Below are 144179 nucleotides of genomic sequence, written 5' to 3'. Positions count from 1 at the left end.
ATGTGCAAAAAGTAAAGTTCTTACATTTCCAGGAGGGATTACAGAGGAAGTGCACAAAGTAGAGTCCTTACATTTCCAGGAGGATTTACAGAGGAAGTCCATAAGGTAAAGTTCTTACATTTCCAGGGAGAATTAAAGAGGAAGTGCAGAAAGTAGAGTCCTTACATTTCCAGGATGGATTACAGGGGATGTGCACAAAGTAGAATTCTTACATTTCCAGGAGGATTTACAGAGGAAGTGTATAAACTAAAATTCTTACATTTCCAGGAGGGATTACAGAGGAAGTGCATAAAGTAAAGTCCTTACATTTCCTGGAGGATTTACAGAGGAAGTGCATAAAGTAAAGTTCTTACATTTCCAGGAGGGATTACAGAGGAAGTGCATAAAGTAGAGTCCTTACATTTCCAGGAGGGATTACAGAGGAAGTACATAAAGTAAAGTTCTTACATTTCCAGGAGGGATTACAGAGGAAGTGCATAAAGTAGAGTTCTTACATTTCCAGGAGGGATTACAGAGGAAGTGCATAAAGTAAAGTTCTTACATTTCCAGGAGGGATTACAGAGGAAGTGCATAAAGTAAAGTTCTTACATTTCCAGGAGGATTTACAGAGGAAGTGTATAAACTAAAATTCTTACATTTCCAGGAGGGATTACAGAGGAAGTGCATAAAGTAAAGTCCTTACATTTCCTGGAGGATTTACAGAGGAAGTGCATAAAGTAAAGTTCTTACATTTCCAGGAGGGATTACAGAGGAAGTGCATAAAGTAAAGTTCTTACATTTCCAGGAGGATTTACAGAGGAAGTGTATAAACTAAAATTCTTACATTTCCAGGAGGGATTACAGAGGAAGTGCATAAAGTAAAGTCCTTACATTTCCTGGAGGATTTACAGAGGAAGTGCAGAAAGTAGAGTCCTTACATTTCCAGGAGGGATTACAGAGGAAGTGCATAAAGTAGAGTCCTTACATTTCCAGGAGGGATTACAGAGGAAGTACATAAAGTAAAGTTCTTACATTTCTAGGAGGGATTACAGAGGAAGAGCATAAAGTAGAGTTCTTACATTTCCAGGAGGGATTACAGAGGAAGTGCATAAAGTAAAGTTCTTACATTTCCAGGAGGGATTACAGAGGAAGTGCATAAAGTAAAGTTCTTACATTTCCAGGAGGATTTACAGAGGAAGTGCAGAAAGTAGAGTCCTTACATTTCCAGGAGGGATTACAGGGGATGTGCACAAAGTAGAGCTCTTACATTTCCAGGAGGAATTACAGAGGAAGTGCATAAAGTAAAATTCTTACGTTTCCAGGAGGGATTACAGAGGAAGTGCATAAAGTAAAATTCTTACATTTCCAGGAGGGATTACAGAGGAAGTGCATAAAGTAAAATTCTTACATTTCCAGGAGGATTTACAGAGGAAGTGCAGAAAGTAGAGTCCTTACATTTCCAGGAGGGATTACAGAGGAAGTGCATAAAGTAAAGTTCTTACATTTCCAGGGGGAATTAAAGAGGAAGTGCAGAAAGTAGAGTTCTTACATTTCCAGGAGGATTTACAGAGGAAGTGCACAAAGTAAAGTTCTTACATTTCCAGGAGTAATTAAAGAGGAAGTGCACAAAGTAGAGTCCTTACATTTCCAGGAGGATTTACAGAGGAAGTGCACAAAGTAAAGTTCTTACATTTCCAGGAGGGATTACAGAGGAAGTGCATAAAGTAAAGTTCTTCCATTTCCAGGAGGGATTACAGAGGAAGTGCATATAGTAAAGTTCTTACATTTCCATGAGGAAGTAAAGAGGAAGTGCAGAAAGTAGAGTCCTTACATTTCCAGGAGGGATTACAGAGGAAGTGGAAAAAGTAAAGTTCTTACATTTCCAGGGGGAATTAAAGAGGAAGTGCATAAAGTAGAGTTCTTACATTTCCAGGAGGATTTACAGAGGAAGTGCATAAAGTAAAGTTCTTACATTTCCAGGAGGGATTACAGAGGAAGTGCATAAAGTAAAATTCTTACATTTCCAGGAGGGATTACAGAGGAAGTGCATAAAGTAGAGTTCTTACATTTCCAGGAGGATTTACAGAGGAAGTGCATAAAGTAAAGTTATTACATTTCCAGGAGGGATTACAGAGGAAATGCACAAAGTAGAGCTCTTACATTTCCAGGAGGAATTACAGAGGAAGTGCACAAAGTAAAGTTCTTACATTTCCAGGAGTAATTAAAGAGGAAGTGCACAAAGTAGACTCCTTACATTTCCAGGAGGATTTACAGAGGAAGTGCATAAAGTAAAGTTCTTACATTTCCAGCAGGGATTACAGAGGAAGTGCATAAAGTAAAGTTCTTACATTTTCAGGAGGATTTACAGAGGAAGTGCATAAAGTAAAATTCTTACATTTCCAGGAGGGATTACAGAGGAAGTGCATAAAGTAAAATTCTTACGTTTCCAGGAGGGATTACAGAGGAAGTGCATAAAGTAAAATTCTTACATTTCCAGGAGGGATTACAGAGGAAGTGCATGAAGTAAAATTCTTACATTTCCAGGAGGGATTACAGAGGAAGTGTATAAAGTAAAATTCTTACATTTCCAGGAGGGATTACACAGGAAGTGCATAAAGTAGAGTTCTTACATTTCCAGGAGGATTTACAGAGGAAGTGTATAAACTAAAATTCTTATATTTCCAGGAGGGATTACAGAGGAAGTGCATAAAATAAAGGCCTTACATTTCCAGGGGGAATTAAAGAGGAAGTGCATAAAGTAGAGTTCTTACATTTCCAGGAGGATTTACAGAGGAAGTGCATAAAGTAAAGTTCTTACATTTCCAGGAGGGATTACAGAGGAAGTGCATAAAGTAGAGTTCTTACATTTCCAGGAGGGATTACAGAGGAAGTGCATAAAGTAAAGTCCTTACATTTCCAGGAGGGATTACAGAGGAAGTGCAGAAAGTAAAATTCTTACATTTTCAGGAGGGATTACAGAGGAAGTGCATAAAGTAGAGTTCTTACATTTCCAGGAGGATTTACAGAGGAAGTGCATAAAGTAAAGTTATTACATTTCCAGGTGGGATTACAGAGGAAATGCACAAAGTAGAGTTCTTACATTTCCAGGAGGAATTACAGAGGAAGTGCACAAAGTAAAGTTCTTACATTTCCAGGAGTAATTAAAGAGGAAGTGCACAAAGTAGAGTCCTTACATTTCCAGGAGGATTTACAGAGGAAGTGCATAAAGTAAAGTTCTTACATTTCCAGGAGGGATTACAGAGGAAGTGCATAAAGTAGAGTTCTTACATTTCCAGGAGGGATTACAGAGGAAGTTCATAAAGTAAAATTCTTACGTTTCCAGGAGGGATTACAGAGGAAGTGCATAAAGTAAAATTCTTACATTTCCAGGAGGATTTACAGAGGAAGTGCAGACAGTAGAGTTCTTACATTTCCAGGAGGATTTACAGAGGAAGTGCACAAAGTAAAGTTCTTACATTTCCAGGAGTAATTAAAGAGGAAGTGCACAAAGTAGAGTCCTTACATTTCCAGGAGGATTTACAGAGGAAGTGCACAAAGTAAAGTTCTTACATTTCCAGGAGGGATTACAGAGGAAGTGCATAAAGTAAAGTTCTTCCATTTCCAGGAGGGATTACAGAGGAAGTGCATATAGTAAAGTTCTTACATTTCCATGAGGAAGTAAAGAGGAAGTGCAGAAAGTAGAGTCCTTACATTTCCAGGAGGGATTACAGAGGAAGTGGAAAAAGTAAAGTTCTTACATTTCCAGGGGGAATTAAAGAGGAAGTGCATAAAGTAGAGTTCTTACATTTCCAGGAGGATTTACAGAGGAAGTGCATAAAGTAAAGTTCTTACATTTCCAGGAGGGATTACAGAGGAAGTGCATAAAGTAAAATTCTTACATTTCCAGGAGGGATTACAGAGGAAGTGCATAAAGTAGAGTTCTTACATTTCCAGGAGGATTTACAGAGGAAGTGCATAAAGTAAAGTTATTACATTTCCAGGAGGGATTACAGAGGAAATGCACAAAGTAGAGCTCTTACATTTCCAGGAGGAATTACAGAGGAAGTGCACAAAGTAAAGTTCTTACATTTCCAGGAGTAATTAAAGAGGAAGTGCACAAAGTAGACTCCTTACATTTCCAGGAGGATTTACAGAGGAAGTGCATAAAGTAAAGTTCTTACATTTCCAGCAGGGATTACAGAGGAAGTGCATAAAGTAAAGTTCTTACATTTTCAGGAGGATTTACAGAGGAAGTGCATAAAGTAAAATTCTTACATTTCCAGGAGGGATTACAGAGGAAGTGCATAAAGTAAAATTCTTACGTTTCCAGGAGGGATTACAGAGGAAGTGCATAAAGTAAAATTCTTACATTTCCAGGAGGGATTACAGAGGAAGTGCATGAAGTAAAATTCTTACATTTCCAGGAGGGATTACAGAGGAAGTGTATAAAGTAAAATTCTTACATTTCCAGGAGGGATTACACAGGAAGTGCATAAAGTAGAGTTCTTACATTTCCAGGAGGGATTACACAGGAAGTTCATAAAGTAAAATTCTTACATTTCCAGGAGGATTTACAGAGGAAGTGCAGAAAGTAGTGTCCTTACATTTCCAGGAGGGATTACAGAGGAAGTGCATAAAGTAAAGTTCTTACATTTCCAGGAGGGATTACAGAGGAAGTGCATAAAGTAAAGTTCTTACATTTACAGGAGCGATTACAGAGGAAGTGCATAAAGTAAAGTTCTTACATTTCCAGGAGGATTTACAGAGGAAGTGCATAAAGTAAAATTCTTACATTTCCAGGAGCGATTACAGAGGAAGTGCATAAAGTAAAATTCTTACATTTCCAGGAGGATTTACAGAGGAAGTGCAGAAAGTAGTGTCCTTATATTTCCAGGTGGGATTACAGAGGAAATGCACAAAGTAGAGTTCTTACATTTCCAGGAGGAATTACAGAGGAAGTGCACAAAGTAAAGTTCTTACATTTCCAGGAGTAATTAAAGAGGAAGTGCACAAAGTAGAGTCCTTACATTTCCAGGAGGATTTACAGAGGAAGTGCATAAAGTAAAGTTCTTACATTTCCAGGGGGAATTAAAGAGGAAGTGCATAAAGTAAAGTTCTTACATTTCCAGGAGGGATTACAGAGGAAGTGCATAAAGTAAAGTTCTTACATTTCCAGGAGGATTTACAGAGGAAGTGCATAAAGTAAAATTCTTACATTTCCAGGAGGGATTACAGAGGAAGTGCATAAAGTAAAATTCTTACGTTTCCAGGAGGGATTACAGAGGAAGTGCATAAAGTAAAATTCTTACATTTCCAGGAGGGATTACAGAGGAAGTGTATAAAGTAAAATTCTTACATTTCCAGGAGGGATTACACAGGAAGTTCATAAAGTAAAATTCTTACATTTCCAGGAGGATTTACAGAGGAAGTGCAGAAAGTAGTGTCCTTACATTTCCAGGAGGGATTACAGAGGAAGTGCATAAAGTAAAGTTCTTACATTTCCAGGAGGGATTACAGAGGAAGTGCATAAAGTTCTTACATTTACAGGAGCGATTACAGAGGAAGTGCATAAAGTAAAGTTCTTACATTTCCAGGAGGATTTACAGAGGAAGTGCATAAAGTAAAATTCTTACATTTCCAGGAGCGATTACAGAGGAAGTGCATAAAGTAAAATTCTTACATTTCCAGGAGGATTTACAGAGGAAGTGCAGAAAGTAGTGTCCTTATATTTCCAGGAGGGATTACAGAGGAAGTGCATAAATTAAAGTTCTTACATTTCCAGGGGGAATTAAAGAGGAAGTGCAGAAAGTAGAGTCCTTACATTTCCAGGAAGGATTACAGTGGAAGTGCAGAAAGTAGAGTTCATACATTTCCAGGAGGACTTACAGAGGAAGTGCACAAAGTAAACTTCTTACATTTCCAGGGGGAATTAAAGAGGAAGTGCATAAAGTAGAGTCCTTACATTTCCAGGAGGGATTACAGAGGAAGTGCAGAAAGTAGAGTTCTTACATTTCCAGGAGGATTTACAGAGGAAGTGCATAAAGTAAAGTCCTTACATTTCCAGGAGGGATTACAGAGGAAGTGCAGAAAGTAAAATTCTTACATTTTCAGGAGGGATTACAGAGGAAGTGCATAAAGTAGAGTTCTTACATTTCCAGGAGGATTTACAGAGGAAGTGCATAAAGTAAAGTTATTACATTTCCAGGTGGGATTACAGAGGAAATGCACAAAGTAGAGTTCTTACATTTCCAGGAGGAATTACAGAGGAAGTGCACAAAGTAAAGTTCTTACATTTCCAGGAGTAATTAAAGAGGAAGTGCACAAAGTAGAGTCCTTACATTTCCAGGAGGATATACAGAGGAAGTGCATAAAGTAAAGTTCTTACATTTCCAGGAGGGATTACAGAGGAAGTGCATAAAGTAGAGTTCTTACATTTCCAGGAGGGATTACAGAGGAAGTTCATAAAGTAAAGTCCTTACATTTCCAGGAGGGATTACAGAGGAAGTGCAGAAAGTAAAATTCTTACATTTTCAGGAGGGATTACAGAGGAAGTGCATAAAGTAGAGTTCTTACATTTCCAGGAGGATTTACAGAGGAAGTGCATAAAGTAAAGTTATTACATTTCCAGGTGGGATTACAGAGGAAATGCACAAAGTAGAGTTCTTACATTTCCAGGAGGAATTACAGAGGAAGTGCACAAAGTAAAGTTCTTACATTTCCAGGAGTAATTAAAGAGGAAGTGCACAAAGTAGAGTCCTTACATTTCCAGGAGGATTTACAGAGGAAGTGCATAAAGTAAAGTTCTTACATTTCCAGGGGGAATTAAAGAGGAAGTGCATAAAGTAAAGTTCTTACATTTCCAGGAGGGATTACAGAGGAAGTGCATAAAGTAAAGTTCTTACATTTCCAGGAGGATTTACAGAGGAAGTGCATAAATTAAAATTCTTACATTTCCAGGAGGGATTACAGAGGAAGTGCATAAAGTAAAATTCTTACGTTTCCAGGAGGGATTACAGAGGAAGTGCATAAAGTAAAATTCTTACATTTCCAGGAGGGATTACAGAGGAAGTGCATGAAGTAAAATTCTTACATTTCCAGGAGGGATTACAGAGGAAGTGTATAAAGTAAAATTCTTACATTTCCAGGAGGGATTACACAGGAAGTTCATAAAGTAAAATTCTTACATTTCCAGGAGGATTTACAGAGGAAGTGCAGAAAGTAGTGTCCTTACATTTCCAGGAGGGATTACAGAGGAAGTGCATAAAGTAAAGTTCTTACATTTCCAGGAGGGATTACAGAGGAAGTGCATAAAGTAAAGTTCTTACATTTACAGGAGCGATTACAGAGGAAGTGCATAAAGTAAAGTTCTTACATTTCCAGGAGGATTTACAGAGGAAGTGCATAAAGTAAAATTCTTACATTTCCAGGAGCGATTACAGAGGAAGTGCATAAAGTAAAATTCTTACATTTCCAGGAGGATTTACAGAGGAAGTGCAGAAAGTAGTGTCCTTATATTTCCAGGTGGGATTACAGAGGAAATGCACAAAGTAGAGTTCTTACATTTCCAGGAGGAATTACAGAGGAAGTGCACAAAGTAAAGTTCTTACATTTCCAGGAGTAATTAAAGAGGAAGTGCACAAAGTAGAGTCCTTACATTTCCAGGAGGATTTACAGAGGAAGTGCATAAAGTAAAGTTCTTACATTTCCAGGGGGAATTAAAGAGGAAGCGCATAAAGTAAAGTTCTTACATTTCCAGGAGGGATTACAGAGGAAGTGCATAAAGTAAAGTTCTTACATTTCCAGGAGGATTTACAGAGGAAGTGCATAAAGTAAAATTCTTACATTTCCAGGAGGGATTACAGAGGAAGTGCATAAAGTAAAATTCTTATGTTTCCAGGAGGGATTACAGAGGAAGTGCATAAAGTAAAATTCTTACATTTCCAGGAGGGATTACAGAGGAAGTGCATGAAGTAAAATTCTTACATTTCCAGGAGGGATTACAGAGGAAGTGTATAAAGTAAAATTCTTACATTTCCAGGAGGGATTACACAGGAAGTTCATAAAGTAAAATTCTTACATTTCCAGGAGGATTTACAGAGGAAGTGCAGAAAGTAGTGTCCTTACATTTCCAGGAGGGATTACAGAGGAAGTGCATAAAGTAAAGTTCTTACATTTCCAGGAGGGATTACAGAGGAAGTGCATAAAGTAAAGTTCTTACATTTACAGGAGCGATTACAGAGGAAGTGCATAAAGTAAAGTTCTTACATTTCCAGGAGGATTTACAGAGGAAGTGCATAAAGTAAAATTCTTACATTTCCAGGAGCGATTACAGAGGAAGTGCATAAAGTAAAATTCTTACATTTCCAGGAGGATTTACAGAGGAAGTGCAGAAAGTAGTGTCCTTATATTTCCAGGAGGGATTACAGAGGAAGTGCATAAAGTAAAGTTCTTACATTTCCAGGGGGAATTAAAGAGGAAGTGCAGAAAGTAGAGTCCTTACATTTCCAGGAAGGATTACAGTGGAAGTGCAGAAAGTAGAGTTCATACATTTCCAGGAGGACTTACAGAGGAAGTGCACAAAGTAAACTTCTTACATTTCCAGGGGGAATTAAAGAGGAAGTGCATAAAGTAGAGTCCTTACATTTCCAGGAGGTATTACAGAGGAAGTGCAGAAAGTAGAGTTCTTACATTTCCAGGAGGATTTACAGAGGAAGTGCATAAAGTAAAGTTCTTACATTTCCAGGAGGGATTACAGAGGAAGTGCATAAAGTAAAGTTCTTACATTTCCAGGGGGAATTAAAGAGGAAGTGCAGAAAGTAGAGTCCTTACATTTCCAGGAGGGATTACAGGGGATTTGCACTAAGTAGAGTTCTTACATTTCCAGGAGGGATTACAGAGGATGTGCAAAAAGTAAAGTTCTTACATTTCCAGGAGGGATTACAGAGGAAGTGCACAAAGTAGAGTCCTTACATTTCCAGGAGGGATTACAGAGGAAGTGCATAAAGTAAAGTTCTTACATTTCCAGAAGGGATTACACAGGAAGTGCATAAAGTAAAGTTCTTACATTTCCAGGAGGGATTACAGAGGAAGTGCATAAAGTAAAGTTCTTAAATTTCCAGGAGGATTTACAGAGGAAATGTAGAAAGTAGAGTTCTTACATTTCCAGGAGGATTTACAGAGGAAGTGCATAAAGTAAAGTTCTTACATTTCCAGGAGGATTTACAGAGGAAGTGCAGACAGTAGAGTTCTTACATTTCCAGGAGGATTTACAGAGGAAGTGCACAAAGTAAAGTTCTTACATTTCCAGGAGTAATTAAAGAGGAAGTGCACAAAGTAGAGTCCTTACATTTCCAGGAGGATTTACAGAGGAAGTGCACAAAGTAAAGTTCTTACATTTCCAGGAGGGATTACAGAGGAAGTGCATAAAGTAAAGTTCTTCCATTTCCAGGAGGGATTACAGAGGAAGTGCATATAGTAAAGTTCTTACATTTCCATGAGGAAGTAAAGAGGAAGTGCAGAAAGTAGAGTCCTTACATTTCCAGGAGGGATTACAGAGGAAGTGGAAAAAGTAAAGTTCTTACATTTCCAGGGGGAATTAAAGAGGAAGTGCATAAAGTAGAGTTCTTACATTTCCAGGAGGATTTACAGAGGAAGTGCATAAAGTAAAGTTCTTACATTTCCAGGAGGGATTACAGAGGAAGTGCATAAAGTAAAATTCTTACATTTCCAGGAGGGATTACAGAGGAAGTGCATAAAGTAGAGTTCTTACATTTCCAGGAGGATTTACAGAGGAAGTGCATAAAGTAAAGTTATTACATTTCCAGGAGGGATTACAGAGGAAATGCACAAAGTAGAGCTCTTACATTTCCAGGAGGAATTACAGAGGAAGTGCACAAAGTAAAGTTCTTACATTTCCAGGAGTAATTAAAGAGGAAGTGCACAAAGTAGACTCCTTACATTTCCAGGAGGATTTACAGAGGAAGTGCATAAAGTAAAGTTCTTACATTTCCAGCAGGGATTACAGAGGAAGTGCATAAAGTAAAGTTCTTACATTTTCAGGAGGATTTACAGAGGAAGTGCATAAAGTAAAATTCTTACATTTCCAGGAGGGATTACAGAGGAAGTGCATAAAGTAAAATTCTTACGTTTCCAGGAGGGATTACAGAGGAAGTGCATAAAGTAAAATTCTTACATTTCCAGGAGGGATTACAGAGGAAGTGCATGAAGTAAAATTCTTACATTTCCAGGAGGGATTACAGAGGAAGTGTATAAAGTAAAATTCTTACATTTCCAGGAGGGATTACACAGGAAGTGCATAAAGTAGAGTTCTTACATTTCCAGGAGGGATTACACAGGAAGTTCATAAAGTAAAATTCTTACATTTCCAGGAGGATTTACAGAGGAAGTGCAGAAAGTAGTGTCCTTACATTTCCAGGAGGGATTACAGAGGAAGTGCATAAAGTAAAGTTCTTACATTTCCAGGAGGGATTACAGAGGAAGTGCATAAAGTAAAGTTCTTACATTTACAGGAGCGATTACAGAGGAAGTGCATAAAGTAAAGTTCTTACATTTCCAGGAGGATTTACAGAGGAAGTGCATAAAGTAAAATTCTTACATTTCCAGGAGCGATTACAGAGGAAGTGCATAAAGTAAAATTCTTACATTTCCAGGAGGATTTACAGAGGAAGTGCAGAAAGTAGTGTCCTTATATTTCCAGGTGGGATTACAGAGGAAATGCACAAAGTAGAGTTCTTACATTTCCAGGAGGAATTACAGAGGAAGTGCACAAAGTAAAGTTCTTACATTTCCAGGAGTAATTAAAGAGGAAGTGCACAAAGTAGAGTCCTTACATTTCCAGGAGGATTTACAGAGGAAGTGCATAAAGTAAAGTTCTTACATTTCCAGGGGGAATTAAAGAGGAAGTGCATAAAGTAAAGTTCTTACATTTCCAGGAGGGATTACAGAGGAAGTGCATAAAGTAAAGTTCTTACATTTCCAGGAGGATTTACAGAGGAAGTGCATAAAGTAAAATTCTTACATTTCCAGGAGGGATTACAGAGGAAGTGCATAAAGTAAAATTCTTACGTTTCCAGGAGGGATTACAGAGGAAGTGCATAAAGTAAAATTCTTACATTTCCAGGAGGGATTACAGAGGAAGTGTATAAAGTAAAATTCTTACATTTCCAGGAGGGATTACACAGGAAGTTCATAAAGTAAAATTCTTACATTTCCAGGAGGATTTACAGAGGAAGTGCAGAAAGTAGTGTCCTTACATTTCCAGGAGGGATTACAGAGGAAGTGCATAAAGTAAAGTTCTTACATTTCCAGGAGGGATTACAGAGGAAGTGCATAAAGTTCTTACATTTACAGGAGCGATTACAGAGGAAGTGCATAAAGTAAAGTTCTTACATTTCCAGGAGGATTTACAGAGGAAGTGCATAAAGTAAAATTCTTACATTTCCAGGAGCGATTACAGAGGAAGTGCATAAAGTAAAATTCTTACATTTCCAGGAGGATTTACAGAGGAAGTGCAGAAAGTAGTGTCCTTATATTTCCAGGAGGGATTACAGAGGAAGTGCATAAAGTAAAGTTCTTACATTTCCAGGGGGAATTAAAGAGGAAGTGCAGAAAGTAGAGTCCTTACATTTCCAGGAAGGATTACAGTGGAAGTGCAGAAAGTAGAGTTCATACATTTCCAGGAGGACTTACAGAGGAAGTGCACAAAGTAAACTTCTTACATTTCCAGGGGGAATTAAAGAGGAAGTGCATAAAGTAGAGTCCTTACATTTCCAGGAGGGATTACAGAGGAAGTGCAGAAAGTAGAGTTCTTACATTTCCAGGAGGATTTACAGAGGAAGTGCATAAAGTAAAGTCCTTACATTTCCAGGAGGGATTACAGAGGAAGTGCAGAAAGTAAAATTCTTACATTTTCAGGAGGGATTACAGAGGAAGTGCATAAAGTAGAGTTCTTACATTTCCAGGAGGATTTACAGAGGAAGTGCATAAAGTAAAGTTATTACATTTCCAGGTGGGATTACAGAGGAAATGCACAAAGTAGAGTTCTTACATTTCCAGGAGGAATTACAGAGGAAGTGCACAAAGTAAAGTTCTTACATTTCCAGGAGTAATTAAAGAGGAAGTGCACAAAGTAGAGTCCTTACATTTCCAGGAGGATATACAGAGGAAGTGCATAAAGTAAAGTTCTTACATTTCCAGGAGGGATTACAGAGGAAGTGCATAAAGTAGAGTTCTTACATTTCCAGGAGGGATTACAGAGGAAGTTCATAAAGTAAAGTCCTTACATTTCCAGGAGGGATTACAGAGGAAGTGCAGAAAGTAAAATTCTTACATTTTCAGGAGGGATTACAGAGGAAGTGCATAAAGTAGAGTTCTTACATTTCCAGGAGGATTTACAGAGGAAGTGCATAAAGTAAAGTTATTACATTTCCAGGTGGGATTACAGAGGAAATGCACAAAGTAGAGTTCTTACATTTCCAGGAGGAATTACAGAGGAAGTGCACAAAGTAAAGTTCTTACATTTCCAGGAGTAATTAAAGAGGAAGTGCACAAAGTAGAGTCCTTACATTTCCAGGAGGATTTACAGAGGAAGTGCATAAAGTAAAGTTCTTACATTTCCAGGGGGAATTAAAGAGGAAGTGCATAAAGTAAAGTTCTTACATTTCCAGGAGGGATTACAGAGGAAGTGCATAAAGTAAAGTTCTTACATTTCCAGGAGGATTTACAGAGGAAGTGCATAAATTAAAATTCTTACATTTCCAGGAGGGATTACAGAGGAAGTGCATAAAGTAAAATTCTTACGTTTCCAGGAGGGATTACAGAGGAAGTGCATAAAGTAAAATTCTTACATTTCCAGGAGGGATTACAGAGGAAGTGCATGAAGTAAAATTCTTACATTTCCAGGAGGGATTACAGAGGAAGTGTATAAAGTAAAATTCTTACATTTCCAGGAGGGATTACACAGGAAGTTCATAAAGTAAAATTCTTACATTTCCAGGAGGATTTACAGAGGAAGTGCAGAAAGTAGTGTCCTTACATTTCCAGGAGGGATTACAGAGGAAGTGCATAAAGTAAAGTTCTTACATTTCCAGGAGGGATTACAGAGGAAGTGCATAAAGTAAAGTTCTTACATTTACAGGAGCGATTACAGAGGAAGTGCATAAAGTAAAGTTCTTACATTTCCAGGAGGATTTACAGAGGAAGTGCATAAAGTAAAATTCTTACATTTCCAGGAGCGATTACAGAGGAAGTGCATAAAGTAAAATTCTTACATTTCCAGGAGGATTTACAGAGGAAGTGCAGAAAGTAGTGTCCTTATATTTCCAGGTGGGATTACAGAGGAAATGCACAAAGTAGAGTTCTTACATTTCCAGGAGGAATTACAGAGGAAGTGCACAAAGTAAAGTTCTTACATTTCCAGGAGTAATTAAAGAGGAAGTGCACAAAGTAGAGTCCTTACATTTCCAGGAGGATTTACAGAGGAAGTGCATAAAGTAAAGTTCTTACATTTCCAGGGGGAATTAAAGAGGAAGCGCATAAAGTAAAGTTCTTACATTTCCAGGAGGGATTACAGAGGAAGTGCATAAAGTAAAGTTCTTACATTTCCAGGAGGATTTACAGAGGAAGTGCATAAAGTAAAATTCTTACATTTCCAGGAGGGATTACAGAGGAAGTGCATAAAGTAAAATTCTTATGTTTCCAGGAGGGATTACAGAGGAAGTGCATAAAGTAAAATTCTTACATTTCCAGGAGGGATTACAGAGGAAGTGCATGAAGTAAAATTCTTACATTTCCAGGAGGGATTACAGAGGAAGTGTATAAAGTAAAATTCTTACATTTCCAGGAGGGATTACACAGGAAGTTCATAAAGTAAAATTCTTACATTTCCAGGAGGATTTACAGAGGAAGTGCAGAAAGTAGTGTCCTTACATTTCCAGGAGGGATTACAGAGGAAGTGCATAAAGTAAAGTTCTTACATTTCCAGGAGGGATTACAGAGGAAGTGCATAAAGTAAAGTTCTTACATTTACAGGAGCGATTACAGAGGAAGTGCATAAAGTAAAGTTCTTACATTTCCAGGAGGATTTACAGAGGAAGTGCATAAAGTAAAATTCTTACATTTCCAGGAGCGATTACAGAGGAAGTGCATAAAGTAAAATTCTTACATTTCCAGGAGGATTTACAGAGGAAGTGCATAAAGTAGTGTCCTTATATTTCCAGGAGGGATTACAGAGGAAGTGCATAAAGTAAAGTTCTTACATTTCCAGGGGGAATTAAAGAGGAAGTGCAGAAAGTAGAGTCCTTACATTTCCAGGAAGGATTACAGTGGAAGTGCAGAAAGTAGAGTTCATACATTTCCAGGAGGACTTACAGAGGAAGTGCACAAAGTAAACTTCTTACATTTCCAGGGGGAATTAAAGAGGAAGTGCATAAAGTAGAGTCCTTACATTTCCAGGAGGTATTACAGAGGAAGTGCAGAAAGTAGAGTTCTTACATTTCCAGGAGGATTTACAGAGGAAGTGCATAAAGTAAAGTTCTTACATTTCCAGGAGGGATTACAGAGGAAGTGCATAAAGTAAAGTTCTTACATTTCCAGGGGGAATTAAAGAGGAAGTGCAGAAAGTAGAGTCCTTACATTTCCAGGAGGGATTACAGGGGATTTGCACTAAGTAGAGTTCTTACATTTCCAGGAGGGATTACAGAGGATGTGCAAAAAGTAAAGTTCTTACATTTCCAGGAGGGATTACAGAGGAAGTGCACAAAGTAGAGTCCTTACATTTCCAGGAGGGATTACAGAGGAAGTGCATAAAGTAAAGTTCTTACATTTCCAGAAGGGATTACACAGGAAGTGCATAAAGTAAAGTTCTTACATTTCCAGGAGGGATTACAGAGGAAGTGCATAAAGTAAAGTTCTTAAATTTCCAGGAGGATTTACAGAGGAAATGTAGAAAGTAGAGTTCTTACATTTCCAGGAGGATTTACAGAGGAAGTGCATAAAGTAAAGTTCTTACATTTCCAGGAGGGATTACAGAGGAAGTGCATAAAGTAGAGTCCTTACATTTCCAGGAGGGATTACAGAGGACGTACAGAAAGTAAAGTTCTTACATTTCCAGGGGGAATTACAGAGGAAGTGCAGAAAGTAGAGTCCTTACATTTCCAGGAAGGATTACAGAGGAAGTGCAGAAAGTAGAGTTCATACATTTCCAGCAGGATTTACAGAGGAAGTGCATAAAGTAAACTTCTTACGTTTCCAGGAGGGATTACAGAGGAAGTGCATAAAGTAAAATTCTTAAATTTCCAGGAGGATTTACAGAGGAAATGTAGAAAGTAGAGTCCTTACATTTCCAGGAAGGATTACAGAGGAAGTGCATAAAGTAAAGTTCTTACATTTCCAGGGGGAATTAAAGAGGAAGTGCAGAAAGTAGAGTCCTTACATTTCCAGGAGGGATTACAGAGGAAGTGCATAAAGTAAAGTTCTTACATTTCCAGGGGGAATTAAAGAGGAAGTGCAGAAAGTAGAGTCCTTACATTTCCAGGAAGGATTACAGAGGAAGTGCATAAAGTAAAGTTCTTACATTTCCAGGAGGATTTACAGAGGAAGTGCAGAAAGTAGAGTTCATACATTTCCAGGAGGATTTACAGAGGAAGTGCATAAAGTAAAGTTCTTTCATTTCCATCCTGGCCATACACTGTTCGGCTAGCAGCCATCTCTCCCAACATACAGATGAGCTCTCATGTGTTCTGTGGGGAGGAGGGTAATCTGCTGCCTCTAAGCAATTTGTGCCTAGAGAACAAGGAGCGGGTATTTGAACTGAATATTTGTTAGGGCAGCCAGGAGACCCCCATACACATTACACAGCTAGATTAGCCAGATATTAGCCCACTTTAATCCAACAGATAATAATGGGACTTGTAATAGTAGAACATGCCATGTGATCTTCTTGCAGATGTTCCTGTGGCATTTTAGGATTATGTAGATACAAGTCGGTACATCAGTACAGGGCAGAACACAAGAGCGGTGTATGATCAGAGCTGCGGTAATACATTATACCTGTATAACAGCTGGCGCAGGCTTTGGCACTTTCCGGTCTCCTTTCAGAGGCTGCCCGTTCTTCTGGGTCATTACTTGCTTGTTGACATTTCCCAGAGCTTTTCTTGATGTTTTCCCACTTGATGCAGAACCGCGCACTTTGCCCTGGTGGCTTTTGACAAGCGACTTTCCTATAGGGAAAAAGTCAAGTTACTTACCGGTAACAGGATCTTTCGGAGACCATGACAGCACCATGGGGGGGGGGGGTCAGCCCACCAAGGACAGCAAACCTACAGGCTTAACAAGGGGTGCCACTTCTCGCCTCAGTCTGGATTACAGAGTATTGAGAGGACTGCCAGGATAAACATAGCAAACAATCACAAAATGACTCTATCATACACCACCCATTAAGTGTGAAATTCTAACAAACAGAGTGCTCCCACAAACATGAAGGGAGGAAATATAAGGGTGCTGTCATGGTCTCAGAAAAATCCCATTACCGGTAAGTAACTTATGACCATCGGTCGACCATGACAGCACCACGAGAGAATTGTAGAGATTAAGAAGTCTAGGGAGGGTCCACAGCTTGGAGCACCCTTCTCCCAAAGGTGAGGTCAGATGAAACACCCATATCCAGTCTATAGTGCCTATAGAATGTAGAGGGAGAAGACCAGTAGCAGCCTTACATATGTCTATCGAGACACCCGTCTTCTCTGCCCAGGAGATAGACAGCCCGGGTGGAGTGAGCGTTCAACCCTTGTGATACTTCTTCGCCACTAAACGCATAAGCTAGAGAAATAGCCTCCCTCATCCATCTAGCTACGGGGACCTTGACTTTAAACCCTTTCCTACCCCCTTGGTAGGATATAAACAATGAGCTCTCTTTCCTAAAGTCTTTGGTAACCGAGAGGTACCTAACCACACAACTCCTTACGTCTAATGTATGCAACTCTGCTTCCTTCTGGTTACTCGGATTAGGACAGAAGGAGGGTAGTACTACTTCCTGAAGTCAGTGGAAATGAGTAGCTACCTTAGGGAGATAGAGTAATTCTTAAACCTGATCCTGCCTATCATCCAGGATTTGAGTAAATGGTAAGGCCGTAGACAGAGCCTGAATGTGACCAATCCTCCTAGCAGAGGTTAAAGCTATTAGTAGTGCTGTTTTAAGGGAGAGGGATTTAAGGGTTGCTAATTCTACCACTGGGTGTGCCACCTGCTGGCCGTAGAGGTTATTGCAGCACTCCCTTTGGAGTCTGCACACATGTGGCCGGAACTTCCTGGTCCGGTCAAGTGACCACCGGGGCGCACAGCAGCATCATGCCACGCCTCCGGCTACATAGAGAGACCGGAAGCGTGTGGCCCCGCCGTATCATGCGGCACTGAAGCTGCAACTTCCCACAGGCACACCGCTGCCTGGCGCCAGAACGACACTGGGCGGCCCACCCCAGACAGGGGCGCAGCTCCCCCTTACCATCTGGCACCAGCATGATGTTGGGGCTGCCAACCCCAGACAGGGGCACAGCCCCTGCTGCCATCCAGCGCCCATTCGATGCTGGGGCTGCCAACCCCAGACATAGGCACCGCTCCACAGCCACTGATGCAGAGCGATGCTGGAGCTGCCGACCCCAGGCTGTGGGCGCTGCTCGACAGCTCGATTCTTCAGAATCTGTACATCTTCAACAGGTAAGCCTGCCACAGGTTCCCTTCATCAAGGACAGGAAACCAAACTGAGACGAGAGGTGCCGCCCCTTTTAAGCCTGTAGGTTTCTTGTACTTGGTGGGCGGATTCCCTCTCTCGTGGTGCAGTCATGGTCGACCGATAAATAGATACTTTGAGGACTGTTCCCGAGCATCAATGGGCAAGAAACTGAAAGATTGCCAACACCAAAGCAGCAGTGGCAGAGTCTTCCAATACGCAAGGAACAGAATTATGCCCACCTGGATGTCAGGTGTACTAGTAATCCCAGCACCCATGCCCAATCTGAGCACATACTTGAAAATCATTTCTACACTAAAAGTGAAACAAAAAAAACCCACTGGAGTGGCACTTTAACCCCTTACCAACATGATTTGCAGTTACATCATATGCCAGCTGTGATATTTAGCCATCATCAACCTCTAATAGCCACATGTAGGGCAGAGCTCCACCTGTTAGAGACGGACAGCGGCATTAACAGCGAACTGAGAAGGGAGTCATGCCATGTGCCCATCTGTGCTCCTGTAACACGATCGTGGGATGCCATCACTGCCAGAAAGGAGTCTGCTGAAAAGACCCATGCCTGTCATGACAGATCTGTGAATGCTGGCTATATACTGCAGTATTGCTGTACGTAACAAGAATTCAGATGATTGCATGTTCAAGTCCCCTAAGGCTATGTGCCCACGATGCAGAAATACTCCGTATTTTTCCTGAGCGTTTCTGCATCTCCCCTGGCAGAAAAAACGCATGTGGATTGTACATGCGGATTGTACATGCGGATTGTCCATGCGGATTGTACATGCATTTTCCTGCCAGGGACATGCGGAAATGAAGAGTTCTTAACATGCATTTCCGCATGCGGGTTGTCAAGCGCTTTCCAAGCGATTTTAGCATCACTTGGAAAGTGCTTGTCAACTTGGTCACACTATATAAATCCATGCAAACGACATGGATTTATATAGTGTGACCCGAGAGAATGTCAAAAAATAAAAAATAAATCTATACTTACCTTCCGATGGACCCCAGAGTCTTGCTTCACTCGGTGCTGACTGCCGGCAGATCGCGGTACACTGCACTGAAGGACCTGCCGACGTCAGCGTCGCGTGACCCATCACATGACTATGACATCAGCGCAGGTCCTTCAGTCCATCGCGATTTGACGGCATGAGAGGAGGAGCGCAGCGGGGGCCGCCAGAAGGTAAGTATCATATTTAGTTTTTATTTTATTCTTTTTTTCACAGTTTCTATGGTACCCGGGTCCGGAGGAGAGTCTCCTCTCCTCTAGACCTGGGAACCATCCGCACATTGGAACGCGTGGATTGCGCATCTACATATACAGTGATGCGTAATCCATGCGTTCTAATGCAAGTAAGTGGTGGCGAAAAAGCAGCACTTCCGCAAAATAATTGGTAGTGCTGCGTTTTTTTCCGCAATGATAATCCGCAGCAGAAATTTCCGCAGCATGTGCACAGCACATGCGGGTTATCATTGGGGAACATGGCAGGCCTTCTACCATGTGTTTTTTAAGCGTTTCTGCAGTGTTTTTGCCACTGCGGAAACGCTTAAAAAACGCATCGTGGGCACACAGCCTAAGGGGACAAAAAGGAAAAAGTATAATCTGAACATTCAAATCACCCCTGCCCCTCTATGACCCATTTTAAAATAAACCATATGGGCGTTACTTCTGTAAAAGTCCAATCAAAATATAAAAATAATTAACCTGATCAGTGAACGGCATAAAAACAAAAACCCTCATATGGCTGTATTGACAGAAACATAAAGTTACTGCTCTTAGAAGAATAAGAAAAATGCAGAGACGGGAAATAACACGGTCAGGAAGGGGTTAAATTCTGCCACTTCTATAGAAAATTGAACCCATTTCGCTGACTGCCTTCAATGGCAGCCAAATAAGGCAGAGGGTTAGAGGAATACTGACCTTATATTGTAGACTTCTAGGATGCTTAAGAAGTGGACATTCCCTTTAAGCTACATTGTGCAGACAAAGCCATGGCAGTGTAGAAGGCCGACAAGATCTCAGTGGAAAGGCTGCAGGTTTGCGTCTGCATTAGGCAAGTTATAGAGGTAGAAGTGTTGGGACCTTGTTGCTGTGCAGGTAGAATCTGGAGCCTCGGCACCGTCCTGCGTAGCCCATACTACAGGGAGGAGGAGCAGCGCCATGTGTAGTAATCTGAGCAGGATAGTCAGTGTTCAGCCAGCACTGATGGAGACTGACACCCCAACTCATTACCCAATACATGACAGGCTTAAAGAACCTCTCCCATCAGAGCTTATCCTCTTACTATATTGTAATTATAAAGAACTGTGTACTAACAATTGCTCACTTTACCTTTCTACCCAGTAAATTCTTTTCTATGTAGAAACAGGAAGCCTCTTCCCTGCAAAAATCATTCTCCTCTTCACCTCCTGACCCAGCTGCCCCCTCCTCCTCTGCAGGGACTTATGACTCATGCAGGAAAAGTTCACCTTGTGTTAACATAGAGATTAGAAGGATTCAGCTAGTCAGTTTTTAATCACATCTCTTTTCCATTAGGTAAATGACAATAAGCTGGGTAGAAAGGCAAAATGAGCAATTGTAAGTACACAGTGCTATATAATATGATGACTGCAATATATAGAGAATAAAAACTGATGGGAGAGATTCTTTAAAGATGGGTGGGCAAAAGTAAAAGCAAAGTTTATTATGAGGTGGACTCCACTTAACACTTCTGGTGAGGTGCACCATAGTGATGGGGTGCACTTAATTTATGGAAAGTTGTGACTCAGGTGGCTTCACCATGCTCCGTCCACTTGGCAGAGCTGGAGTGAAAGTGCTTAAATAAATAAATATATATATATAAAAATTAACATCTAGTTGCATAAAAGTTTTGACTTGTCAGAGTTCTGCTAGAAATCTATTAAACCCCTTGATGAATTGGGGCCAGATCGGCCGTTACCTTTAGAAACCACTTACCGGCACCTGATAGTTGTGCACGATCTCTGGACAACAGCGCAGCATTAACATCACCGTTCTCCTGGTCAGTGTAGATCACGGTCGCCATTATAGTCAGATTCTGCAGGCAAAATATAAGAATGAGCCACGTTTCATTTTAGAACACACCAACAAGTAGTGATCTCCTCACCAACCCCTGGACAATCTCCTCACACCACAACTCAGGAATATTAGAGGAGCCCTTCATAATGCTGGTCCTTGTCAGGAGGAGTATAGCGTGAGCTCAGAAGAGGAAGCCATTCCTGGTAAGCAGGTGCCCAGTGTTATAGCGATGATCCTCCTACAGATGCCAGGGCCAGAGAATAGAGGACTGTGCCTCCAACCACAGCAACAACCCATTACAGGAACCGGACAGATCCATAGAGCCATGAGCAGCACTGATCAGCAGCCATGTCTACACTGCAGCAATTACCCATTACAGGGACCTGACAGATCCATAGTGCTATGAGCAGCACTGATCAGCCGCCATGTCTACACTGCAGCAATTACCCATTACAGGGTCCTGACAGATCCATTCTGCTATGAGCAGCACTGCTCAGCAGCCATGTCTACACTGCAGCAATTACCCATTACAGGGTCCTGACAGATCCATAGAGCTATGAGCAGCACTGATCAGCCGCCATGTCTACACTGCAGCAATTACCCATTACAGGGTCCTGACAGATCCATAGTGCTATGAGCAGCACTGATCAGCAGCCATGTCTACACTGCAGCAATTACCCATTACAGGGACCTGACAGATCCATAGTGCTATGAGCAGCACTGATCAGCAGCCATGTCTACACTGCAGCAATTACCCATTACAGGGACCTGACAGATCCATAGTGTTATGAGCAGCACTGATCAGCAGCCATGTCTACACTGCAGCAATTACTCATTACAGGGACCAGACAGATCCATAGTACTATGAGCAGCACTGATCAGCAGCCATGTCTACACTGCAGCAATTACCCATTACAGGGTCCTGACAGATCCATAGTGTTATGAGCAGCACTGATCAGCAGCCATGTCTACACTGCAGCAATTACCCATTACAGGGTCCTGACAGATCCATAGTGCTATGAGCAGCACCAATCAGCAGCCATGTCTACACTGCAGCAATTACCCATTACATGGTCCTGACAGATCCATAGTGTTATGAGCAGCACTGATCAGCAGCCATGTCTACACTGCAGCAATTACCTATTACAGGGACCTGACAGATCCATAGTGCTATGAGCAGCACTGATCAGCAGCCATGTCTACACTGCAGCAATTACCCATTACAGGGTCCTGACAGATCCATTCAGCTATGAGCAGCACTGATCAGCAGCCATGTCTACACTGCAATTACCCATTACAGGGACCTGACAGATCCATAGAGCTATGACCAGCACTGCTCAGCAGCCATGTCTACACTGCAGCAATTACCCATTACAGGGTCCTGACAGATCCATACTGCTATGAGCAGCACTGATCAGCAGCCATGTCTACACTGCAGCAATTACCCATTACAGGGTCCTGACAGATCCATTCTGCTATGAGCAGTACTGATCAGCAGTCATGTCTACACTGCAGCAATTACCCATTACAGGGACCTGACAGATCCATAGTGTTATGAGCAGCACTGATCAGCAGCCATGTCTACACTGCAGCAATTACCCATTACAGGGTCCTGACAGATCCATAGTGCTATGAGCAGCACCAATCAGCAGCCATGTCTACACTGCAGCAATTACCCATTACATGGTCCTGACAGATCCATAGTGTTATGAGCAGCACTGATCAGCAGCCATGTCTACACTGCAGCAATTACCCATTACAGGGACCTGACAGATCCATAGTGCTATGAGAAGCACTGATCAGCAGCCATGTCTACACTGCAGCAATTACCCATTACAGGGTCCTGACAGATCCATAGTGCTATGAGCAGCACTGACCAGCAGCCATGTCTACACTGCAGCAATTACCCATTACAGGGTCCTGACAGATCCATTCAGCTATGAGCAGCACTGATCAGCAGCCATGTCTACACTGCAGCAATTACCCATTACAGGGACCTGACAGATCCATAGAGCTATGACCAGCACTGCTCAGCAGCCATGTCTACACTGCAGCAAAAACCCATTACAGGGTCCTGACAGATCCATTCTGCTATGAGCAGCACTGATCAGCAGCCATGTCTACACTGCAGCAATTACCCATTACAGGATCCTGACAGATCCATTCTGCTATGAGCAGTACTGGTCAGCAGTCATGTCTACACTGCAGCAATTACCCATTACAGGGACCTGACAGATCCATAGTGCTATGAGCAGCACTGATCAGCCGCCATGTCTACACTGCAGCAATTACCCATTACAGGGACCTGACAGATCCATTCTGCTATGAGCAGCACTGATCAGCAGCCATGTCTACACTGCAGCAATTACCCATTACAGGGACCTGACAGATCCATTCTGCTATGAGCAGCACTGATCAGTAGCCATGTCTACACTGCAGCAATTGCCCATTACAGAGTCCTGACAGATCCATAGTGCTATGGGCAGCACTGATCAGCAGACATGTCTACACTGCAGCAATTACCCATTACAGGGTCCTGACAGATCCATAGTGCTATGAGCAGCACTGATCAGGAGCCATGTCTACACTGCAGCAATTACCCATTACAGGGACCTGACAGATCCATAGTGCTATGAGCAGCACCGATCAGCAGCCATGTCTACACTGCAGCAATTACCCATTACAGGGTCCTGACAGATCAATAGTGCTATGAGCAGCACTGATCAGTCGCCATGTCTGCACTGCAGCAATTACCCATTACAGGGTCCTGACAGATCAATAGTGCTTTGAGCAGCACCGATCAGCAGCCATGTCTACACTGCAGCAATTACCCATTACAGGGTCCTGACAGATCAATAGTGCTTTGAGCAGCACCGATCAGCAGCCATGTCTACACTGCAGCAATTACCCATTACAGGGTCCTGACAGATCAATAGTGCTTTGAGCAGCACCGATCAGCAGCCATGTCTACACTGCAGCAATTACCCATTACAGGGTCCTGACAGATCCATAGTGCTAGGAGCATCACTGATCAGCAGCCATGTCTACACTGCAGCAATTACCCATTACAGGGTCCTGACAGATCCATAGTGCTAGGAGCAGCACTGATCAGCAGCCATGTCTACACTGCAGCAATTACCCATTACAGGGTCCTGACAGATCCATAGTGCTAGGAGCAGCACTGATCAGCAGCCATGTCTACACTGCAGCAATTACCCATTACAGGGACCTGACAGATCCATAGTGCTATGAGCAGCACCGATCGGCAGCCATGTCTACACTGCAGCAGTTACCCATTACATGGTCCTCACAGATCCATAGTGCTATGAGCAGAACCGATCAGCAGCCATGTCTACACTGCAGCAATTACCCATTACAGGGTCCTGACAGATAACATACGATATAAAAACATTTTTTTGCGGGCATCATAAACACCCTTTAAAAAAATTTGTGGGTGTTGCATCACGGACCACAGTCACCCTGGTGATATGGTGGTGGATGATGAGGAGAAGGAGGAGGACAAGAGCAAATAGCCACCAAAATCAGGAAGCTTATACCAATGTGTGGGTGTGAAAAGGTGCATGTGAATACACCTCCCAAAAAAAAGACACTGGATTTGAGTTTATGTTACGCTGCTTTCATTCTGTGGTGTTGAGAAGTCTGGCCCAATCCAGCCCTTGTTCATTTTTATCAGAGTCAGCCTGTCATTTTCAGTTGACAGGTGGATGTGCTTATCAGTTATAATTCCACCAACGTCACTAAAAACCCCCTCTGATAAAACGCTAGTGGCAGGGCAGGCCAGGACCTCCAAGGCGTAGAGAGCCAGTTCATTCCACGTATCCAGCTTGGACACCAAACAATTATAAGGCACAGAGGAATTACAGAGGACGTTGGTACGGTCGGCAAGGTACTCCCTCAGAATCTTCCCAAACTTTGCTCTCCCTGTGAGAGTACCCCGAGCCTCAGGGCCTGGGAGGGGCAGAGAAAATTCTCCCAGAACTTGGACAGTGTTCCACTGCCTCTGCTGGATTGGAGTTGTGTCTCTCGCCTCTGCTCCTTGGTTGTCCAACGAACTGTGACCTCTGCCACCAGCGTTTTCAGATTTTTAATAGTTCCGCAACAAGGGCCTTCTGGTACTGCCCCATTTTTGTAGACCTGTCCGCCTCAGGAATAAGAGATAGAAAGTTCTACTTGTAGCGTGGGTCTAGAAGTGTCACCAACCAGTAATGACGGTCACCCAAAATTTTGAGAACGCGAGGGTCATGGGAAAGGCAGCGTAACAAACTCAGCCATGCGTGCCAGACTGCTAACAGGCAATCCTTCTGTGTCCTCACCAATAGGACCACTGACCATGCGCTCCTCCTCTCTGTCCCCAGGCCATCCACGCTGAACAGACGGTATGACAGTAGTGCAGATAGTACCATCTATAGCGCAGGAAACTAGTTCCTGTTCTTACTCCTCCTCTTCCTCATTGTCACCCAATCCACATTGGGATGAGATGAGGCTGGGCTGTGTGTAATCACCCTGTATGGTTCCTTGCTCCATCTCATCGTGCTCCGCCAGCAGTGCATACTCTTTTATTGTGAGCAGAGAGCATTTCAGAAGACAGAAGCAGGATGGTGACGCTAAGGCTAAGTGCCCACGTAGCGTTTTTCAAGCGTATATGCTGTGGAATTTCCGCAGCATAAACGCTTGTTAAACGCTAGGTAACCGCCCCCCATGGTCCCCAAGGGGATTCCGCAAGTTCTATGCACATGCTGCGGATGTTTCCACAGCATTTATGCTGCGCTCAAAAATCCGCAGCATGTCCATTAATTTTGCGGAAGCGCGGCGTAATCGCCGCCATTGACTTGCATTGAGACGCACATAATCCGTGTCAGTACATTTGTACTCACGGATTATATGCGTTTCAATGTGCGGATGGTACCCAGTTCTGGAAGAGAGGAGACTCTCATCCAGACCTGGGTACCATTGTACCTGTAAAAAAAAGAATAAAATAAAAAATAAAGTTTATATTCACCTTCCGACGGCCCCCGGTCTCCTTCCCTTTGCTTGCGGGCAGGACTGAAAGACCTGCGGTGACGTCACAGTCATGTGACCGCAGGCCCTTCAGTGCAGTGTCCCGCGATCACCTGGTAGACAGAAGCGAGCGCAGCTACACACGCCGGGCCATCGGAGGGTAAGTATAGGTTTATTTTTTTATTTTTAAACATTCTTACAGTCACACTATATAAATCCATGCCGGTTGCATGGATTTATATAGTGTGACCTAGTTGTCAAGCACTATCCAAGTGATGCTAAAATCGCCTGGAAAGCGCTTGTGAATCCGCATGCGGAAACGCATGTGAAAACGCTTCAAATCCGCATGTATTTGGCAGGAAAAACGCATGCATAATCTGCCAGGGAGATGCAGAAATGATGCAGAAATTTTCTGCTTCATTTCTGCATCGTGGGCACATAGCCCAATTATGGCGTCATCGCCACTCACCATCTTGGTGGAGTCCTCAAAGTTTTGGAGGATATGTCTGACATCCATGTCCACTCCTGAGGTGTTACGTGTGGAGTCTGAACTGAATACCGACGGCCTTGTTGATGCTGGTAGTCAACAACTGCCCTCTTCTGCTCACAAATCCTTCCCAACATCTGCAGTGTAGAGTTCCAACGCGTAGGGACATCACATACCAGTCTATGGGCCGGAAGCTGCAAACGCTGCTGAAACACGGCAAGGGTGGCGGAAGCTGGAGGTGATTCTCTAAAATGGGCACACAGGCGGCGTACTTTAACAAGCAGATCCGGCAGCTCCAGGTAGGATTTGAGACAGCGCTGAACCACGAGGTTAAGCACATGGGCCAGGCATGGTACGTGTGTGAGCTCGCCTCACAGCTGCCACCAGGGTCCGGCCATTGTCACACACGACCATGCCTGGCTTTAGGCTCGGCGGTGTGAGCCACAGATCTACCTGCTCTCCCTCCACTGTCTGATTCCGGAGTGACTGACGAGCACAGCGGCCCCAGGTCTGATATAGACCTGATGACTCTGTGCGGCCAGCCAATCACTGTAATGCCACAACCAACATGGCTGCGGCATTACAATGAGTGACAGGCAATCCCTGCATGTTCATTAGCTCGGTAAAGAGCAACAAACACGCAGGGAGGGGACTCGAGCTCCCGCCGAGCAACCCCGGAAATACTCGGCGAGCGTGGAGCATCTCGAGCAGTGAGATGCTGGGGAGAGCACCGAGCAGTAGAGAGCATGCTCGCTCATCACTAGTCTTCATGCATCAGGTCCATGTATTCAGCAGTACATGATTCATCTGCACTACCACAGACTGTAGAGACAAGGAGAAGAGGAAACCCCAGAGAATTAGTAGGGAGGTTTCTCTCTAACTACAGAAGCCGGGCGAAGAGCAGCTCACCATTCAGCCCCATGCTATACCTGCATCCACCACCAGGGGGAGCCCGGGGAACAGACTTGGGTTATAGAGCCCATATATGAAATCCTATGCACAGGGCTCCCCCTACTGGTGTCTAGCAGCAGCGCAAGACTAGAGTAAGGCCACAGGAGAGCCAACATGGCGACATTACAGCTCCCGGCACACCAGCACCATCAGGACATAGGCGGGCATGCTGGGAGTTGTAGTCTCACGGCAGCTGACAAGCCAGCGCTTGTCATGTAACGGAGGTAATAAGACGCCATAACACAAACCGCCCTCCACCAGCAGCGTAACAGGCAGGGAAGCCGGGAACGTATTCACAGACGGTTACTAGACACCGCCTGACAGCCGCTCCTGAGAGCGGAGCGGACACCGATAAAGAGCACGGACGGGAAGCCGGGACCGCCGATCCAGAACTGTCATCAGCGCGTCCTGATTGGTCGTTGCCCCGGCGCCTCTGTAATCTGATTGGATAATGGACGGGCCGCTCTTATTGGCTGGAGACACGTTACCTACTCGCCTGTAATAGCGCTATAATAGTCCTGTTATCACTGTACAGGGGAGGAGCTTGGCTGCGCTTTATAGGCGGGGGGGTTATAGGATTTCATCCCTGGTGGGTCTCATCTGTTTTATCTTATGTAACGTAAATCTGTAGGCTCCAAGATACATAAAAGCACGGGGTTTCCTGTGTCCCTGCTGGGCTCTTGTGGTTATTCTCAGTCCTCCTCTCCGTCCTCCCCTCCGTCCTCCCCTCCGTCCTCCGCTCTGTCCTCCGCTGCAGAATATTATAATATACAGCTCATCTTCTGCAGAATATTATAATATCCATCTCATCTTCTGCAGAATATTATAATATACAGCTCATCTACTACAGAATATTATAATATACAGCTCATCTACTGCAGAATATTATATATACAGCTCATCTACTGCAGAATATTATATATACAGCTCATCTACTGAAGAATATTATAATATACAGCTCATCTTCTGCAGAATATTATAATATCCATCTCATCTTCTGCAGAATATTATATATACAGCTCATCTTCTGCAGAATATTATATATACAGCTCATCTACTGCAGAATATTATATATACAACTCATCTTCTGCAGAATATTATAATATACAGCTCATCTTCTGCAGAATATTATAATATACAGCTCATCTTCTGCAGAATATTATATATACAGCTCATCTTCTGCAGAATATTATAATATACAGCTCATCTTCTGCAGAATATTATAATATACAGCTCATCTACTGCAGAATATTATAATATACAGCTCACCTGCTGCAGAATATTATAATATACAGCTCATCTTCTGCAGAATATTATAATATACAGCTCATCTACTGCAGAATATTATAATATACAGCTCATCTACTGCAGAATATTATAATATACAGCTCACCTGCTGCAGAATATTATAATATACAGCTCATCTACTGCAGAATATTATATATACAGCTCATCTTCTGCAGAATATTATAATATACAGCTCATCTTCTGCAGAATATTATAATATACAGCTCACCTGCTGCAGAATATTATAATATACAGCTCATCTGCTGCAGAATATTATAATATACAGCTCATCTTCTGCAGAATATTATAATATACAGCTCATCTACTGCAGAATATTATAATATACAGCTCATCTACTGCAGAATATTATATATACAGCTCATCTTCTGCAGAATATTATAATATACAGCTCATCTACTGCAGAATATTATAATATACAGCTCACCTCCTGCAGAATATTATAATATACAGCTCATCTACTGCAGAATATTATATATACAGCTCATCTTCTGCAGAATATTATAATATACAGCTCATCTTCTGCAGAATATTATAATATACAGCTCACCTGCTGCAGAATATTATAATATACAGCTCATCTGCTGCAGAATATTATAATATACAGCTCATCTTCTGCAGAATATTATAATATACAGCTCATCTGCTGCAGAATATTATAATATACAGCTCATCTTCTGCAGAATATTATAATATACAGCTCACCTGCTGCAGAATATTATAATATACAGCTCATCTGCTGCAGAATATTATAATATACAGCTCATCTTCTGCAGAATATTATAATATACAGCTCATCTTCTGCAGAATATTATAATATACAACTCATCTTCTGCAGAATATTATAATATACAGCTCATCTTCTGCAGAATATTATAATATACAACTCATCTTCTGCAGAATATTATAATATACAGCTCATCTTCTGCAGAATATTATATATACAACTCATCTTCTGCAGAATATTATAATATCCATCTCATCTTCTGCAGAATATTATATATACAGCTCATCTTCTGCAGAATATTATAATATACAGCTCATCTTCTGCAGAATATTATATATACAACTCATCTTCTGCAGAATATTATAATATACAGCTCATCTTCTGCAGAATATTATAATATACAGCTCATCTTCTGCAGAATATTATAATATACAGCTCATCTACTGCAGAATATTATAATATACAGCTCATCTTCTGCAGAATATTATATATACAGCTCATCTTCTGCAGAATATTATAATATACAGCTCATCTTCTGCAGAATATTATAATATACAGCTCATCTACTGCAGAATATTATAATATACAGCTCATCTTCTGCAGAATATTATAATATACAGCTCATCTTCTGCAGAATATTATAATATACAACTCATCTTCTGCAGAATATTATAATATACAGCTCATCTTCTGCAGAATATTATAATATACAACTCATCTTCTGCAGAATATTATAATATACAGCTCATCTACTACAGAATATTATATATACAGCTCATCTTCTGCAGAATATTATATATACAACTCATCTTCTGCAGAATATTATAATATACAGCTCATCTACTGCAGAATATTATAATATACAGCTCATCTACTGTAGAATATTATAATATACAGCTCATCTTCTGCAGAATATTATAATATACAGCTCATCTACTGCAGAATATTATAATATACAACTCATCTACTGCAGAATATTATAATATACAGCGCATCTACTGCAGAATATTATAATATACAGCTCATCTGCTGCAGAATATTATAATATACAGCTCAACTTCTGCAGAATATTATAATATACAGCTCATCTTCTGCAGAATATTATAATATACAGCTCACCTGCTGCAGAATATTATATATACAGCTCACCTGCTGCAGAATATTATAATATACAGCTCATCTTCTGCAGAATATTATAAAATGCAGCTCATCTTCTGCAGAATATTATATATACAGCTCATCTACTGCAGAATATTATAATATACAACTCATCTACTGCAGAATATTATAATATACAGCTCATCTACTGCAGAATATTATATATACAGCTCATCTACTGCAGAATATTATAATATACAGCTCACCTGCTGCAGAATATTATAATATACAGCTCATCTACTGCAGAATATTATAATATACAGCTCATCTTCTGCAGAATATTATAATATACAGCTCATCTTCTGCAGAATATTATAATATACAGCTCATCTTCTGCAGAATATTATAATATACAGCTCATCTACTGCAGAATATTATAATATACAGCTCATCTTCTGCAGAATATTATAATATACAGCTCATCTTCTGCAGAATATTATAATATACAACTCATCTTCTGCAGAATATTATAATATACAGCTCATCTTCTGCAGAATATTATAATATACAACTCATCTTCTGCAGAATATTATAATATACAGCTCATCTACTACAGAATATTATATATACAGCTCATCTTCTGCAGAATATTATATATACAACTCAGCTTCTGCAGAATATTATAATATACAGCTCATCTACTGAAGAATATTATAATATACAGCTCATCTACTGCAGAATATTATAATATACAGCTCATCTACTGCAGAATATTATAATATACAGCTCATCTTCTGCAGAATATTATAATATACAGCTCATCTACTGCAGAATATTATAATATACAACTCATCTACTGCAGAATATTATAATATACAGCGCATCTACTGCAGAATATTATAATATACAGCTCATCTGCTGCAGAATATTATAATATACAGCTCAACTTCTGCAGAATATTATAATATACAGCTCATCTTCTGCAGAATATTATAATATACAGCTCATCTACTACAGAATATTATATATACAGCTCATCTTCTGCAGAATATTATATATACAACTCATCTTCTGCAGAATATTATAATATACAGCTCATCTACTGAAGAATATTATAATATACAGCTCATCTACTGCAGAATATTATAATATACAGCTCATCTTCTGCAGAATATTATAATATACAGCTCATCTACTGCAGAATATTATAATATACAACTCATCTACTGCAGAATATTATAATATACAGCGCATCTACTGCAGAATATTATAATATACAGCTCATCTGCTGCAGAATATTATAATATACAGCTCAACTTCTGCAGAATATTATAATATACAGCTCATCTTCTGCAGAATATTATAATATACAGCTCACCTGCTGCAGAATATTATATATACAGCTCACCTGCTGCAGAATATTATAATATACAGCTCATCTTCTGCAGAATATTATAAAATGCAGCTCATCTTCTGCAGAATATTATATATACAGCTCATCTACTGCAGAATATTATAATATACAACTCATCTACTGCAGAATATTATAATATACAGCTCATCTACTGCAGAATATTATATATACAGCTCATCTACTGCAGAATATTATAATATACAGCTCACCTGCTGCAGAATATTATAATATACAGCTCATCTACTGCAGAATATTATAATATACAGCTCATCTTCTGCAGAATATTATAATATACAGCTCATCTTCTGCAGAATATTATAATATACAGCTCATCTTCTGCAGAATATTATAATATACAGCTCATCTACTGCAGAATATTATAATATACAGCTCATCTTCTGCAGAATATTATAATATACAGCTCATCTTCTGCAGAATATTATAATATACAACTCATCTACTGCAGAATATTATATATACAGCTCATCTACTGCAGAATATTATAATATACAGCTCATCTTCTGCAGAATATTATAATATACAACTCATCTTCTGCAGAATATTATAATATACAGCTCATCTTCTGCAGAATATTATAATATACAACTCATCTTCTGCAGAATATTATAATATACAGCTCATCTACTACAGAATATTATATATACAGCTCATCTTCTGCAGAATATTATATATACAACTCATCTTCTGCAGAATATTATAATATACAGCTCATCTACTGAAGAATATTATAATATACAGCTCATCTACTGCAGAATATTATAATATACAGCTCATCTACTGCAGAATATTATAATATACAGCTCATCTTCTGCAGAATATTATAATATACAGCTCATCTACTGCAGAATATTATAATATACAACTCATCTACTGCAGAATATTATAATATACAGCGCATCTACTGCAGAATATTATAATATACAGCTCATCTGCTGCAGAATATTATAATATACAGCTAAACTTCTGCAGAATATTATAATATACAGCTCATCTTCTGCAGAATATTATAATATACAGCTCACCTGCTGCAGAATATTATATATACAGCTCACCTGCTGCAGAATATTATAATATACAGCTCATCTTCTGCAGAATATTATAAAATGCAGCTCATCTTCTGCAGAATATTATATATACAGCTCATCTACTGCAGAATATTATAATATACAGCTCACCTGCTGCAGAATATTATAATATACAGCTCATCTACTGCAGAATATTATAATATACAGCTCATCTACTGCAGAATATTATAATATACAGCTCATCTTCTGCAGAATATTATATATACAGCTCATCTACTGCAGAATATTATAATATACAACTCATCTACTGCAGAATATTATAATATACAGCTCATCTACTGCAGAATATTATATTATACAGCTCATCTACTGCAGAATATTATATATACAGCTCATCTACAGCAGAATATTATAATATACAGCTCATCTACTGCAGAATATTATATATACAGCTCATCTACTGCAGAATATTATATATACAGCTCATCTACTGCAGAATATTATAATATACAGCTCATCTACTGCAGAATATTATATATACAGCTCATCTGCTGCAGAATATTATAATATACAGCTCACCTGCTGCAGAATATTATATATACAGCTCATCTGCTGCAGAATATTATAATATACAGCTTATCTGCTGCAGAATATTATAATATATAGCTCAATACTACAGAATATTATAATATACAGCTCATCTACTGCAGAATATTATAATATACAGCTCATCTACTGCAGAATATTATATATACAGCTCATCTGCTGCAGAATATTATAATATACAGCTCATCTACTGCAGAATATTATAATATACAGCTCATCTACTGCAGAATATTATAATATACAGCTCATCTACTGCAGAATATTATATATACAGCTCATCTGCTGCAGAACATTATAATATACAGCTTATCTACTGCAGAATATTATATATACAGCTCATCTACTGCAGAATATTATAATATACAGCTTATCTGCTGCAGAATATTATAATATACAGCTCATCTACTGCAGAATATTATAATATACAGCTCATCTACTGCAGAATATTATATATACAGCTCATCTGCTGCAGAATATTATAATGTACAGCTCATCTACTGCAGAATATTATAATATACAGCTCATCTACTGCAGAATATTATAATATACAGCTCATCTACTGCAGAATATTATAATATACAGCTCATCTACTGCAGAATATTATATTATACAGCTCATCTACTGCAGAATATTATATATACAGCTCATCTACAGCAGAATATTATAATATACAGCTCATCTACTGCAGAATATTATATATACAGCTCATCTACTGCAGAATATTATATATACAGCTCATCTACTGCAGAATATTATAATATACAGCTCATCTACTGCAGAATATTATATATACAGCTCATCTGCTGCAGAATATTATAATATACAGCTCACCTGCTGCAGAATATTATATATACAGCTCATCTGCTGCAGAATATTATAATATACAGCTTATCTGCTGCAGAATATTATAATATATAGCTCAATACTACAGAATATTATAATATACAGCTCATCTACTGCAGAATATTATAATATACAGCTCATCTACTGCAGAATATTATATATACAGCTCATCTGCTGCAGAATATTATAATATACAGCTCATCTACTGCAGAATATTATAATATACAGCTCATCTACTGCAGAATATTATAATATACAGCTCATCTACTGCAGAATATTATATATACAGCTCATCTGCTGCAGAACATTATAATATACAGCTTATCTACTGCAGAATATTATATATACAGCTCATCTACTGCAGAATATTATAATATACAGCTTATCTGCTGCAGAATATTATAATATACAGCTCATCTACTGCAGAATATTATATATACAGCTCATCTACTGCAGAATATTATAATATACAGCTTATCTGCTGCAGAATATTATAATATACAGCTCATCTACTACAGAATATTATAATATACAGCTCATCTACTGCAGAATATTATAATATATAGCTCAATACTACAGAATATTATAATATACAGCTCATCTACTGCAGAATATTATAATATACAGCTCATCTACTACAGAATATTATAATATACAGCTCACCTGCTGCAGAATATTATAATATACAGCTCATCTACTGCAGAATATTATATATACAGCTCATCTACTGCAGAATATTATAATATACAGCTCATCTACTGCAGAATATTATAATATACAACTCATCTACTGCAGAATATTATAATATACAGCTCATCTACTGCAGAATATTATAATATACAGCTCACCTGCTGCAGAATATTATAATATAACGCTCATCTACTACAGAATATTATAATATACAACTCATCTACTGCAGAATATTATATATACAGCTCATCTACTGCAGAATATTATAATATACAGCTCATCTACTGCAGAATATTATATATACAGCTCATCTACTGCAGAATATTATAATATACAGCTCATCTACTGCAGAATATTATAATATACAACTCATCTACTGCAGAATATTATAATATACAGCTCATCTACTGCAGAATATTATATATACAGCTCATCTACTGCAGAATATTATAATATACAGCTCATCTACTGCAGAATATTATATATACAGCTCATCTACTGCAGAATATTATAATATACAGCTCATCTACTGCTGAATATTATATATACAGCTCACCTGCTGCAGAATATTATAATATACAGCTCATCTACTGCAGAATATTATAATATACAACTCATCTACTGCAGAATATTATAATATACAGCTCATCTACTGCAGAATATTATAATATACAGCTCACCTGCTGCAGAATATTATAATATAACGCTCATCTACTGCAGAATATTATAATATACAACTCATCTACTGCAGAATATTATAATATACAGCTCACCTGCTGCAGAATATTATAATATAACGCTCATCTACTACAGAATATTATAATATACAGCTCATCTACTGCAGAAAATTATAATATACAGCTCATCTACTGCAGAATATTATAATATACAACTCATCTACTGCAGAATATTATAATATACAGCTCATCTACTGCAAAATATTATAATATGCAGCTCATCTACTACAGAATATTATAATATACAGCTCATCTGCTGCAGAATATTATAATATACAGCTCATCTACTGCAGAATATTATAATATACAACTCATCTACTGCAGAATATTATAATATACAGCGCATCTACTGCAGAATATTATAATATACAGCTCATCTACTGCAGAAAATTATAATATACAGCTCATCTACTGCAGAATATTATAATATACAACTCATCTACTGCAGAATATTATAATATACAGCTCATCTACTGCAAAATATTATAATATGCAGCTCATCTACTACAGAATATTATAATATACAGCTCATCTGCTGCAGAATATTATAATATACAGCTCATCTACTGCAGAATATTATAATATACAACTCATCTACTGCAGAATATTATAATATACAGCGCATCTACTGCAGAATATTATAATATACAGCTCATCTACTGCAGAATATTATATATACAGCTCATCTACTACAGAATATTATAATATACAGCTCATCTGCTGCAGAATATTATAATATACAGCTCATCTGCTGCAGAATATTATAGATACAGCTCATCTACTGCAGAATATTGTAATAAACAGCTCATCTACTACAGAATATTATAATATACAGCTCATCTTCTGCAGAATATTATAATATACAGCTCATCTACTGCAGAATATTATATATACAGCTCATCTGCTGCAGAATATTATAATATACAGCTCATCTTCTGCAGAATATTATAATATACAGCTCATCTTCTGCAGAATATTATATATACAGCTCATCTACTGCAGAATATTATAATATACAGCTCATCTACTGCAGAATATTATATATACAGCTCATCTGCTGCAGAATATTATAATATACAGCTTATCTACTGCAGAATATTATAATAAACAGCTCATCTACTACAGAATATTATAATATACAGCTCATCTACTGCAGAATATTATAATAAACAGCTCATCTACTACAGAATATTATAATATACAGCTCATCTTCTGCAGAATATTATAATATACAGCTCATCTACTGCAGAATATTATATATACAGCTCATCTACTGCAGAATATTATAATAAACAGCTCATCTACTACAGAATATTATAATATACAGCTCATCTGCTGCAGAATATTATAATATACATCTCATCTACTGCAGAATATTATAATATACAGCTCATCTACTGCAGAATATTATAATATACAGCTCATCTACTGCAGAATATTATAATATACAGCTCACCTGCTGCAGAATATTATAATATACAGCTCATCTTCTGCAGAATATTATAATATACAGCTCATCTTCTGCAGAATATTATATATACAGCTCATCTACTGCAGAATATTATAATATACAGCTCATCTACTAAGAATATTATAATATACAGCTCATCTACTGCAGAATATTATAATATACAGCTCATCTACTGCAGAATATTATATATACAGCTCATCTGCTGCAGAATATTATAATATACATCTCATCTACTGCAGAATATTATAATATACAGCTCATCTACTGCAGAATATTATAATATACAACTCATCTACTGCAGAATATTATAATATACAGCTCATCTACTGCAGATTATTATAATATACAGCTCATCTACTGCAGAATATTATAATATACAACTCATCTACTGCAGAATATTATAATATACAGCTCATCTACTGCAGAATATTATAATATACAGCTCATCTACTGCAGAATATTATAATATACAGCTCATCTACTGCAGAATATTATAATATACAGCTCAATACTACAGAATATTATAATATACAGCTCATCTACTGCAGAATATTATAATATACAGCTCATCTACTGCAGAATAATATCATAAACAGCTCATCTACTACAGAATATTATAATATACAGCTCATCTTCTGCAGCTGTATATTATAATATTCTGTAGTAGATGAGCTGTATATTATAATATTCTGCAGTAGATGAGTTGTATATTATAATATTCTGCAGTAGATGAGCTGTATATTATAATATTCTGTAGTATTGAGCTGTATATTATAATATTCTGCAGAAGATGAGCTGTATATATAATATTCTGCAGTAGATGAGCTGTATATTATAATATTCTGCAGTAGATAAGCTGTATATATAATATTCTGTAGTAGATGAGCTGTATATTATACTATTCTGCAGCAGATGAGCTGTATATTATAATATTCTGCAGCAGGTGAGCTGTATATATAATATTCTGTAGTAGATGAGCTGTATATTATAATATTCTGTAGTATTGAGCTGTATATTATAATATTCTGCAGAAGATGAGCTGTATATATAATATTCTGCAGTAGATGAGCTGTATATATAATATTCTGCAGTAGATAAGCTGTATATATAATATTCTGTAGTAGATGAGCTGTATATTATACTATTCTGCAGCAGATGAGCTGTATATTATAATATTCTGCAGTAGATGAGCTGTATATTATAATATTCTGCAGTAGATGAGCTGTATATATAATATTCTGCAGAAGATGAGCTGTATATTATAATATTCTGCAGTAGATGAGCTGTATATTATAATATTCTGCAGTAGATAAGCTGTATATATAATATTCTGTAGTAGATGAGCTGTATATTATAATATTCTGCAGAAGATGAGCTGTATATTATAATATTCTGCAGTAGATGAGCTGTATATTATAATATTCTGCAGCAGATGAGCTGTATATTATACTATTCTGCAGCAGATGAGCTGTATATTATAATATTCTGCAGCAGGTGAGCTGTATATTATAATATTCTGCAGAAGATGAGCTGTATATTATAATATTCTGCAGTAGATGAGCTGTATATTATAATATTCTGCAGTAGATGAGCTGTACATTATAATATTCTGCAGCAGGTGAGCTGTATATTATAATATTCTGCAGTAATTGAGCTGTATATTATATTATTCTGCAGTAGATGAGCTGTATATTATAATATTCTGCAGAAGATGAGCTGTATATTATAATATTCTGCAGAAGATGAGCTGTATATTATAATATTCTGCAGTAGATGAGCTGTATATTATAATATTCTGCAGTAGATGAGCTGTATATTATAATATTCTGCAGAAGATGAGCTGTATATTATAATATTCTGCAGAAGATGAGCTGTATATTATAATATTCTGCAGAAGATGAGCTGTATATTATAATATTCTGCAGAAGATGAGCTGTATATTATAATATTCTGCAGCAGGTGAGCTGTATATTATAATATTCTGCAGTAGATGAGCTGTATATTATAATATTTGGCAGTAGATGAGCTGTACATTATAATATTCTGCAGCAGATGAGCTGTATATATAATATTCTGCAGTAGATGAGCTGTATATTATAATATTCTGCAGTAGATGAGCTGTATATTATAATATTTGGCAGTAGATGAGCTGTATATTATAATATTCTGCAGTAGATGAGCTGTATATATAATATTCTGCAGTAGATGACCTGTATATTATAATATTCTGCAGTAGATGAGCTGTATATTATAATATTCTGCAGCAGGTGAGCTGTATATTACAATATTCTGCAGAAGATGAGCTGTATATATAATATTCTGCAGTAGATGAGCTGTATATTATAATATTCTGCAGAATATGAGCTGTATATTATAATATTCTGCAGTAGATGAGTTGTATATTATAATATTCTGTAGTAGATGATCTGTATATATAATATTCTGCACGAGATGAGCTGTATATTATAATATTCTGCAGAAGATGAGCTGTATATTATAATATTCTGCAGTAGATGAGCTGTATATATAATATTCTGCAGTAGATGAGCTGTATATTATAATATTTGGCAGTAGATGAGCTGTATATTATAATATTCTGCAGAATATGAGCTGTATATTATAATATTCTGCAGTAGATGAGTTGTATATTATAATATTCTGTAGTAGATGATCTGTATATATAATATTCTGCACGAGATGAGCTGTATATTATAATATTCTGCAGAAGATGAGCTGTATATTATAATATTCTGCAGCAGATGAGCTGTATATATAATATTCTGCAGTAGATGAGCTGTATATTATAATATTCTGCAGTAGATGAGCTGTATATTATAATATTTGGCAGTAGATGAGCTGTATATTATAATATTCTGCAGAAGATGAGCTGTATATATAATATTCTGCAGTAGATGACCTGTATATTATAATATTCTGCAGTAGATGAGATGTATATTATAATATTCTGCAGAAGATGAGCTGTATATATAATATTCTGTAGTAGATGAGCTGTATATTATAATATTCTGCAGCAGGTGAGCTGTATATTACAATATTCTGCAGAAGATGAGCTGTATATATAATATTCTGCAGTAGATGAGCTGTATATTATAATATTCTGCAGAATATGAGCTGTATATTATAATATTCTGCAGTAGATGAGTTGTATATTATAATATTCTGTAGTAGATGATCTGTATATATAATATTCTGCACGAGATGAGCTGTATATTATAATATTCTGCAGAAGATGAGCTGTATATTATAATATTCTGCAGTAGATGAGCTGTATATATAATATTCTGCAGTAGATGAGCTGTATATTATAATATTCTGCAGTAGATGAGCTGTATATTATAATATTCTGCAGTAGATGAGCTGTATATATAATATTCTGCAGTAGATGAGCTGTATATTATAATATTCTGCAGTAGATGAGCTGTATATATAATATTCTGCAGCAGGTGAGCTGTATATATAATATTCTGCAGTAGATGAGCTGTATATTATAATATTCTGCAGTAGATGAGCTGTATATTATAATATTCTGCAGCAGGTGAGCTGTATATTATAATATTCTGTAGTAGATGAGCTGTATATTATAATATTCTGCAGTAGATGAGCTGTATATATAATATTCCTCAGCAGGTGAGCTGTTTATTATAATATTCTGCAGTAGATGAGCTGTATATTATATTATTCTGCAGTAGATGAGATGTATATTATAATATTCTGCAGTAGATGAGCTGTATATATAATATTCCTCAGCAGGTGAGCTGTATATTATAATATTCTGCGGTAGATGAGATGTATATTATAATATTCTTCAGTAGATGAGCTGTATATTATAATATTCTGCAGTAGATGAGCTGTATATTATATTATTCTGCAGTAGATGAGCTGTATATTATAATATTCTGCAGTAGATGAGCTGTATATTATAATATTCTGCAGTAGATGAGCTGTATATTATAATATTCTGCAGCAGATGAGCTGTATATTATAATATTCTGCAGCAGGTGAGCTGTATATTATAATATTCTGCAGTAGATGAGCTGTATATTATAATATTCTGCAGCTGATGAGCTGTATATTATAATATTCTGCAGCAGTTGAGCTGTATATTATAATATTCGCAGCAGATAAGCTGTATATTATAATATTCTGCAGTAGATGAGCTGTATATATAATATTCTGCAGTAGATGAGCTGTATATTATAATATTCTGCAGCAGGTGAGCTGTATATTATAATATTCTGCAGTAGATGAGCTGTATATTATAATATTCTGCAGCAGGTGAGCTGTATATAATAATATTCTGCAGTAGATGAGCTGTATATTATAATATTCTGCAGTAAATGAGCTGTATATTATAATATTCTGCAGCAGGTGAGCTGTATATTATAATAGTCTGCAGTAGATGAGCTGTATATTATAATATTCTGCAGTAGATGAGATGTATATTATAATATTCTGCAGAAGATGAGCTGTATATATAATATTCTGCAGCAGGTGAGCTGTATATTATATTATTCTGCAGTAGATGAGTTGTCTATTATAATATTCTGCAGTAGATGAGCTGTATATATAATATTCTGCAGAAGATGAGCTGTATATTATAATATTTTGCAGTAGATGAGCTGTATATTATAATATTCTGCAGAAGATGAGCTGTATATTATAATATTCTGCAGTAGATGAGCTGTATATTATAATATTCTGCAGCAGGTGAGTTGTATATTATATTATTCTGCAGTAGATGAGCTGTATATTATAATATTCTGCAGTAGATGAGCTGTATATTATAATATTCTGCAGAATATGAGCTGTATATTATAATATTCTGCAGTAGATGAGTTGTATATTATAATATTCTGTAGTAGATGATCTGTATATATAATATTCTGCACGAGATGAGCTGTATATTATAATATTCTGCAGAAGATGAGCTGTATATTATAATATTCTGCAGTAGATGAGCTGTATATATAATATTCTGCAGTAGATGAGCTGTATATTATAATATTCTGCAGTAGATGAGTTGTATATTATAATATTCTGCAGTAGATGAGCTGTATATTATAATATTCTGCAGTAGATGAGCTGTATATTATAATATTCTGCAGTAGATGAGCTGTATATTATAATATTCTGCAGCAGGTGAGCTGTATATTATAATATTCTGTAGTAGATGAGCTGTATATTATAATATTCTGCAGTAGATGAGCTGTATATATAATATTCCTCAGCAGGTGAGCTGTATATTATAATATTCTGCAGTAGATGAGCTGTTTATTATAATATTCTGCAGTAGATGATCTGTATATATAATATTCCTCAGCAGGTGAGCTGTATATTATAATATTCTGCAGTAGATGAGCTGTATATTATAATATTCTGCAGTAGATGAGCTGTATATTATAATATTCTGCAGCAGGTGAGCTGTATATTATAATATTCTGTAGTAGATGAGCTGTATATTATAATATTCTGCAGTAGATGAGCTGTATATATAATATTCCTCAGCAGATGAGCTGTATATATAATATTCTGCAGTAGATGAGCTGTATATTATAATATTCTGCTGTAGATGAGCTGTATATATAATATTCTGCAGTAGATGAGCTGTATAATATAATATTCTGCAGTAGATGAGCTGTATATTATAATATTCTGCTGTAGATGAGCTGTATATATAATATTCTGCAGTAGATGAGCTATATATTATAATATTCTGCAGTAGATGAGCTGTATATATAATATTCCTCAGCAGGTGAGCTGTATATTATAATATTCTGCAGTAGATGAGCTGTATATTATAATATTCTGCAGTAGATGAGCTGTATATTATAATATTCTGCAGTAGATGAGCTGTTTATTATAATATTCTGCAGTAGATGAGCTGTATATTATATTATTCTGCAGTAGATGAGATGTATATTATAATATTCTGCAGTAGATGAGCTGTATATATAATATTCTGTAGTATTGAGCTGTATATTATAATATTCTGCAGTAGATGAGCTGTATATTATAATATTCTGTAGCAGATGAACTGTATATTATAATATTCTGCAGTAGATGAGCTGTATATTATAATATTCTGCAGTAGATGAGCTGTATATTATAATATTCTGCAGTAGATGAGCTGTATATTATAATATTCTGCAGTAGATGAGCTGTTTATTATAATATTCTGCAGTAGATGAGCTGTATATTATATTATTCTGCAGTAGATGAGTTGTCTATTATAATATTCTGCAGTAGATGAGCTGTATATATAATATTCTGCAGAAGATGAGCTGTATATTATAATATTTTGCAGTAGATGAGCTGTATATTATAATATTCTGCAGAAGATGAGCTGTATATTATAATATTCTGCAGTAGATGAGCTGTATATTATAATATTCTGCAGCAGGTGAGTTGTATATTATATTATTCTGCAGTAGATGAGCTGTATATTATAATATTCTGCAGTAGATGAGCTGTATATTATAATATTCTGCAGAATATGAGCTGTATATTATAATATTCTGCAGTAGATGAGTTGTATATTATAATATTCTGTAGTAGATGATCTGTATATATAATATTCTGCACGAGATGAGCTGTATATTATAATATTCTGCAGAAGATGAGCTGTATATTATAATATTCTGCAGTAGATGAGCTGTATATATAATATTCTGCAGTAGATGAGCTGTATATTATAATATTCTGCAGTAGATGAGTTGTATATTATAATATTCTGCAGTAGATGAGCTGTATATTATAATATTCTGCAGTAGATGAGCTGTATATTATAATATTCTGCAGTAGATGAGCTGTATATTATAATATTCTGCAGCAGGTGAGCTGTATATTATAATATTCTGTAGTAGATGAGCTGTATATTATAATATTCTGCAGTAGATGAGCTGTATATATAATATTCCTCAGCAGGTGAGCTGTATATTATAATATTCTGCAGTAGATGAGCTGTTTATTATAATATTCTGCAGTAGATGATCTGTATATATAATATTCCTCAGCAGGTGAGCTGTATATTATAATATTCTGCAGTAGATGAGCTGTATATTATAATATTCTGCAGTAGATGAGCTGTATATTATAATATTCTGCAGCAGGTGAGCTGTATATTATAATATTCTGTAGTAGATGAGCTGTATATTATAATATTCTGCAGTAGATGAGCTGTATATATAATATTCCTCAGCAGATGAGCTGTATATATAATATTCTGCAGTAGATGAGCTGTATATTATAATATTCTGCTGTAGATGAGCTGTATATATAATATTCTGCAGTAGATGAGCTGTATAATATAATATTCTGCAGTAGATGAGCTGTATATTATAATATTCTGCTGTAGATGAGCTGTATATATAATATTCTGCAGTAGATGAGCTATATATTATAATATTCTGCAGTAGATGAGCTGTATATATAATATTCCTCAGCAGGTGAGCTGTATATTATAATATTCTGCAGTAGATGAGCTGTATATTATAATATTCTGCAGTAGATGAGCTGTATATTATAATATTCTGTAGCAGATGAACTGTATATTATAATATTCTACAACAGATGAGCTGTATATTATAATATTCTGCAGAAGATGAGCTGTATATTATAATATTCTGCAGTAGATGAGCTGTATATATAATATTCTGCAGTAGATGAGCTGTATATTATAATATTCTGCAGTAGATGAGTTGTATATTATATTATTCTGCAGCAGGTGAGCTGTATATTATAATATTCTGCAGTAGATGAGCTGTATATTATAATATTCTGCAGTAGATAAGCTGTATATATAATATTCTGCAGTAGATGAGCTGTATATATAATATTCTGCAGTAGATGAGCTGTATATTATAATATTCTGCAGCAGGTGAGCTGTATATTATAATATTCTGCAGTAGATGAGCTGTATATTATATTATTCTGTAGTAGATGAGCTGTATATATAATATTCTGCAGTAGATGAGCTGTATATTATAATATTCTGCAGCAGGTGAGCTGTATATTATAATATTCTGCAGTAGATGAGCTGTATATTATAATATTCTGCAGTAGATGAGCTGTATATATAATATTCTGCAGTAGATGAGCTGTATATTATAATATTCTGCAGTAGATGAGTTGTATATTATAACATTCTGCAGTAGATGAGCTGTATATTATAATATTCTGCAGCAGGTGAGCTGTATATATAATATTCTGCAGTAGATGAGCTGTATATTATAATATTCTGCAGCAGGTGAGCTGTATATTATAATATTCTGCAGCTGATGAGCTGTATATATATTATTCTGCAGTAGATGAGATGTATATTATAATATTCTGCAGCAGGTGAGCTGTATATTATAATATTCTGCAGCAGGTGAGCTGTATATATAATATTCTGCAGTAGATAAGCTGTATATTATAATATTCTGCAGTAGATGAGCTGTATATTATAATATTCTGCAGTAGATGAGCTGTATATTATAATATTCTGCAGCAGGTGAGCTGTATATTATAATATTCTGCAGTAGATGAGCTGTATATTATAATATTCTGTAGTAGATGAGCTGTATATTATAATATTCTGCAGTAGATGAGCTGTATATTATAATATTCTGCAGTAGATGAGCTGTATATTATAATATTCTGCAGTAGATGAGCTGTATATATAATATTCTGCAGTAGATGAGCTGTATATTATAATATTCTGCAGCAGGTGAGCTGTATATTATATTATTCTGCAGCAGATGAGCTGTATATTATAATATTCTGCAGTAGATGAGCTGTATATTATAATATTCTGCAGAAGATGAGCTGTATATTATAATATTCTGCAGTAGATGAGCTGTATATATAATATTCTGCAGCAGATGAGCTGTATATTATAATATTCTGCAGCAGATGAGCTGTATATTATAATATTCTGCAGTAGATGAGCTGTATATTATAATATTCTGCAGAAGATGAGCTGTATATTATAATATTCTGCAGTAGATGAGCTGTATATATAATATTCTGCAGCAGATGAGCTGTATATTATAATATTCTGCAGTAGATGAGCTGTATATATAATATTCTGTAGTAGATGAGCTGTATATTATAATATTCTGCAGCAGGTGAGCTGTATATTATAATATTCTGCAGTAGATGAGTTGTATATTATATTATTCTGCAGTAGATAAGCTGTATATTATAATATTCTTCAGCAGGTGAGCTGTATATTATTTTATTCTGCAGTAGATAAGCTGTATATATAATATTCTGTAGTAGATGAGCTGTATATTATAATATTCTGCAGTAGATGAGCTGTATATTATAATATTCTTCAGCAGGTGAGCTGTATATTATATTATTCTGCAGTAGATAAGCTGTATATTATAATATTCTTCAGCAGGTGAGCTGTATATTATTTTATTCTGCAGTAGATAAGCACGGGGGTCAGTGGGTGCTCTTGTCTGCTGGCCCAGCTATCTTTAGACCAGGGCTCATATCATTGAATGCCCGATCTCTTTTACCGTGGGCAGAACACTAAGACAACACAGAGTGATGGTAAACAGTGTGGCAATAATTTATTGAACCACCAGCAATCAATAACATATAGAACAGTCCCAGCAAATACATCAGATGGTACAAATTACAGAGTCTCACCCTTCCGCTGGCCCGCTTGGATTAGAGCCGTGAGATATGTGGCCAGGTGACCTGATTGTCCCAACCTGGATTTTTCAAATCGTCTCTGAATTTCATCAATGGTCAATGGAGCAGATCTGTATTTTTCCAGCCAGACTGTGGTCCCTTAGGCTAACATCATATAGAGTCTCCCCGAAAAGACGCAGATACTCCTTTTTTATAGTTCACATTTGTCCTTTCAAGCCATTATTCAGAATTTAAGGGTCAGGGATCATGATTAGTGTTGAGCGAGCATGCTCAACACTGCTCGGTACTTGCACGAGCATCTCACTACTCGGGATGTTCGGCGAGCACCGAGCATTTTCGGGTTACTCGGGCGGGAGCTCGGGTCTCCGCCCTGCATGTTTGGCGCTCTTTACAGAGCCAATGAACATGCAGGGATTGCCAGCCAGTCATTGTAATGCCGCAGCCTTGTTGGTTGTGGGCATTACAGTGATTGGCTGGCCGCACAGCGTCACCTTGAGTATTTAAAACCGGGTGCCGCCATCTTGGACACAGTCACTGCGGATCAGACAGTGTAGGGAGAGTGCTGCTGAGCTAGGGAGAGATTTATACTGCGAAATAGGTAGTGTAGAGTCTCTAAAGCTTGCAAAATCAAACAGTCCTTCTGAGGACTAATATTCATCCCAGATATCAGGCAGGCAGGCAGGCTGTAAAGGAGACGTAGTGGTTATACCAACAAACACTGCATTACAGTCCTGTGTGCTGCTGTTGCTCAAATTGCTAGACTTAGCCCCAGGTCTCAGGGGCCAGGAAAAATTCTTTTTTTTTTATCTAAATCCTCTTTTTTTTTTTTTTTTCCTCACTCAGACTGTACAAATACCCGTCTTATTAACCTTTTGGTATTTTTTCCCCACAAAAAAAAAATTGAGTGTGTCTGTGAGTGTTCAGACACAAATATATCTGTTTAAAAGAGTCTGGTTTCGGCCAGATAGCTAGAACTGTGGTTTTGCAGTTCCACGGTTCAAATCTATGAATTATCCACTTTTTTGCCTTTTTTCCATAATAAAAAACAGTTTGAGTGTCTCGCTGACTGTTCAGGCACAAATATATCTGTTTAAAATATTCTGGTGAAGGCCAGATAACTAGAACTGTGGTTTTCCTCTTCCACGGTTCAAATCTGGGTGTAATCCACCTTTTTGCCTTTTTTACATAAAAAAAACAGTTTGAGTGTCTCGCTGACTGTTCAGACACAAATATATCTGTTTAAAAGATTCTGGTGTAAGCCAGAGAAATAGAACTGTGGTTTTCCTCTTCCATGGTTCAAATCTGGGTGTAATCCACCTTTTTGCCTTTTTTACATAAAAAAAAACAGTTTGGGTGTCTCGCTGACTGTTCAGACACAAATATATCTGTTTAAAAGATTCTGGTGTAGGCCAGAGAAATAGAACTGCGGTTTTCCTCTTCCACTGTTCTAATCTCCTTTTTATTACCCTTTTGCCATTGATAGTGCGAGCGTAAGCTAGTATACTTCATTTACAATGGGCAAGGCGCGTGGCAAAGGACGTCGAACTGGACGTTCTGGTGATGGTGCGTGCAGAGGACGGGGCCGTGGCCAAGGTGAAAATGTGCCACAACCAACAGCCACATCTTCTCGCTTCCAGTTCTTGACCGAATTACTAGGGAAGCACACAACAACAACACTTTTGCCAACTGATCAGTGTGAACAGATTATTAATTGGATAGCAGATAATACTTCCAGTCACCCTGGCACCACCATCTCCAGTCTGTCTTCCACACGATCAAGTCTTAGTAGCCGTGAGTCTCGACCGCATACTCCTCCTCACCCTGATGCTCCTTCCTCCCACCATGCCGAGTGTCCTCAGACAGCAACTGATCCCACACTTGGACACTCTGAAGAGCTGTTCACTGGTCCATTTCCATATTTGGGCCCCTCGCCTGCTCCGCTTGAAGTGGTGAAAGAGGAGATCCCATGTAGCGATGGCCAAATATTTGAACAGCCACGGCCACAGGAAGGCGACGCTGGCAATTTGTCACAAGAGGTGGACGATGACGAAACACAATTGCCAGGAAGTGAGGAGGAGGACCGTGGTGCGGAAGTGGAAGAGGAGGAGGTGGTGGATGATCTAGTAACTGACCCAACGTGGCAGGAGGACACGCAGAGCGAGGCAAGCAGCACACAGGGGGAGGGAGACAGAGTACCCCAACAGGAAGGAAGAAACAGTGTGGTGGCCGCAGACAGAAGGCGGGCAACCATTCCCTGTAACACCAACACGAGGGACGTTGCCAGTACAACCGGTAGGTCTTCCAGAGTCTGAAATTTTTTTAAGACTCTGTTAATAACCCCAAAAAGGCCATTTGTACCACCTGCCAGGCCAGCATCAGCAGGGGTGACAAAACTACCAGCCTGACCACCACCAGCATGATCAGGCACGTGTCAGCAAAGCACCCGACTTTGTGGGGTGAATCCCAGGGTCCACGACCAGTGTCAGTGGGTATCACCACTGCTTCTTCCTCTGTTGTGCGTGTAAGAGAACCCCCTGTTGTGCGTGCAAGGCAATCCCCTGTCCATACTGCATGCAAAGATGCCCCCTCTTCTTAGTCTTCACTTGTTATGGCAGTTTCTCAAGAAACAGCATCAACGTCCACGTCCACGTCCCACCGCAGCGTTCAATTGTCCATATCCCAGACATTTGAACGAAAGCGCAAATTCGCAGCCAAACGCCCCACAGGCCACAGTCCTAAATTTGCACATTTCACGACTGCTTGCGTTGGAAATGCTGCCTTTTAGGCTGGTGGAGACGGAATCCTTCCGCAACCTTATGGCGGTGGCCGTCCCTCGGTACTCGGTCCCCAGCCGACACTATTTTGCCCGGTGTGCCATCCCCGCACTACACAAGCACGTAACCCAAAACATCTGCCGTGCCCTCAACAACACAGTTACTGGGAGAGTCCACCCGAGAACGGACACTTGGACAAGTGCTTGTGGCCAGGGACGGTACATCTCCCTGACGGAACAATGGGTAAACATAGTGGTAGCCATGACCCAGTCGAACCTTGGGACGGAACACATCCTCCCCACACCGAGGATTGCGGGCCCTATGTCTGTCAGAGTTGCCCCCACAGTGTACAGCTCCTGCGCATCATCCTCCTCCTCCTCCTCCTCATGTTCAGCCTCCATCTCAGATATCACCACATCAGTTACAAGCTGGAAGCACTGCAGTACTGCCTCAGCCAAGCGGCAACAGGCTGTGCTGAAACTCATAAGCTTAGGTGATAAACCTCACACTGCTTGTGAGTTGTGGACAGCTGTGAAAGAGCAGGCAGATCTGTGGCTGAGATCGCTGAACCTACATCCAGGCATGGTCGTGTGTGACAATGGCTGTAACCTGGTGGCGGCTCTGAGGCGAGGCGAGATCACACACGTACCATGCCTGGCTCATGTGCTTAACCTCGTGGTTCAGCGATTTCTTAAATCATACCCCGAGTTGCCAGATCTGCTCGTCAAAGTACGCCACCTGTCAGCTCATTTTCGGAACTCGGCTACAGCTTCCGACGCCCTTGCTGTGTTGCTGCAGCGTTTGCAGCTTCCGGCACACCGACTGGTGTGTGATGGAACATTGGAACTCTACCCTCCACATGTTGCAAAGGATTTGTGAGCAGAAGAGAGCAGTTGTGGAGTACCAGCTGCAACAAGGCCGTCGATATTCAGGTCAGACTCCACACATAAGACCTCAGGAGTGGACCTGGATGTCTGACATATGTACCATCCTGACAAACTTTGAGGAGTCCACCAAGATGGTGAGTGGCGATGACGCCATCATTAGCGTCAGCATCCCACTTGTCTGTATTTTGCAATTCTCTCTGCAGAGAATTAAAGAGGAGGCATTGCAGCCAGAGTATGATGAGATGGATCAAGAAGCCATAGCGGGCAATTACACACAGCCAAGCCTCATCTCATCCTAACGTGCATTGGGGACAATGAGAGAGAGGAGGAGGAAGAACAGGAGCTGGTATCATGCGCTGTAGACGGTAGTACCTGTACAACGGACATACCATCGGTTCAGCGTGGATAGCCTGAGGACAGGGGGGTGGGGGAGGAGGAGGAGGAGAGCATGGTCAGTCGTCATCTTGGTGAGGACACGGAAATCTTGCCCGTTACCAGTCTGGCACGCATGGCTGACTTTATGTTACGCTGCCTTAACCATGACCCTCGCGTTGTCAAAATGTTGGGTGACTGTAATTACTGGTTGGTGACACTTTTAGACTCCCGCTACAAGGAGAACTTTCACTCTCTTATTCCTGAGGTGGAGAGGTCTACAAAAATGGGGCAGTACCAAAAGGTCCTTGCTGCAGAACTGTTAAAAAAATTCCAATCTGAACACGCTAGCGGCAGAGGTCACAATTTGTTGCCCAACCAAGGCGTACATGCGAAAGAGACGCAACTCCAATCCAGCAGAGGCAGGGGAACACTGTCAACGTTCTGGAACAGTTTTCTGAGACCTGCCCAGCTTACAGGCCCTGAGGCGCGGGGTACTCTCACAAGGAGTGGAAAGTTTCAAAAGATGGTGATGGAGTACCTTGCTGACCGTGCCAGCGTCCTCCGTGATTCCTCTGTGCCTTTTAATTATTGGGTATCCAAGCTGGACACTTGGAATGAACTCGCTCTGTATGCTTTGGAGGTCCTGGCCTGCCCTGCCGCTAGCGTGTTATCGGAGCGTGTTTTTAGTGCCGCTGGAGGAATTATAACTGATAAGCGCACTCGCCTGTCAACTGACAGTGCTGACAAGCTGACCCTTATCAAAATGAACAAGGGCTGGATTGGGCCAGACTTCTCATCACCACCAAATGACAGCAGAGTAACATAAAGTCAAAACCACTGTGTTATTTAGGGAGGTGTAATCCCATGCACGGCTTCACACCCACACATGGGTATACGCTTCCTCATTTCGGCTGTTTTTTGCTCTTCTCCTTATCCTCAGCCTCCACCACCACTATACCACCAGGGTGACCGTTGTCCGTGTTTCCAGCATTGCAAGTTCCTCCGTCCTAATTTTTGGCAGCTTTTGCTTGGAAGGCATAGGCAAAGACTATGGGAGACCCACTCCCCAATAATGGGAATAATGTTTTTAATATGCTGTACTGCATGGCTCTTGTAAGGGGCATTAAAATCGTCTTGTTAAGCTACTGTGACCTCCACGTCTCTTCCAAGGGTCATTGATATTGTCTTTTTATTCCACTGGGACCTCCACCACTCTTCCAAGGGGCATTGATATTGTCTTTTTCTTCCACTGCGACCTCCACCACTCTTCCAAGGGGCATTGATATTGTCTTTTTATTCCACTGCGACCTCCACCACTCTTCCAAGGGGCATTTATATTGTCTTTTGATTCCACTGTAACCTCCACCACGCTTCCAAGGGGCATTGATATTGTCTTTTTATTCCACTGGGACCTCCACGTCTCTTCCAAGGGGCATTAAAACCGTCTTGTTAAACCACTCTGAACTCCACGTCTCTTCCAAGGGGCATTAAAACCGTCTTGTTAAGCTACTGTGACCTCCACGTCTCTTCCAAGGGGCATTAAAACCTTCTTGTTAAACCACTCTGAACTCCACAGCTCTTCCAAGGGGCATTGAAATATTGTTTTTAATTACCTCTAACCTCCATGACTCTTCCAACGGGCATTGCATTTCCTCCTAATTTTAGTCAGTTTTTGCTTTTCAATGCATAGGCGAACACTAAGGGAGACCCACTCCCCAATAATGGGTAGAAGGTTTTTAGTATGCTGTAATCCACGTCTGTTTCAAGGGGCATTGCAGTTCCTCATAATTTTTGGAAAGCCTTCCATTCACTGCTTAGGCTAACAGTGTACAGGAGACCCAGTTGCTATAAATGGAAAAAAAGGTTTAGTTAAGGCCCTCTGACCTCCATGTCACTTCCAAGGGGCATTGGAGTGCCTCAAAATTTTTGGTAGGCATTGCACTCACTGTATGCCCTACAACTGTGTAGCCAAACTGCTCCTTTTGGTACAGAAACATATCCTACAAGACATGTATGGTTGACTGGCCTGATATTGATGTGAATGGTCCCTGTTCCTCCTGCTCTTTCTCCTTTGCCACCACCTCATCCATCATTCATCACCTGAAGCTTTGTTTTAATGGGAGTCATAGAACTGGGATAGTAGCAGGAAAAAATCCAGCAATCCTCAGAGGAGGTAGGATATGCTTCCTGACGAAGCCATTTCCATGCGAAACGCGCGTCGAGGCTACTGCACATCCCCAGCATCTCGCTCTAAGCTGCCCCAGACTCTGCCAACATGACCCAAGGTAATGTTAATCTTTTGATGCCACTCTCCCTGCTCCGTTGATGTGGGTGTTGTTATAACATAACAATAGAAAGCAGTACTTAGTGTCCTGCAATTAACCCCTTCAACACCTGACATCCTATACAGGGGGAATCGTTATTTGCCATATCTTTCTTTACCATAGGGTCCCACTAATGCGGATTTCTCTGACTCTAAATCACCTGACCTAATCTGGACTAGGATTTTTACTTGACTATAATCTTGTACTACCTAGCTGGCAGCACAGACTTACATCTATTACATTTAATATTTTTGGTAGGCATTGCACTCACTGTATGCCCTACAACTGTGTAGCCAAACTGCTCCTTTTGGTACAAAAACATATCCTACAAGACATGTATGGTTGACTGGCCTGATATTGATGTGAATGGTCCCTGTTCCTCCTGCTCTTTCTCCTTTGCCACCACCTCATCCATCATTCATCACCTGAAGCTTTGTTTTAATGGGAGTCATAGAACTGGGATAGTAGCAGGAAAACATCCAGCAATCCTCGGAGGAGGTAGGATATGCGCCAAAACACTGACCACCTCAGGCCTATCCGCTACTACATACATGCGCTTCCATTCCAAGGAACAGAAAGCTAAGGAGATAGATGGCCTCATGATCATGAATAATTTACTCGTTGTGTAGGAGGCCGACCACTGCTGCTGTCTACCTTCTGAACTTTGTGTTGAAGCCTGATTTACCCAGGACCCGCAATCCTCTATGTCTAGAGGACATGTTGCATCCCAGTGTTCAACTGTGTCCCGGCTTCCACAATATTAACCCAGTGTGAAGGCATCAGTGAGATGGACCATCCCTGGCCACATTCACTTGTCCATGTGTTTGTGGTTAGGCTGTCCTTCCCACTAAATGCACTGGGGAGGGCTCAGGTAATGTTTTGGTATGCGTGCTTATGTATAAGGTGCACCGGGACAAATAGGGGCGGCTGGGGACCGAGTGTGGACACCCGGCCGCCGGGCGGCTGGGGACTGAGTATGGATACCAGGCCGCCGATGCAGCCATAACATGGTGGCCGGCGTCTGCCTCCACAAGCCTAAAAGGCCTCATTTCAAGTGCAAGCAAGCTAGCAGTATGGTATTGCAGCCTGGGGGTGGGTGGGTGGCAGGCTGCACACTTACGCTCACATTCCAAGAAAACAAAGCAGATGCTAACTTCTATCATCATCATGCTCCTCACCTTGGCACTCTCAACTCCCCTGATTGAAAAGCCAGGGCCCACCGGAGGAGTCTGGTTGTCTGGTGGGCTCGTCCAATGCTGCCCTAAAGCAGGCCAAGCTAAGAAAAGTGTGGGGAAGGTTCCCAGGACAAATAGTGGCGGCTGGGGACTGAGTATGGAGACCTCGCCACCGACGCAGCCATGAGGTAGTGGCCAGCTTCGGCCTTCTCCAAACTAAAAAGCCCCATTTCAAGTCCAAGCTAGCAGTATAGTATTGCAGCCTACAGGTGGGTGGGTGGTTGGCTGCATATTTGCGCTTGCATTGCAAGGAATGGGGGAGGTACAATTGAACACTGCCCTGGGACAAGGACTTGCACAGGGATAGTTGCAAGTCTGCATCTTCTGAAGCAGCAAGGATCACTTCCAATGGGCACACTTTTAGGAATTGACCTGGGTGTCAGAGATGCTTCCAGGGGTCTTCCCCATGCTGTTCCCATGTCTTTTCAGCACTGTATGCATGTGTCACACAGCACATGACCAGATAAGGTTGTAAAATGTTAAAATGACATTTCCTGGTGAATGCATTTGTCACGGTTGAAAGCAATACAAAAGTGCAAAAAGGCATAAAAAATGCTACTTGTGAACATAGCCCAAGGTGTGGAGGAGTATTTTTGTTTTTGGTTATTTATTTTACCTTATATACAAGACTTTACCCTGGAAAGGATGTTCCTTAACATATTTCACAGGAAAACAGTTTCACTTTCGTTTTTGAACGTTTTATTGTGAGTCCAATGTGGTTGCTGTAGGAGAACTCTGCCCATAGAAGACGTTGTATCCAGTCATCCTGGTGAGCAGAAATAAAGGGGCAAGCATACTGTAGTTTTCAAGAGTTTTGTTAACTGGTTTCACTTGTCCATTGCTCTGTGGATGGCACGCGGTGGAGAAATCCAGCTGGACATTCAGCAGCTTGCAAAGATCTCTCCAAAATTTAGATGTAAACTGGACTCTGCGGTCAGAGACAATGTGGAGAGGGAAAGCATGAGGATGAAACTCATGCTGGAAGAACTATGTGGCAAGCTTGGGAGTCCAAGGTAGGCCGACCAAGGGGATAAAGTGACCCATCTTAGAGAACTGTTCCACCATGACCCAGATGGTGTTGTAACCCTCAGAGAGGGGCAGGTTCATGATGAAATCCATAGCGATATGTTGCCAGGGGGCGGAAAGAACTGGCAGAGGCTGAAGGAGACCAGCAGGCTTGTTCCTGGGAGACTTGTTTCTTGGGCACTGCGGACAAGTGGTCACAAAGTCCTGAACATCCTTGGACAGCGATGGCCACCAAAAGCGGTGTGCAATTAGCTCAGTGGATGTGAGTACTCCCACATGGCAGGCTAGCTTGGATTCTTGTCCCCACGACAGTATTTTCCTTCTTTTAGCACTAGGAACAAAGGTTTTCCCCAGATGAATGTCTTTTAGGAGGACAAGGGCTGCTTCAACAATCCTGGCTGGATCTATGATATACTGAGCCTCTTCCACGAAAATAGTCACTTCAAAATATCAAGACAGAGCATCTGCTTTAACATTCTTGTCCACTGGAAGGAAGTGTAGCTCAAAATCAAAACAAGAGACGAAGAGTGCCCACCTGGCTTGACGAGGATTTAGCCGTTGGGTTGACTGCAGAAAGGTTAAGTTCTTATGATCAGTGTATATAATAACTGGAGAGCTGGTGCCTTCCAGTAGATGACGCCATCCTTTTAGCACCATCTTAATGGCCAGTAGTTCGCAATCCCTAATAGAGTAATTACGCTCAGTCGGTGAGAACAGTTTAGAAAAGAATCCACAGGAGACAGATTCCCAGAAGAAGTTTTTTGCAGAGGAACTTCCCCAGCATCGATAAAGGAGGCATCCACTTCTAGTAGAAACTGTTTGTTAGGGTCAGGGTGATGCAGCACCGGAGTTCTCATAAAGGCCTCTTCTAAGTGCTGGAAAGAAGACACGACAGACTCATTAATTGTTCTCCCATAGACGCTGCAGAACCTGACGTACGTGTCTTCTATGGGTGGATACAGTAGATAATGAGAGAATATCAGGATGTCGTCCAAATATACAACCATTTTAATATAAAGAAGGTCCCTGAAGATGTCATCTACTCGTTGCCTTTGCATATCTGGATCAAGTTATAATACACTATTAGATCCAATTTGATGAAAATCTTAGCCCCACGGATTCTGTCAAAAAGTTCTGAAATCAAGGGCAGAGGATAATTGTTTTTGATGGTGATTTTGTTAAGGCCCTGATAGTCAATGTAGGTAACCATCCTTCTTTGTCACGAAGAAGAAGCTGGCAGCAGCAGGAGAAGAGGACTTACGAAGAAATCCCTTGGCAAGGTTCTCTTGGATATATTCTGATATGGTCTGAGTCTCTGGTAGTGATAGAGGGTATACCCAGCCTCGGGGAGGAGAGGTGCCAGACTGAAGGTCTATGGGGCAATCGTAAGGTCTATGAGGTGGCAAGACCTCTGCCTTCAATGTCAAGCCTGCAAAGGCTTGACAATAGGTGGGCAGAGAAGAACAGTTCGTAGGCATGGAAGGCAGAGACTAGGTCAAGACCTTGGCGAGGCAAGCGGTAGCGCACGACAGTCCCCACTGAAGCACTTAACCGGAGGACAAATCGACAGCTGGCACGTGTGAACGCAACCATGGCAGACCCAGCAGGACAGAGTTCACAGATTTTGACAGCACGCAGAACAAAATCTTTTCAGAATGCAGAGCTCCAATCTGGAACCTGACGAGCTATCTCATGAATTGGATAGGCTCAGCCAAGAGTTGTTCATGTATGGAAGCACTAGCCATGGGTTGATCAAGTCGTTGTGTCGGAAGTTGAAGCTCAAAAGCCATGTCCTGACAGGATGAAGTTGGCAGCCGAACTGGAATCAATATGGGCGGTAGTGTAGAGAGACTTCTCACCACAGGCCACTGTGACTTCGGTCACTAGTTTATGAGAGCAATCTTTTTCACCTAGGGTCATCTCTTTCCGACCTACCCTAGGTGTTGCAGTTTCCCGGCTTCACTGGGCACAGGTGAACTTAATGCCCTTTGCCTCCAGAATACATGCATTGGTTCTTACTTATACCTTCGCTAACTCTCCTTTACAGAAAATATGACCTGCTCCACTAGCATTGGCTCAACAGCAGGAGGTGTAACTTGCGGCAGCAAGAGATACTGGAAGGCTGTTCCCAGCAAAATGAGATTGCCTTGTTGTTGGCTTCTGGGCATGCATGAATTGGCAAAATTATGCGCAAAGCATCTCCATTTTTTCTTATTATCTAGAGTAATTCAATTTAAATTTCTAATGTTTCATGTGTACATGCTATAGCACTACAGAATTCAACTTTATTTTTTTATTTGACGTGCCCCCCAGGGCAATGGGGTGCTCGGCAGCCGGGCCTTTAGATACTGGGGAATGAGATATATGTATGCCACAGTGGCTGCGGCCCGGTCCGTGGCCCAGGGCGGTCAACAAAAAGGGGATTATTTACAAGGGAGTTGTAGTTTGATCGTGACGCCACCTGTGGTTTCCGGTAATCGGTACCGGCGCTGCTGCAGACCTCTGGGGCAGTTGATAGGGCAGCTTGGTTGGAACGGCTCCCCACAGGTGGAGCCGGCTCCAGGGCAGTGTAGGATGGATGGGGATGCAGGTGAGAGGTGGCCAGGTTGGATCAGGGGGAATGACGGACACGCACACAGGGGTTCCCTTCAGTACCTTTACTGGTGTGGATAACTGGTACGGTCCAGGGAACTCGGTGGTAAGGGTGCACTTCTGGACTCTTCCCAGTGAGCGGGTATAAGGCCTCCTGGTCCGTTGCTTCCTCTTTCTAAGCTTCTGACCTGCCTGGAGCTAGGCCTGGCTTCTATGCTGTTTCTCTCTCTCTCTCACCTGCTGGCTTTGTAGAAGGACTTTCCTCTTGGCAACCACTCTCCCTGGATGCTGGGGCCTTCGTGGTTCCTAGTCCTGTCGATGGGTTTAGCTTCAGGTCGACCGGGGACTTGTAGTCCTCCTGGTATGCCGGTGATCCCTACTGGGTGTAGATGCCCCCGTTCTGGGGTGAGCCTATGATGCTCCTCTGCCCCCTTATCACTTCTCTCCTTCTCTCCTTGCCTCCGGCCACACTCGGGGCCCTCAACTCAGGCTTCAGCATGTGCTGCAGGCCTCAACTTGCCTCAGCACAGCAGCCAGCGTGCTGCTACTTCACTGAGCACACTCTTAACTGATCTAGCAGACTGATCTGACTACCTAACTCCACCCTCCAATATATATGTCACTGACAGACTCCCTCTGGTGGTATGAGGTGGAAGGGTGGAGGTGTTTGTGTGTAGCGAGGGTCTCTTGTGGAGAAGCCCATCCATGCACCCTTTTGAGTCCTGTGGTACCTGTGAACAGCAGGACGCCACATTCCCCCCTAGTACAATTCAGTACTCCTGGACTCAAGCATTTTGTAAAAGGTTACAACAACAACAATTATAATAACAATAATAACATTTCCTTAAAACATATAATACACCCTTCTAAAGTCTCAGTGAGATCCATTACAGGTGTCCATCTCATTGGTGAAGGTGCAAATGGAGCAGTATGAGGGACCCGTCCGAAAACCCTCAACGTAGGCCCTCGTCTTGGCTGCAGGGCATAGGTGATCCAGGTGTTGGACCACGTCTTCGGCCACTCCAAACGGGTTTTTGTTCTGAGGTCATGTGTTGCATAAATAAAATCAATAAAGGGGGCACTTTAAGGAGTACAACTATTTACAAATAAAGTTTTTGGCTGCTCACAGTCCTCAGCCTACAAGTCTTTAAACCCTTACGGGTAACTAAACACACATATATATTTTCAGTTCACATAAATAATAACAGCAGGCAATACCCAACTGGATAACTATTTACACTGCAGCCATTTTTAACTTATTCCCTATACCTGGCAGGGATTTGGCCTTGTGTGCTGCGTGTAGACCTACGTAGCACTGGGGTGTTATTAGTGTCTGTGCGTGCACTATCCGCTAACCTATCAGATCTACGTGTGGGTAAATTATAGAACTGCCTCAATCTCTCTATGGGACTGGCAAGTACAGTGTTTACTGGGCCTTCTGGCTCTGCTTCAACTGGTGATCCTTCTTCTGGGGATTCTTCTTGTTCCTGAGCAGGCTCTTCCTGGGCGCTTACAGGTTCTACTTGCTGTGGAGGTTCTTCTGGTTGCTGATAGAAGTGCATCACTGGTATGATAACTGCTCCATCAAGTTGAGGCCAGTCTGCAGGGAAATCTCCTAGAACTGTATGAAGTACATCTTCTTTGGGTTCTTCCGGTACTATAAGAGGTACTTCCTTCTCCGGTGGCTTCAATAGACCTGGGCATAATTTCAAGTGGTCTCTTGAGACTGTTGCAGTTGTCTTACCTCCGTCTTTACTGATCAGGCAGGTTTTGCTGTTATCAAATCTAGAATTTAACACAGTGTAGGGTTCTCTTTCCCACTGGTCATCGAGCTTGTGACCTCTTCTTTTCCGCTTGAGCACGATTTCTCCAGGTGCCAAGGGTTCTGCTGCTGCATGCTTATTATACTAGCCTTCTTGCTTTTCCCTTACTCTGTTTAGACTGTCTTTGACACAGGCCTGTACTCTCCTGTACTGCTCTTGTCGAGTTGTGTCCCAGTCTTCAGTGGACACATCTGCATCAGGTTCTACCACTCCGAGGTCCAGGTCCATGGGCAACTTTCTGGGTCTTGCGCTCATGAGGTACGCTGGGGTACAATTAGTAGAACTCACAGGTATGTGATTGTACAGATCTACCAGGTCAGGTAGTTTGTCTGGCAACTGGTTCCTTTCTTCCAAGGATAAGGTTTTCAGCAGGTCTATGACGATGTTGTTCATTTTCTAGCACAAACCTTTGGTTTGAGGGTGATACGGTGTAGTCCGGATCTTCTTGCACCCATACAGATGACAGAATTCTTTAAACAGCTCGGCTTCAAAGGCAGGGCCTTGATCTGTCAGCACCTTGTCCGGGTATCCATGGGGCCTGCAGAAGTATGCTTGGAACGTTCTTGCTGCAGTTTCTGCTATCAGATCTTTGACAGGGGCTACCACCAGGAACCAGGAATAGTGATCCACCATGGTCAGGGCATAGGAATAGCCTGACCTGCTGGGTGACAACTTGACGTGATCCAGAGCGACAATCTCCAAGGGTCGAGTTGTTTTGATGGGCTGCAGGGGTGCTTTCTGGCTGCCGTAGTCCTTCCTTCTGAGGCTACAGGGCCCACAATTCCGGCACCACCTTTCTATGGAGCTCCGCATTCCAACCAAATAAAACCGGTCTTTCAGCAGGGTTTCCAGTTTCTTCCAGCCAAAGTGACCTGCTTGATTGTGGTAGGCCTCTAACACCATCTGGATGTCTGTCCTGGGTACTACAATCTGCCACACCATTTCATGGGTTCTGGGGTTGACATACCTTCTGCACAGCTTCTCTCTGTAGATGAACAGCCGGCTTCTCTCATTCCACAGTTGCTTAGCTTGTGGAGGAGCATCCTTCTCCAGGTGAGAACCTTCTTGGGTTATCAGTAGTGTTGAGCGAGCACTAAAATGCTCGGGTGCTCGAAGCTCGGGCCGAGCTCGCCGTGATACTCGGGTGCTCGACCCGAGCAACAAGCCCAATGTTAGTCTATGGGAGACTCGAGCATTTTTGCGGTGGCACCCCGGGCAGTCTTTTAAAAGCCTAACAAGTGCCCAAAACGATAGTGACAGTGCTCAAATGACATGGAGACAGCATGGGGATCGCTCCAGGAAGCATTTCTGACCCCTAGGTCACTGCTGTCAACAACGTGGTCAGAGGTATTAAGCCACTTTTACGGGCTCACAATAAAACGTTCAAAAACGAAAGTGAAACTTTTTTCCTGTGAAATATGTTAAGGAACATCCTTTCCAGGGAAAAGACTTGTGTATAAGTTAAAATAAATGACCAAAAACAAAAATACTCCTCCACACCTTCGGCTATGTTCACAAGTAGCATTTTTTATGCGTTTTTGCACTTTTGTATTGCTTTCAACTATGACAAATGCATTCACCGTGAAATGTCATTTTAACATTTTACAACCTTATCTGGCCATGTGCTGTGTGACACATGCATAAAGTGCTGAAAAGACAAGGGAACAGCATGGGGAAGACCCCTGGAAGCATCTCTGACTCCCAGGTCACTGTCTAAAAGTGTGCCCATCATAAGTGATCCTTACCGCATCAGAAGATGCAGACTTGCAACTATCCCCATGCAAGTTCTAGTCCCAGGGCAGTGTTCAATTGTACCTCCCCCATTTCTTGCAATAAAAGCTCAAGTATGCAGCCTGCCACCCACCCACCCCCAGGCTGCAATACCATACTGCTTGCTTGCTTGAACTTGAAATTGGGCCTTTTAGGCATGTGGAGGTGGAATCTGGCCACCACGTCATGGCTGTGTTGGCGGCCTGGAATCCATACTCAGTCCCCAGCCACCCGGCGGCCGGGTGTCCATACTCGGTCCCCAGCCGCCCCGCGGCCGGGTGTCCACACACGGTCCCCAGCCGCCTGGGGGCAGCCGGGTGTCCATAAACGGTCCCCAGCCGCCCCTATTTCTCCTTGGAACATCCCCCCACACACTTTTCTTAGCCCGGCCTGCTTTAGGCAGCATTGGACGAGCCCACCAGAGAACCAGACTACTCCCGTGGGCCCTGACTTCTCCATCGGTGGAGTTGAGAGTGCCAAGGTGAGGAGCATGATGATGATGACAGAAGTTAGCATCTGCTATGTTTTCTTTTAATGCAAGTGTAAGTGTGCAGCCTGCCACCCACCCACCCCCAGACTGCAATTCCATACTGCTAGCTTGCACTTGAAATGGGGCCTTTTAGTTTGGAGGAGGCCGAAGCTGGCCACTACCACATGGCTGCTTCGGCAGCGAGGTATCCATACTCAGTCCCCAGCCGCCCATATTTGTCCTGGTGTGCCTTTTACATAAGATTAAGCGCGTATACCAAAACATTACCTGTGTCCTCCCCAGTGCATTTAGTGGGAAGGAGAGCCTATTCCGCTGTAGTGTGTGCATGCCAAAACCCTGTTCATGGTACATGCGAAGATGCCTCCCACCTTGCACCTGTCATTGCAGACTTGCAACTATCCCCATTCAAGTCCTTGTCCCAGGGCAGTGTTCAATTGTACCTCTCCCATTCCTTGCAATGCAAGCGCAAGTATGCAGCCTGCCACCCACCCACCCCCAGGCTGCAATACCATACTGCTTGCTTGATTGCACTTTAAATTGGGCCTTTTAGGCATGTGGAGGCGGAATCTGGCCACCACGCCATGGCTGTGTCGACGGCCTGGTATCCATACTCAGTCCCCAGCCGCCTGGTGGCCGGGTGTCCCCGCTTGCTCCCCAGCCTCCAGGGGGTGGCCGGGTGTCCATACTCGGTCCCCAGCCATCCCTATTTGTCCCGGTAACCTTTCCCACACTTTTCTTAGCCTGGCCTGCTTTAGGGCAGCATTGGCCGAGCCCACCGGACTATCAGACTCCTCCGGTGGGCCCTGGCTTCTCCATCAGGGGAGTTGAGAGTGCCAAGGTGAGGAGCATGATGAGGATGATAGAAGTTAGCATCTGCTTTGTTTTGTTGTAATGCAAGCGCATGTATGTAGTAGCAGCTAGGCCTGAGGTGGTCAGCGTTTTGGCGCATATCCTACCTCCTCCGAGGATTGCTGGATGTTTTCCTGCTACTATCCCAGTTCTATGACTCCCGTTAAAACAAAGCTTCAGGTGATAAATGATGGATGAGGTAGTGGCAAAGGAGAAAGAGCAGGAGGAACAGGGACCATTCACATCAATATCAGGCCAGTCAACCAGATATGTCTTGTAGGATATGTTTCTGTAACAAAAGGAGCGGTTCGGCTACACAGTTATAGGGCATACAGTGAGTGCAATGCCTACCAAAAATTTCGAGCCACTCCAATGCCCCTTGGAAATGACATGGAGGTCAGAGGGCATTAACTAAACCTTTTTTTCCATTTATAGCAACTGGGTCTCCCGTGCACTGTTGGCCTAAGCAGTGAATGGAAGGCTTTCAAAAAATTATGAGGAACTGCAATGCCCCTTACAAGAGCCATGTTTGGCACCCCAGGGGTCTGGTCACCACAGTAATAGAGATATTACGTCGGAGAGCAAGTGGGAGGTTTCCTGGTCAGGATCCCTTAAACATGCAACATCCTCCTGCCCCAGTCCTGGGAGGGGAGAATTCTGCCCTTATAAACTGGATCTGGGGCGGGGTTGAGTGAGTCAGAGAACAGTCAGAGTCAGAGTGAGAGCAAGGGAAAGTAACAGCAAGGAGCTCTGTAGGAGCTAGGAGCTAAAGACCAGAGGCTGGAAGCTGAGCAGAGCTCGCCCTGGCAGAAGACAATAGGAACCGGACACAGGAGTCCGAAGCTGTGAGGACTTATATATCCAGCAGCAGAAACCAGCCGGCAGGGGATTTCAGGTCCTCTGGCCATAGAAGCCCGGTGGCTCAGTCACAAGCAAGGGACCAGCACCGCCGTCGTGGAGCAGAGGCTAACAGAAGGCCCCAAGTCACCAGCCATATGGGTGAGCACTACACGGTACACTCAGGGACGTGGGCTACTTCTACCCGCTTACAGCAAGGTAGCCAGGAAGAGTGCAGACAGACGGGGAGGCCTACAACTCCACCTGGCCAGGGGAACTCCTGCTTGCTCACAGACTGACCAGGCCTCTTATGTTAGCCAGTACTCCCGGGAGGGTCTACCTTATAATCATCAGTAAAGACCCTGAACTGCACTGCAAAGACTCTGAGTCGTTCCTGCTGCACTCGTGCACCAACACCCCCATCATCCACATTCACTGCCCTGAGGCTATACTCCTCCCGAGCGGAGTTATCCCATTCTATGCTGCGCACACAACACCAGCCTCAGCGGTCTGCCTCGCAGCGGTGGTACTCCCTGACCGCAATCCACGGGTGGCGCAGTCGGACAATTAACCTCAAAACTTAAGAAAGACTGCCACTGGTTTGACCAGCCTGAGCCACGGGACCGGGTCACTGCCACGGAGTCTACAGACCCCAGAGATCCGGCACCGGGTATCCCACACACGTGTACACACGGCCCAGGGGGCGCGTCACATGCAGTACAGCATATTACAAACATAAGTCCCATTATTGGGGAGTGGGTGTCCCATAGTATTTGCTTATGCTTTCCCAGCAAAAGCTGCCAAAAATTAGGACGGAGCAACTTGCAATGCCCCTTACAAGAGCCATGCAGTGCAGCATATTACAAACATAAGTCCCATTATTGGGGAGTGGGTGTCCCATGGTATTTGCTTATGCTTTCCTAGCAAAAGCTGCCAAAAATTAGGATGGAGCAACTTGCAATGCCCCTTACAAGAGCCATGCAGTACAGCATATTACAAACATAGGTCCCATTATTGGGGAGTGGGTATCCCATTGTATTTGCTTATGCTTTCCAAGCAAAAGCTGCCAAAAATTAGGACGGAGCAACTTGCAATGCCCCTTACAAGAGCCATGCAGTACAGCATATTACAAACATAAGTCCCATTATTGGGGAGTGGGTCTCCCATAGTATTTGCTTATGCCTTGCAAGCAAAAGCTGCGAAAAATTAGGATGGAGCAACTTGCAATGCCCCTAACAAGAGCCATGCAGTACAGCATATTACAAACATAAGTCCCATTATTGGGGAGTGGGTGTCCCATGGTATTTGCTTATGCTTTCCAAGCAAAAGCTGCCAAAAATTAGGACGGAGCAACTTGCAATGCCCCTTACAAGAGCCATGCAGTACAGCATATTACAAACATAAGTCACATTATTGGGGAGTGGGTGTCCCATAGTATTTGCTTATGCTTTCCCAGCAAAAGCTGCCAAAAATTAGGACGGAGCAACTTGCAATGCCCCTTACAAGAGCCATGCAGTACAGCATATTACAAACATAAGTCCCATTATTGGGAAGTGGGTGTCCCATGGTATTTGCTTATGCTTTCCAAGCAAAAGCTGCCAAAAATTAGGACGGAGCAACTTGCAATGCCCCTTACAAGAGCCATGCAGTACAGCATATTACAAACATAAGTCCCATTATTGGGGAGTGGGTGTCCCATAGTATTTGCTTATGCCTTGCAAGCAAAAGCTGCCAAAAATTAGGACGGAGCAACTTGCAATGCCCCTTACAAGAGCCATGCAGTACAGCATATTACAAACATAAGTCCCATTATTGGGGAGTGGGTATCCCATTGTATTTGCTTATGCTTTCCAAGCAAAAGCTGCCAAAAATTAGGACGGAGCAACTTGCAATGCCCCTTACAAGAGCCATGCAGTACAGCATATTACAAACATAAGTCCCATTATTGGGGAGTGGGTGTCCCATAGTATTTGCTTATGCTTTCCCAGCAAAAGCTGCCAAAAATTAGGACGGAGCAACTTGCAATGCCCCTTACAAGAGCCATGCAGTACAGCATATTACAAACATAAGTCCCATTATTGGGGAGTGGGTGTCCCATGGTATTTGCTTATGCTTTCCAAGTAAAAGCTGCCAAAAATTAGGACGGAGCAACTTGCAATGCCCCTTACAAGAGCCATGCAGTACAGTATATTACAAACATAAGTCCCATTATTGGGGAGTGGGTGTCCCATAGTATTTGCTTATGCTTTCCAAGCAAAAGCTGCCAAAAATTAAGACGGAGCAACTTGCAATGCCCCTTACAAGAGCCATGCAGTACAGCATATTACAAACATAAGTCCCATTATTGGGGAGTGGGTGTCCCATGGTATTTGCTTATACTTTCCAAGCAAAAGCTGCCAAAAATTAGGACGGAGAAACTTGCAATGCCCCTTACAAGAGCCATGCAGTACAGCATATTACAAACATAAGTCCCATTATTGGGGAGTGGGTGTCCCATGGTATTTGCTTATGCTTTCCAAGCAAAAGCTGCGAAAAATTAGGACGGAGCAACTTGCAATGCCCCTTACAAGAGCCATGCAGTACAGCATATTACAAACATAAGTCCCATTATTGGGGAGTGGATGTCCCATAGTATTTGCTTATGCCTTGCAAGCAAAAGCTGCCAAAAATTAGGACGGAGCAACTTGCAATGCCCCTTACAAGAGCCATGCAGTACAGCATATTACAAACATAAGTCTCATTATTGGGGAGTGGGTGTCCCATGGTATTTGCTTATGCTTTCCAAGCAAAAGCTGCCAAAAATTAGGACGGAGCAACTTGCAATGCCCCTTACAAGAGCCATGCAGTACAGCATATTACAAACATAAGTCCCATTATTGGGGAGTGGGTGTCCCATAGTATTTGCTTATGCCTTGCAAACAAAATCTGCCAAAAATTAGGACGGAGCAACTTGCAATGCCCCTTACAAGAGCCATGCAGTACAGCATATTACAAACATAAGTCCCATTATTGGGGAGTGGGTGTCCCATAGTATTTGCTTATGCTTTCCAAGCAAAAGCTGCCAAAAATTAGGATGGAGCAACTTGCAATGCCCCTTACAAGAGCCATGCAGTACAGCATATTACAAACATAAGTCCCATTATTGGGGAGTGGGTGTCCCATAGTATTTGCTTATGCTTTCCAAGCAAAAGCTGCCAAAAATTAGGACGGAGCAACTTGCAATGCCCCTTACAAGAGCCATGCAGTACAGCATATTACAAACATAAGTCCCATTATTGGGGAGTGGGTGTCCCATAGTATTTGCTTATGCTTTCCAAGCAAAAGCTGCCAAAAATTATGACGGAGCAACTTGCAATGCCCCTTACAAGAGCCATGCAGTACAGCATATTACAAACATAAGTCCCATTATTGGGGAGTGGGTGTCCCATAGTATTTGCTTATGCCTTGCAAGCAAAAGCTGCCAAAAATAAGGACGGAGGAACTTGCAATGCTGGCACCCTGGTGGTATAGTGGTGGTGGAGGCTGAGGATAAGGAGAAGAAGATAAAACAGCCGAAACGAGGAAGCGTATACCCATGTGTGGGTGTGAAGCGGTGCATGTGAATACACCTTCCGAAATAACACAGTGGATTTGACTTTATGTTACTCTGCTGTCATTTGGTGGTGATGAGAAGTCTGGCCCAATCCAGCCCTTGTTCATTTTGATAAGGGTCAGCTTGTCAGCATTGTCAGTTGACAGGCGAGTGCGCTTATCAGTTATAATTCCCCCAGCGGCACTAAAAACACGCTCCGATAACACGCTAGCGGCAGGGCAGGCCAGGACCTCCAAGGCGTACAGAGCAAGTTCATTCCAAGAGTCCAGCTTGGATACCCAATAATTAAAAGGCACAGAGGAATCACGGAGGACGCTGGTACGATCGGCAAGGTACTCCCTCACCATCTTTTGAAACTTTCCACTCCTTGTGAGAGTACCCCGCGCCTCAGGGCCTGTAAGCTGGGCGGGTGTCAGAAAACTGTCCCAGAACGTTGACAGTGTTCCCCTGCCTCTGCTGGATTGGAGTTGCATCTCTCTCGCCTGTACGCCTTGGTTGGGCAACGAACTGTGACCTCTGCCGCTAGCGTGTTCAGATGGGAATTTTTTTAAGAGTTCTGCAGCAAGGGCCTTCTGGTACTGCCCCATTTTTGTAGACCTCTCCACCTCAGGAATAAGAGAGTGAAAGTTCTCCTTGTAGCGGGGGTCTACAAGTGTCACCAACCAGTAATGACTGTCACCCAACATTTTGACAACGCGAGGGTCACGGTTAAGGCAGCGTAACATAAAGTCAGCCATGCGTGCCAGACTGGTAACGGGCAAGATTTCCGTGTCCTCACCAAGATGACGACTGACCATGCTCTCCTCCTCCTCCTCCTCTTCCCCCCCCCCCCCCCCGTCCTCAGGCCACCCACGCTGAACCAACGGTATGACACTTGTACAGGTACTACCGTCTACAACGCATGATAGCAGCTCCTGTTCTTCCTCCTCCTCCTCCTCCTCTCCCTCATTGTCCCCCAATGCACATTGGAATGAGATGAGGCTGGGCTGTGTGTAATCGCCCGCTACGGCTTCTTGATCCATCTCATCATACTCTGGCTGCAATGCCTCCTCTTTAATTCTCTGCAGAGAGCGTTGCAAAAGACAGACAAGTGGGATGCTGACACTAATGATGGCGTCATCGCCACTCACCATCTTGGTGGCCTCCTCAAAGTTTGTCAGGATGGTACAAATGTCAGACATCCAGGTCCACTCCTGAGGTCTTATGTGTGGAGTCTGACCTGAATATCGACGGCCTTGTTGCAGCTGGTACTCCACAACTGCTCTCTTCTGCTCACAAATCCTTTGCAACATGTGGAGGGTAGAGTTCCAGCATGTGGGGACATCACACACCAGTCGGTGTGCCGGAAGCTGCAAACGCTGCTGCAACACAGCAAGGGCGGCGGAAGCTGTAGCCGACTTGCGAAAATGAGCTGACAGGCGGCGTACTTTCACGAGCAGATCTGGCAACTCGGGGTACGATTTAAGAAACCGCTGAACCACGAGGTTAAGCACATGAGCCAGGCATGGTACGTGTGTGATCTCACCTCGCCTCAGAGCCGCCACCAGGTTAAGGCCATTGTCACACACGACCATGCCGGGATGTAGGTTCAGCGGTCTCAGCCACAGATCTGCCTGCTCTTTCACAGCTGTCCACAACTCACAAGCAGTGTGAGGTTTATCACCTAAGCTTATGAGTTTCAGCACAGCCTGTTGCCGCTTGGCGGAGGCAGTACTGCAATGCTTCCAGCTTGTAACTGATGTGGTGATATCTGAGAGGGAGGCTGAACATGAGGAGGAGGAGGATGCGCAGGAGCTGTACACTGTGGGGGCAACTCTGACTGACATAGGGCCCGCAATCCTCGGTGTGGGGAGGATGTGTTCCATCCCAAGGTCCGACTGGGTCCCGGCTTCCACTATGTTTACCCAGTGTGCCGTCAGAGAGATGTACCGTCCCTGGCCACAAGCACTTGTCCACGTGTCCGTTGTCAGGTGGACTCTCCCAGTAACTGCGTTGTTGAGGGCACGGCAGATGCTTTGGGACACGTGCTTGTGTAGTGCGGGGATGGCACACCGGGCAAAATAGTGTCGGCTGGGGACCGAGTACCGAGGGACGGCCACCGCCATAAGATTGCGGAAGGATTCCGTCTCCACCAGCCTAAAAGGCAGCATTTCCAATGCAAGCAGTCGTGAAATGTGCGAATTTAGGACTGTGGCCTGTGGGGCGTTAGCTGCGAATTTCCGCTTTCGTTCAAAGGTCTGGGATATGGACAATTGAACGCTGCGGTGGGACGTGGACGTGGACGTTGATGCTGTTTCTTGAGAAACTGCCATAACAAGTGAAGACTGAGAGGAGGGGGCATTTTTACATGCAGTATGGACAGGGGATTGCCTTGCACACACAACAGGGGGTTCTATTGCACGCACAACAGTGGAAGAAGCAGTGGTGACACCCGCTGACACTTGTCGTGGACCCTGGGTTTCGCCCCACAAAGTCGGGTGCTTTGCTGCCATGTGCCTGATCATGCTGGTGGTGGTCAGGCTGGTAGTTTTGTCACCCCTGCTGATGCTGGCATGGCAGGTGGAACATATGGCCTTTTTGGGGTTATCAGCAGAGTCTTTAAAAAAATTCCAGACTCTGGAAGACCTACCGCTTGTACTGGCAACGTCCCTCGTGTTGGTGTTACGGGGAACGGTTGCCTGCCTTCTGTCTGCGGCCACCACACTGCTTCTTCCTGCCTGTTGGGGTACTCTGCCTCCCTCCCCCTGTGTGCTGCTGGCCTCACTCTGCATGTCCTCCTTCCACGTTGGGTCAGTTACTAGATCATCCACCACCTCCTCCTCTTCCACTTGCGCACCACGATCCTCCTCCTCACTTCCTGGCAATTGTGTCTCGTCATCGTCCACCTCTTGTGACAGATTGCCAACGTCAACTTCCTGTGGCCGTGGCTGTTCAAATATTTGGGCATCGCAACATGGGATCTCCTCTGCCACCACTTCAAGCGTATCAGGCGAGGGGCCCAAATATGGAAATGGACCAGTGAACAGCTCTTCAGAGTGTCCAAGTGTGGGATCACTTGCTGTCTGACGACACTCGGCATGGTGGGAGGAAGGAGCATCAGGGTGAGGAGGAGTATGCGGTCGAGACTCACGGCTACTAAGAGTTGACCGTGTGGAAGACAGACCGGAGGTGGTGGTGCCCAGGTAACTGGAAGTATTGTCTGCTATCCAATTAATAACCTGTTCACACTGATCAGTTCTCAATACTGGTGTTGTTCTGTGCTTCCCTAGTAATTCGGTCAAGAAGTGGGAGCGAGAAGATGTGGCTGTTGGTTGTGGCACATTTTCACCTTGGCCACGGCGCCGTCCTCTGCACGAACCATCACAGAACGTCCACTTCCACGTCCCTTGCCACGCGCCTTGCCCATTATAAATGAAGTAAAATAGCTTACACTTGCACTATCAATGGAAAAAGGGTAATAAAGAGTAGATTAGAACCGTGGCAGAGGAAAACCACAGTTATTGTTTACTGGGGTATACCACACTTTTTTAAATAGAGATATTTGCGGCTGAACAGTGAGCGACACACTCAAACTGCTTTTTTTTTTAGATACCAAAGGCCCAAAACTGGATAGTACAGCGATTTGACCCGTGGAACTGCGAAACCACACTGGGATGTCGGGCCTACACAAGACTATTTTCAACAGATATATTTTTGTGTCACAACAGTTAGGAGACACTACTGTTTTTCTTTACGGAAAAAACTACCAAAATTTGAATAATAGAGATTTTTTTACCGTGGAACAGCAAAACCACAGTTATAATTTACTGGTGTATACCAGGCTTTTTAAAATATATATATATTTGCGGCTGAACAGTGAGCGACACACTCAAACTGTTTTATTTAGATACAAATGGCCCAAAAGTGGATAATACAGAGGTTTGTACCGTGGAACTGCAAAACCACACTTGTATTTCTTGGGCCTACACCAGACTATTTTCAACAGATATATTTGTGTCTGAAAAATCAGGGAGACACTATTATTATTTTTATACAGCAAAAAATGCCAAAAACAGGATAATAGAGATGTTTTACCGTGGAACATCAAAACCACAGTAATAATTTACTGGTGTATACCAGGCTTTTTAAAATATACATATATTTGCGGCTGAACAGTGAGCGACACACTCAAACTGTTTTTTTTAGATACAAATGGCCCAAAAGTGGATAATACAGAGGTTTGTACCGTGGAACTGCAAAACCACACTTGTATTTCTCGGGCCTACACCAGACTATTTTCAACAGATATATTTGTGTCTGAAAAATCAGGGAGACACTATTTTTTTTTTTTTTACAACAAAAAATGCAAAAAGCAGGATAATAGAGATTTTTTACCATGGAACAGCAAAAGCACACTTCTGTCTCTCTGGCCTACACTAGACTATTTTCAACAGATATATTTGTGTCTGAAAAATCAGGGAGACACTATTATTATTTTTATACAGCAAAAAATGCCAAAAACAGGATAATAGAGATGTTTTACCGTGGAACATCAAAACCACAGTAATAATTTACTGGTGTATACCAGGCTTTTTAAAATATATATATATATTTGCGGCTGAGCGACACACTCAAACTGTTTTTTTTAGAGACAAATGGCCCATAGAACTGCAAAACCACACTTCTGTTTCTCTGGCCTACACCAGACTATTTTCAACAGATATATTTGTGTCTGAAAAATCAGAGGCACACTTTTTTTTGGGGGGGGGACGGGACACCAAAAGGTTAATAAGATGGGTATTTGTACATTGTGAAGGAGGAAAAAAAAAGAGGATTTTGATAAAAAAAAAAGGATTTTTCCTGGCCCCCGGGACCTGGAGCTAAGTCCAGCAATTTCAGCAACAGGAGCAGCACACAGGACTGTAATGCAGCGTTTGCTGGTATAACCACTGCGTCTCCTATACAGCCTGCCTGCCTGATATACCTGGGATGGATATTAGTCCTGAGAAGGACTGTTTGTTTGATCTGGCAGCCTTTACAGACCCTACACTATCTATTTTGCAGGATATATCTCTCCCTAAATCAGCAGCGCTGTCCCTACACTGTCTGATCCGGAGCGACTGTGTCCAAGATGACGGCACCCGGTTTTAAATACTCGAGGTGACGCTGTGCGGCCAGCCAATCACTGTAATGCCCACAAACAACATGGCTGCGGCATTACAGTGACTGGCTGGCAATCCCTGCATGTTCATTGGCTCTGTAAAGAGCGCCAAACATGCAGGGCGGAGACCCGAGCTCCCGCCCGAGTAACCCGGAAATGCTCGGTGCTCGCCGAACATCCCGAATAGCGTGATGCTCGGGCGAGTACCGGGCAGTGTCGAGCATGTTCGCTCAACACTAGTCCTTACATTTCCAGGAGGGATTACAGAGGAAGTGCGTATAGTAAAGTTCTTACATTTCCATGAGGAATTAAAAAGGAAGCGCACAAAGTACAGTCGTTACATTTCCAGGAGTATTTACAGAGGAAGTGCAAAAAGTAAAGTTCTTACATTTCCAGGAGGGATTACAGAGGAAGGGCATAAACTAAAGCTCTTACATTTCCAGGAGGAATTACAGAGGAAATGCACAACGTTCTTAAATTTCCAGGAGGGATTACAGAGGAAGTGCACAAAGTAGATTTCTTACATTTCCAGGAGGGATTACAGAGGAAGTGCATAAAGTAAAGTTCTTACATTTCCAGGAGGGATTACAGAGGAAGGGCATAAAGTAAAGTTCTTACATTTCCAGGAGGGATTACAGAGGAAGTGCACAAAGTAGATTTCTTACATTTCCAGGAGGGATTACAGTGTAAGTGCATAAAGTAAAGTTCTTACAATTCCAGGAGGGATTACAGAGGAAGTGCATAAAGTAAAGTCCTTACATTTCCATGAGGATTTACAGAGGAAGTGCACAAAGTAAAGTTCTTGCAATTCCAGGAGGGATTACAGAGGAAGTGCATATAGTAAAGTTCTTACATTTCCATGAGGAATTAAAGAGGAAGTGCAGAAAGTAGAGTCCTTACATTTCCAGGAGGGATTACAGAGGAAGTGCACAAAGTAGAGTCCTTACATTTCCAGGAGGGATTACAGGGGATGTGCACAAAGTAGAGATCTTACATTTCCAGGAGTATTTACAGAGGAAGTGCAAAAAGTAAAGTTCTTACATTTCCAGGAGGGATTACAGAGGAAATGCATAAAGTAAAGTTCTCACATTTCCATGAGGAATTAAAGAGGAAATGCACAAAGTAGAGTTCTTACATTTCCAGGAGGGATTACAGAGGAAGTGCATAAAGTAGAGTTCTTACATTTCCAGGAGGGATTACAGAGGAAGTGCAAAAAGTAAAGTTCTTACATTTCCAGGAGGGATTACAGAGGAAGTGCATAAAGTAAAGTTCTTACATTTCCAGGGGGAATTAAAGAGGAAGTGCAGAAAGTGGAGTCCTTACATTTCCAGGAGGGATTACAGGGGATGTGCACAAAGTAGAGTTCTTACATTTCCAGGAGGATTTACAGAGGAAGTGCAAAAAGTAAAATTCTTACATTTCCAGGAGGGATTACAGAGGAAGTGCATAAAGTAAAATTCTTACATTTCCAGGAGGGATTACAGAGGAAGTGCATAAAGTAAAGTTCTTACATTTCCAGGAGGGATTACAGGGGATATGCACAAAGTAGAGTTCTTACTTTTCCAGGAGGATTTACAGAGGAAGTGCATAAAGTAAAATTCTTACATTTCCAGGAGGGATTACAGGGGATGTGCACAAAGTAGAGTTCTTACATTTCCAGGAGGGATTACAGAGGAAGTGCATAAAGTAAAGTTCTTACATTTCCAGGAGGGATTACAGAGGAAGTGCATAAAGTAAAGTTCTTACATTTCCAGGAGGGATTACAGAGGAAGTGCATAAAGTAAAGTTCTTACATTTCCAGGAGGGATTACAGAGGAAATGCATAAAGTAAAGTTCTTACATTTCCAGGAGGGATTACAGGGGATGTGCACAAAGTAGAGTTCTTAAATTTCAGGAGGGATTACAGAGGAAGTGCATAAAGTAAAGTTCTTACATTTCCAGGAGGGATTACAGAGGAAGTGCATAAAGTAAAGTTCTTACATTTCCAGGAGGGATTACAGAGGAAATGCATAAAGTAAAGTTCTTACATTTCCAGGAGGGATTACAGGGGATGTGCACAAAGTAGAGTTCTTAAATTTCAGGAGGGATTACAGAGGAAGTGCATAAAGTAAAGTTCTTACATTTCCAGGAGGGATTACAGAGGAAGTGCATAAAGTAAAATTCTTACATTTCCAGGAGGGATTACAGAGGAAGTGCATAAAGTAAAGTTCTTACATTTCCAGGAGGGATTACAGAGGAAGTGCATAAATTAAAGTTCTTACATTTCCAGGAGTAATTAAAGAGGAAGTGCACAAAGTAGAGTCATTACATTTCCAGGAGGATTTACAGAGGAAGTGCACAAAGTAAACTTCTTACATTTCCAGGAGGGATTACAGAGGAAGTGCACAAAGTAGAGTCCTTACATTTCCAGGAGGGATTACAGGGGAAGTGCAGAAAGTAAAGTTCTTACATTTCCAGGAGGAATTACAGAGGAAATGCACAATGTTCTTACATTTCCAGGAGGGATTACAGAGGAAGAGCACAAAGTAGATTTCTTACATTTCCAGGAGAGATTACAGAGGAAGTGCATAAAGTAAAGGTCTTACATTTCCAGGAGGGATTACAGAGGAAGTGCATAAAGTAAAGTTCTTACATTTCCAGGAGAGATTACAGAGGAAGTGCATAAAGTAGAGTTCTTACATTTCCAGGAGGGATTACAGAGGAAGTGCATAAAGTAAAATTCTTACATTTCCAGGAGGGATTACAGAGGAAGTGCATAAAGTAAAGTTCTTACATTTCCAGGAGGGATTACAGGGGATATGCACAAAGTAGAGTTCTTACTTTTCCAGGAGGATTTACAGAGGAAGTGCATAAAGTAAAATTCTTACATTTCCAGGAGGGATTACAGGGGATGTGCACAAAGTAGAGTTCTTACATTTCCAGGAGGGATTACAGAGGAAGTGCATAAAGTAAAGTTCTTACATTTCCAGGAGGGATTACAGAGGAAGTGCATAAAGTAAAGTTCTTACATTTCCAGGACGGATTACAGAGGAAGTGCATAAAGTAAAGTTCTTACATTTCCAGGAGGGATTACAGAGGAAGTGCATAAAGTAAAGTTCTTACATTTCCAGGAGGGATTACAGAGGAAATGCATAAAGTAAAGTTCTTACATTTCCAGGAGGGATTACAGGGGATGTGCACAAAGTAGAGTTCTTAAATTTCAGGAGGGATTACAGAGGAAGTGCATAAAGTAAAGTTCTTACATTTCCAGGAGGGATTACAGAGGAAGTGCATAAAGTAAAATTCTTACATTTCCAGGAGGGATTACAGAGGAAGTGCATAAAGTAAAGTTCTTACATTTCCAGGAGGGATTACAGAGGAAGTGCATAAATTAAAGTTCTTACATTTCCAGGAGTAATTAAAGAGGAAGTGCACAAAGTAGAGTCCTTATATTTCCAGGAGGATTTACAGAGGAAGTGCACAAAGTAAAGTTCTTACATTTCCAGGAGGGATTACAGAGGAAGTGCACAAAGTAGAGTCCTTACATTTCCAGGAGGGATTACAGGGGAAGTGCAGAAAGTAAAGTTCTTACATTTCCAGGAGGAATTACAGAGGAAATGCACAATGTTCTTACATTTCCAGGAGGGATTACAGAGGAAGAGCACAAAGTAGATTTCTTACATTTCCAGGAGAGATTACAGAGGAAGTGCATAAAGTAAAGGTCTTACATTTCCAGGAGGGATTACAGAGGAAGTGCATAAAGTAAAGTTCTTACATTTCAAGGAGAGATTACAGAGGAAGTGCATAAAGTAGAGTTCTTACATTTCCAGGAGGGATTACAGAGGAAGTGCAAAAAGTAAAGTTCTTACATTTCCAGGAGGGATTACAGAGGAAGTGCATAAAGTAAAGTTCTTACATTTCCAGGGGGAAATAACGAGGAAGTGCAGAAAGCGGAGTCCTTACATTTCCAGGAGGGATTACAGGGGATGTGCACAAAGTAGAGTTCTTACATTTCCAGGAGGATTTACAGAGGAAGTGCAAAAAGTAAAGTTCTTACATTTCCAGGAGGGATTACAGAGGAAGTGCACAAAGTAGATTTCTTACATTTCCAGGAGGGATTACAGTGGAAGTGCATAAAGTAAAGTTCATACATTTCCAGGAGGGATTACAGAGGAAGTGCATAAAGCAAAGTTCTTACATTTCCAGGAGGGATTACAGAGGAAGTGCATAAAGTAAAGTTCTTACATTTCCAGGAGGAATTACAGAGGAAGTGCAAAAAGTAAAGTTCTTACATTTCCAGGAGGGATTACAGAGGAAGTCCATAAAGTAAAGTTCTTACATTTCCAGGAGGAATTACAGAGGAAGTGCAAAAAGTAAAGTTCTTACATTTCCAAGAGGGATTACAGAGGAAGTCCATAAAGTTCTTACATTTCCAGGAGGAATTACAGAGGAAATGCACAACGTTCTTACATTTCCAGGAGGGATTACAGAGGAAGTGCACAAAGTAGATTTCTTACATTTCCAGGAGGGATTACGGAGGAAGTGAAGTAAAGTTCTTGCATTTCCAGGAGGGATTACAGAGGAAGTGCATAAAGTTCTTACATTTCCAGGAGGGATTACAGAGGAAGTGCATAAAGTAAAGTTCTTACATTTCCAGGAGGGATTACAGAGGAAGTGCATAAAGTAAAGTTCTTACATTTCCAGGAGGGATTACAGAGGAAGTGCATAAAGTAAAGTTCTTACATTTCCAGGAGTAATAAAAGAGGAAGTGCACAAAGTAGAGTCCTTACATTTCCAGGAGGATTTACAGAGGAAGTGCACAAAGTAAAGTTCTTACATTTCCAGGAGGGACTACAGAGGAAGTGCACAAAGTAGAGTCCTTACATTTCCAGGAGGGATTACAGGGGAAGTGCAGAAAGTAAAGTTCTTACATTTCCAGGAGGGACTACAGAGGAAGTGCACAAAGTAGAGTCCTTACATTTCCAGGAGGGATTACAGGGGAAGTGCAGAAAGTAAAGTTCTTACATTTCCAGGAGGAATTACAGAGGAAATGCACAACGTTCTTACATTTCCAGGAGGGATTACAGAGGAAGTGCACAAAGTAGATTTCTTACATTTCCAGGAGGGATTACAGAGGAAGTGCATAAAGTAAAGTTCTTACATTTCCAGGAGGGATTACAGAGGAAGTGCATAAAGTAAAGTTCTTACATTTCCAGGAGGGATTACAGAGGAAGTGCATAAAGCAAAGTTCTTACTTTTCCAGAAGGGATTACAGAGGAAGTGCATAAAGTAAAGTTCTTACATTTCCAGGAGGAATTACAGAGGAAGTCCATAAAGTAAAGTTCTTACATTTCCAGGAGGGATTACAGGGGAAGTGCAGAAAGTAAAGTTCTTACATTTCCAGGAGGAATTACAGAGGAAATGCACAACGTTCTTACATTTCCAGGAGGGATTACAGAGGAAGTGCACAAAGTAGATTTCTTACATTTCCAGGAGGGATTACAGAGGAAGTGCATAAAGTAAAGTTCTTACATTTCCAGGAGGGATTACAGAGGAAGGGCATAAAGTAAAGTTCTTACATTTCCAGGAGGGATTACAGAGGAAGTGCACAAAGTAGATTTCTTACATTTCCAGGAGGGATTACAGAGGAAGTGCATAAAGTAAAGTTCTTACAATTCCAGGAGGGATTACAGAGGAAGTGCATAAAGTAAAGTTCTTACATTTCCAGGGGGGATTACAGAGGAAGTGCATAAAGTAAAGTTCTTACATTTCCAGGAGTAATTAAAGAGGAAGTGCACAAAGTAGAGTCCTTACATTTCCAGGAGGATTTACAGAGGAAGTGCACAAAGTAAAGTTCTTACATTTCCAGGAGGGATTACAGAGGAAGTGCATATAGTAAAGTTCTTACATTTCCATGAGGAATTAAAGAGGAAGTGCAGAAAGTAGAGTCCTTACATTTCCAGGAGGGATTACAGAGGAAGTGCACAAAGTAGAGTCCTTACATTTCCAGGAGGGATTACAGGGGATGTGCACAAAGTAGAGATCTTACATTTCCAGGAGTTTTTACAGAGGTAGTGCAAAAAGTAAAGTTCTTACATTTCCAGGAGGGATTACAGAGGAAATGCATAAAGTAAAGTTCTCACATTTCCATGAGGAATTAAAGAGGAAATGCACAAAGTAGAGTTCTTACATTTCCAGGAGGGATTACAGAGGAAGTGCATAAAGTAGAGTTCTTACATTTCCAGGAGGGATTACAGAGGAAGTGCAAAAAGTAAAGTTCTTACATTTCCAGGAGGGATTACAGAGGAAGTGCATAAAGTAAAGTTCTTACATTTCCAGGGGGAATTAAAGAGGAAGTGCAGAAAGTGGAGTCCTTACATTTCCAGGAGGGATTACAGGGGATGTGCACAAAGTAGAGTTCTTACATTTCCAGGAGGATTTACAGAGGAAGTGCAAAAAGTAAAATTCTTACATTTCCAGGAGGGATTACAGAGGAAGTGCATAAAGTAAAATCCTTACATTTCCAGGAGGGATTACAGAGGAAGTGCATAAAGTAAAGTTCTTACATTTCCAGGAGGGATTACAGGCGATATGCACAAAGTAGAGTTCTTACTTTTCCAGGAGGATTTACAGAGGAAGTGCATAAAGTAAAATTCTTACATTTCCAGGAGGGATTACAGGGGATGTGCACAAAGTAGAGTTCTTACATTTCCAGGAGGGATTACAGAGGAAGTGCATAAAGTAAAGTTCGTACATTTCCAGGAGGGAATACAGAGGAAGTGCATAAAGTAAAGTTCTTACATTTCCAGGACGGATTACAGAGGAAGTGCATAAAGTAAAGTTCTTACATTTCCAGGAGGGATTACAGAGGAAATGCATAAAGTAAAGTTCTTACATTTCCAGGAGGGATTACAGGGGATCTGCACAAAGTAGAGTTCTTAAATTTCAGTAGGGATTACAGAGGAAGTGCATAAAGTAAAGTTCTTACATTTCCAGGAGGGATTACAGAGGAAGTGCATAAAGTAAAGTTCTTACATTTCCAGGAGGGATTACAGAGGAAATGCATAAAGTAAAGTTCTTACATTTCCAGGAGGGATTACAGGGGATGTGCACAAAGTAGAGTTCTTAAATTTCAGGAGGGATTACAGAGGAAGTGCAGAAAGTAAAGTTCTTACATTTCCAGGAGGGATTACAGAGGAAGTGCATAAAGTAAAATTCTTACATTTCCAGGAGGGATTACAGGGGAAGTGCAGAAAGTAGAGTTCTTACATTTCCAGGAGGGATTACAGAGGAAGTGCATAAATTAAAGTTCTTACATTTCCAGGAGTAATTAAAGAGGAAGTGCACAAAGTAGAGTCCTTACATTTCCAGGAGGATTTACAGAGGAAGTGCACAAAGTAAAGTTCTTACATTTCCAGGGGGGATTACAGAGGAAGTGCACAAAGTAGAGTCCTTACATTTCCAGGAGGGATTACAGGGGAAGTGCAGAAAGTAAAGTTCTTACATTTCCAGGAGGAATTACAGAGGAAATGCACAATGTTCTTACATTTCCAGGAGGGATTACAGAGGAAGAGCAGAAAGTAGATTTCTTACATTTCCAGGAGAGATTACAGAGGAAGTGCATAAAGTAAAGGTCTAACATTTCCAGGAGGGATTACAGAGGAAGTGCATAAAGTAAAGTTCTTACATTTCCAGGAGAGATTACAGAGGAAGTGCATAAAGTAGAGTTCTTACATTTCCAAGAGGGATTACAGAGGAAGTGCAAAAAGTAAAGTTCTTACATTTCCAGGAGGGATTACAGAGGAAGTGCATAAAGTAAAGTTCTTACATTTCCAGGGGGAATTAACAAGGAAGTGCAGAAAGTGGAGTCCTTACATTTCCAGGAGGGATTACAGGGGATGTGCACAAAGTAGAGTTCTTACATTTCCAGGAGGATTTACAGAGGAAGTGCAAAAAGTAAAATTCTTACATTTCCAAGAGGGATTACAGAGGAAGTGCATAAAGTAAGGTTCTTACATTTCCAGGAGGGATTACAGAGGAAGTGCATATAGTAAAGCTCTTATATTTCCAGGAGGGATTATAGAGGAAGTGCATAAAGTAAAGTTCTTACATTTCCAGGAGTAATTAAAGAGGAAGTGCACAAAGTAGAGTCCTTACATTTCCAGGAGGATTTACAGAGAAAGTGCACAAAGTAAAGTTCTTACATTTCCAGGAGGGACTACAGAGGAAGTGCACAAAGTAGAGTCCTTACATTTCCAGGAGGGATTACAGGGGAAGTGCAGAAAGTAAAGTTCTTACATTTCCAGGAGGAATTACAGATGAAATGCACAACGTTCTTACATTTCCAGGAGGGATTACAGAGGAAGTGCACAAAGTAGATTTCTTACATTTCCAGGAGGGATTACAGAGGAAGTGCATAAAGTAAAGTTCTTACATTTCCAGGAGGGATTACAGAGGAAGTGCATAAAGTAAAGTTCTTACATTTCCAGGAGGGATTACAGTGGAAGTGCATAAAGCAAAGTTCTTACTTTTCCAGGAGGGATTACAGAGGAAGTGCATAAAGTAAAGTTCTTACATTTCCAGGAGGGATTACAGGGGAAGTGCAGAAAGTAAAGTTCTTACATTTCCAGGAGGAATTACAGAGGAAATGCACAACGTTCTTACATTTCCAGGAGGGATTACAGAGGAAGTGCACAAAGTAGATTTCTTACGTTTCCAGGAGGGATTACAGAGGAAGTGCATAAAGTAAAGTTCTTACATTTCCAGGAGGGATTACAGAGGAAGTGCATAAAGTAAAGTTCATACATTTCCAGGAGGGATTACAGAGGAAGTGCATAAAGCAAAGTTCTTACATTTCCAGGAGGGATTACAGAGGAAGTGCATAAAGTAAAGTTCTTACATTTCCAGGAGGAATTACAGAGGAAGTCCGTAAAGTAAAGTTCTTACTTTTCCAGGAGGAATTACAGAGGAAGTGCAAAAAGTAAAGTTCTTACATTTCCAGGAGGGATTACAGAGGAAGTCCATAAAGTAAAGTTCTTACATTTCCAGGAGGAATTACAGAGGAAATGCACAACGTTCTTACATTTCCAGGAGGGATTATAGAGGAAGTGCACAAAGTAGATTTCTTACATTTCCAGGAGGGATTACGGAGGAAGTGAAGTAAAGTTCTTGCATTTCCAGGTGGGATTACAGAGGAAGTGCATAAAGTTCTTACATTTCCAGGAGGGATTACAGAGGAAGTGCATAAAGTAAAGTTCTTACATTTCCAGGAGGGATTACAGAGGAAGTGCATAAAGTAAAGTTCTTACATTTCCAGGAGGGATTACAGAGGAAGTGCATAAAGTAAAGTTCTTACATTTCCAGGAGTAATAAAAGAGGAAGTGCACAAAGTAGAGTCCTTACATTTCCAGGAGGATTTACAGAGGAAGTGCACAAAGTAAAGTTCTTACATTTCCAGGAGGGACTACAGAGGAAGTGCACAAAGTAGAGTCCTTACATTTCCAGGAGGGATTACAGGGGAAGTGCAGAAAGTAAAGTTCTTACATTTCCAGGAGGGACTACAGAGGAAGTGCACAACGTTCTTACATTTCCAGGAGGGATTACAGAGGAAGTGCACAAAGTAGATTTCTTACATTTCCAGGAGGGATTACAGAGGAAGTGCACAAAGTAAAGTTCTTACATTTCCAGGAGGAATTACAGAGGAAGTGCACAAAGTAAAGTTCTTACATTTCCAGGAGGGATTACAGGGGAAGTGCAGAAAGTAAAGTTCTTACATTTCCAGGAGGAATTACAGAGGAAATGCACAACGTTCTTACATTTCCAGGAGGGATTACAGAGGAAGTGCACAAAGTAGATTTCTTACATTTCCAGGAGGGATTACAGAGGAAGTGCATAAAGTAAAGTTCTTACATTTCCAGGAGGGATTACAGAGGAAGTGCATAAAGCAAAGTTCTTACTTTTCCAGGAGGGATTACAGAGGAAGTGCATAAAGTAAAGTTCTTACATTTCCAGGAGGGATTACAGAGGAAGTGCATAAAGCAAAGTTCTTACTTTTCCAGGAGGGATTACAGAGGAAGTGCATAAAGTAAAGTTCTTACATTTCCAGGAGGAATTACAGAGGAAGTCCATAAAGTAAAGTTCTTACATTTCCAGGAGGGATTACAGGGGAAGTGCAGAAAGTAAAGTTCTTACATTTCCAGGAGGAATTACAGAGGAAATGCACAACGTTCTTACATTTCCAGGAGGGATTAAAGAGGAAGTGCACAAAGTAGATTTCTTACGTTTCCAGGAGGGATTACAGAGGAAGTGCATAAAGTAAAGTTCTTACATTTCCAGGAGGGATTACAGAGGAAGTGCATAAAGTAAAGTTCATACATTTCCAGGAGTGATTACAGAGGAAGTGCATAAAGCAAAGTTCTTACATTTCCAGGAGGGATTACAGAGGAAGTGCATAAAGTAAAGTTCTTACATTTCCAGGAGGAATTACAGAGGAAGTCCATAAAGTAAAGTTCTTACATTTCCAGGAGGAATTACAGAGGAAGTGCAAAAAGTAAAGTTCTTACATTTACAGGAGGGATTACAGAGGAAGTCCATAAAGTAAAGTTCTTACATTTCCAGGAGGAATTACAGAGGAAATGCACAACGTTCTTACATTTCCAGGAGGGATTACAGAGGAAGTGCACAAAGTAGATTTCTTACATTTCCAGGAGGGATTACGGAGGAAGTGAAGTAAAGTTCTTGCATTTCCAGGAGGGATTACAGAGGAATTACATAAAGTTCTTACATTTCCAGGAGGGATTACATAGGAAGTGCATAAAGTAAAGTTCTTACATTTCCAGGAGGGATTACAGAGGAAGTGCATAAAGTAAAGTTCTTACATTTCCAGGAGGGATTACAGAGGAAGTGCATAAAGTAAAGTTCTTACATTTTCAGGAGTAATAAAAGAGGAAGTGCACAAAGTAGAGTCCTTACATTTCCAGGAGGATTTACAGAGGAAGTGCACAAAGTAAAGTTCTTACATTTCCAGGAGGGATTACTGAGGAAGTGCACAAAGTAGAGTCCTTACATTTCCAGGAGGGATTACAGGGGAAGTGCAGAAAGTAAAGTTCTTACATTTCCAGGAGGAATTACAGAGGAAATGCACAACGTTCTTACATTTCCAGGAGGGATTACAGAGGAAGTGCACAAAGTAGATTTCTTACATTTCCAGGAGGGATTACGTAGGAAGTGAAGTAAAGTTCTTTCATTTCCAGGAGGGATTACAGAGGAAGTGCATAAAGTAAAGTTCTTACATTTCCAGGAGGGATTACAGAGGAAGTGCATAAAGTAAAGTTCTTACATTTCCAGGAGGGATTACAGAGGAAGTGCATAAAGTAAAGTTCTTACATTTCCAGGAGTAATAAAAGAGGAAGTGCACAAAGTAGAGTCCTTACATTTCCAGGAGGATTTACAGAGGAAGTGCACAAAGTAAAGTTCTTACATTTCAAGGAGGGATTACAGAGGAAGTGCACAAAGTAGAGTGCTTACATTTCCAGGAGGGATTACAGGGGAAGTCCATAAAGTAAAGTTCTTACATTTCCAGGAGGAATTACAAAGGAAATGCACAACGTTCTTACATTTCCAGGAGGGATTACAGAGGAAGTGCACAAAGTAGATTTCTTACATTTCCAGGAGGGATTACAGAGGAAGTGCATAAAGTAAAGTTCTTACATTTCCAGGAGGGATTACAGAGGAAGTGCATAAAGTAAAGTTCTTACATTTCCAGGAGGGATTACAGAGGAAGTGCATGAAGCAAAGTTCTTACTTTTCCAGGAGGGATTATAGAGGAAGTGCATAAAGTAAAGTTCTTACATTTCCAGGAGGAATTACAGAGGAAGTCCATAAAGTAAAGTTCTTACATTTCCAGGAGGGATTACAGGGGAAGTGCAGAAAGTAAAGTTCTTACATTTCCAGGAGGAATTACAGAGGAAATGCACAACGTTCTTACATTTCCAGGAGGGATTACAGAGGAAGTGCACAAAGTAGATTTCTTACGTTTCCAGGAGGGATTACAGAGGAAGTTCATAAAGTAAAGTTCTTACATTTCCAGGAGGGATTACAGAGGAAGTGCATAAAGTAAAGTTCATACATTTCCAGGAGGGATTACAGAAGAAGTCCATAAAGCAAAGTTCTTACATTTCCAGGAGGAATTACAGAGGAAGTCCATAAAGTAAAGTTCTTACATTTCCAGGAGGAATTACAGAGGAAGTGCAAAAAGTAAAGTTCTTACATTTCCAGGAGGGATTACAGAGCAAGTCCATAAAGTAAAGTTCTGACATTTCCAGGAGGAATTACAGAGGAAGTGCACAACGTTCTTACATTTCCAGGAGGGATTACAGAGGAAGTGCACAAAGTAGATTTCTTACATTTCCAGGAGGGATTACGTAGGAAGTGAAGTAAAGTTCTTTCATTTCCAGGAGGGATTACAGAGGAAGTGCATAAAGTAAAGTTCTTACATTTCCAGGAGGGATTACAGAGGAAGTGCATAAAGTAAAGTTCTTACATTTCCAGGAGGGATTACAGAGGAAGTGCATAAAGTAAAGTTCTTACATTTCCAGGAGTAATAAAAGAGGAAGTGCACAAAGTAGAGTCCTTACATTTCCAGGAGGATTTACAGAGGAAGTGCACAAAGTAAAGTTCTTACATTTCAAGGAGGGATTACAGAGGAAGTGCACAAAGTAGAGTGCTTACATTTCCAGGAGGGATTACAGGGGAAGTCCATAAAGTAAAGTTCTTACATTTCCAGGAGGAATTACAGAGGAAATGCACAACGTTCTTACATTTCCAGGAGGGATTACAGAGGAAGTGCACAAAGTAGATTTCTTACATTTCCAGGAGGGATTACAGAGGAAGTGCATAAAGTAAAGTTCTTACATTTCCAGGAGGGATTACAGAGGAAGTGCATAAAGTAAAGTTCTTACATTTCCAGGAGGGATTACAGAGGAAGTGCATAAAGCAAAGTTCTTACTTTTCCAGGAGGGATTATAGAGGAAGTGCATAAAGTAAAGTTCTTACATTTCCAGGAGGAATTACAGAGGAAGTCCATAAAGTAAAGTTCTTACATTTCCAGGAGGGATTACAGGGGAAGTGCAGAAAGTAAAGTTCTTACATTTCCAGGAGGAATTACAGAGGAAATGCACAACGTTCTTACATTTCCAGGAGGGATTACAGAGGAAGTGCACAAAGTAGATTTCTTACGTTTCCAGGAGGGATTACAGAGGAAGTTCATAAAGTAAAGTTCTTACATTTCCAGAAGGGATTACAGAGGAAGTGCATAAAGTAAAGTTCATACATTTCCAGGAGGGATTACAGAAGAAGTCCATAAAGCAAAGTTCTTACATTTCCAGGAGGGATTACAGAGGAAGTGCATAAAGTAAAGTTCTTACATTTCCAGGAGGAATTACAGAGGAAGTCCATAAAGTAAAGTTCTTACATTTCCAGGAGGAATTACAGAGGAAGTGCAAAAAGTAAAGTTCTTACATTTCCAGGAGGGATTACAGAGCAAGTCCATAAAGTAAAGTTCTGACATTTCCAGGAGGAATTACAGAGTAAATGCACAACGTTCTTACATTTCCAGGAGGGATTACAGAGGAAGTGCACAAAGTAGATTTCTTACATTTCCAGGAGGGATTACGGAGGAAGTGAAGTAAAGTTCTTGCATTTCCAGGAGGGATTACAGAGGAAGTGCATAAAGTTCTTACATTTCCAGGAGGGATTACAGAGGAAGTGCATAAAGTAAAGTTCTTACATTTCCAGGAGGGATTACAGAGGAAGTGCAAAAAGTAAAGTTCTTACATTTCCAGGAGGGATTACAGAGGAAGTGCATAAAGTAAAGTTCTTACATTTCCAGGAGTAATAAAAGAGGAAGTGCACAAAGTAGAGTCCTTACATTTCCAGGAGGATTTACAGAGGAAGTGCACAAAGTAAAGTTCTTACATTTCCAGGAGGGACTACAGAGGAAGTGCACAAAGTAGAGTCCTTACATTTCCAGGAGGGATTACAGGGGAAGTGCAGAAAGTAAAGTTCTTACATTTCCAGGAGGGACTACAGAGGAAGTGCACAACGTTCTTACATTTCCAGGAGGGATTACAGAGGAAGTGCACAAAGTAGATTTCTTACATTTCCAGGAGGGATTACAGAGGAAGTGCACAAAGTAAAGTTCTTACATTTCCAGGAGGAATTACAGAGGAAGTGCACAAAGTAAAGTTCTTACATTTCCAGGAGGGATTACAGGGGAAGTGCAGAAAGTAAAGTTCTTACATTTCCAGGAGGAATTACAGAGGAAATGCACAACGTTCTTACATTTCCAGGAGGGATTACAGAGGAAGTGCACAAAGTAGATTTCTTACATTTCCAGGAGGGATTACAGAGGAAGTGCATAAAGTAAAGTTCTTACATTTCCAGGAGGGATTACAGAGGAAGTGCATAAAGTAAAGTTCTTACATTTCCAGGAGGGATTACAGAGGAAGTGCATAAAGCAAAGTTCTTACTTTTCCAGGAGGGATTACAGAGGAAGTGCATAAAGTAAAGTTCTTACATTTCCAGGAGGAATTACAGAGGAAGTCCATAAAGTAAAGTTCTTACATTTCCAGGAGGGATTACAGGGGAAGTGCAGAAAGTAAATTTCTTACATTTCCAGGAGGAATTACAGAGGAAATGCACAACGTTCTTACATTTCCAGGAGGGATTACAGAGGAAGTGCACAAAGTAGATTTCTTACGTTTCCAGGAGGGATTACAGAGGAAGTGCATAAAGTAAAGTTCTTACATTTCCAGGAGGGATTACAGAGGAAGTGCATAAAGTAAAGTTCATACATTTCCAGGAGTGATTACAGAGGAAGTGCATAAAGCAAAGTTCTTACTTTTCCAGGAGGGATTACAGAGGAAGTGCATAAAGTAAAGTTCTTACATTTCCAGGAGGAATTACAGAGGAAGTCCATAAAGTAAAGTTCTTACATTTCCAGGAGGAATTACAGAGGAAGTGCAAAAAGTAAAGTTCTTACATTTCCAGGAGAGATTACAGAGGAAGTCCATAAAGTAAAGTTCTTACATTTCCAGGAGGAATTACAGAGGAAATGCACAACGTTCTTACATTTCCAGGAGGGATTACAGAGGAAGTGCACAAAGTGGATTTCTTACATTTCCAGGAGGGATTACGGAGGAAGTGAAGTAAAGTTCTTGCATTTCCAGGAGGGATTACAGAGGAATTGCATAAAGTTCTTACATTTCAAGGAGGGATTACATAGGAAGTGCATAAAGTAAAGTTCTTACATTTCCAGGAGGGATTACAGAGGAAGTGCATAAAGTAAAGTTCTTACAATTTCAGGAGTAATAAAAGAGGAAGTGCATAAAGTAAAGTTCTTACATTTCCAGGAGGATTTACAGAGGAAGTGCACAAAGTAAAGTTCTTACATTTCCAGGAGGGATTACTGAGGAAGTGCACAAAGTAGAGTCCTTACATTTCCAGGAGGGATTACAGGGGAAGTGCAGAAAGTAAAGTTCTTACATTTCCAGGAGGAATTACAGAGGAAATGCACAACGTTCTTACATTTCCAGGATGGATTACAGAGGAAGTGCACAAAGTAGATTTCTTACATTTCCAGGAGGGATTACGGAGGAAGTGAAGTAAAGTTCTTTCATTTCCAGGAGGGATTACAGAGGAAGTGCATAAAGTAAAGTTCTTACATTTCCAGGAGGGATTACAGAGGAAGTGCATAAAGTAAAGTTCTTACATTTCCAGGAGGGATTACAGAGGAAGTGCATAAAGTAAAGTTCTTACATTTCCAGGAGTAATAAAAGAGGAAGTGCACAAAGTAGAGTCCTTACATTTCCAGGAGGATTTACAGAGGAAGTGCACAAAGTAAAGTTCTTACATTTCCAGGAGGGATTACAGAGGAAGTGCAAAAAGTAAAGTTCTTACATTTCCAGGAGGGATTACAGAGGAAGTGCATAAAGTAAAGTTCTTACATTTCCAGGAGTAATAAAAGAGGAAGTGCACAAAGTAGAGTCCTTACATTTCCAGGAGGATTTACAGAGGAAGTGCACAAAGTAAAGTTCTTACATTTCCAGGAGGGACTACAGAGGAAGTGCACAAAGTAGAGTCCTTACATTTCCAGGAGGGATTACAGGGGAAGTGCAGAAAGTAAAGTTCTTACATTTCCAGGAGGGACTACAGAGGAAGTGCACAACGTTCTTACATTTCCAGGAGGGATTACAGAGGAAGTGCACAAAGTAGATTTCTTACATTTCCAGGAGGGATTACAGAGGAAGTGCACAAAGTAAAGTTCTTACATTTCCAGGAGGAATTACAGAGGAAGTGCACAAAGTAAAGTTCTTACATTTCCAGGAGGGATTACAGGGGAAGTGCAGAAAGTAAAGTTCTTACATTTCCAGGAGGAATTACAGAGGAAATGCACAACGTTCTTACATTTCCAGGAGGGATTACAGAGGAAGTGCACAAAGTAGATTTCTTACATTTCCAGGAGGGATTACAGAGGAAGTGCATAAAGTAAAGTTCTTACATTTCCAGGAGGGATTACAGAGGAAGTGCATAAAGTAAAGTTCTTACATTTCCAGGAGGGATTACAGAGGAAGTGCATAAAGCAAAGTTCTTACTTTTCCAGGAGGGATTACAGAGGAAGTGCATAAAGTAAAGTTCTTACATTTCCAGGAGGAATTACAGAGGAAGTCCATAAAGTAAAGTTCTTACATTTCCAGGAGGGATTACAGGGGAAGTGCAGAAAGTAAAGTTCTTACATTTCCAGGAGGAATTACAGAGGAAATGCACAACGTTCTTACATTTCCAGGAGGGATTACAGAGGAAGTGCACAAAGTAGATTTCTTACGTTTCCAGGAGGGATTACAGAGGAAGTGCATAAAGTAAAGTTCTTACATTTCCAGGAGGGATTACAGAGGAAGTGCATAAAGTAAAGTTCATACATTTCCAGGAGTGATTACAGAGGAAGTGCATAAAGCAAAGTTCTTACTTTTCCAGGAGGGATTACAGAGGAAGTGCATAAAGTAAAGTTCTTACATTTCCAGGAGGAATTACAGAGGAAGTCCATAAAGTAAAGTTCTTACATTTCCAGGAGGAATTACAGAGGAAGTGCAAAAAGTAAAGTTCTTACATTTCCAGGAGAGATTACAGAGGAAGTCCATAAAGTAAAGTTCTTACATTTCCAGGAGGAATTACAGAGGAAATGCACAACGTTCTTACATTTCCAGGAGGGATTACAGAGGAAGTGCACAAAGTGGATTTCTTACATTTCCAGGAGGGATTACGGAGGAAGTGAAGTAAAGTTCTTGCATTTCCAGGAGGGATTACAGAGGAATTGCATAAAGTTCTTACATTTCAAGGAGGGATTACATAGGAAGTGCATAAAGTAAAGTTCTTACATTTCCAGGAGGGATTACAGAGGAAGTGCATAAAGTAAAGTTCTTACAATTTCAGGAGTAATAAAAGAGGAAGTGCATAAAGTAAAGTTCTTACATTTCCAGGAGGATTTACAGAGGAAGTGCACAAAGTAAAGTTCTTACATTTCCAGGAGGGATTACTGAGGAAGTGCACAAAGTAGAGTCCTTACATTTCCAGGAGGGATTACAGGGGAAGTGCAGAAAGTAAAGTTCTTACATTTCCAGGAGGAATTACAGAGGAAATGCACAACGTTCTTACATTTCCAGGAGGGATTACAGAGGAAGTGCACAAAGTAGATTTCTTACATTTCCAGGAGGGATTACGGAGGAAGCGAAGTAAAGTTCTTTCATTTCCAGGAGGGATTACAGAGGAAGTGCATAAAGTAAAGTTCTTACATTTCCAGGAGGGATTACAGAGGAAGTGCATAAAGTAAAGTTCTTACATTTCCAGGAGGGATTACAGAGGAAGTGCATAAAGTAAAGTTCTTACATTTCCAGGAGTAATAAAAGAGGAAGTGCACAAAGTAGAGTCCTTACATTTCCAGGAGGATTTACAGAGGAAGTGCACAAAGTAAAGTTCTTACATTTCCAGGAGGGATTACAGAGGAAGTGCACAAAGTAGAGTGCTTACATTTCCAGGAGGGATTACAGCGGAAGTGCAGAAAGTAAAGTTCTTACATTTCCAGGAGGAATTACAGAGGAAATGCACAACGTTCTTACATTTCCAGGAGGGATTACAGAGGAAGTGCACAAAGTAGATTTCTTACGTTTCCAGGAGGGATTACAGAGGAAGTTCATAAAGTAAAGTTCTTACATTTCCAGGAGGGATTACAGAGGAAGTGCATATAGTAAAGTTCATACATTTCCAGGAGGGATTACAGAAGAAGTCCATAAAGCAAAGTTCTTACATTTCCAGGAGGGATTACAGAGGAAGTGCATAAAGTAAAGTTCTTACATTTCCAGGAGGAATTACAGAGGAAGTCCATAAAGTAAAGTTCTTACATTTCCAGGAGGAATTACAGAGGAAGTGCAAAAAGTAAAGTTCTTACATTTCCAGGAGGGATTACAGAGCAAGTCTATAAAGTAAAGTTCTGACATTTCCAGGAGGAATTACAGAGTAAATGCACAACGTTCTTACATTTCCAGGAGGGATTACAGAGGAAGTGCACAAAGTAGATTTCTTACATTTCCAGGAGGGATTACGGAGGAAGCGAAGTAAAGTTCTTTCATTTCCAGGAGGGATTACAGAGGAAGTGCATAAAGTAAAGTTCTTACATTTCCAGGAGTAATAAAAGAGGAAGTGCACAAAGTAGAGTCCTTACATTTCCAGGAGGATTTACAGAGGAAGTGCACAAAGTAAAGTTCTTACATTTCCAGGAGGGATTACAGAGGAAGTGCACAAAGTAGAGTGCTTACATTTCCAGGAGGGATTACAGCGGAAGTGCAGAAAGTAAAGTTCTTACATTTCCAGGAGGAATTACAGAGGAAATGCACAACGTTCTTACATTTCCAGGAGGGATTACAGAGGAAGTGCACAAAGTAGATTTCTTACGTTTCCAGGAGGGATTACAGAGGAAGTTCATAAAGTAAAGTTCTTACATTTCCAGGAGGGATTACAGAGGAAGTGCATAAAGTAAAGTTCATACATTTCCAGGAGGGATTACAGAAGAAGTCCATAAAGCAAAGTTCTTACATTTCCAGGAGGGATTACAGAGGAAGTGCATAAAGTAAAGTTCTTACATTTCCAGGAGGAATTACAGAGGAAGTCCATAAAGTAAAGTTCTTACATTTCCAGGAGGAATTACAGAGGAAGTGCAAAAAGTAAAGTTCTTACATTTCCAGGAGGGATTACAGAGCAAGTCTATAAAGTAAAGTTCTGACATTTCCAGGAGGAATTACAGAGTAAATGCACAACGTTCTTACATTTCCAGGAGGGATTACAGAGGAAGTGCACAAAGTAGATTTCTTACATTTCCAGGAGGGATTACGGAGGAAGTGAAGTAAAGTTCTTGCATTTCCAGGAGGGATTACAGAGGAAGTGCATAAAGTAAAGTTCTTACATTTCCAGGAGGGATTACAGAGGAAGTGCATGAAGTAAAGTTCTTACATTTCCAGGAGGGATTACAGAGGAAGTGCATAAAGTAAAGTTCTTACATTTCCAGGAGTAATAAAAGAGGAAGTGCACAAAGTAGAGTCCTTACATTTCCAGGAGGATTTACAGAGGAAGTGCACAAAGTAAAGTTCTTACATTTACAGGAGGGATTACAGAGGAAGTGCACAAAGTAGAGTCCTTACATTTCCAGGAGGGATTACAGGGGAAGTGCAGAAAGTAAAGTTCATACATTTCCAGGAGGGATTACAGAGGAAGTGCATAAAGCAAAGTTCTTACATTTCCAGGAGGGATTACAGAGGAAGTGCATAAAGCAAAGTTCTTACATTTCCAGGAGGAATTACAGAGGAAGTCCATAAAGTAAAGTTCTTACATTTCCAGGAGGAATTACAGAGGAAGTGCAAAAAGTAAAGTTCTTACATTTCCAGGAGGGATTACAGAGCAAGTCTATAAAGTAAAGTTCTGACATTTCCAGGAGGAATTACAGAGTAAATGCACAACGTTCTTACATTTCCAGGAGGGATTACAGAGGAAGTGCACAAAGTAGATTTCTTACATTTCCAGGAGGGATTACGGAGGAAGTGAAGTAAAGTTCTTGCATTTCCAGGAGGGATTACAGAGGAAGTGCATAAAGTAAAGTTCTTACATTTCCAGGAGGGATTACAGAGGAAGTGCATGAAGTAAAGTTCTTACATTTCCAGTAGGGATTACAGAGGAAGTGCATAAAGTAAAGTTCTTACATTTCCAGGAGTAATAAAAGAGGAAGTGCACAAAGTAGAGTCCTTACATTTCCAGGAGGATTTACAGAGGAAGTGCACAAAGTAAAGTTCTTACATTTACAGGAGGGATTACAGAGGAAGTGCACAAAGTAGAGTCCTTACATTTCCAGGAGGGATTACAGGGGAAGTGCAGAAAGTAAAGTTCATACATTTCCAGGAGGGATTACAGAGGAAGTGCATAAAGCAAAGTTCTTACATTTCCAGGAGGGATTACAGAGGAAGTGCATAAAGCAAAGTTCTTACATTTCCAGGAGGAATTACAGAGGAAGTCCATAAAGTAAAGTTCTTACATTTCCAGGAGGAATTACAGAGGAAGTGCAAAAAGTAAAGTTCTTACATTTCCAGGAGGGATTACAGAGGAAGTCCATAAAGTAAAGTTCTTACATTTCCAGGAGGAATTACAGAGGAAATGCACAACGTTCTTACATTTCCAGGAGGGATTACAGAGGAAGTGCACAAAGTAGATTTCTTACGTTTCCAGGAGGGATTACAGAGGAAGTGCATAAAGTAAAGTTCTTACATTTCCAGGAGGGATTACAGAGGAAGTGCATAAAGTAAAGTTCATACATTTCCAGGAGGGATTACAGAGGAAGTGCATAAAGCAAAGTTCTTACATTTCCAGGAGGGATTACAGAGGAAGTGCATAAAGTAAAGTTCTTACATTTCCAGGAGGAATTACAGAGGAAGTCCATAAAGTAAAGTTCTTACATTTCCAGGAGGAATTACAGAGGAAGTGCAAAATGTAAAGTTCTTACATTTCCAGGAGGGATTACAGAGGAAGTCCATAAAGTAAAGTTATTACATTTCCAGGAGGAATTACAGAGGAAATGCACAACGTTCTTACATTTCCAGGAGGGATTACAGAGGAAGTGCACAAAGTAGATTTCTTACATTTCCAGGAGGGATTACGGAGGAAGTGAAGTAAAGTTCTTGCATTTCCAGGAGGGATTACAGAGGAAGTGCATAAAGTTCTTACATTTCCAGGAGGGATTACAGAGGAAGTGCATAAAGTAAAGTTCTTACATTTCCAGGAGGGATTACAGAGGAAGTGCATAAAGTAAAGTTCTTACATTTCCAGGAGGGATTACAGAGGAAGTGCATAAAGTAAAGTTCTTACATTTCCAGGAGTAATAAAAGAGGAAGTGCACAAAGTAGAGTCCTTACATTTCCAGGAGGATTTACAGAGGAAGTGCACAAAGTAAAGTTCTTACATTTCCAGGAGGGACTACAGAGGAAGTGCACAAAGTAGAGTCCTTACATTTCCAGGAGGGATTACAGGGGAAGTGCAGAAAGTAAAGTTCTTACATTTCCAGGAGGGACTACAGAGGAAGTGCACAACGTTCTTACATTTCCAGGAGGGATTACAGAGGAAGTGCACAAAGTAGATTTCTTACATTTCCAGGAGGGATTACAGAGGAAGTGCACAAAGTAAAGTTCTTACATTTCCAGGAGGAATTACAGAGGAAGTGCACAAAGTAAAGTTCTTACATTTCCAGGAGGGATTACAGGGGAAGTGCAGAAAGTAAAGTTCTTACATTTCCAGGAGGAATTACAGAGGAAATGCACAACGTTCTTACATTTCCAGGAGGGATTACAGAGGAAGTGCACAAAGTAGATTTCTTACATTTCCAGGAGGGATTACAGAGGAAGTGCATAAAGTAAAGTTCTTACATTTCCAGGAGGGATTACAGAGGAAGTGCATAAAGTAAAGTTCTTACATTTCCAGGAGGGATTACAGAGGAAGTGCATAAAGCAAAGTTCTTACTTTTCCAGGAGGGATTACAGAGGAAGTGCATAAAGTAAAGTTCTTACATTTCCAGGAGGAATTACAGAGGAAGTCCATAAAGTAAAGTTCTTACATTTCCAGGAGGGATTACAGGGGAAGTGCAGAAAGTAAAGTTCTTACATTTCCAGGAGGAATTACAGAGGAAATGCACAACGTTTTTACATTTCCAGGAGGGATTACAGAGGAAGTGCACAAAGTAGATTTCTTACGTTTCCAGGAGGGATTACAGAGGAAGTGCATAAAGTAAAGTTCTTACATTTCCAGGAGGGATTACAGAGGAAGTGCATAAAGTAAAGTTCATACATTTCCAGGAGTGATTACAGAGGAAGTGCATAAAGCAAAGTTCTTACTTTTCCAGGAGGGATTACAGAGGAAGTGCATAAAGTAAAGTTCTTACATTTCCAGGAGGAATTACAGAGGAAGTCCATAAAGTAAAGTTCTTACATTTCCAGGAGGAATTACAGAGGAAGTGCAAAAAGTAAAGTTCTTACATTTCCAGGAGAGATTACAGAGGAAGTCCATAAAGTAAAGTTCTTACATTTCCAGGAGGAATTACAGAGGAAATGCACAACGTTCTTACATTTCCAGGAGGGATTACAGAGGAAGTGCACAAAGGAGATTTCTTACATTTCCAGGAGGGATTACGGAGGAAGTGAAGTAAAGTTCTTGCATTTCCAGGAGGGATTACAGAGGAATTGCATAAAGTTCTTACATTTCAAGGAGGGATTACATAGGAAGTGCATAAAGTAAAGTTCTTACATTTCCAGGAGGGATTACAGAGGAAGTGCATAAAGTAAAGTTCTTACATTTCCAGGAGGGATTACAGAGGAAGTGCATAAAGTAAAGTTCTTACAATTTCAGGAGTAATAAAAGAGGAAGTGCATAAAGTAAAGTTCTTACATTTCCAGGAGGATTTACAGAGGAAGTGCACAAAGTAAAGTTCTTACATTTCCAGGAGGGATTACTGAGGAAGTGCACAAAGTAGAGTCCTTACATTTCCAGGAGGGATTACAGGGGAAGTGCAGAAAGTAAAGTTCTTACATTTCCAGGAGGAATTACAGAGGAAATGCACAACGTTCTTACATTTCCAGGAGGGATTACAGAGGAAGTGCACAAAGTAGATTTCTTACATTTCCAGGAGGGATTACGGAGGAAGTGAAGTAAAGTTCTTTCATTTCCAGGAGGGATTACAGAGGAAGTGCATAAAGTAAAGTTCTTACATTTCCAGGAGGGATTACAGAGGAAGTGCATAAAGTAAAGTTCTTACATTTCCAGGAGGGATTACAGAGGAAGTGCATAAAGTAAAGTTCTTACATTTCCAGGAGTAATAAAAGAGGAAGTGCACAAAGTAGAGTCCTTACATTTCCAGGAGGATTTACAGAGGAAGTGCACAAAGTAAAGTTCTTACATTTCCAGGAGGGATTACAGAGGAAGTGCACAAAGTAGAGTGCTTACATTTCCAGGAGGGATTACAGCGGAAGTGCAGAAAGTAAAGTTCTTACATTTCCAGGAGGAATTACAGAGGAAATGCACAACGTTCTTACATTTCCAGGAGGGATTACAGAGGAAGTGCACAAAGTAGATTTCTTACGTTTCCAGGAGGGATTACAGAGGAAGTTCATAAAGTAAAGTTCTTACATTTCCAGGAGGGATTACAGAGGAAGTGCATAAAGTAAAGTTCATACATTTCCAGGAGGGATTACAGAAGAAGTCCATAAAGCAAAGTTCTTACATTTCCAGGAGGGATTACAGAGGAAGTGCATAAAGTAAAGTTCTTACATTTCCAGGAGGAATTACAGAGGAAGTCCATAAAGTAAAGTTCTTACATTTCCAGGAGGAATTACAGAGGAAGTGCAAAAAGTAAAGTTCTTACATTTCCAGGAGGGATTACAGAGCAAGTCCATAAAGTAAAGTTCTGACATTTCCAGGAGGAATTACAGAGTAAATGCACAACGTTCTTACATTTCCAGGAGGGATTACAGAGGAAGTGCACAAAGTAGATTTCTTACATTTCCAGGAGGGATTACGGAGGAAGTGAAGTAAAGTTCTTGCATTTCCAGGAGGGATTACAGAGGAAGTGCATAAAGTAAAGTTCTTACATTTCCAGGAGGGATTACAGAGGAAGTGCATGAAGTAAAGTTCTTACATTTCCAGGAGGGATTACAGAGGAAGTGCATAAAGTAAAGTTCTTACATTTCCAGGAGTAATAAAAGAGGAAGTGCACAAAGTAGAGTCCTTACATTTCCAGGAGGATTTACAGAGGAAGTGCACAAAGTAAAGTTCTTACATTTCCAGGAGGGATTACAGAGGAAGTGCACAAAGTAGAGTCCTTACATTTCCAGGAGGGATTACAGGGGAAGTGCAGAAAGTAAAGTTCATACATTTCCAGGAGGGATTACAGAGGAAGTGCATAAAGCAAAGTTCTTACATTTCTAGGAGGGATTACAGAGGAAGTGCATAAAGCAAAGTTCTTACATTTCCAGGAGGAATTACAGAGGAAGTCCATAAAGTAAAGTTCTTACATTTCCAGGAGGAATTACAGAGGAAGTGCAAAAAGTAAAGTTCTTACATTTCCAGGAGGGATTACAGAGGAAGTCCATAAAGTAAAGTTCTTACATTTCCAGGAGGAATTACAGAGGAAATGCACAACGTTCTTACATTTCCAGGAGGGATTACAGAGGAAGTGCACAAAGTAGATTTCTTACGTTTCCAGGAGGGATTACAGAGGAAGTGCATAAAGTAAAGTTCTTACATTTCCAGGAGGGATTACAGAGGAAGTGCATAAAGTAAAGTTCATACATTTCCAGGAGGGATTACAGAGGAAGTGCATAAAGCAAAGTTCTTACATTTCCAGGAGGGATTACAGAGGAAGTGCATAAAGTAAAGTTCTTACATTTCCAGGTGGAATTACAGAGAAGTCCATAAAGTAAAGTTCTTACATTTCCAGGAGGAATTACAGAGGAAGTGCAAAAAGTAAAGTTCTTACATTTCCAGGAGGGATTACAGAGGAAGTCCATAAAGTAAAGTTATTACATTTCCAGGAGGAATTACAGAGGAAATGCACAACGTTCTTACATTTCCAGGAGGGATTACAGAGGAAGTGCACAAAGTAGATTTCTTACATTTCCAGGAGGGATTACGGAGGAAGTGAAGTAAAGTTCTTGCATTTCCAGGAGGGATTACAGAGGAAGTGCATAAAGTTCTTACATTTCCAGGAGGGATTACAGAGGAAGTGCATAAAGTAAAGTTCTTACATTTCCAGGAGGGATTACAGAGGAAGTGCATAAAGTAAAGTTCTTACATTTCCAGGAGGGATTACAGAGGAAGTGCATAAAGTAAAGTTCTTACATTTCCAGGAGTAATAAAAGAGGAAGTGCACAAAGTAGAGTCCTTACATTTCCAGGAGGATTTACAGAGGAAGCGCACAAAGTAAAGTTCTTACATTTCCAGGAGGGACTACAGAGGAAGTGCACAAAGTAGAGTCCTTACATTTCCAGGAGGGATTACAGGGGAAGTGCAGAAAGTAAAGTTCTTACATTTCCAGGAGGGACTACAGAGGAAGTGCACAACGTTCTTACATTTCCAGGAGGGATTACAGAGGAAGTGCACAAAGTAGATTTCTTACATTTCCAGGAGGGATTACAGAGGAAGTGCACAAAGTAAAGTTCTTACATTTCCAGGAGGAATTACAGAGGAAGTGCACAAAGTAAAGTTCTTACATTTCCAGGAGGGATTACAGGGGAAGTGCAGAAAGTAAAGTTCTTACAATTTCAGGAGTAATAAAAGAGGAAGTGCATAAAGTAAAGTTCTTACATTTCCAGGAGGATTTACAGAGGAAGTGCACAAAGTAAAGTTCTTACATTTCCAGGAGGGATTACTGAGGAAGTGCACAAAGTAGAGTCCTTACATTTCCAGGAGGGATTACAGGGGAAGTGCAGAAAGTAAAGTTCTTACATTTCCAGGAGGAATTACAGAGGAAATGCACAACGTTCTTACATTTCCAGGAGGGATTACAGAGGAAGTGCACAAAGTAGATTTCTTACATTTCCAGGAGGGATTACGGAGGAAGTGAAGTAAAGTTCTTTCATTTCCAGGAGGGATTACAGAGGAAGTGCATAAAGTAAAGTTCTTACATTTCCAGGAGGGATTACAGAGGAAGTGCATAAAGTAAAGTTCTTACATTTCCAGGAGGGATTACAGAGGAAGTGCATAAAGTAAAGTTCTTACATTTCCAGGAGTAATAAAAGAGGAAGTGCACAAAGTAGAGTCCTTACATTTCCAGGAGGATTTACAGAGGAAGTGCACAAAGTAGAGTGCTTACATTTCCAGGAGGGATTACAGCGGAAGTGCAGAAAGTAAAGTTCTTACATTTCCAGGAGGAATTACAGAGGAAATGCACAACGTTCTTACATTTCCAGGAGGGATTACAGAGGAAGTGCACAAAGTAGATTTCTTACGTTTCCAGGAGGGATTACAGAGGAAGTTCATAAAGTAAAGTTCTTACATTTCCAGGAGGGATTACAGAGGAAGTGCATAAAGTAAAGTTCATACATTTCCAGGAGGGATTACAGAAGAAGTCCATAAAGCAAAGTTCTTACATTTCCAGGAGGGATTACAGAGGAAGTGCATAAAGTAAAGTTCTTACATTTCCAGGAGGAATTACAGAGGAAGTCCATAAAGTAAAGTTCTTACATTTCCAGGAGGAATTACAGAGGAAGTGCAAAAAGTAAAGTTCTTACATTTCCAGGAGGGATTACAGAGCAAGTCCATAAAGTAAAGTTCTGACATTTCCAGGAGGAATTACAGAGTAAATGCACAACGTTCTTACATTTCCAGGAGGGATTACAGAGGAAGTGCACAAAGTAGATTTCTTACATTTCCAGGAGGGATTACGGAGGAAGTGAAGTAAAGTTCTTGCATTTCCAGGAGGGATTACAGAGGAAGTGCATAAAGTAAAGTTCTTACATTTCCAGGAGGGATTACAGAGGAAGTGCATGAAGTAAAGTTCTTACATTTCCAGGAGGGATTACAGAGGAAGTGCATAAAGTAAAGTTCTTACATTTCCAGGAGTAATAAAAGAGGAAGTGCACAAAGTAGAGTCCTTACATTTCCAGGAGGATTTACAGAGGAAGTGCACAAAGTAAAGTTCTTACATTTCCAGGAGGGATTACAGAGGAAGTGCACAAAGTAGAGTCCTTACATTTCCAGGAGGGATTACAGGGGAAGTGCAGAAAGTAAAGTTCATACATTTCCAGGAGGGATTACAGAGGAAGTGCATAAAGCAAAGTTCTTACATTTCTAGGAGGGATTACAGAGGAAGTGCATAAAGCAAAGTTCTTACATTTCCAGGAGGAATTACAGAGGAAGTCCATAAAGTAAAGTTCTTACATTTCCAGGAGGAATTACAGAGGAAGTGCAAAAAGTAAAGTTCTTACATTTCCAGGAGGGATTACAGAGGAAGTCCATAAAGTAAAGTTCTTACATTTCCAGGAGGAATTACAGAGGAAATGCACAACGTTCTTACATTTCCAGGAGGGATTACAGAGGAAGTGCACAAAGTAGATTTCTTACGTTTCCAGGAGGGATTACAGAGGAAGTGCATAAAGTAAAGTTCTTACATTTCCAGGAGGGATTACAGAGGAAGTGCATAAAGTAAAGTTCATACATTTCCAGGAGGGATTACAGAGGAAGTGCATAAAGCAAAGTTCTTACATTTCCAGGAGGGATTACAGAGGAAGTGCATAAAGTAAAGTTCTTACATTTCCAGGTGGAATTACAGAGAAGTCCATAAAGTAAAGTTCTTACATTTCCAGGAGGAATTACAGAGGAAGTGCAAAAAGTAAAGTTCTTACATTTCCAGGAGGGATTACAGAGGAAGTCCATAAAGTAAAGTTATTACATTTCCAGGAGGAATTACAGAGGAAATGCACAACGTTCTTACATTTCCAGGAGGGATTACAGAGGAAGTGCACAAAGTAGATTTCTTACATTTCCAGGAGGGATTACGGAGGAAGTGAAGTAAAGTTCTTGCATTTCCAGGAGGGATTACAGAGGAAGTGCATAAAGTTCTTACATTTCCAGGAGGGATTACAGAGGAAGTGCATAAAGTAAAGTTCTTACATTTCCAGGAGGGATTACAGAGGAAGTGCATAAAGTAAAGTTCTTACATTTCCAGGAGGGATTACAGAGGAAGTGCATAAAGTAAAGTTCTTACATTTCCAGGAGTAATAAAAGAGGAAGTGCACAAAGTAGAGTCCTTACATTTCCAGGAGGATTTACAGAGGAAGCGCACAAAGTAAAGTTCTTACATTTCCAGGAGGGACTACAGAGGAAGTGCACAAAGTAGAGTCCTTACATTTCCAGGAGGGATTACAGGGGAAGTGCAGAAAGTAAAGTTCTTACATTTCCAGGAGGGACTACAGAGGAAGTGCACAACGTTCTTACATTTCCAGGAGGGATTACAGAGGAAGTGCACAAAGTAGATTTCTTACATTTCCAGGAGGGATTACAGAGGAAGTGCACAAAGTAAAGTTCTTACATTTCCAGGAGGAATTACAGAGGAAGTGCACAAAGTAAAGTTCTTACATTTCCAGGAGGGATTACAGGGGAAGTGCAGAAAGTAAAGTTCTTACATTTCCAGGAGGAATTACAGAGGAAATGCACAACGTTCTTACATTTCCAGGAGGGATTACAGAGGAAGTGCACAAAGTAGATTTGTTACATTTCCAGGAGGGATTACAGAGGAAGTGCATAAAGTAAAGTTCTTACATTTCCAGGAGGGATTACAGAGGAAGTGCATAAAGTAAAGTTCTTACATTTCCAGGAGGGATTACAGAGGAAGTGCATAAAGCAAAGTTCTTACTTTTCCAGGAGGGATTATAGAGGAAGTGCATAAAGTAAAGTTCTTACATTTCCAGGAGGAATTACAGAGGAAGTGCACAAAGTAAAGTTCTTACATTTCCAGGAGGGATTACAGGGGAAGTGCAGAAAGTAAAGTTCTTACATTTCCAGGAGGAATTACAGAGGAAATGCACAACGTTCTTACATTTCCAGGAGGGATTACAGAGGAAGTGCACAAAGTAGATTTGTTACATTTCCAGGAGGGATTACAGAGGAAGTGCATAAAGTAAAGTTCTTACATTTCCAGGAGGGATTACAGAGGAAGTGCATAAAGTAAAGTTCTTACATTTCCAGGAGGGATTACAGAGGAAGTGCATAAAGCAAAGTTCTTACTTTTCCAGGAGGGATTATAGAGGAAGTGCATAAAGTAAAGTTCTTACATTTCCAGGAGGAATTACAGAGGAAGTCCATAAAGTAAAGTTCTTACATTTCCAGGAGGGATTACAGGGGAAGTGCAGAAAGTAAAGTTCTTACATTTCCAGGAGGAATTACAGAGGAAATGCACAACGTTCTTACATTTCCAGGAGGGATTACAGAGGAAGTGCACAAAGTAGATTTCTTACGTTTCCAGGAGGGATTACAGAGGAAGTTCATAAAGTAAAGTTCTTACACTTCCAGGAGGGATTACAGAGGAAGTGCATAAAGTAAAGTTCATACATTTCCAGGAGGGATTACAGAAGAAGTCCATAAAGCAAAGTTCTTACATTTCCAGGAGGGATTACAGAGGAAGTGCATAAAGTAAAGTTCTTACATTTCCAGGAGGAATTACAGAGGAAGTCCATAAAGTAAAGTTCTTACATTTCCAGGAGGAATTACAGAGGAAGTGCAAAAAGTAAAGTTCTTACATTTCCAGGAGGGATTACAGAGCAAGTCCATAAAGTAAAGTTCTGACATTTCCAGGAGGAATTACAGAGTAAATGCACAACGTTCTTACATTTCCAGGAGGGATTACAGAGGAAGTGCACAAAGTAGATTTCTTACATTTCCAGGAGGGATTACGGAGGAAGTGAAGTAAAGTTCTTGCATTTCCAGGAGGGATTACAGAGGAAGTGCATAAAGTAAAGTTCTTACATTTCCAGGAGGGATTACAGAGGAAGTGCATGAAGTAAAGTTCTTACATTTCCAGGAGGGATTACAGAGGAAGTGCATAAAGTAAAGTTCTTACATTTCCAGGAGTAATAAAAGAGGAAGTGCACAAAGTAGAGTCCTTACATTTCCAGGAGGATTTACAGAGGAAGTTCACAAAGTAAAGTTCTTACATTTCCAGGAGGGATTACAGAGGAAGTGCACAAAGTAGAGTCCTTACATTTCCAGGAGGGATTACAGGGGAAGTGCAGAAAGTAAAGTTCATACATTTCCAGGAGGGATTACAGAGGAAGTGCATAAAGCAAAGTTCTTACATTTCCAGGAGGCATTACAGAGGAAGTGCATAAAGCAAAGTTCTTACATTTCCAGGAGGAATTACAGAGGAAGTGCAAAAAGTAAAGTTCTTACATTTCCAGGAGGGATTACAGAGGAAGTCCATAAAGTAAAGTTCTTACATTTCCAGGAGGAATTACAGAGGAAATGCACAACGTTCTTACATTTCCAGGAGGGATTACAGAGGAAGTGCACAAAGTAGATTTCTTACGTTTCCAGGAGGGATTACAGAGGAAGTGCATAAAGTAAAGTTCTTACATTTCCAGGAGGGATTACAGAGGAAGTGCATAAAGTAAAGTTCATACATTTCCAGGAGGGATTACAGAGGAAGTGCATAAAGCAAAGTTCTTACATTTCCAGGAGGGATTACAGAGGAAGTGCATAAAGTAAAGTTCTTACATTTCCAGGAGGAATTACAGAGGAAGTCCATAAAGTAAAGTTCTTACATTTCCAGGAGGAATTACAGAGGAAGTGCAAAAAGTAAAGTTCTTACATTTCCAGGAGGGATTACAGAGGAAGTCCATAAAGTAAAGTTCTTACATTTCCAGGAGGAATTACAGAGGAAATGCACAACGTTCTTACATTTCCAGGAGGGATTACAGAGGAAGTGCACAAAGTAGATTTCTTACATTTCCAGGAGGGATTACGGAGGAAGTGAAGTAAAGTTCTTGCATTTCCAGGAGGGATTACAGAGGAAGTGCATAAAGTTCTTACATTTCCAGGAGGGATTACAGAGGAAGTGCATAAAGTAAAGTTCTTACATTTCCAGGAGGGATTACAGAGGAAGTGCATAAAGTAAAGTTCTTACATTTCCAGGAGGGATTACAGAGGAAGTGCATAAAGTAAAGTTCTTACATTTCCAGGAGTAATAAAAGAGGAAGTGCACAAAGTAGAGTCCTTACATTTCCAGGAGGATTTACAGAGGAAGTGCACAAAGTAAAGTTCTTACATTTCCAGGAGGGACTACAGAGGAAGTGCACAAAGTAGAGTCCTTACATTTCCAGGAGGGATTACAGGGGAAGTGCAGAAAGTAAAGTTCTTACATTTCCAAGAGGGACTACAGAGGAAGTGCACAACGTTCTTACATTTCCAGGAGGGATTACAGAGGAAGTGCACAAAGTAGATTTCTTACATTTCCAGGAGGGATTACAGAGGAAGTGCACAAAGTAAAGTTCTTACATTTCCAGGAGGAATTACAGAGGAAGTGCACAAAGTAAAGTTCTTACATTTCCAGGAGGGATTACAGGGGAAGTGCAGAAAGTAAAGTTCTTACATTTCCAGGAGGAATTACAGAGGAAATGCACAACGTTCTTACATTTCCAGGAGGGATTACAGAGGAAGTGCACAAAGTAGATTTCTTACATTTCCAGGAGGGATTACAGAGGAAGTGCATAAAGTAAAGTTCTTACATTTCCAGGAGGGATTACAGAGGAAGTGCATAAAGTAAAGTTCTTACATTTCCAGGAGGGATTACAGAGGAATTGCATAAAGCAAAGTTCTTACTTTTCCAGGAGGGATTACAGAGGAAGTGCATAAAGTAAAGTTCTTACATTTCCAGGAGGAATTACAGAGGAAGTCCATAAAGTAAAGTTCTTACATTTCCAGGAGGGATTACAGGGGAAGTGCAGAAAGTAAAGTTCTTACATTTCCAGGAGGAATTACAGAGGAAATGCACAACGTTCTTACATTTCCAGGAGGGATTACAGAGGAAGTGCACAAAGTAGATTTCTTACGTTTCCAGGAGGGATTACAGAGGAAGTGCATAAAGTAAAGTTCTTACATTTCCAGGAGGGATTACAGAGGAAGTGCATAAAGTAAAGTTCATACATTTCCAGGAGTGATTACAGAGGAAGTGCATAATGCAAAGTTCTTACATTTCCAGGAGGGATTACAGAGGAAGTGCATAAAGTAAAGTTCTTACATTTCCAGGAGGAATTACAGAGGAAGTCCATAAAGTAAAGTTCTTACATTTCCAGGAGGAATTACAGAGGAAGTGCAAAAAGTAAAGTTCTTACATTTCCAGGAGGGATTACAGAGGAAGTCCATAAAGTAAAGTTCTTACATTTCCAGGAGGAATTACAGAGGAAATGCACAACGTTCTTACATTTCCAGGAGGGATTACAGAGGAAGTGCACAAAGTAGATTTCTTACATTTCCAGGAGGGATTACGGAGGAAGTGAAGTAAAGTTCTTGCATTTCCAGGAGGGATTACAGAGGAATTGCATAAAGTTCTTACATTTCCAGGAGGGATTACATAGGAAGTGCATAAAGTAAAGTTCTTACATTTCCAGGAGGGATTACAGAGGAAGTGCATAGAGTAAAGTTCTTACATTTTCAGGAGTAATAAAAGAGGAAGTGCACAAAGTAGAGTCCTTACATTTCCAGGAGGATTTACAGAGGAAGTGCACAAAGTAATGTTCTTACATTTCCAGGAGGGATTACTGAGGAAGTGCACAAAGTAGAGTCCTTACATTTCCAGGAGGGATTACAGGGGAAGTGCAGAAAGTAAAGTTCTTACATTTCCAGGAGGAATTACAGAGGAAATGCACAACGTTCTTACATTTCCAGGAGGGATTACAGAGGAAGTGCACAAAGTAGATTTCTTACATTTCCAGGAGGGATTACGGAGGAAGTGAAGTAAAGTTCTTTCATTTCCAGGAGGGATTACAGAGGAAGTGCATAAAGTAAAGTTCTTACATTTCCAGGAGGGATTACAGAGGAAGTGCATAAAGTAAAGTTCTTACATTTCCAGGAGGGATTACAGAGGAAGTGCATAAAGCAAAGTTCTTACTTTTCCAGGAGGGATTATAGAGGAAGTGCATAAAGTAAAGTTCTTACATTTCCAGGAGGAATTACAGAGGAAGTCCATAAAGTAAAGTTCTTACATTTCCAGGAGGGATTACAGGGGAAGTGCAGAAAGTAAAGTTCTTACATTTCCAGGAGGAATTACAGAGGAAATGCACAACGTTCTTACATTTCCAGGAGGGATTACAGAGGAAGTGCACAAAGTAGATTTCTTACGTTTCCAGGAGGGATTACGGAGGAAGTTCATAAAGTAAAGTTCTTACACTTCCAGGAGGGATTACAGAGGAAGTGCATAAAGTAAAGTTCATACATTTCCAGGAGGGATTACAGAAGAAGTCCATAAAGCAAAGTTCTTACATTTCCAGGAGGGATTACAGAGGAAGTGCATAAAGTAAAGTTCTTACATTTCCAGGAGGAATTACAGAGGAAGTCCATAAAGTAAAGTTCTTACATTTCCAGGAGGAATTACAGAGGAAGTGCAAAAAGTAAAGTTCTTACATTTCCAGGAGGGATTACAGAGCAAGTCCATAAAGTAAAGTTCTGACATTTCCAGGAGGAATTACAGAGTAAATGCACAACGTTCTTACATTTCCAGGAGGGATTACAGAGGAAGTGCACAAAGTAGATTTCTTACATTTCCAGGAGGGATTACGGAGGAAGTGAAGTAAAGTTCTTGCATTTCCAGGAGGGATTACAGAGGAAGTGCATAAAGTAAAGTTCTTACATTTCCAGGAGGGATTACAGAGGAAGTGCATGAAGTAAAGTTCTTACATTTCCAGGAGGGATTACAGAGGAAGTGCATAAAGTAAAGTTCTTACATTTCCAGGAGTAATAAAAGAGGAAGTGCACAAAGTAGAGTCCTTACATTTCCAGGAGGATTTACAGAGGAAGTTCACAAAGTAAAGTTCTTACATTTCCAGGAGGGATTACAGAGGAAGTGCACAAAGTAGAGTCCTTACATTTCCAGGAGGGATTACAGGGGAAGTGCAGAAAGTAAAGTTCATACATTTCCAGGAGGGATTACAGAGGAAGTGCATAAAGCAAAGTTCTTACATTTCCAGGAGGCATTACAGAGGAAGTGCATAAAGCAAAGTTCTTACATTTCCAGGAGGAATTACAGAGGAAGTCCATAAAGTAAAGTTCTTACATTTCCAGGAGGAATTACAGAGGAAGTGCAAAAAGTAAAGTTCTTACATTTCCAGGAGGGATTACAGAGGAAGTCCATAAAGTAAAGTTCTTACATTTCCAGGAGGAATTACAGAGGAAATGCACAACGTTCTTACATTTCCAGGAGGGATTACAGAGGAAGTGCACAAAGTAGATTTCTTACGTTTCCAGGAGGGATTACAGAGGAAGTGCATAAAGTAAAGTTCTTACATTTCCAGGAGGGATTACAGAGGAAGTGCATAAAGTAAAGTTCATACATTTCCAGGAGGGATTACAGAGGAAGTGCATAAAGCAAAGTTCTTACATTTCCAGGAGGGATTACAGAGGAAGTGCATAAAGTAAAGTTCTTACATTTCCAGGAGGAATTACAGAGGAAGTCCATAAAGTAAAGTTCTTACATTTCCAGGAGGAATTACAGAGGAAGTGCAAAAAGTAAAGTTCTTACATTTCCAGGAGGGATTACAGAGGAAGTCCATAAAGTAAAGTTCTTACATTTCCAGGAGGAATTACAGAGGAAATGCACAACGTTCTTACATTTCCAGGAGGGATTACAGAGGAAGTGCACAAAGTAGATTTCTTACATTTCCAGGAGGGATTACGGAGGAAGTGAAGTAAAGTTCTTGCATTTCCAGGAGGGATTACAGAGGAAGTGCATAAAGTTCTTACATTTCCAGGAGGGATTACAGAGGAAGTGCATAAAGTAAAGTTCTTACATTTCCAGGAGGGATTACAGAGGAAGTGCATAAAGGAAAGTTCTTACATTTCCAGGAGGGATTACAGAGGAAGTGCATAAAGTAAAGTTCTTACATTTCCAGGAGTAATAAAAGAGGAAGTGCACAAAGTAGAGTCCTTACATTTCCAGGAGGATTTACAGAGGAAGTGCACAAAGTAAAGTTCTTACATTTCCAGGAGGGACTACAGAGGAAGTGCACAAAGTAGAGTCCTTACATTTCCAGGAGGGATTACAGGGGAAGTGCAGAAAGTAAAGTTCTTACATTTCCAGGAGGGACTACAGAGGAAGTGCACAACGTTCTTACATTTCCAGGAGGGATTACAGAGGAAGTGCACAAAGTAAATTTCTTACATTTCCAGGAGGGATTACAAAGGAAGTGCACAAAGTAAAGTTCTTACATTTCCAGGAGGAATTACAGAGGAAGTGCACAAAGTAAAGTTCTTACATTTCCAGGAGGGATTACAGGGGAAGTGCAGAAAGTAAAGTTCTTACATTTCCAGGAGGAATTACAGAGGAAATGCACAACGTTCTTACATTTCCAGGAGGGATTACAGAGGAAGTGCACAAAGTAGATTTCTTACATTTCCAGGAGGGATTACAGAGGAAGTGCATAAAGTAAAGTTCTTACATTTCCAGGAGGGATTACAGAGGAAGTGCATAAAGTAAAGTTCTTACATTTCCAGGAGGGATTACAGAGGAAGTGCATAAAGCAAAGTTCTTACTTTTCCAGGAGGGATTACAGAGGAAGTGCATAAAGTAAAGTTCTTACATTTCCAGGAGGAATTACAGAGGAAGTCCATAAAGTAAAGTTCTTACATTTCCAGGAGGGATTACAGGGGAAGTGCAGAAAGTAAAGTTCTTACATTTCCAGGAGGAATTACAGAGGAAATGCACAACGTTCTTACATTTCCAGGAGGGATTACAGAGGAAGTGCACAAAGTAGATTTCTTACGTTTCCAGGAGGGATTACAGAGGAAGTGCATAAAGTAAAGTTCTTACATTTCCAGGAGGGATTACAGAGGAAGTGCATAAAGTAAAGTTCATACATTTCCAGGAGTGATTACAGAGGAAGTGCATAATGCAAAGTTCTTACATTTCCAGGAGGGATTACAGAGGAAGTGCATAAAGTAAAGTTCTTACATTTCCAGGAGGAATTACAGAGGAAGTCCATAAAGTAAAGTTCTTACATTTCCAGGAGGAATTACAGAGGAAGTGCAAAAAGTAAAGTTCTTACATTTCCAGGAGGGATTACAGAGGAAGTCCATAAAGTAAAGTTCTTACATTTCCAGGAGGAATTACAGAGGAAATGCACAACGTTCTTACATTTCCAGGAGGGATTACAGAGGAAGTGCACAAAGTAGATTTCTTACATTTCCAGGAGGGATTACGGACGAAGTGAAGTAAAGTTCTTGCATTTCCAGGAGGGATTACAGAGGAATTGCATAAAGTTCTTACATTTCCAGGAGGGATTACATAGGAAGTGCATAAAGTAAAGTTCTTACATTTCCAGGAGGGATTACAGAGGAAGTGCATAGAGTAAAGTTCTTACATTTTCAGGAGTAATAAAAGAGGAAGTGCACAAAGTAGAGTCCTTACATTTCCAGGAGGATTTACAGAGGAAGTGCACAAAGTAATGTTCTTACATTTCCAGGAGGGATTACTGAGGAAGTGCACAAAGTAGAGTCCTTACATTTCCAGGAGGGATTACAGGGGAAGTGCAGAAAGTAAAGTTCTTACATTTCCAGGAGGAATTACAGAGGAAATGCACAACGTTCTTACATTTCCAGGAGGGATTACAGAGGAAGTGCACAAAGTAGATTTCTTACATTTCCAGGAGGGATTACGGAGGAAGTGAAGTAAAGTTCTTTCATTTCCAGGAGGGATTACAGAGGAAGTGCATAAAGTAAAGTTCTTACATTTCCAGGAGGGATTACAGAGGAAGTGCATAAAGTAAAGTTCTTACATTTCCAGGAGGGATTACAGAGGAAGTGCATAAAGTAAAGTTCTTACATTTCCAGGAGTAATAAAAGAGGAAGTGCACAAAGTAGAGTCCTTACATTTCCAGGAGGATTTACAGAGGAAGTGCACAAAGTAAAGTTCTTACATTTCCAGGAGGGATTACAGAGGAAGTGCACAAAGTAGAGTGCTTACATTTCCAGGAGGGATTACAGGGGAAGTGCAGAAAGTAAAGTTCTTACATTTCCAGGAGGAATTACAGAGGAAATGCACAACGTTCTTACATTTCCAGGAGGGATTACAGAGGAAGTGCACAAAGTAGATTTCTTACATTTCCAGGAGGGATTACAGAGGAAGTGCATAAAGTATAGTTCTTACATTTCCAGGAGGGATTACAGAGGAAGTGCATAAAGTAAAGTTCTTACATTTCCAGGAGGGATTACAGAGGAAGTGCATAAAGCAAAGTTCTTACTTTTCCAGGAGGGATTATAGAGGAAGTGCATAAAGTAAAGTTCTTACATTTCCAGGAGGAATTACAGAGGAAGTCCATAAAGTAAAGTTCTTACATTTCCAGGAGGGATTACAGGGGAAGTGCAGAAAGTAAAGTTCTTACATTTCCAGGAGGAATTACAAAGGAAATGCACAACGTTCTTACATTTCCAGGAGGGATTACAGAGGAAGTGCACAAAGTAGATTTCTTACGTTTCCAGGAGGGATTACAGAGGAAGTTCATAAAGTAAAGTTCTTACATTTCCAGGAGGGATTACAGAGGAAGTGCATAAAGTAAAGTTCATACATTTCCAGGAGGGATTACAGAAGAAGTCCATAAAGCAAAGTTCTTACATTTCCAGGAGGAATTACAGAGGAAGTCCATAAAGTAAAGTTCTTACATTTCCAGGAGGAATTACAGAGGAAGTGCAAAAAGTAAAGTTCTTACATTTCCAGGAGGGATTACAGAGCAAGTCCATAAAGTAAAGTTCTGACATTTCCAGGAGGAATTACAGAGTAAATGCACAACGTTCTTACATTTCCAGGAGGGATTACAGAGGAAGTGCACAAAGTAGATTTCTTACATTTCCAGGAGGGATTACGGAGGAAGTGAAGTAAAGTTCTTGCATTTCCAGGAGGGATTACAGAGGAAGTGCATAAAGTTCTTACATTTCCAGGAGGGATTACAGAGGAAGTGCATGAAGTAAAGTTCTTACATTTCCAGGAGGGATTACAGAGGAAGTGCATAAAGTAAAGTTCTTACATTTCCAGGAGTAATAAAAGAGGAAGTGCACAAAGTAGAGTCCTTACATTTCCAGGAGGATTTACAGAGGAAGTGCACAAAGTAAAGTTCTTACATTTCCAGGAGGGATTACAGAGGAAGTGCACAAAGTAGAGTCCTTACATTTCCAGGAGGGATTACAGGGGAAGTGCAGAAAGTAAAGTTCATACATTTCCAGGAGGGATTACAGAGGAAGTGCATAAAGCAAAGTTCTTACATTTCCAGGAGGGATTACAGAGGAAGTGCATAAAGCAAAGTTCTTACATTTCCAGGAGGAATTACAGAGGAAGTCCATAAAGTAAAGTTCTTACATTTCCAGGAGGAATTACAGAGGAAGTGCAAAAAGTAAAGTTCTTACATTTCCAGGAGGGATTACAGAGGAAGTCCATAAAGTAAAGTTCTTACATTTCCAGGAGGAATTACAGAGGAAATGCACAACGTTCTTACATTTCCAGGAGGGATTACAGAGGAAGTGCACAAAGTAGATTTCTTAAATTTCCAGGAGGGATTACGGAGGAAGTGAAGTAAAGTTCTTGCATTTCCAGGAGGGATTACAGAGGAATTGCATAAAGTTCTTTCATTTCCAGGAGGGATTACAAAGGAAGTGCATAAAGTAAAGTTCTTACATTTCCAGGAGGGATTACAGAGGAAGTGCATAAAGTAAAGTTCTTACATTTCCAGGAGGGATTACAGAGGAAGTGCATAAAGTAAAGTTCTTACATTTTCAGGAGTAATAAAAGAGAAAGTGCACAAAGTAGAGTCCTTACATTTCCAGGAGGATTTACAGAGGAAGTGCACAAAGTAAAGTTCTTACATTTCCAGGAGGGATTACTGAGGAAGTGCACAAAGTAGAGTCCTTACATTTCCAGGAGGGATTACAGGGGAAGTGCAGAAAGTAAAGTTCTTACATTTCCAGGAGGAATTACAGAGGAAATGCACAACGTTCTTACATTTCCAGGAGGGATTACAGAGGAAGTGCACAAAGTAGATTTCTTACATTTCCAGGAGGGATTACGGAGGAAGTGCATAAAATAAAGTTCTTTCATTTCCAGGAGGGATTACAGAGGAAGTGCATAAAGTAAAGTTCTTACATTTCCAGGAGGGATTACAGAGGAAATGCACAACGTTCTTACATTTCCAGGAGGGATTACAGAGGAAGTGCACAAAGTAGATTTCTTACGTTTCCAGGAGGGATTACAGAGGAAGTGCATAAAGTAAAGTTCTTACATTTCCAGGAGGGATTACAGAGGAAGTGCATAAAGTAAAGTTCATACATTTCCAGGAGGGATTACAGAAGAAGTCCATAAAGCAAAGTTCTTACATTTCCAGGAGGGATTACAGAGGAAGTGCATAAAGTAAAGTTCTTACATTTCCAGGAGGAATTACAGAGGAAGTCCATAAAGTAAAGTTCTTACATTTCCAGGAGGAATTACAGAGGAAGTGTAAAAAGTAAAGTTCTTACATTTCCAGGAGGGATTACAGAGCAAGTCCATAAAGTAAAGTTCTTACATTTCCAGGAGGAATTACAGAGTAAATGCACAACGTTCTTACATTTCCAGGAGGGATTACAGAGGAAGTGCACAAAGTAGATTTCTTACATTTCCAGGAGGGATTACGGAGGAAGTGAAGTAAAGTTCTTGCATTTCCAGGAGGGATTACAGAGGAAGTGCATAAAGTAAAGTTCTTACATTTCCAGGAGGGATTACAGAGGAAGTGCATGAAGTAAAGTTCTTACATTTCCAGGAGGGATTACAGAGGAAGTGCATAAAGTAAAGTTCTTACATTTCCAGGAGTAATAAAAGAGGAAGTGCACAAAGTAGAGTCCTTACATTTCCAGGAGGATTTACAGAGGAAGTGCACAAAGTAAAGTTCTTACATTTCCAGGAGGGATTACAGAGGAAGTGCACAAAGTAGAGTCCTTACATTTCCAGGAGGGATTACAGGGGAAGTGCAGAAAGTAAAGTTCTTACATTTCCAGGAGGAATTACAGAGGAAATGCACAACGTTCTTACATTTCCAGGAGGGATTACAGGGGAAGTGCAGAAAGTAAAGTTCTTACATTTCCAGGAGGAATTACAGAGGAAAAGCACAATGTTCTTACATTTCCAGGAGGGATTACATAGGAAGTGCACAAAGTAGATTTCTTACATTTCCAGGAGGGATTACAGAGGAAGTGCATAAAGTAAAGTTCTTACATTTCCAGGAGGGATTACAGAGGAAGTGCATAAAGTAAAGTTCTTACATTTCCAGGAGGGATTACAGAGGAAGTGCATAAAGCAAAGTTCTTACTTTTCCAGGAGGGATTATAGAGGAAGTGCATAAAGTAAAGTTCTTACATTTCCAGGAGGAATTACAGAGAAAGTCCATAAAGTAAAGTTCTTACATTTCCAGGAGGGATTACAGGGGAAGTGCAGAAAGTAAAGTTCTTACATTTCCAGGAGGAATTACAGAGGAAATGCACAACGTTCTTACATTTCCAGGAGGGATTACAGAGGAAGTGCATAAAGTAAAGTTCTTACATTTCCATGAGGGATTACGGAGGAAGTGCACAAAGTAGATTTCTTACATTTCCAGGAGGGATTACAGAGGAAGTGCATAAAGTAAAGTTCTTACATTTCCAGGAGGGATTACAGAGGCAGTGCATAAAGTAAAGTTCTTACATTTCCAGGAGGGATTACAGAGGAAGTGCATAAAGTAAAGTTCATACATTTCCAGGAGGGATTACAGAGGAAGTGCATAAAGTAAAGTTCTTACATTTCCAGGAGGGATTACAGAGGAAGTGCATAAAGTAAAGTTCATACATTTCCAGGAGGGATTACAGAAGAAGTCCATAAAGCAAAGTTCTTACATTTCCAGGAGGGATTACAGAGGAAGTGCATAAAGTAAAGTTCTTACATTTCCAGGAGGAATTACAGAGGAAGTCCATAAAGTAAAGTTCTTACATTTCCAGGAGGAATTACAGAGGAAATGCAAAAAGTAAAGTTCTTACATTTCCAGGAGGGATTACAGAGGAAGTCCATAAAGTAAAGTTCTTACATTTCCAGGAGGAATTACAGAGGAAATGCACAACGTTCTTACATTTCCAGGAGGGATTACAGAGGAAGTGCACAAAGTAGATTTCTTACATTTCCAGGAGGGATTACGGAGGAAGTGAAGTAAAGTTCTTGCATTTCCAGGAGGGATTACAGAGGAAGTGCATAAAGTAAAGTTCTTACATTTCCAGGAGGGATTACAGAGGAAGTGCATAAAGTAAAGTTCTTACATTTCCAGGAGGGATTACAGAGGAAGTGCATAAAGTAAAGTTCTTACATTTTCAGGAGGGATTACAGAGGAAGTGCATAAAGTAAAGTTCTTACATTTCCAGGAGTAATTAAAGAAGAAGTGCACAAAGTAAAGTCCTTACATTTCCAGGAGGATTTACAGAGGAAGTGCACAAAGTAAAGTTCTTACATTTCCAGGAGGGATTACAGAGGAAATGCACAAAGTAGAGTCCTTACATTTCCAGCAGGGATTACAGGGGAAGTGCAGAAAGTAAAGTTCTTACATTTCCAGGAGGAATTACAGAGGAAATGCACAACGTTCTTACATTTCCAGGATGGATTACAGAGGAAGTGCACAAAGTAGATTTCTTACATTTCCAGGAGGGATTACAGAGGAAGTGCATAAAATAAAGTTCTTACATTTCCAGGAGGGATTACAGAGGAAGTGCATAAAGTAAAGTTCTTACATTTCCAGGAGGGATTACAGAGGAAGTGCATAAAGTAAAGTTCTTACATTTCCAGGAGTAATAAAAGAGGAAGTGCACAAAGTAGAGTCCTTACATTTCCAGGAGGATTTACAGAGGAAGTGCACAAAGTAAAGTTCTTACATTTCCAGGAGGGATTACAGAGGAAGTGCACAAAGTAGAGTCCTTACATTTCCAGGAGGGATTACAGGGGAAGTGCAGAAAGTAAAGTTCTTACATTTCCAGGAGGAATTACAGAGGAAATGCACAACGTTCTTACATTTCCAGGAGGGATTACAGGGGAAGTGCAGAAAGTAAAGTTCTTACATTTCCAGGAGGAATTACAGAGGAAAAGCACAATGTTCTTACATTTCCAGGAGGGATTACATAGGAAGTGCACAAAGTAGATTTCTTACATTTCCAGGAGGAATTACAGAGGAAGTGCATAAAGTAAAGTTCTTACATTTCCAGGAGGGATTACAGAGGAAGTGCATAAAGTAAAGTTCTTACATTTCCAGGAGGGATTACAGAGGAAGTGCATAAAGCAAAGTTCTTACTTTTCCAGGAGGGATTATAGAGGAAGTGCATAAAGTAAAGTTCTTACATTTCCAGGAGGAATTACAGAGAAAGTCCATAAAGTAAAGTTCTTACATTTCCAGGAGGGATTACAGGGGAAGTGCAGAAAGTAAAGTTCTTACATTTCCAGGAGGAATTACAGAGGAAATGCACAACGTTCTTACATTTCCAGGAGGGATTACAGAGGAAGTGCATAAAGTAAAGTTCTTACATTTCCATGAGGGATTACGGAGGAAGTGCACAAAGTAGATTTCTTACATTTCCAGGAGGGATTACAGAGGAAGTGCATAAAGTAAAGTTCTTACATTTCCAGGAGGGATTACAGAGGCAGTGCATAAAGTAAAGTTCTTACATTTCCAGGAGGGATTACAGAGGAAGTGCATAAAGTAAAGTTCATACATTTCCAGGAGGGATTACAGAGGAAGTGCATAAAGTAAAGTTCTTACATTTCCAGGAGGGATTACAGAGGAAGTGCATAAAGTAAAGTTCATACATTTCCAGGAGGGATTACAGAAGAAGTCCATAAAGCAAAGTTCTTACATTTCCAGGAGGGATTACAGAGGAAGTGCATAAAGTAAAGTTCTTACATTTCCAGGAGGAATTACAGAGGAAGTCCATAAAGTAAAGTTCTTACATTTCCAGGAGGAATTACAGAGGAAATGCAAAAAGTAAAGTTCTTACATTTCCAGGAGGGATTACAGAGGAAGTCCATAAAGTAAAGTTCTTACATTTCCAGGAGGAATTACAGAGGAAATGCACAACGTTCTTACATTTCCAGGAGGGATTACAGAGGAAGTGCACAAAGTAGATTTCTTACATTTCCAGGAGGGATTACGGAGGAAGTGAAGTAAAGTTCTTGCATTTCCAGGAGGGATTACAGAGGAAGTGCATAAAGTAAAGTTCTTACATTTCCAGGAGGGATTACAGAGGAAGTGCATAAAGTAAAGTTCTTACATTTCCAGGAGGGATTACAGAGGAAGTGCATAAAGTAAAGTTCTTACATTTTCAGGAGGGATTACAGAGGAAGTGCATAAAGTAAAGTTCTTACATTTCCAGGAGTAATTAAAGAAGAAGTGCACAAAGTAAAGTCCTTACATTTCCAGGAGGATTTACAGAGGAAGTGCACAAAGTAAAGTTCTTACATTTCCAGGAGGGATTACAGAGGAAATGCACAAAGTAGAGTCCTTACATTTCCAGCAGGGATTACAGGGGAAGTGCAGAAAGTAAAGTTCTTACATTTCCAGGAGGAATTACAGAGGAAATGCACAACGTTCTTACATTTCCAGGATGGATTACAGAGGAAGTGCACAAAGTAGATTTCTTACATTTCCAGGAGGGATTACAGAGGAAGTGCATAAAGTAAAGTTCTTACATTTCCAGGAGGGATTACAGAGGAAGTGCATAAAGTAAAGTTCTTACATTTCCAGGAGGGATTACAGAGGAAGTGCATAAAGCAAAGTTCTTACATTTCCAGGAGGGATTACAGAGGAAGTGCATAAAGTAAAGTTCTTACATTTCCAGGAGGAATTACAGAGGAAGTCCATAAAGTAAAGTTCTTACATTTCCAGGAGGAATTACAGAGGAAGTGCAAAAAGTAAAGTTCTTACATTTCCAGGAGGGATTACAGAGGAAGTCCATAAAGTAAAGTTCTTACATTTCCAGGAGGAATTACAGAGGAAATGCACAACGTTCTTACATTTCCAGGAGGAATTACAGAGGAAGTGCACAAAGCAGATTTCTTACATTTCCAGGAGGGTTTACGGAGGAAGTAAAGTAAAGTTCTTGCATTTCCAGGAAGGATTACAGAGGAAGTGCATAAAGTAAAGTTCTTATATTTCCAGGAGGGATTACAGAGGAAGTGCATAAAGTAAAGTTCTTACATTTCCAGGAGGGATTACAGAGGAAGTGCATAAAGTAAAGTTCTTACATTTCCAGGAGGGATTACAGAGGAAGTGCATAAAGTAAAGTTCTTACATTTCCAGGAGTAATTAAAGGGGAAGTGCACAAAGTAGAGTCCTTACATTTCCAGGAGGATTTACAGAGGAAGTGCACAAAGTAAAGTTCTTACATTTCCAGGAGGGATTACAGAGGAAGTGTATAAAGTAAAGTTCTTACATTTCCAGGAGTATTTACAGAGGAAGTGCATATAGTAAAGTTCTTACATTTCCATGAGGAATTAAAGAGGAAGTGCAGAAAGTAGAGTCCTTACATTTCCAGGAGGGATTACAGAGGAAGTGCGTATAGTAAAGTTCTTACATTTCCATGAGGAATTAAAGAGGAAGTGCACAAAGTAGAGTCCTTACATTTCCAGGAGTATTTACAGAGGAAGTGCAAAAAGTAAAGTTCTTACATTTCCAGGAGGGATTACAGAGGAAGTGCATAAAGTAAAGTTCTTACATTTCCAGGAAGGATTACAGGGGAAGTGCAGAAAGTAAAGTTCTTACATTTCCAGGAGGAATTTCAGAGGAAATGCACAATGTTCTTACATTTCCAGGAGGGATTACAGAGGAAGTGCACAAAGTAGATTTCTTACATTTCCAGGAGGGATTACAGATGAAGTGCATAAAGTAAAGTTCTTACATTTCCAGGAGGGATTACAGAGGAAGTGCATAAAGTAAAGTTCTTACATTTCCAGGAGGGATCACAGAGGAAGTGCATAAAGTAAAGTTCTTACATTTCCAGGAGGAATTTCAGAGGAAGTCCATAAAGTAAAGTTCTTACATTTCCAGGAGGGATTACAGGGGAAGTGCAGAAAGTAAAGTTCTTACATTTCCAGGAGGAATTACAGAGGAAATGCACAACGTTCTTACATTTCCAGGAGGGATTACAAAGGAAGTGCACAAAGTAGATTTCTTACGTTTCCAGGAGGGATTACAGAGGAAGTGCGTAAAGTAAAGTTCTTACATTTCCAGGAGGGATTACAGAGGAAGTGCATAAAGTAAAGTTCATACATTTCCAGGAGGGATTACAGAAGAAGTCCATAAAGCAAAGTTCTTACATTTCCAGGAGGGATTACAGAGGAAGTGCATAAAGTAAAGTTCTTACATTTCCAGGAGGAATTACAGAGGAAGTCCATAAAGTAAAGTTCTTACATTTCCAGGAGGAATTACAGAGGAAGTGCAAAAATAAAAGTTCTTACATTTCCAGGAGGGATTACAGAGGAAGTCCATAAAGTAAAGTTCTTACATTTCCAGGAGGAATTACAGAGGAAATGCCCAACGTTCTTACATTTCCAGGAGGGATTACAGAGGAAGTGCACAAGGTAGATTTCTTACATTTCCAGGAGGGATTACGGAGGAAGTGAAGTAAAGTTCTTGCATTTCCAGGAGGGATTAAAGAGGAAGTGCATAAAGTAAAGTTCTTACATTTCCAGGAGGGATTAGAGAGGAAGTGCATAAAGTAAAGTTCTTACATTTCCAGGAGGGATTACAGAGGAAGTGCATAAAGTAAAGTTCATACATTTCCAGGAGGGATTACAGAGGAAGTGCATAAAGTAAAGTTCTTACATTTCCAGGAGTAATTAAAGAAGAAGTGCACAAAGTAGAGTCCTTACATTTCCAGGAGGATTTACAGAGGAAGTGCACAAAGTAAAGTTCTTACATTTCCAGGAGGGATTACAGAGGAAATGCACAATGTAGAGTCCTTACATTTCCAGGAGGGATTACAGCGGAAGTGCAGAAAGTAAAGTTCTTACATTTCCAGGAGGAATTACAGAGGAAATGCACAACGTTCTTACATTTCCAGGAGGGATTACAGAGGAAGTGCACAAAGTAGATTTCTTACATTTCCAGGAGGGATTACAGAGGAAGTGCATAAAGTAAAGTTCTTACATTTCCAGGAGGGATTACAGAGGAAGTGCATAAAGTAAAGTTCTTACATTTCCAGGAGGGATTACAGAGGAAGTGCATAAAGCAAAGTTCTTACATTTCCAGGAGGGATTACAGAGGAAGTGCATAAAGTAAAGTTCTTACATTTCCAGGAGGAATTACAGAGGAAGTCCATAAAGTAAAGTTCTTACATTTCCAGGAGGAATTACAGAGGAAGTGCAAAAAGTAAAGTTCTTACACTTCCAGGCAGGAGGTATTACAGAGGAAGTCCATAAAGTAAAGTTCTTACATTTCCAGGAGGAATTACAGAGGAAATGCACAACGTTCTTACATTTCCAGGAGGAATTACAGAGGAAGTGCACAAAGTAAAGTTCTTACATTTCCAGGAGGGATTACAGAGGAAGTGCATAAAGTAAAGTTCTTACATTTCCAGGAGGGATTACAGAGGAAGTGCATAAAGTAGAGTTCTTACATTTCCAGGAGGGATTACAGAGGAAGTGCATAAAGTAAAGTTCTTACATTTCCAGGAGTAATTAAAGAGGAAGTGCACAATGTAGAGTCCTTACATTTCCAGGAGGATTTACAGAGGAAGTGCACAAAGTAAAGTTCTTACATTTCCAGGAGGGATTACATAGGAAGTGCATATAGTAAAGTTCTTACATTTCCAGGAGGAATTAAAGAGGAAGTGCAGAAAGTAGAGTCCTTACATTTCCAGGAGGGATTACAGAGGAAGTGCACAAAGTAGAGTTCTTACATTTCCAGGAGGGATTACAGGGGATGTGCACAAAGAAGAGTTCTTACATTTCCAGGAGTATTTACAGAGGAAGTGCAAAAAGTAAAGTTCTTACATTTCCAGGAGTGATTACAGAGGAAATGCATAAAGTAAAGTTCTTACATTTCCATGAGGAATTAAAGAGGAAGTGCAAAAAGTAAAATTCTTACATTTTCAGGAGGGATTACAGAGGAAGTGCATAAAGTAAAATTCTTACATTTCCAGGAGGGATTACAGAGGAAGTGCATAAAGTAAAGTTCTTACATTTCCAGGAGGGATTACAGGGGATGTGCACAAAGTAGAGTTCTTACTTTTCCAGGAGGATTTACAGAGGAAGTGCATGAAGTAAAATTCTTACATTTCCAGGTGGGATTACAGGGGATGTGCACAAAGTAGAATTCTTACATTTCCAGGAGGGATTACAGAGGAACTGCATAAAGTAAAGTTCTTACATTTCCAGGAGGGATTACAGAGGAAGTGCGTAAAGTAAAGTTCTTACATTTCCAGGAGGGATTACAGAGGAAGTGCATAAAGTAAAGTTCTTACATTTCCAGGAGGGATTACAGAGGATATGCATAAAGTAAAGTTCTTACATTTCCAGGAGGGATTACAGAGGAAGTGCATAAAGTAAAGTTCTTACATTTCCAGGAGTGATTACAGAGGAAGTGCACAAAGTAAAGTTCTTACATTTCCAGGAGGATTTATGGAGGAAGTGCATGAAGTAAAATTCTTACATTTCCAGGAGGGATTACAGAGGAAGTGCATAAAGTAAAGTTCTTACATTTCCAGGAGGGATTACAGAGGAAGTGCATAAAGTAAAGTTCTTACATTTCCAGGAGGGATTACAGAGGATATGCATAAAGTAAAGTTCTTACATTTCCAGGAGGGATTACAGAGGAAGTGCATAAAGTAAAGTTCTTACATTTCCAGGGGGAATTAAAGAGGAAGTGCAGAAAGTAGAGTCCTTACATTTCCAGGCCAGGAGGGATTACAGGGGATGTGCACAAAGTAGAGTTCTTACATTTCCAGGAGGATTTACAGAGGAAGTGCAAAAAGTAAAATTCTTACATTTCCAGGAGGGATTACAGAGGAAGTGCATAAAGTAAAATTCTTACATTTCCAGGAGGGATTACAGAGGAAGTGCATAAAGTAAAGTTCTTACATTTCCAGGAGGGATTACAGGGGATGTGCACAAAGTAGAGTTCTTACTTTTCCAGGAGGATTTACAGAGGAAGTGCATGAAGTAAAATTCTTACATTTCCAGGAGGGATTACAGGGGATGTGCACAAAGTAGAATTCTTACATTTCCAGGAGGGATTACAGAGGAACTGCATAAAGTAAAGTTCTTACATTTCCAGGAGGGATTACAGAGGAAGTGCGTAAAGTAAAGTTCTTACATTTCCAGGAGGGATTACAGAGGAAGTGCATAAAGTAAAGTTCTTACATTTCCAGGAGGGATTACAGAGGATATGCATAAAGTAAAGTTCTTACATTTCCAGGAGGGATTACAGAGGAAGTGCATAAAGTAAAGTTCTTACATTTCCAGGAGTGATTACAGAGGAAGTGCACAAAGTAAAGTTCTTACATTTCCAGGAGGATTTATGGAGGAAGTGCATGAAGTAAAATTCTTACATTTCCAGGAGGGATTACAGAGGAAGTGCATAAAGTAAAGTTCTTACATTTCCAGGAGGGATTACAGAGGAAGTGCATAAAGTAAAGTTCTTACATTTCCAGGAGTGATTACAGACGAAGTGCACAAAGTAAAGTTCTTACATTTCCAGGAGGATTTATGGAGGAAGTGCATAAAGTAAAGTTCTTACATTTCCAGGAGGGATTACAGAGGCAGTGCATAAAGTAGAATTCATACATTTCCAGGAGGGATTACAGAGGAAGTGCATAAAGTAAAGTTCTTACATTTCCAGGAGGGATTACAGAGGAAGTGCATAAAGTAGAGTTCTTACATTTCCAGGAGGATTTACAGAGGAAGTGCATGAAGTAAAATTCTTACATTTCCAGGAGGGATTACAGAGGAAGTGCATAAAGTAAAGTTCTTACTTTTCCAGTGGGAATTAAAGAGGAAGTGCAGAAAGTAGAGTCCTTACATTTCCAGGAGGGATTACAGGGGATGTGCACAAACTAGAGCTCTATGAAATAAGCCTCCCGAAACAGATATGTAAAAAAAGAGCTAAGTTTGATTTGAATTCTCTGTTATCCCTCCTGGAAATGAATGTCTCAACTGATAACTGGGTGATACAATTTCATGGTAAAAATATCAAACTGTGTAGAGACTCACCACACATTAAAAAAAATAGCACCCTTCTTGTCAAGTAATTTACACATTTCCAGAAGGAATAATAGAGGAACAGCATAAAAAATGCTACAGAATTGTAAAGAAAGTGTATAGTATAAGCCCAGCACTAAGAGAAGAGCATTCTCCTGTGTCCGCAGGGTGGTCCGGCCCCCCGGAGGATACGTCATCCAGGGCTATATCTGTCCTTGTCACTGAGTCAAGTGCCCTGTCAGGACTAGACCCTGTCTGTGACCACCAGGGAATCTGCACTATTCCCAGACCGCATAGTGCCAGGACGCAGGCTGTGATCAGCGCCCCCCCTGGCATGTAGGAAATACTGCACCCAAAGTCTCTCCAACTTCTGCACTAATTGAGTGACTCAAAAAATTTGAGGGGACAAGACGGGAAAAATAATCAGTATTTAGATAAAATATTTTAAAATTTTATTTTACTTTATCGGCCCATTGTTATATAGATCAGTGAAAAGAACTTGACTTTAAAAAAAAAAGTGCCGTTCCTCTATTATTCCTCCTGGAAATGACTAAATAGGCAACTGGGTCTTATCGTTCCATTATTCATGAGTGTCCAATCAGTACTGACAATATTAGTCACACTCTGTTTTAAATGGGAATGATTGTGCCAAGTTATTAATTGATGCACACATTTCCAAGAGGAATAACAGAGGACAAGACAGGAGAATTAATCAGTATTTGATCCAAAATGACACTTATTTCCAACATTTCAGGTATTTTATTGGTCCAATGTTATAGATTAGTGAGATGGATTTTGCAGCATTTTTTTTTCTTCTTAAAATTGTGCCACTCCTCTGTTATTCTTCCTGGAAATGTATGACTAAATCGACAATATTATAGTTTAGTGCATTGGATTTACATAAAGGATCTGTCCTGACATATCACTGATACTTCCCCCAAAAAACAATAATTTGGGAATATTTTTCCTTGGTTATTCTTCCTGGAAATGTATGACCAAATTGACAACTACATGTTTGTCCCTTTGTCTTTGAGAATGTTTCTGTCCTATCAGTGCTGCTGATTACGATAGCCACGCCCTATTGAAAAGTAAGTGGGTGTGTCAATGGGGCGTGTCTCTACACAGAATGTCCCTCTCTAATCACTACTGACAATGTTAGTCACGCCCTGTTGTAAGGTTAGTACATTTCCAGGAGGAACAACAGGTGAACAGCAAAAATAAATAAAAAAATAAAAAACAAAATGTGTTCTAAAATAGTCATTCCCCCTGTTGTTCCTCTTGGAAATGTATTTACCTTATAATAGGGCGTGACAAACATTGTCAGCCCTGATTGGACAGGGACATTGTGTAGGGACACGCCTCACTGACGCAACCTATAAAATAACAATTCTGGAACATATTTTTTTTTCTGTTCCAATGTTGTTCCTCCTGGAAATGTAAAGTGAAGACATTTCAAGAGGAACAACATGGGAAATAGTTATTCTGGAACATTTTTTTTTTTTTATTGATGTTCCCATATTGTTCCTCCTGGAAATGTATTGACCTTTCATTATTTTTGAAAGAAAAGCACATTTTTTTCAATGAAGCTAACATTAAATGAATCAGAAATACACTCTATACATTGTTAATGTGGTAAATGACTATTCTAGCTGTAAACGTCTTGTTTTTATTGCAATATCTACATAGGTGTATAGAGGCCCATTTCCAACAACCACCACTCCAGTGTTTTAATGGTACATTGTGTTTGCTAACTGTGTAAGAAGGCTAATGGATGTTTAGAAAACCCTAGAAAACCCTTGCACAAGTATGTTAGCCCAGCTGAAAACGGTTTGGCTGATTTGAGAAGCTATAAAATTGACCTTCCTTTGAGCTAGTTGAGAATCTGGAGCATTGCATTTGTTTGTTCTACGAAACTCTCAAAATGGCCAGAAAAAGAGAACTTTCATGTGAAACTCGACAGTCTATTCTTGTTCTTAGAAATGAAGGCTATTCCATGCGAGAAATTGCCAAGAAACTGAAGATTTCCTACAACGGTGTGTACTACTCCCTTCAGAGGAGAGCACAAACAGGCTCTAACCAGAGTAGAAAGAGAAGTGGGAGCCCCGCAGCACAACTGAGCAACAAGACAAATACATTAGAGTCTCTAGTTTGAGAAATCGACCCATCACAGCTCCTCAACTGGCAGCTTCATTAAAGAGTACACGGGAAACGCCAGTGTCAACGTCTACAGTGAAGAGGCGACTCCGGGATGCTGGCCTTCAGGGCAAAGTGGCAAAGAAAAAGCCATATCTGAGACTGACTAATAAAAGGAAAAGATTAATATGGGCAAAAGAACACAGACATTGGACAGAGGAAGATTGGAAAAAAGTTTTATGGACAGACAAATCAAAGTTTGAGGTGTTTGGATCACACAGAAGAACATTTGTGAGACGCAGAACAACTGAAAAGATGCTGGAAGAGTGCCTGACGCCATCTGTCAAGCATGGTGGAGGTAATGTGATGGTCTGGGGTTGCTTTGGTGCTGGTAAAGTGGAAGATTTGTACAAGGTAAATGGGATTTTGAATAAGGAAGGCTATCATTCCATTTTGCAATGCCATGCCATACCCTGTGGACAGCGCTTGATTGGAGCCAATTTCATCCTACAACAGGAAGATGACCCAAAGCACACCTCCAAATTATGCATGAACTATTTAGGGAGCAGGCAGCTGGTATTCTATCTGTAATGGAGTGTCCAGCGCAGTCACCAGATCTCAGCCCCATTGAGCTGTTGTGGGAGCAGCTTCACCGTATGGTGCGCAAAAAGTGCCCATCAAGCCAATCCAACTTGTGTGAGGGGCTTCAGGAAGCATGGGGGGAAATTTCTCAAGATTACCTCAGCTAATTAACAGCTAGAATGCCAAAGGTCTGCAATGCAGTAATTGCCCCAAAGGGAGCATTCTGAGACGAAAGCAAAGTTTGAAGCAGAAATTATTCTTTCTAATAAAAATCATTATTTCTAACCTTGTCAATGTCTGGACTATTTTCTATTCATTTTTCAACTCATTTGATGAATAAAAGTATGAGTTTTCATGGAAAAAACAAAATTGTCTTGGTGACCCCAAACTTTTGAACGGTAGTGTGTATGTGTGGCACCCCAGGGGTCTGGTTTCCACAGTAATGTAATGTTATGTCTGAGAGCAGGTGGGAGGTCCTTTGGTCAGGGATCCTGTGCATGCCACACCTCCTGCCCAGTCTTGGGAGGGGAAGAACTTCCCCTATATAAACCCGGGGCTGAAGCAGGGTTAGTCAGTCAAGGAGAGTAGAGACGAGAAACAGTCATAGGAGGAAACAGCAGAAGCTCAGTGGGAGCAATACTACTACGAGTCAGGGGCTGGCAGCTGCAGAGCTCGCCCTGACTGAGAAGATTTCTTACCGGACCCGGAGTCCGAGGCTGTGGGGACTAACTCCTATCCAACAGCAGAAACCGACCGGCAGGGGATTGCAGGTCCTCTGGCCCAGAAACCTGAAGGCACGGTCACACGCGTGGGACCAGCACCGCCATCGTGGAGCGGAAGCCATTAGAAGGCCCCGAGTCACCGGCCATACGGGTGAGCACCACACGGTACACTCAGGGACGTGGGCTACTTTTACCCGCCGCTAGCAAGGTAGCCAGAAGAGTACAGTTAGTTGGGAAGGCCTACAACTCCGCCTGGCCAGGGGAGATCCCATCTGCTCAAGGACTGACCAGGCCCCGATTGCTAGCAAGTACTCCGGGAGGGTCTATCTTTGTCACCAGTAAAGACCCTGAACTACACCGCATCGTCTCTGAGTGGTTCCTGCTACCCCCATCATCCACGTCGGCTGCCCTGAGGCCATACCCCTCCCGTTGGGGGTTATACCATCCCCGCTGCACCATCCTTCCACCGGCCTCAGCGGCCTGCCCCGCAGCGGCAGCTCCATAGCTGTATTCAACGGGTGGCGTAGTCATCCCACCATCTACCGTTAACAGACTGCCACTGAGTTTGACACCCTGGGCACGGACCGGGTCGCCGCCACTCGGAGACTACGACCCCCATCTGATCCGGTTCCGGGTATCCCCAAACAGCACTGGCCCAGGGGGCGCATCAACTTTGGCGTAGTCGGCAGGATCTCGTGCCCGCAACCACCGGGTACTGCGTGCCTGAAAAAGAGACTTTTCAAACTTACCTGTGGTGAAGATTCCCGCCATCCGGCGCCATCTTCAGCCTTCTTCCCGCCATCGGTGAAGTTTCGCGCCATCTTCTGCCTTCTTCCCGCCATCCGTGGAGTTTTCCCGCCATTGGACGCCATCTTGAGGACACTGCGCGGGAAGAAGAGGGGCGTGGACTCCGAAAGCGCACGAGAACTGAAGCCCCGCCTCACGTCCGAACGTTGCGTAAGGTCCTGGAAGGAGCCCAGCAGACGCCGACGTCACAGGAGCGCGACGGAAGGTCCTCAACCATCCACTGCGGAGCCGCGGCCTACGGAAGAGGATCATCGCAAGGTAGGCCACGGTCCACTAGGGGGGAGGAAGATGTCGGATACGGAGGAGAGCTTCACTGCCTCAACCCCCGCCAGCGCTACCGCTGCTGCAGTTATGCCCTTCACCATGCCCTATATCCCGGGAGCAGCTTGGCTACCCCAGTACTCAGGGGAGTCACATACCCTGCATGACTTTAGAGAAAAGCTGGATAGCCTCTTCCAGGTGTACCCCCTCACAGAAGAGCAAAAAGTGAGCATCCTGGTGGCCCAACTAACCGGGGCAGCCAAAAGGGAAGTAAAATCCTGGCCACCTGGGAGGAAGACTGTCGCAGGGATACTAACCCGGCTGAAGGACACCTTTGATACCCGCACCTCAGCCGAGATTAAGCTTAGGTTCTACGGGTGCAAGCAGCGAGCGCATGAGAGTATAAGGGACTATGCACTAAACCTACAAGAGGCCCTGAGGGCCATTAAGCAGACCGACCCTGATGGAGTGGGAAACGAGGACAGGCTGTTGACCGAACAGTTTATAGAGGGACTATATTGTAATACCCACCGAACCCAGTTGTGGGCAATGGCCTTACAGGATCCCCATCTGGGCTTTGCACAGTTCAAGGACAGAGCCATCCGGGTGCTCCGAGAACCGGCACCGGGTGGCGTTGTGACCCACAGGCGCCCTGCTATCACTTACCACCAGGAGGCGGCGCCTTTGTCGGCAGGGCCTGTGGGAGCTGATGCACAGGCTTTGGACAATGACCCGGCTCCAGACCTACACCATCAGGTCCAAGAGCTAGCTAAGAGCGTTGCTGCGCTAACCCGAACTGTGCAGTCTTTACAGGCTTCCACCCCAGGGAAGATCCAGCTGGCATCCGGACCGGAGGACATCCCGTGGCGTCGACCAAGGAGGACCCCACCGGCCAGAGGAAGACCCAGTGACCGATACAGCGAGGACGGGCAACCCATCTGCCGCCGCTGCAATCAACCCGGACATATGGCAAGGTACTGTTCTTTAAACGGGCACAACCTGGGGTAGAGGGCCAACCCCCAGGAAAAAGATCACCAGGCCCATCGAACTGGCGCGACAGATATGTGGGAGGACGTCCAGTCTTGCCTGTGGTACTGGATGGCATTCCCATGAGTGCCCTACTGGACACCGGGTCACAGGTCACCACCATCCCGTACGTGCTCTTTAAGCAGTACTGGAATGACTCGGATATTACCCGCTACCCTGACGACGACTTGAGTATCATCGCCAGCAATGGCCAGCCCGTGCCACAGATCGGATTTAAAGAGGTGACCATCAAAATCGGTAGAGTCGAACTGGCAGCACAGGGACTGATCATTGTAGATATTGACAAACATGAGAGTCACCCAAAAATAACTCTAGGAACTAATGTAATTGAAAATTGTCTTGCAGAGGTGATTTTCCTTCTACAGCAGGTTGCCAAGAACGCCAGCTCCGGCGAGCAGCGGGTGCTCCAGAAAGAGATCCGGGCACTGATGCGACGGCAACAGGTGGAACTCTCCGGCGGAGAGATTGGTAGCGTAAGAATGTGTGACCCTTTTCCTATTGCCATGCCCCCAAAAAGTGAAATGATGATTTGGTGCCGAGCAGCTATTGGTCTGAGAGGTAGGGATTACCAGGCAATGTTGGAACCAGTTTACTCAGACAGTAGGCCCACCATTTTGACAGCACGGGGGGGGGTTGATGTACGCCATGGGAGGGTGCCCGTTCGCATAATAAATATCGGGGAGAAGGAAGTGTACCTGCCCCGGTATGCCACGCTAGCCAAATTATATACCATTAACCAAAATTCTATACAATCTGTGGAACCCTTGCCTCCATCTCACCCGGAGGAAGGTAACGGCTCTAAGAAAAACATGGAGGACTGGTGTCAGCAACTACATCTAGGTACTGACTCCACTCCCTCACACCAGAAACAAGGAGTCTATCGGGTGGTTCAAGAGTACGAGAGAGTGTTCAGTAAACACCCGTTAGACTTCGGGCGAGTCAAGGGGGTAGAACACCACATCCCCACGGGAGACCATCCTCCTATAAAAGAGAGGTATCGACCCGTACCCCCTGCCCACTACCAACACGCTAAGGGGATGCTTAGAGACATGAAGGAGGCTGGGGTGATCAGGGATAGCTGTAGCCCCTGGGCAGCTCCACTAGTCTTAGTCCGAAAGAAAGACAACACCATGAGGATGTGTGTAGATTACCGGAAAATCAACCGTATCACACACAAGGATGCGTACCCCTTACCAAGGATAGAGGAGTCATTGGCTGCTTTAAGATCTGCTAACTTCTTCTCTACCTTGGATCTCACTAGCGGGTACTGGCAGGTTCCTGTAGCAGAGGCGGACCGGGAGAAGACTGCATTCACCACCCCGATGGGACTTAGCGAGTTCACCTGCATGCCGTTCGGACTCTGCAACGCACCAGGAACCTTCCAACGATTAATGGAGTGCTGTCTGGGCCACAGAAACTTCGAGACGGTCCTGTTGTACCTGGACGATGTCATCGTATATTCCAAGACTTATGAGGACCACCTGAAACACCTGGCGGAGGTGTTCGAAGCTCTGGCGAGTTACGGCCTAAAGGTGAAACCCTCCAAGTGTCACCTCCTGAAACCAAAGGTGCAGTACCTGGGACACGTGGTGAGCGCTGACGGAGTGGCTCCCGACCCTGATAAGATCACCGCAATTAAGGAATGGCCAAGCCCCTCCAGCGTAAAAGAAGTGCGGCAGTTCCTCGGGTTGGTAGGCTACTACCGAAGGTTTATTCCCGGTTTCACCAGAAAGGCAGCACCTATGCAGGACCTCCTGATAGGCCAGTCCCGGAAGGCCAAGAACCAGAAGCCGCCCTTCAAATGGGAGGAGCTGGAAGAAGAGTCCTTCCGCCAGCTGAAGATGGCCCTCACGGGGGATGAAATCCTGGCGTACCCGGATTATAGCCAGCCCTTTATCCTCTACACCGACGCCAGTAACATCGGGCTAGGAGCCGTACTGTCCCAGATTCAGCAAGGGAAAGAACGAGTAATCGCCTACGCCAGCCGAAAACTGCGACCCACCGAAAGGAACCCCGAGAATTACAGCTCATTTAAGCTAGAGTTCCTGGCCGTGGTATGGGCAGTCACCGAGCGCTTTAAGCATTACCTCGCTTCTTCCCGGTTCACCGTGTACACGGATAACAACCCGTTGACACACCTGGACACGGCAAGACTCGGTGCCCTGGAGCAGAGGTGGATGGCCCGTCTGTCCAACTACGAGTTCACAATCAAATACCGGGCAGGACGCTCCAATACCAACGCGGACGCCCTGTCCAGGATGCCCAACCTGCCGGACGGAGGAGAAGATCCGGAGGGACTGGAAGAAGTTGAACTCCCTGCGTTCCACCGTCATGGGACTATCCAGTATTCCCACCGGGTAAGGAGTAAGCAGGCTGCTACGTTGAACCCCTTACCCCACTATAACTGGGCGGAAACGCAAGACAGCGACCCTGCCGTCCGACTGGTGAAGGAGATGCTGACTCGGCCGGAGGCTCGCCTTGAACCAGACGCTCCGGAGGAAGCCAAACAACTATGGGCAGAGAAGAGTCGACTGTTCCTTTACAAAGGGAAGTTGTGCCGCAGAATGGTTAACTCCCGGACGCATGAATTACTCTGGCAAGTAGTGGTGCCACGAAGAGACGCAGCCATGGTGATGGAGGCATACCACGACGGAGCTGGACACTTCGGGTGGAAGAAGCTGGAGTTCCTGCTGCGCGAGCGGTTCCACTGGGTAGGCATGAGGGGAACCATCGAGAAGTGGTGCAGAGACTGTGGCCCGTGCAACCTGAGAAGGAAGGACCGTGCCAGCCAGAAGACTCCCCTGCAGTCCATCGTCACCCGGCAACCGTTGGAACTGGTAGCCTTGGATCATGTAAAATTGACCCCAAGCAGAAGTGGCTACGTCTACGCGTTAACCATCGTGGATCATTACTCCCGGTTCTTGGTTGTCGTCCCCGTCAAGGACTTAACGGCTCAAACAGCAGCTAGAGCCTTCCAGCAGCACTTCTGCCGTCCACACGGGTACCCGGACCAAGTGCTGACGGACCAGGGACCTGCCTTTGAAGCGGAGGTCTTCCAGGAATTCTGCAATCTGTATGGCTGCCGGAAGATAAGGACGACACCCTACCATCCGCAAACTAATGGACTTTGTGAAAAAATGAACCAGGTAGTAATGGATCTTCTAAAAACGTTGCCCCTGGAAGAACGCAGTCTGTGGCCTGAGAAGTTGCCCGATCTGGTGGACCTATACAACCACATCCCGGTAGGTTCCACCAACTGTACCCCGGCTTACCTAATGAGGGCGAGACCTGGTAAGTTACCTGTTGACCTGGAAATGGGAGTCCTGACACCCGAGGACACTTCACCAGAAGCAGACTGGGACACAGAGAGGCAGCAACAGTACCGGAAAGTACAGGAGAGCGTGGAGCGAAGTCTCTGTCAGGCTAGGGAAAGACAAGAGAAAACTTACAACCAGTATGCTCCCGCCGTTCCCCTGGTACCCGGAGAGCAGGTCCTAAAGAGGAAAAGACGGCTCCACAAGTTGGACGATCAGTGGGAGAGGGACCCGTACACCGTACTGCCCTCAAGCCACAAGAACCCGAAGGTCTGTACCATCAGTAAAGACGGAGGGGAAACCACAGCCATTGTATCCCGGGACCACCTGAAGAAGTGTCCCGAACAACTGAGGAACCCTGAAGAGGAACAAGAAGACCATCGACCCGTAGAGGAAAGGGAAGATATGGTTAGTACTGTGCTCGGGGACTTCCCTCGGTCTTGGACTCAAGTCAATGGTGCAGTTGTGGTGCCCGTACTCACCTTCCTCCAACCGTCATCCCAAGCACCTACGGAGCAACGGGTAGAGCTGGAAGAACAGCCGGTCCAGGAGGCAGAAGACCCCACACCCGCAGACCAGGAGGATCAATCCTCTGCTTGCAGTGAGCCTGCCATATCCCTAGTGAGCCAGGGAACTCGTAGACAGCTGCCCAGTTTACCCTTGACAGCTCCTACACCCTGTAGTTCGGGGCCAGACAGTCAGCTCCGTAGGTCCACTAGAGCCACTAGAGGCCAGTTACCCGCACGCTGGAGGATTTAAAGTGTATAAATTGTTTTATTTATGTTTACCTGTGTATTGTTGCTTGTGTATAATTTTGTGTTTCTAGTTATTTTTAGGAATCCTTGGTGGATCTACCGGGAATCCTTGTACAATTAGTTGGAGCGTAACCCAGGATGGACTAGAGACTGTTAAGGACTCGGGGTAGGACAGACCCCTACCTGGTTACGTCTCCCTGTTTTGGTGAAATGGACACCTTGCTTCCCCTCAAAGACTGCACCCGGTTGCGGACACGCCGTGACCATTGTTATGTGTCTCTTTCTTATAATGTTTTGGTTGTACTCTGTTATGTTTACAAAAATGTGTTTAGTCCCGGAGTACTAAATTTTACTAGGGGGGAATGTGGCACCCCAGGGGTCTGGTTTCCACAGTAATGTAATGTTATGTCTGAGAGCAGGTGGGAGGTCCTTTGGTCAGGGATCCTGTGCATGCCACACCTCCTGCCCAGTCTTGGGAGGGGAAGAACTTCCCCTATATAAACCCGGGGCTGAGGCAGGGTTAGCCAGTCAAGGAGAGTAGAGACGAGAAACAGTCATAGGAGGAAACAGCAGAAGCTCAGTGGGAGCAATACTACTACGAGTCAGGGGCTGGCAGCTGCAGAGCTCGCCCTGACTGAGAAGATTTCTTACCGGACCCGGAGTCCGAGGCTGTGGGGACTAACTCCTATCCAACAGCAGAAACCGACCGGCAGGGGATTGCAGGTCCTCTGGCCCAGAAACCCGAAGGCACGGTCACACGCGTGGGACCAGCACCGCCATCGTGGAGCGGAAGCCATTAGAAGGCCCCGAGTCACCGGCCATACGGGTGAGCACCACACGGTACACTCAGGGACGTGGGCTACTTTTACCCGCCGCTAGCAAGGTAGCCAGAAGAGTACAGTTAGTTGGGAAGGCCTACAACTCCGCCTGGCCAGGGGAGATCCCATCTGCTCAAGGACTGACCAGGCCCTGATTGCTAGCAAGTACTCCGGGAGGGTCTATCTTTGTCACCAGTAAAGACCCTGAACTACACCGCATCGTCTCTGAGTGGTTCCTGCTACCCCCATCATCCACGTCGGCTGCCCTGAGGCCATACCCCTCCCGTTTGGGGTTATACCATCCCCGCTGCACCATCCTTCCTCCGGCCTCAGCGGCCTGCCCCGCAGCGGCAGCTCCATAGCTGTATTCAACGGGTGGCGTAGTCATCCCACCATCTACCGTTAACAGACTGCCACTGAGTTTGACACCCTGGGCACGGACCGGGTCGCCGCCACTCGGAGACTACGACCCCCATCTGATCCGCTTCCGGGTATCCCCAAACAGCACTGGCTCAGGGGGCGCGTCATATGTATGTATGTGTATATATATATATATATATATACTGCTCAAAGAAATAAGGAGGGAGCATCATATGACACTCCCTCTCCCATCATTCCTCCTCTGCGTCTGACGCAGCGGCATGATGACGCGCCACGCTGTGTCAGACAGTGGAGCTGGCAGCTGCTGAGGTGATCAGCTGCAGAGACTGAAGCAGCGGGGAACGAGGAGCGGTAAGTATGTATTTATTTTTAAATCAGTGTGTACTGATAATACTGGAGGACTGGGGCTGCATTTTACCCTATGCGGGGCTGCATTATACTTCGTACAGGACCATGGGGGAATGCATTATACTGAGTGGGGAGCCATGGCGAGTGTCTTATACTGTGTGGAGGACCATGGGGAAGCGCATTATACTGTGTGGAGGACCACGTGGGAGTGCATTATACTGCGTGGAGGACCACGAGGGAGTGCATTATACTACGTGGAGGACCACGAGGGAGTGCATTACACTGCGTGGAGGACCATGGGGACTGTATTATACTGCGTGGAGGACCACGAGGGAGTGCATTATACTGCGTGGAGGACCATGGGAGTGTATGATACTGCGTGGAGGACCATGGCGAGTGCCTTATACTGTGTGGAGGACCATGGCGAGAGTCTTATACTGTGTGGAGGACCATGGCGAGTGCATTATACTCTATGGAGTGTGGAGAGGTGTGGGGCAGTTGGGGCATCATACTGTGTTGGTGTCATCATACTTTACCCTGGGAGTTGAGGTCGGGTACAGTAGGGTCATTATACTGCGCATATGGAGGAATTCACCATGGGGGTATCATACCGTGTTTGGGGGGCACTTTTGTTGGCACCACACTTTATGGGCAATGAAAAAGGGATCTAGGACTTCAGCAGGAGGAAAATTACTATGTAAAGGCTGGAAGGTTGTGAGATCTGCTCTTCTGTGACCCCGACAATTATTTACATTTTTACATTTTTTTGTTGGGGGGCCCTATTAGAACTTCAGCTATGGGGCCCCATGATTCCTATGTACGCCCCTGATTGTACCAAATCCTCAGCTGTGCTGGTACTAAGGATATGGACACTCAGACATTTTGGGCTAAATATATACATACAAATATTTTTTCAATAACGTTTCATAAACAATTTGGCTTTTTTATTTCCTTTGCATTGCTAGTTGCAGAATGAGCTCACTGAGAATTTATCAGTGAGCTCATTCTGACCTTCTCTGTGCTGATTATGTTCACAGACCAGCATGAAAGTTGGGCTGATCTCTGATGCAGTCATAAATCATCGCAGAAATAAAAGAGCTGGAAACTCCACATCATAAGGAGCTCACTGACTGAATCTCAAGTTAACTCATTCTGCAGCCATCAATGTGCTGCTGGGAAACAAAAAGCTGGTAAAGGCCGAACAGAGCAAATGTTACATGAAGCAAAATAGTAAAAAGTCTTTTTAGGCCAATATACATGTATTTAAAGGGATTGTCCGGTGTGAAGCTGAAGGCTGCAGTCATCTGTGTGACTCTCTGTGACTGCAGACTTGTAATCCTCACATCATGTAGACTGCGCGCTGCCAGCATTATTCTCAGCCCAGAGATGGCAGAAGCCCCTGTATCATGTGTACAGGAATTGTGCCCCCTCTCCCCGAGGAGCAGCAGTGCCTCGTCCTCCAGATACATGAGGGTCCCATCGGGGAGATCCGCATGTACCAGCCATGATGTCATCTCCATGGATACGGCATCAATGTGCAGAGCAGAAGACCCCTGTAAGGGAGAGCTCAGACGTGGGGGGATTGATGTGGATGTGAGGAGCAGATCCCCAAAAATATTCACAGATTATCGCACAATACATGTGGCCTTGCACAGGAAAAACTGTGAGGAAAGAAGAAATCAGATTTCTTACAATATAGAATAATGTCCTCCTGCCCTCGCTCATGTCCAGTATTACTTATCCCCTGACCTTTTGGGTGGGGAACCCCTCCTGAGCCCCCTCCAGTATATAGGAGCCATACATCTGCTCCATTACTGGCAGAAGGTAAGGAGCCAATCACACTGCACGGCTTCTACTTCCTGCTCTAAGCCCCGCCCACCTGCCTTCCCTTGAGATCTCCATGACAACCCTTGTGTGACTACAGTGACAGGCCACGCCCCCGAGGATTCTGATCAGTGCGGATGTCTCCATATTGCTGAGGACTGTGAGCGGCTGATGGGCGGAGCCAGCAGCGATGTGAGGGGCGGAGCCAGCAGCGATATGAGGGGCGGAGCCAGCAGCGATATGAGGGGCGGAGCCAGCAGCGATGTGAGGGGCGGAGCCAACAGCGACATGAGGGGCGGAGCCAACAGCGATATGAGGGGCGGAGCCAGCAGCGATATGAGGGGCGGAGCCAGCAGCGATATGAGGGGCGGAGCCAGCAGCGATATGAGGGGCGCTCACAGCGCTGACAGGAGCAGGTGTGTGTGCAGCCAGTTCCTCTGCTGTGGGTGTTGTGGTGTGTGAGCTTCGCCGTGTATATAATATACACATATATATATATATATATATACACAGGTGAAATCAGAAGTTTCCATACACTGTATAAATAGACACATCTGCAGGTTTTTCTCAATATCTGACATGAAATCAGAATAAACCTTTCCCATTTTAGGACAATTAGGATTACCATCATTTTTAATATTTGCCAAATGCCAGAATAATGGGAGAGAGAGAATGTTTTAGGACATTTTTATTACTTACTGCTAAGTCAAAAGTTTCCCTCTTTCCCTCTCCTCATTCATTGGGAGTGGGGCGCGGAGGATGCTGGGTGGGACGCGTGGGGTAACCCCCGCCCACAGCCCAGCATCCACCGCGGGGTCCGCGACACTAATGTCACGCCTCATTTGACGTGACATCAGCGGAAGAAAGAGCCGGCTGCAGCCGGGGGGTCACGTGATGCCTGTGAGTGGCGCTATCGCCAGTACCTCCTACAGGAAATCAACCCCACATGATGCTGCCTCCCCCATGTTTCACAGTTGGGATGGTGTTCTTAGGCTTCCAAGCTTCTCCTTTTTTCTTCCAAAAGTAACGATGGTCACTATGCCCAAAAAGTTCAGTTTTAGTTTCATCAGACCACGGGACATGTCTCCAAAAATTGAGGTCTTTGTTCCTGTGTGCATTTGCAAACATTAATCTGGCTTTTTTAGCTTTCTTTTGGAGTAATGGCTTCTTCCTGGCACAGTGGCCTTTCAGCCTATATTGATACAGTACTCATTTCACTGTGGATATTGACACAATCTTATCAGCTTCCCCTATCATCTTCACAAGATCTTTTGTGTTTGTCCTTGATATGCACATATCGGACCAAAGCACGTTCATCTCTGGGACACAGAACCCGTCTCCTTCCTGAGCGGTATGATGGCTGGACATTCCCATCTTGTTTGTACTTGCATATAATTGTTTGTACAGATTAACGAGACACCTTCAGGTATCTTGAAATTGTACCCAAGGATGAGCCAGACTTGTGCAAGTCCACAATTCTCTTCCTGATATCTTGGTTGATTTCTTTAGACTTTCCCATGATGCTATACAAAGAAGCAGTGTGTTTCAGGTGTGCATTAAAATACATCCACAGGTGTGTCTCTAATTAACTGAGATGTTGCCAAAAAAGCTATCAGAAGTTTCCAAACACATGACATCATCATATGGGCAGTCCAGAATTTGTTAAAGGTATAGCAATATTAGTGTATGTAAACTTATGACTTTGCAGTAAGTAATAAAAATGCTTTAAAACATTCTCTCTCTCTCTTATTATTCTGGCATTTGGCAAATCTTAAAAATGATGCTAATCCTAATTGACCTAAAACGTGAAGGTTTATTCTGATTTCATGTCAGATATTGAGAAAAACCTGCAGATGTGTCTTTTTATTGTTATGATCTGCAACAAGTACTAAGGAAAGAAAGGAGAAAGCTATCCCTACAGTAAGACTAAGCTGAATCCCTTCGATGTAGCGGGCTGCCTGTTCCTAGCGAACAGACCCGCCTTAGTCCTCGGCTAGTCTGAACGAAGACCTATAGCATAAAGGAGAGGGGTCCCTAAAAGAACTAAGGAGTGGAACAAAAATGGGACATCTCCTAAACAGAGAAGTTGTTACAGAACACAAAAAGATAAACTGACAAAAAGGTACTAGAGGTCCCAGAAGGACCAAGCGAACTGACAGAGAAAGGCACAGAAGCACCTGGCTAGAAAAGCAGTCAAACAACACTGAAGTCCAACACAGCCAAAAGGGCGGAGCTGGAATATAAAGGCAGATGGTCTTGTGACCGCAAAACACAAGATGGAAAAAACAAACAGGAGGGTTCTAACATTTATATAGTGTATGTAAATTTCTGGTTTCAACTGTGTATACAGGTGACAGGAGCAGGTGTGTGTGCAGCCAGGTCCGCTCTTTTTGTGGCGCCGCAGCGGAGCGTGTTGTGGTGTGTGAGCTCTGCCGTGCATATAGTACAGAGGAGTATATATATATATATGTGTGTATATATATATATATATATATATATATATATATATATATATATATATATATATACATACACACACATACACACACACACGGGGCATGCAGGAGTTTTTAGTTTACCAGTTTGGGTCCATGCGGAGCTGCTATAGGATTCACTGGTAACATTTTGGGGAACAGACAAAGTTTTTATAATTTTTATTCCATTTTTCTTTTGCGTGAGATTAATAAAATAACAATTCTGCTGATGTTTTTTTATTTTTTCCAGCATTCAATGGCAAAACCCCAGGAATGGTTCTTATATTTTTTCTTTCCAGCGTTTATCGTGCAGTATAGAGACAAAATGAACAAAAGCTACAATTTTGCCATTAATTCTTACTATTTTATTCTTGATGCTGTTTTTCGTGCCGGATAAATCATGTGATCGTTGTACAGTTTGGTTTGTTGTTCTCTGCGATGTTAATCAGGTTTAGTTGTTTTGTTCTTGTTTTTTGGGGGTTTATTTTAATAAAATCAAGTTTTAATGTAAGAAAAAAAATTATATTTGAGTTTTTACTTTGTATATTTCCAAATATTTTATTGAAACGGAGTAAAGGAAAGAAGGATGAACTAGTGGGAGAGCAACTGTAAAGGACACCTGCCAGTCCCTAAAACTAAAGGGGCCTGTGACGACACAGCATTTAATCGTAATTATCCAGATGTAAATTCCATAGGCCCAGAATGATAGACTATTGCCTGAATTATTAACTATTGAATTTATGTGTTTCTTTCTTCGGTTGGTCAACGCACATGATCTTTTGTCATTAGTCCGAATGTTGACTCATCTTGTAGGTTGAGGTGATATTTGTTAATTGATAAATGGTTATTTACCTCTTATATCAACTCTTCTGGTTTATTGTACTGTTATCTTTGCAATACAGGGACGCAGGCTCTTTGAACAATGGATGTTTGCTAAATATGTTGATTACCATTTTAGAAGTCCATGCAATTTGTTGACTTGCATTGTTTCGGAATTTATAGTTTATCCTTCAATGTTTGCAATGTTTGCAAGTCAACATTGGGGGATGAACTGTGGATGCTCCAGTAATGAGAATTAGTAACACCACCCCTTTCTCTTGACCTGTGGATGAAGTCATGAAGAAGGACAGTTGTGAACTACATAAAGGAGTCTTTTTACAAAACCACTGCCAGGAACACTCTATGGGACAGCTCTACAGAACACCTTGAATCCATTAAGAGGGACACAGATTTGGTTTCTACAGGATGCCAGCTTAAGGGACCACAGCCCTGGCTGGAGGAATACAGATCTGCTCCATTGACTACTATAGAACCCATGGATATGTGGCACCCCAGGGGTCTGGTTTCCACAGTAACAAGCAATGTTATGTCTGAGAGCAGGTGGGAGGTCTCTTGGCCAGGGATCCTGTGCATGCCACACCTCCTGCCCAGTCTTGGGAGGGGAAGACCTTCCCCTATATAAACCCGGGGCTGAAGCAGGGTTAGTCAGTCAAGGAGAGTAGAGACAAGAAACAGTCACAGGAAGAAACAGCAGAAGCTCAGTGGGAGCAATACTACTACAAGTCAGGGGCTGGCAGCTGCAGAGCTCGCCCTGACTGAGAAGCTTTCTTACCGGACCCGGCGTCCGAGGCTGTGGGGACTAACTCTTACCCAGCAGCAGAAGCCGACCGGCAGGGGATTTCAGGTCCTCAGGCCCAGAAACCCGAAGGCACGGTCACACGCGTGGGACCAGCGCCGCCATCGTGGAGCGGAAGCCATTAGAAGGCCCCGAGTCACCGGCCATACGGGTGAGCACCACACGGTACACTCAGGGACGTGGGCTACTTATATCCGCTTCTAGCAAGGTAGCCAGAAGAGTACAGTCAGTTTGGGAGGCCTACAACTCCGCCTGGCCAGGGGAGATCCCATCTGCTCAAGGACTGACCAGGCCCCGTTCGCTAGCAAGTACTCCGGGAGGGTCTATTGTTGTTACCAGTAAAGACCCTGAATTACACCGCACCGTCTCTGAGTGGTTCCTGCTACCCTCATCTTCCACGTCGGCTGCCCTGAGGCCATACCCCTCCCGTTGGGGATTATACTATCACGCTGCACAATTCTACACCGGCCTCAGCGGTCTGCCCTGCAGCGGCAGCTCCATAGCTGCAAATCAACGGGTGGCGTAGTCATCCACCATCTACTGCTAATAGACTGCCACTTAGTCTGACTCCCTGGGCACGGACCGGGTCCCCGCCACTCGGAGACTACAACCCTCATCTGATCCGGTTCCGGGTAAGCCCCCGTGCGCGAGACGCTGCGCGACACAGCAGGCCCAGGGGCGCGTCAACTTTGGCGTAGTCGGCAGGATTTCGTGCCCGCAACCACCGGGTACTGCGTGCCTGAAAAAGAGACTTTTCAAACTTACCTGTGGTGAAGATTCCCACCATCCGGCGCCATCTTCAGCCTTCTTCCCGCCATCGGTGAAGTTTCCCGCCATCCGGCGCCATCTTCTGCCTTCTTCCCGCCATCCGTGGAGTTTTCCCGCCATTGGACGCCATCTTGAGGACGCCGCGCGGGAAGAAGAGGGGCGTGGACTCCGAAAGCGCGCGAGAACTGAAGCCCCGCCTCACGTCCGGACGTTGCGTAAGGTCCTGGAAGGAGCCCAGCAGACGCCGACGTCACAGGAGCGCGACGGAAGGTCCTCAACCATCCACTGCGGAGCCGCGGCCTACGGAAGAGGATCATCGCAAGGTAGGCCACGGTCCACTAGGGGGGGAGGAAGATGTCGGATACGGAGGAGAGCTTCACTGCCTCAACCCCCGCCAGCGCTACCGCTGCTGCAGTTATGCCCTTCACCATGCCCTATATCCCGGGAGCAGCTTGGCTACCCCAGTACTCAGGGGAGTCACATACCCTGCATGACTTTAGAGAAAAGCTGGATAGCCTCTTCCAGGTGTACCCCCTCACAGAAGAGCAAAAAGTGAGCATCCTGGTGGCCCAACTAACCGGGGCAGCCAAAAGGGAAGTAAAATCCTGGCCACCTGGGAGGAAGACTGTCGCAGGGATACTAACCCGGCTGAAGGACACCTTTGATACCCGCACCTCAGCCGAGATTAAGCTTAGATTCTACGGGTGCAAGCAGCGAGCGCATGAGAGTATAAGGGACTATGCACTAAACCTGCAAGAGGCCCTGAGGGCCATTAAGCAGACCGACCCTGATGGAGTGGGAAACGAGGACAGGCTGTTGACCGAACAGTTTATAGAGGGACTATATTGTAATACCCACCGAACCCAGTTGCGGGCAATGGCCTTACAGGATCCCCATCTGGGCTTTGCACAGTTCAAGGACAGAGCCATCCGGGTGCTCCGAGAACCGGCACCGGGTGGCGTTGTGACCCACAGGCGCCCTGCTATCACTTACCACCAGGAGGCGGCGCCTTTGTCGGCAGGGCCTATGGGAGCTGATGCGCAGGCTTTGGACAATGACCCGGCTCCAGACCTACACCATCAGGTCCAAGAGCTAGCTAAGAGCGTTGCTGCGCTAACCCGAACTGTGCAGTCTTTACAGGCTTCCACCCCAGGGAAGATCCAGCTGGCATCCGGACCGGAGGACATCCCGTGGCGTCGACCAAGGAGGACCCCACCGGCCAGAGGAAGACCCAGTGACCGATACAGCGAGGACGGACGACCCATCTGCCGCCGCTGCAATCAACCCGGACATATGGCAAGGTACTGTTCTTTAAACGGGCACAACCTGGGGTAGAGGGCCAACCCCCAGGAAAAAGATCACCAGGCCCATCGAACTGGCGCGACAGATATATGGGAGGACGTCCAGTCTTGCCTGTGGTACTGGATGGCATTCCCATGAGTGCCCTACTGGACACCGGGTCACAGGTCACCACCATCCCGTACGTGCTCTTTAAGCAGTACTGGAATGACTCGGATATTACCCGCTACCCTGACGACGACTTGAGTATCATCGCCAGCAATGGCCAGCCCGTGCCACAGATCGGATTTAAAGAGGTGACCATCAAAATCGGTAGAGTCAAACTGGCAGCACAGGGACTGATCATTGTAGATATTGACAAACATGAGAGTCACCCAAAAATAACTCTAGGAACTAATGTAATTGAAAATTGTCTTGCAGAGGTGATTTTCCTTTTACAGCAGGTTGCCAAGAACGCCAGCTCCGGCGAGCAGCGGGTGCTCCAGAAAGAGATCCGGGCACTGATGCGACGGCAACAGGTGGAACTCTCCGGCGGTGAGATTGGTAGCGTAAGAATGTGTGACCCTTTTCCTATTGCCATGCCCCCAAAAAGTGAAATGATGATTTGGTGCCGGGCAGCTATTGGTCTGAGAGGTAGGGATTACCAGGCAATGGTAGAACCAGTTTACTCGGACAGTAGGCCCACCATTTTGACAGCACGGGGGGTGGTTGATGTACGCCATGGGAGGGTGCCCGTTCGCATAATAAATATCGGGGAGAGGGAAGTGTACCTGCCCCGGTATGCCACGCTAGCCAAATTATATACCATTAACCAAAATTCTATACAATCTGTGGAACCCTTGCCTCCATCTCACCCGGAGGAAGGTAACGGCTCTAAGAAAAACATGGAGGACTGGTGTCAGCAACTACATCTGGGTACTGACTCCACTCCCGCACACCAGAAACAAGGAGTCTATCGGGTGGTTCAAGAGTACGAGAGAGTGTTCAGTAAACACCCGTTAGACTTCGGGCGAGTCAAGGGGGTAGAACACCACATCCCCACGGGAGACCATCCTCCTATAAAAGAGAGGTATCGACCCGTACCCCCTGCCCACTACCAACACGCCAAGGGGATGCTTAGAGACATGAAGGAGGCTGGGGTGATTAGGGATAGCTGTAGCCCCTGGGCAGCTCCACTAGTCTTAGTCAGAAAAAAAGACAACACCATGAGGATGTGTGTAGATTACCGGAAAATCAACCGTATCACACACAAGGATGCGTACCCCTTACCAAGGATAGAGGAGTCATTGGCTGCTTTAAGATCTGCTAACTTCTTCTCTACCTTGGATCTCACTAGCGGGTACTGGCAGGTTCCTGTAGCAGAGGCGGACCGGGAGAAGACCGCATTCACCACCCCGATGGGACTTAGCGAGTTCACCTGCATGCCGTTCGGACTCTGCAACGCACCAGGAACCTTCCAACGACTAATGGAGTGTTGTCTGGGCCACAGAAACTTCGAGACGGTCCTGTTGTACCTGGACGATGTCATCGTATATTCCAAGACGTATGAGGACCACCTGAAACACCTGGCGGAAGTGTTCGAAGCTCTGGCGAGTTACGGCCTAAAGGTGAAACTTCCAAGTGTCACCTCCTGAAACCAAAGGTGCAGTACCTGGGACACGTGGTGAGCGCTGACGGAGTGGCTCCCGACCCTGATAAGATCACCGCAATTAAGGAATGGCCAAGCCCCTCCAGCGTAAAAGAAGTGCGGCAGTTCCTCGGGTTGGTAGGCTACTACCGAAGGTTTATTCCCGGTTTCACCAAAAAGGCAGCACCTATGCAGGACCTCCTGATAGGCCAGTCCCGGAAGGCCAAGAACCAGAAGCCGCCCTTCAAATGGGAGGAGCTGGAAGAAGAGTCCTTCCGCCAGCTGAAGATGGCCCTCACGGGGGACGAAATCCTGGCGTACCCGGATTATAGCCAGCCCTTTATCCTCTACACCGACGCCAGTAACATCGGGCTAGGAGCCGTACTGTCCCAGATCCAGCAGGGGAAGGAACGAGTAATCGCCTACGCCAGCCGAAAACTGCGACCCACCGAAAGGAACCCCGAGAATTACAGCTCATTTAAGCTGGAGTTCCTGGCCGTAGTATGGGCAGTCACCGAGCGCTTTAAGCATTACCTCGCTTCTTCCCGGTTCACCGTGTACACGGATAACAACCCGTTGACACACCTGGACACGGCAAGACTCGGTGCCCTGGAGCAGAGGTGGATGGCCCGTCTGTCCAACTACGAGTTCACAATCAAATACCGGGCAGGACGCTCCAATACCAACGCGGACGCCCTGTCCAGGATGCCCAACCTGCCGGACGGAGGAGAAGATCCGGAGGGACTGGAAGAAGTTGAACTCCCTGCGTTCCACCGTCATGGGACTATCCAGTATTCCCACCGGGTAAGGAGTAAGCAGGCTGCTACGTTGAACCCCTTACCCCACTACAACTGGGCGGAAACGCAAGACAGCGACCCTGCCGTCCGACTGGTGAAGGAGATGCTGACTCGGCCGGAGGCTCGCCTTGAACCAGACGCTCCGGAGGAAGCCAAACAACTATGGGCAGAGAAGAGTCGACTGTTCCTTTACAAAGGGAAGTTGTGCCGCCGAATGGTTAACTCCCGGACGCATGAATTACTCTGGCAAGTAGTGGTGCCACGAAGAGACGCAGCCATGGTGATGGAGGCATACCACGACGGAGCTGGACACTTCGGGTGGAAGAAGCTGGAGTTCCTGCTGCGCGAGCGGTTCCACTGGGTAGGCATGAGGGGAACCATCGAGAAGTGGTGCAGAGACTGTGGCCCGTGCAACCTGAGAAGGAAGGACCGTGCCAGCCAGAAGACTCCCCTGCAGTCCATCGTCACCCGGCAACCGTTGGAACTGGTAGCCTTGGATCA

This window comes from Phyllobates terribilis, unplaced genomic scaffold (assembly GCF_046119375.1).
Source record: "Phyllobates terribilis strain yellow unplaced genomic scaffold, ASM4611937v1 Scaffold_76__1_contigs__length_6945272, whole genome shotgun sequence".
Taxonomy (NCBI): Eukaryota; Metazoa; Chordata; class Amphibia; order Anura; family Dendrobatidae; genus Phyllobates; species Phyllobates terribilis.
The sequence above is the reverse complement of the archived record's forward strand: the minus strand, read 5'-3'. Positions refer to the sequence as shown.